Here is a 144,179-nt window from a genome sequence, read left to right on the forward strand (position 1 = left end):
GCCAAGATTAGGTGAAGATGAGCCTCCCCTTCTCATGGTTTTGTGGTAAAACATTCCATGCCATTTATATATTATTGTAAAAGATTAGTGCAGATTAGATTGGATGGATGTGCAAGTGACACTTTCAATTATTGGACTGGGAAAGTTGAAGTTATAAGTGTTGAAACAAGGTCCATTCAAACTCACATAGGATTCTAATCTGCATATATTGGCCAATCCACATTTTGTCTTTTTATTTTTTAATGGCTAATCACAAAAAAGCAAATATTGAGGAAAGGAATGTTAGTCACAGTTAACACTCTCTATTTTATTATGAAAATAATTAAAGAAAAAGAAAATAATAACTACTATTATAAATAATTTTTATTTAATAAAATAGAGTGTAAAAAAATTATTTATAACGTCGCTGTCGATTGTATTTGAGTTACAGAGGAAGGCTTCCCACTATGATATATCAAGAGTCCTAGGTGGGTGGTGGGCTCACTGAAAGACTGAAAACTCTGCTATTCCTAGGTCTAAAATTAGAAGGGATTGTTTTGTTTTGTCTTCGTCAAGCTCTGCTATTTACCATTCCCTTTACTTCCATTGCTACGCATGGACATGAACAGAGTAAAATTCCCATTTTTTAAAAGCTCAAATCACACATCTGGGAACAGTTACATGATTGCCATGTTTGTGGCTAGCTGCAGCTGGCTATAACATTGATGATTGCACAGTTGAAACAGCAACTCACTCTGTCATTAGAGTAACGCAATCTCTTTGTTTTCTTTGATCTTTTGAAGGAGAAGAAAGAATGATTCATGGGTTTTCTATGCAAGAGAGAAGCATACACACAAACAAAAGGAAATTAAAGGAACTTGTTAATTATAACAGCTAACCATAACATGAACCTTGTGAGCGAGAGAGAACAAATCCTTAAAGGAGCTTCGAAAAGCTAGCTAGCAAGATCAGTTGTTGCTTTTATTTTATTTATACAAGCTGTACAAAAGCTCCCTCTCCTAAATAAAATAAACACTAGCTAGAAAGTTCCCCTAACTGAAAACCAAAGAAACAAAGAAAACTATAAGGTACGAGAAAGCAAATCGCAAGAGCCAAAAAAGCCTGCAAAACTTCATCAGCAATGATCAGTCAATTACTTAGCCCTTTCGAACCGGCGTATAAAAACGGTTTCCAAGTCAGAAGGAGGAGTAAAGAACTCTCTAACACCACTGTAACTACATTTCGAAGTAGCCTTTCGCTTCTTGGGAGCCGGCGGGCATGTCATTGACGTCGGAATTCTAGCATCTTCACTCGTCGGTGTGGTCGTCGTCGTTGAACACTCATCAGTTTCGCTTTCTTTCTCTACAGGATTTGTAAAAATGGGCTTTAAAGGAGCTCTCAAAGGAATTCCTGCAATAACCCATTTTTTAGCATCCAGTTCCATCCCAGAATCAACTTGAGGCTTCTCTGAGAAACCCATGTTCTGGAATAAAGAAACCAAAAAGAAAAAACCTTGAAGTAATATAGGATTTAGGAGCCTATAGCAATCTAGCTAGCTGGGGAATAAGGAATAAAGCATACAGAGAATAAAGAAAAAGGGGTATAGAGTCTATAGACGTATAGTGATCGTGTGGTGATTGGCTGAGAATCAAATGAGAAACTAGAAGGAAAGTGAAGAAGAAAAAGAAAGAAAGAAAAGGAAAAGAAAATGGAAAGAAACGAGAAAGAAAGGGCTCTAAAGAAGTTACCAAGTCGGGAGGAGAGGGGACATATGTCAGTACTGAATCAGAGAGAAAGCGTTAATGGAAATGAGAAAAAAGAAAAGAAAATTTTTGAAAAAAAAGAAAAGAAAGAAAGAAACTTTAAATGAAGGGAAGAGCAACGGTGAATGTTGTTTTCATATGAATAAGATATTTAGAGAGAGAAAGGGAACCCGAGGAAACTCGTGACATCAGCTGATTCAATATCAAGAAGACTCTGGCAAAAAAAAAGAAAAATCAAGAAGACTTTGTTTTAAAAGAGGAAGAAGTGCCCGTGAAAAAAAAAAAATGGCTGACCGCCATCCACCCCTCCGATTCACCTTTAGGTTTGGCGCCAAAACTATTAATTTATCTATTTTAAATTCAAAATAAATTAAATTTAAACAGCATTCATCAATTTAATCTTTTAAAAAAAAGTTTGTTTTTTTTTTTTAAAAAAAAAGAAAAAGGGAAATTCTCTTACTATTGTAATGTGGTGATTGTGATGTGGATGGTAGCATGAAGAGGTATGGTATGGGGGTGATTGTGATGGGGGTAGGTCTCACAGTACTGCTTGAAGGCAGTAATGGTAATGTATAAGAGGTTTCCTCTTGTGGGTAATTAAAGAGTTTGTGGATTGGTTGAACACAGAGTTCCAAACTCATGTATCTGCATTCTGCTACTAAGCCAGAGATGCTATAGTCTTACCCTATTTGTCTACTGTCCATTCCAACTCTCTTTATTAATGGCATATAAAGATAATATCTACTACATATTCTTGGCTTTTTTTAATCACAATTTTAAAACTTCACATTTTTTTATTAATAAAATTCATGTATTCATCCTTTCCTTTCTTTTCTTAAAATTTATTAATGAATTTTAAAAATCTGTTAAATGTTTTTCTATCATTTTCTCCACTTTCTATTATTATCCTTTTTGTTTTTTACCATATATTTTCCACTTTTCATTAATAGAATTTTCTCTTATTTCATTTTCTATTACTATTTCATTTTATTTCCAAAAGTTGTTTTGCTATCCTATGATATAATCCTTTGCAACATTTCATCACGGGTACGTTTCTTTTAGATTTCATAGAACAGGAGCAGAGTTAGATTCCCCACAAGATGTCAAAAGAAATTTTCTTTTAGATTTCATATTAGAATAGAAAGGCTCTAAGCTCTCTTGCTTTGGAGAACTAGATAGTTTTATGATTGTATTCACGCTTTATCTCTACTCGAGAGTTTCAAAGTTGTCCTTTAAGCTAAAAAATGGAGGTCCTCTCATCTGTAGAATCAGTGTCCTTCAATCTCATCCCTCCCAACCTAAATTAGCTAAACTACTGGCTATGCATGAAGCAAATCCAGTCTACTTCATAGCTGCATAGGCATTAACTGCAGGCACAGAAGTTTTCCTAGCTAGCTTTGCTGGATAATTTAGTTTCTATTCCAAGCAACTTGCTTTCATGAAGCTTGAGTTGATTCACAATATAATGGTAGATGCCAGTGAAACAGAAGATTCGAACAGAGAATTGATATTGTGATGATCTTCAACAGAAGTAAGTTTATGGCCAAATAGAGAGAATTCAAGAGAATTTATCAAATGGTGAGAAATAGCTAAGAAATATGATACAATTTTATGGAATTTGAAACATTGCTCACATTCTTGAATAACCCCTATGGTCTTCGTATTCCTCCATGAACTCATCATTGAACTTCTTGAAACTGGCCATGATTGCTGGCATGTCTTCCTCAGCTGGTAAAATGGTTGTTCTTAAGTGAAAGACCCTACAAGGAGCGGTTATCCGATTAGACACTGGCATTTAAGCTAAAGACAGGTTTATCATAGATCTCGCGCGCACACAAACAGAAAAAGGATGACAGTTGTGATTGAGGATGACAGTTGTGATTGAGAGAAACAGAGACAGCACAAGACCAATTTCCAAGAACCAACAGGAAGAAAAAAAATAATCCCCTTTATCTCTTCGCAAGCACATGATTCAACTTCAGTGTGAATGCAAATACTCAGGTATATAGCAGGAAATTAGTCTAAATTTAGATTTCTGCTATCGCATCCGGTAGTCTAAGGACAGATGTGCATTCTGATCAGATGAAGCGAAAAGGAACAAAAGAAAAGGTAGATTGTAAAGTTTTTTCAAGTACCCTTCTTTTTGTCCAAATCCTGAACCAGGAACAGTGGAAATGCCAGTGGCTTCCAATAGCTTGAGACAGTAGAAAACATCAGGAACTTTTCCAGCCCTTTTGGCAGCCTCTATTGCTTTAGGTGGCAACCGTATTTGAGGAAAAGAATACATGGCACCTGCAACCAAATTCATGAAATTGATGTAACCAACCAGGGGAACTGTAAAATTGGAGGAATCCCATAAATTTCAGGAGATTTATAAATGAAAGAAAACAACTATTTACCTTCTGTGAAATTGCAAACCACATTTCTGCAGCTGTTGAATCCATCTGTCATAATCCTTGCTCTTCTCCTCAGTGATTCAAGGATTCCTTTGCTGCATGTTTTGACATATAACACTGTTATTCAATACTCAAAAAGTGGCCACCATATTGACTTCATAATCCACATTAACATCCCATAAGTCAAATATGTTATTTCTAACTTCCCCCATGATGTGAATGCGATGAAATTAATGCTAGATCAGTGAAAAAAATATTGTGGTATATCATTTGTAAAAAGCTTCTACAAGAAAATTGCAATAGCCATATCAGATTTTAGCACTCATTTCAATTAAGCACTCATTTCAATTTAAACATGACTAATAATCATTCACTTGTAATTCACTGAATTTTAGCCCACATACCTCTCCCTAATAAACTGTTCGTATGAAATATCTCCAGGTTTAGGAGGGCTGACCATCAACCCCATCTGCAAACACAGGACATCGTTTCCTTACTGAAATAATATTTTATAACAGAGAATTGAAGCACCCAGTAGCTTAAAGTATTGCAGCATAACAAAAATAAATTGTCCAACTTACAAATATCTGTGCAGGGACATTAGGACTGAGCGATATGGATGCAATCTTATATATCTCATCCACTGACTGCAGCAAAAAGTAATACACTTATCAGCAGTTAAAATATTATTTGTGTTGAAGGATACTTTTGATGTTTAATTTCATCAATGCAAGCTTGTGACAACCACATAGACTAAAAGGATAAATTATCAAGAAAAGGAACTCCACAGCATGTTATTCAATCGATTCAGTTGTCTTTGTGAGTTGTAACATATGTAAAAGTTGACTAATGTTAATTGAGAGGGTATGAGAACTCTAGTTGAATTAAATTTTTATTCCTTTATCCAGCTTATGTATTGCTCTATATCTGTTTTAAAAAAATAACTTGTTTAGGCTATGAATGCCTTGGTTAAAAATTTGTAACTTATAAGAACACTTGATTGCATCTCAAGGGGGGCCATGAATGTTTATTTTGAAAACAAACCTCTGGAGGAATGTTGGTCATCTCGAAGTATCCACCCCGCTGGCCGCATTCACCCCAATATCCTTTGGACACAGTGTGGAATGAAACGAGTTGGATTTCCTTGCTCAATGGTGGCCCCATGTCCATCAAAACCTTCAAACACAATAAGGAAAATATACCAGTTGAAACCCAGGCAACAATTTGTAGGATCTAGCAGTAAAAGAATATTTACCTTTCTAGCACTAATAAAAGGTCGTTCATCCTGATAAATGTTCTGCTGATAAACTTCATCTCCAAGAAGGACCAAGTTTTCTCGGTAACAGAAGTGCAATATTTCTCTTAAATTTGCTTCACTAAGACACTGACCAGTTGGGTTCCCTGGGTTAATAATCACCATTGCTCTTACCTGATCATTATTGAATACATATGAGAGTTAGCTGGGAATACTGGACACTACAAGAATAGTTGGCTCAGCAATTCAACTAATGAAAGCAGATGCTAAAAGAAAGTTAGGTAATATCAAATACAAGAAGACAATAGAAAATTCTCCACAAGATGATACATAGTTTTAAGAGGTCATTGCTAATAGAACCAAACGAGAGATAAATAATCCCAAGATTTAAAGTAATATATACACCCCCCTTCATCCATCCAGTCATCCAGTTTTCGAGTTTCATCTTTAGGTTCCTAATAGATTTCTCATATTTGTATATACAAGAAAGAGTCAAAGCACACTAACAGTTATTCCTTTAGAGCGAGCTTGGAAAACTGCATGGCGCAGGTCATTAACATCAAGACCCCAATTTGCTGTCTCTTCTAGGTAATATGGTACAAGGGAACCACCAAGCAGAGATATCGTAGCAGAGTAAAGTGGGTACTGTGGAACTGGAACCAAAATCTGCCAAAAACACAAATATTGGCATCAAGGAAAGCACTTAGCTTAGCACAAACAAGATGAAGAAGAAACTTGAACATGTATTCTGTCAAAAAGAGCTTAATTTTCACTCAAAGAGGAAAGTTCATTACCCCATCACCTTCATCACGAATTATTGTATTCAAGATCTGCATGACACCCTTACTTGCTCCATCAGTGAGAAATATGAGTTCTGGATCACTGTAAGGAAGTAGGAACCATGAATCCTTTAAGCTCATAAGTTAAGCACCATAGCTAAGTGCTAGTTTGTCCAAATGAAGAAAAAGAAGAAAGCAAGAATATAAAGGAAAGAAAAGCAGCATGACATCCAGCATTATCACCTTGGATATCCATCACGCCTTCCAATGAACTCTGCAACCTCCTTCCTAATTCCTGGGATACCTCGAGAGTCACTATAAGCACCTACACAAGATAAGAAGTAGTTCATCGTTGAGGCATTGAGTCAAAGGTATCGGCCATAAAGGAATAAAAATTAGGAAAGCTATGTTTGGAGTTGGTGTTACTTTGTCACTCATAATGATGAAATTCAAGAGTGCAAGTAGGAAGGTTCTTACAGTGTAGAAAGGAAATTATTTCCATTATTCACACAAAATGTGGTTCTGAACAAATTGAGAAAACAGAACAGGTCAAAGCATCTGCACAAAGAGTTGTTTGACTAGTCCAATTTTCTAGTCATCAAGTCATTTACATTGTCTATCAGCAAATGCACATATATGCTGAAATCCTTGACAGCATGACTTTGGACCATTTAATATTTTTACTATGAAAGTTAAGCAGAGGGCAGGCCAAACTGATACCTAGACCACCGGGAGCCAATGAAAGATAATGTTTAGCTCTTGCAATTGCATCCGCAGGGAATAGGAGTCCAACATTAGGATCATCAAGTAGAAATGGAGCTTGGCAGAGAGCAACCACCTACAATTGAACATTTATTGGTTTAACTCAGACAACATGCACAATAACGTATAAGAAATATCCAGAGTGATCAAGGCATGGTGACTGTACCTGACGAGGAAAAGTGAGTGGCTTCTGTCCTAGAGCATGAGGATTGCCAACATTTGTGAAAATAATCTATGAACATAAAGTCAAAGAGTGAGACACAGATGACCATATAATGGGATACCAACAATTCAATATGATAGTTTATCAAATTATTCGAGTAATCAACCTCAAATAAGTTCAGTGATAGTGGTGTCATTTCGCATCTTTACAAGGAGCTAAATAGCACAGGCAGGAATGTTCTATGTTATATTAGAATTTTGGCTAAAACTTGATTTTATATTCCATGTATGGGAATATAAATATATGCAATCAAGTTTTCTGCCAAAGTTAAAAACATCAGTAAATTGCACGACATATGATTGAATGCCTATGTCTTGTGTGATCAAGTTTCCTATTTTTCAAGTTAGGAGGTAATCAGATTCCCTGGTCAAAAGGTTTACAAACATATCAAGCCACAAAGTGCTTGGTCATTAAATGTTCCAAAGAAAATTGTAGCTACAAACAAAAGTTGCACTAAAGGAATAGCTGGTGGCATCTACTATTACTTGAAAGTCATTAAACAAAAAACCCAAATCACAAATATTCAATAAGCGCTAGAATGAATTAAATTTCAAATTAAGAATTCTTCAAAATCTAAGAACAAGGGGCAAATAATCATAATAAAGTATCCTTTTCTTTCGTAAACCAGCAGAAAATTCCACATATTATAGTTAATAACAATCTCAAGTAACATCATCAAAAGCTTTATGAAAAACAGGGCTGACTAATTTTTCCAAAGAAAAAATTGACTAAGGTGCAAGACAGACATAAAGCACAATATTCCTGGAGAAAACTCAAGCAAAGCAACTACATATACCTTCTTCCCTTCCTTCTGAAGCTCAGAAGCTCGAAGATACAGCTCACCTCTAACAGCATACTGAACCTTCTTCACTTTTTCATTTAACGATTCATAGTCTAATGCCTTAGGTGCCATGATGTACAACAATCAGCCTTCTTTTTGAGAAAATGAACTCAGTTATCAACCTGACAATTCCATTGGAAGGCAAAGGATTAAAACCAAGCCATCAATGAAACATAAAGATGGTCACACCACTATCAAACATAAGCAAATGACCCAATAATATAAAACAATCATCGAATTGCAAAAACTCAAATTCCTCAAATAACTAAAACTGAAATCACACAGAATCGGAGAGAGCTCATATCCAATAAGTAGTATAAATTTTCAAGATTATAACTTTTTTTTAGAATCAGACTGAAGAACAATCAAATCAATAAAAAAGGCAATGAATGGATAAATGATGAATAATCTCTGCATATCCTATCTACCCTTTTCGGCGTTTAATATAAATACTACAAAATCAAACAATCCAGAATTAGTAATACAAATATTACACAACCCAGAAAACTCAAAACCTGGAAGTCGTTACAACCCAATTTGACCGTTGTCCACCATCAACAAAGAAAAGAATCTAATAGCTGAAATGAATCAGAACATCAATGACTCAATAATATTATGGAGTGAAAGTGGGTAGGTGAGGTACCTCTAAAAGAGTTAGCTGCGAGTTCTGAGAGCAGAAGCCAAGTGTGAGTCTAACCCACAAGTGGGAGAAGGTGTAAGTGTAGTGTCAGTGAATAAATCTGGGGATATAATGTTATGTGGCAGCCAATGGGATCACCAGAGCCACTGAAAATAGGGAGATGGATTATTTGCGAGTTTTTCTGTTAAATATTAAAGGCAAAGGATAAACCTGATACAGGAAGTGTGGTGTAGCTTCAAACTACGAGCTCTGGGTCGATAATGAGATGTTCTCGTGGGGATCATCTTGCATCGTTGGATTTAGTCCACCGGAATGTCGCTCTCAGCAGGACCAAAGACAGTGTTGGGTGTTGTTTTCCATTGCAATTCTCTCAGCATAGGCCCAGAGTTCATATTTTTCTTAAAATATTAGATTGTTCAGAAAATAATTTCAATTTTATGAGAATTTTATATCTTATATTATAAATTTTATGTAAAATAATATTTATTTTATAAAATAATCATTTTCGTAAAGTATATTAACATAACAAAAATTGATTTTTTAAATATATTTTAATAAAATATTATAACAAAATTACATTAAATTAATAGCATTTATTATATTATTTAATTCTAATAATAACAGTATTAATAATTAAAAATAATATTTTGCTTTATTATTTTAAAAATATGTTATTATCTTTATATTTTAAAGTGTTAATTTTTTTATTTCTTGAAAATTCTACTATCTTTATTAATTTAATTCTACTATTTTTATTAATTTAATAATTTCTTATAAAAATAATTGCTTTAATAAACTTTATATCTTTTTTATAAATTTATAAATAAAACTAAAATGATTCATTATTTCAATTCTTTAAATTACAAAAATTATAATTTTTTTTATTAATGAATCATATTACACAAAATATATAATATTAATTAAATGGAAAATGATAGTTACTAAAATGATAGTTACTAATTCTTTAAATTTATTTATAAAAAATAATTAATGTAGAATATAAAATTTCTGTGAATGTTAAATTATTTTCGAAACAAGTAAATGTATTTTATTTTGAACAAAATAACTTTAGAAGTTATTTAAAATTTACCCAATCTATTATTGGATTCTTATATCCTTTACGAGAGTTTCTAAATTGATTTTTTTGGAGCTTTTATATTAATCTTATATATTCAAAACATATTTCAAATCTTATAATTTTTTTATATTAGTAAATTAAATCAGAAGAATTTAAATATTTAAATTATTTTTTATGAAATTTTTAATTTAATGAAAAGTAAGAATAATAATTTAATACTTTTAAAGTCTGGTATTCTGAAATTTAGAAAATATGGTACAAAGTGTATAAATAATTAGGAAAGACCATCTCCCTTTACTTCTGTTAGTGATGTATAACCACCTTTCTACTACAGTGGCACATATATATTTCACTCAAACTGTACGTATAAATAAGTCAATACACTCAGACCGTACGTATAAATTAGTCAATACACTTCTCCATAACAATCATTTAATTTCTATCGGCGCGTATACTGATAAAATTGTAAAGTGACAGAATTTACTCTCTTATTTCTTATCACGTCACCGGACTAAACTATTTTTTAGTGGATTTGCACGAGTGGGCAGTCCAACCTGCTTTATGTTACCGAACTGAAGCACACGATATTGAGCTAAATCGCTTGAAAATAGTCTGATGAATTTTAAACATGCATTATTTTTTAAAACTCAGATAACTTCAATCAAATTAAAATGATTAATTATGATATAATTATTTTATTATTTTTATAATTATTTGAAACGATTTTTTTATTAAAAAATTAAAATAAATGTTAAATTACAAAATAAGAGAGTGTTTTTTTTTTATTCAATTGCATTGTGTCATATACTAGTCTAAAAATAAAAAATAAATTTGGTAACCATGTCTTGATTGGATTGATTAATAAATAAATATGAAGAAAGCTAAGTAGAACAACTACAAACAGATAATGTTAGAAAGTCTCAACTGACGACTAAATCATTCAACCAAGTTTAATCACATATATATTTAGCTTATTTAAGAAATTTTATTTCTATAAAAGCCTTCTCAAGATTTGTTTGTATCTCTAATTTTTGTCAAATTCTTTTTTTTTTTACATGAATTATTTTTTTTTAAAGAAAAAAAATTATTGACATTGAAAGCTCTTGGCCTTTTGGCCAATTGAGCGCTGATGAGAAATTTGCAACGTTTATCATTTATTAAAAACAGTTAATTCAAATTATTTGAAAAATTCAAAAACAAAATCAAATTGAATTAGTATATGAAATAATATTTAAAAAAAAATCTTGATGTCCACATAATTTATGAATATTACAGTTTTTTATGGATAAAAATCTAGACCTTCTATTTAAAGAATTAATAAAAAAATATATTTTAAGATTAGAATTTAGTAAATATCTAGAAATCAGATTTGTAAAATTTTTCATCAAACTCAGCTCAATTTATATGAATATAAATAAAAAATTTCTAAAGCTTGGAGGCTACGTCTCTGCAGTTTACATGTAATAAATTTTATTAAATTAATTTAAAATAAAAATTAAATCAAATTGAATTGAATTGATTTTATTTAATTTAATTTAATTGATTTAATAAAAAATTAAATTTAACTAAAATTAATAAAAATTAAATTAAAAATTTAAATTAATTTAATTTTATTAATTTTTTTATTTAAATCCAATACTATTTTAATTAATATTTTTTTTTAACGCGATGCAAATGGCAAAGAGCATCACGTTTCTAATATTCCCTCGTTTACCAACCTGATTATTTTAATTTTTTTATTCTTCTTTTTAATATTTTTTTTTTATTTATAGTCCAACTTGAAATTTTTTATGGACTTTAAAACTTCAATAAATTTAATTACTTCAATGGTTGTGTATGAATAATATAGTCGAATTCAACAAATCCAATCCATTTGCTGATTTCAACGATTGACGATTCTAATACTCTTTTCATTTATTGATTTCAATTTAATCCTTCATTTTAGTGCGATTTTCTGGATGCAGGAGTTTATGGGTTAATTGAAACCCAGATTTCTCATGGATATTGCCTATGAAATGAATACCGCCAAAAACCATTCCAACGCTCTAAAGTTTATTCTGGCGCTTTAAGAAGCCCACTACCACGTTGCTAGACCTGCGATCACCTCAGATTTAGAGAGAAATATAGTTTTAATGTGTATAAAAAATTTAATTTAAATGAATCATACTTTTTTTATTTTTATTTTTTTTATTTTAATAATGTATAATCATTATCTTATTATAGTATTATTTATCACTGTCATATAGAGTCGTATATATAAGCGTTCCTGCTAATATATTCTCGTCAGACAGCCATTTAATTATCTTTCAGTATTCATATTGATAGAATTGTGATATAACTAGACTTGCTTTTATACTCATTTTACTAAATTATACTTGCTTTTCTACTCATATTACATAAATTAAATTCCTCTCACATCTGTATTAATAGAATTACGGTATAATTGAACTTGTTTTTCGACTCATATCAAATAAATTGAGTTCATCTCTAACAATAAACTCAAATTTTTGGTAAATTCGATCTATTTCAAATGCGAATTAGATAGTGTGTATCTTATATAGTAAGCTCTAATATATTTTGGACTTACATCAAGATTCTAGATCAAACAAAGCATTAGATAAGCAAAGTAAGCTAAAAACAAAATATCCATATAATAAAAAAAATACCCTTTTTGTTCTTCCGCAGTCTCCCTTCCTCTCTTTTTTTATAAAATTTTATTAAGTTGTATTCAATTTTCGTAATTTTTTATATTTTAATATTAATTTGCATAAAAATAATTTCAATTCTTAATTTTAATTACAAATATAATTAATGAAACCTTTAAATTATGTTAAAATTAACAAGAAAATGAAAGGTGACAATTTATTTTATTTTATTTTTTTAACCGGCCTTCAAATTTTGACCAAATTTCTGGGGGTGGGCGAGGGAATTTGCACTTTTTTTACAATTGGCAATTAAAGGAAGTCCACCTAAACTAGAAAAACCCCATCACCTAACATTGCCGGTTGGACCCAAACCCAAAACCGAGTAACGTCTCCATCCCTAAACCAAAACACGTGGGAACAATTATTTCATTTCCAAATTTTAAAAAATTAATTATTTTATTTTATTTTAAAATTATCCAATTAAAAAGTTATTATATTTTATAAATATCCAGTTAAATTAAATAACATATATTTTATAAATACATATAATTATTGTTGCAAATAAAAAGCATTTATGACTAAAAACGTGAATTGTATATTAAATTGTTTACATTTAAGTGATTATTAAAATTATTTTTCACAAGTAAAATTAATTTATATTTTTTATAAAAAATAAAATATTACATATCGTTGATTAATTTATTTTAATTTAATTACATAAATTAAATAAGCTAAATATTTAAAATTATAAATATTAAATAATATATAATTAAAATTATATAATTAAATAATAAAAATATTGAAATAATTAATATTTGTTAAAAACATTGAAGAATTTTAATTTTAGGAATATTTTAATATTTTAAAATAAGGAGGAGGGATTATTGAATTTTTAAAAATTAACGGAGTTCATAGTAATACTCTCAGGAAACGTGCCTTTATAACTAGGCACTAGCCGCCCGAAATCACATCCCCCTTCAGCATCAGACGGAGACATACTCAGACTACGCCACCTAGCAATCACCCGCCACTTATGGCGGCCACCTCACCTCTCCAATCCCCACTCAAATTCTTCTCCAATTCCACCACCGGAGCTCCAAAACTATCTTTCCTTCTCCCGGTGAATCCATCTGAAGCCAAATGTTTGACAAACCGGAGTATTTCTATTAGGTGCGACAATCTTCCTCAGAATTCTATTGGGTTTCTCTCGGGCACCGATCTCATTCCTTCTATGCAAAGCTCCCCTCTTTCGCTTTCCTCCTCTGTTTCAATGGCCGCCGCTTCCGGCTCCGATTCTGCCTCCAAGAACGTGAAAAGGGTGTGTCTTTTTTACTGTGACGAGACCAGGGCGTTGGCCGAGCGAATCGCCGCCCAGTCTGACGCCATTGAACTCCGTTCCATCTCCTGGAGGTGATCTTGGCATTTATACTCTTTTTGTATATTGATTAAGTGAAAGTGGAGATAGTTTTTTTGCGTAAATTAGAATTAAATTAATTGCAGGACATTTGATGATGGATTTCCCAACTTGTTTATACCCAATGCACAAGCGATTCGTGGGCAGCACGTAGCTTTTCTGGCCTCGTTTAGTTCTCCTAAAGTGATTTTTGAACAGCTTTCTATAATCTATGCATTGCCCAAATTATTCATTTCTTCTTTCACTCTGGTCCTCCCGTTCTTCCCCACCGGCACCTATGAGCGTATGGAGGATGAAGGAGATGTAGCAACAGCTTTTACTCTCGCCAGGATCTTGTCTAACATTCCTACTTCAAGGGGAGGGCCTACTAGCTTAGTGACTTTTGATATCCATGCCTTGCAGGTTTTTGTCTGAGTGGCTTTTGTGGGTTCTTTCTTAATTGGCTTTTCGTTGCTCTTTTGCCATCCGTTTCTCGACAATTTTCAATAATGTCTATGCTTCGTTTACTTCTGATTTGTTGTATTATAGGAGAGGTTCTACTTTGGTGATAATATTCTACCCTGCTTTGAAAGCGGGATACCTTTGCTTAAGAATCGGCTTCAGCAGCTGCCTGATTCTGATAATGTAAGGTTTTGTTATGGCTGGCAATGTCAAATACTCTGATTTGCTTCTGCCTCGTGTATGCATATTGGTGTTTCTGAGTTTTGTTTTTGGGGTTTTGTTCATGAAAGATTATTGATATGGTGTATGATTTAAAAGTTACCTGGTTTTTTAGTGCCTGGATATTATATTCTGATCGTGAAAATATGCTGCTTTCTTCAATTTTCAGATAGCAATAGCTTTTCCTGATGATGGTGCTTGGAAAAGATTTCACAAGCAGCTGCAGCATTTCCCCACGGTATTGCAATAATTAAATTATATTGTGTATAACAACTGATACTGTACTTTGCCCTAAATTGCAGTAAGCATTCAACATTCAGTCAGATGTTAGTGTAATGTAGATGTTTAACTTTTATGTTCTTCTGTTTGCCTTTGTGCTTTTCTTGTGTATTTTCAATGGTTTACGGAGAGAGATTGAAGGAGGTTTTTTTTGTGAGTTGAGGCTCAAATTCTTATTCATGCCAATTGATTGATATGATTGCACTCTGTCCATTAATGCTATCTCACAAAGTGAGGGCAACCAATATAATATCTCAGTGATGCATGTTTAACTGTCCCTAATTTGGATGTTAGAGGACACTACTCATCCCCTTTTCTCGTTTGTAAGGTTGTTATAGAGGAGAATATGTGTTTAGTTCATTAGACTTACTCTTTATTAATTTTTATTGAGGTATTTAATTAACTTGTATGCGTGCATTTAATATATGCTATCTGATGTTAGTTCTTACATCTCTTCAACTCTTTCACAAGTAATCTCATTACATAATTGCTTTTGTTGTGCATAGGGTTGTAAATAATTCTTACCCCATCAATATGCAGATTGTTTGTGCTAAAGTTCGGGAAGGTAGCCAAAGAATTGTGCGAATCAAAGAGGGGGATCCTCAAGGGAGACATGTTGTCATTGTTGATGATTTGGTTCAGTCAGGTGGCACTCTTGTTGAATGCCAGGTGCCAAACACTTGTACATGATTTCCTTTTCTAGTGATTTTCTCTGGATTTCATATTTAAGATTCTAATTATGCATCTTAAAACTTGTGTGATTCATAGTAGAGTACAAACTGTGATTTAAAGATCATATGGAGAATCATTTACATAATCAAAGTTAAGGAAACCTTGATATTAGTTTTGAATCATGGCTGTTAACTCACTTTGGTTAGAGGGTGGAACGAGGCAATCCTTTTGTGGTTGACCATTTTTAAGTTTGTAGCTGTTGTTCTACCTCCTAGGCCTCAAGGGACAAATCCTTTTTATGTATATTATATGTAGTTTGAATAGAGATGCTTACCAAATTTTCTCGTGTCTGTAGAAAGTATTGGCTAAGCATGGAGCTGCAAAAATAAGTGCCTATGTGACACATGGGATTTTTCCTAATAAATCATGGGAACGCTTTGAATATGATAATGGAGGTATTGCATGCTCTCCAGTTATTATTTGATCGTTGAAGCCTTATTTTTTATTTTCTCTCTTCTTGGCAAGCTTATACATTGAAAGTGAATATGTCATTGCTTGATGATTTTTCTGGGGTCTTGACTCAGTTGGCTTATCTAGTTTCAAATATTATCAACAAAAAGAAAACACAAATTCCTTTGTGGTGTTAACTTAGTTAACTTGTTTCACACCTTCCTCTGGCTTCATCTTATCAGTATCAGGTAAATTTCTGTGGAGAAGTTCTTGAAATATGCCATTATTCTCAAATCTCATAGTATTTATTCTTTATGTTCATGATGCCCATATGAGCCTTTTTTGAGGGCTCAAATCTTGCAATGCCAACCCTTGCTTGTTTTCCATTCCTATTTCCTTCTAAAATACTTTTCCACAATTCTCTTCATCCTACAACATCCCTATCTCATTATCTTCCTTTTCTCCTCTACATTCTGTAGCCAGTATGTTTTTATGTTTGCCTTATGACCTTAGATATCATTGATCGAGTGTAATTGGTTCCAAATACTGGTCAAACTTGGGACTTTTAAATGGAAAATTATAGTCCTCTTTTGGATGTTTGGGAAATAAATGAGTGATCTGAGAGAAGAAAACAGATGCTATGCTGATATGGTAAGTTTCTCCCTCTGGGTGGTGGCACTGGCATGACAGTAACCTAGCAAACAAGGCTTTAGTTTATACTCTTGGCTCTTGCTATGATTAATTAATTGAGAACTTGGACTATATTTTCATTTTATTTTTCAGTGTGGAAATTTCTGACTTAATTTTTGCACTTCATGATATGCATCTTCCTTTTTATCATTACCAAATGGAGGTCATATGCATGAGCAGCCATATCCAGATCATAGTGGAAGAAAATTTTTGGCAAGAATGGGTAGCATTTTTTGTTTTCCATACACAAAATCATGTTACTTTAAAGCCCTTGTCTTATTTTCTTTTTAATTGCATTACTGTGTCCAAAATATTATGTCCTTCAATGTATATATATATATATATTTTTAAAAAAATTAGGCATGTTTAGGATCAAAATTGCTTTCTATTTGTGAATATCTAATACTTTCTTTTCTAACTTTGTTTTTTCTGGCTCTTGTTTTATACAGGCCGTCCAGGGACTGGTCTGTCCTACTTCTGGATTACAGATTCTTGCCCTTTCACAGTGAAAGAGGTGATAAATAAACCACCATTTGAAATTCTTAGCCTTGCCAGTTCCATAGCAGCTGCTCTACAGATTTGATAACTGCTGATCATCATCTTGACGTAATAGACATGCGGTGGGAATTGTTGATAATCGAGGGTGTTTTCTTTTTGTCAGTGTATGTTTTAGGTGATGGTGAGCGAGTTATGAAAATTATGACATTGGAAAGGCATGAAAATGTAAATTCAACTTGTTGGGGTGGGCCGTGGGCCGATTCAGGGTTGGAACCGGCACTTACGGTTCATGACTTGAGAGGGATCTGAATCAGATTGAGGGGACTGGTTCCCTAAAGTTTCAGTTCATGTTTGATTGAAATAATTCAATGATTAAAATAATTAGTTACTTTAATTCAAAGTTCAGATCAAATTAGACCAGCATGTAATTTCAGTCTACAGGTCCAAAAAGATGGACTGTAATTGACCCCGTTTGATTGCGGTTCAAGTTCAATCTGTGGAACCGATGACCGGCTCTGGCTCAAACTAGGCCTTTGCCATCTCTACTTTGGTAAAACCATGTGTCCGAAGTTGATTGTAATGCTGTTTTGCTGTAAAAGCTTTTTTTTTTTTTTTTCAAATAACTCGAACCATCTTTCTGTTTTGTCTTACAAAAAAAAAGGAAGAAGAAATTAGAACATTTGGTTTTGTAAGTTTGTTATAACCCTTTAATCTTTGTAACTTGATTTCAAAATTTGGCTGGGCCGTGTCCAATTGATCATAACTAATTAGAAATTTTGGGTAAGAGAACAAAAAATTATATCATGCGGGGATTTAAGAATTTACTTGGCAAGGCCGCTGGAATTACGGTTTTAATTAAGATGATTAAAAATGATTTAAAATTGTGTTTGATGTGTTTTAATTACAAAAATATTAAAATAACAAAATATTTTTTTATCCAAAATGCAAAACAATTTTCATCCTCAAACCAGGCACTAAATTTAGTTAATGGTTTTATTTTAAATTGGTAACTAGTTAGGCCAGTATCACATTAGCACGTTTTTCCTGGATAAGTGGGGAAGGCAAGAAAAGAATAACTTTCCTATTTCATAGGAATTCAAATAAATAGCTGAAGAAAAATTCAAATACATTCTTACATATTTATGCATTATTCCTATTTCTTTTTAAAAGAGATCTTGTCCAAGTCTGATGACTGATGAAGACGAAAACAGAAAAAACAAATGATATCTTAACAATCAGGTTAACTGCTATCCTAATTTACAAAAATCGAATGGGAAAAGCCTCATACTTATTTCCTTCTCCTCTTTCTTTCTCATCAACGTGCAGAAACATCAAATAATATCAAATTTACAACACCCGTGTATACAAATTCTGATGCAAATTTAAGGAAATAGGCACCAGTTGGGCCTCAGTTACCTAACTCTGTGAGAGATCTTTATGTAATTTAATAGCCTTTTAAGAGCCTTACCACTGTCAATGGCCTCTCTGGCTCTGTCTAGGGCTGAGGAGATATCTTCTGCACCATCACATCCCAGCAAGTGATCCACCATTCCAGCGTTGAGAACAATTCGGTCATATGCTGGACCTTTTTCACCACGAAGAGCTGCTAAACCCAGCTCTATATTCTGGGAGACCTGACAGCACAAAGAATGTACTACTTGTAAACCATGCGGCTAGTCAGAAAGAAAGAAGCTACAGAAGGTTGATAATAAGACAAACCGATTGCTTTTAGCCAATTAAGCAGTTGGCCTCCTGCTGGTGAAAAATTGAGATGACCAACCGATTGTCTTATTCAAGACCATAGCAGAACTTGTGCTGACTAGAATATCAGTCTCAAGTGAAAAAAGGCTTAATGGGTACTCATGAGAAACATGAAGAAGACGTAGAAACATAAACACATGAAAATGCAAAAACCACACAAATTGATATACTGTGTTCAATCAATTGGTATTTGGTAACATTAGCGTTAAGTTATCCCGAATATTCCAGTTCATAACTATGCTCATAGTTTATGGACTATTAGCAGTTCACAGAAACATAACTAGTTGGAAGCAAAGAGAAGTGCAAGAAGGTTCTACTCCTGAAAAGAGAATGACCACCAAACTAATATGTTATAATCATAGCAAGCTTGTGGATATTTCTTTCCCTTCCGTTGTTTTGCTATTTTCATGCATACAGCTTCTATGAAAGTGTTACAACCCTTTTCTTTGTGGTGGTCTTCGAAAAAAGATTATTATTGACTAGAGAATGAACAAATCCAAATTAGTCATATTTGGTGAAGAGTTTTCAGTCTTTTGAACTGTCCAATTAAGAAGTAAGGTGTAGAAGGATACAATATTTAAACAATATGTTATTGGATTTGTAGCAAAGCTGCCACAAAGAAAATTTAGAAGAGAGAAAAGAAAAGAAAGCAAAGCCATACAGGTGTTTAGAAGATTACCGATCTATCAGTTCTTGGTGTATCAGTGGGTTGAAAGCCATAGTCCTTGGCATTAACCTCAATATTGAAACTTTCACATGACACCCCTGAAATACCAAGAGTTGATGCTTCAGTTATGAGGCTATAAGATTGGGGGAAAGAAATATACTGGTTAATATGTGAGAATAAACTATCAATCATGACCTTGGTCACTTGCATATTGGAAATTAACCAATTAGATCCTCATATGAGACTCAAAGTATAAACATTCCAAAGGAAACAAGACATATGGCTAAAGGAGGCAAACCATCAAGTTCATAAGCAGATGCCATGCTCAATGAACGAAACCCTGAACAATAGTTCACAGGGAGTCCTTTTGATGCATTTGCAGAACGCAATCTTGTTGTCATTGAGAGGGCCCCCTCCTCACCCTAAATTATCAGCAAGGTCAGATAATCAATTTAGTTGCTTTGATCAACAAGTTCCAAACTCAAAAAGTTAAAATTACTGGGTTAATGCAAACCATCTTGAAAACCATATTCCAGGTTTTCAAATTAAAAGATTCTCTCAAGACACATCCATTTAAAAATTAATATCTGGGGAACTTCAGAGCTTAATGACAGACAAAAAAATGCTGAGTTCAAACCTTCACCACCAAACCGGAATTAACACCTCTTCTTTTCATGAGCATTAAAAGAGGCTCCTCATAAGCTTCATGATAAAATCCAGCAACCATTGCTTCCTTTCCCCGAGCCTGTTGGAAAACAACAAGTTTATATTAGCTTGTGTAGCATTTAAAATTACATGATAATCCAAAGATCAGCCTTATCCAGGCTATAGTCACCGAGGGTAGAGATAGGCGTGATGTATATAAATGCAGAGTAATTACTAACTAAATCAGAGATAAAAATCTCTCACAACCATATGCATCAAGTCACAAGATCTCAATGTTTTCAAGGACAGTCTTTTCTGAATTATTTTGCTTTAGTGTCATTCTTTAACATCACATCACAATATTTTTCCACGTAGACCAAGATTTAATGGCATATGCTGCTATTGTTTTCTTTTTCTCCATTCATTTCTCGTTACCAGATGGCATAATTCTTAAATAGGAAATAAGGAGAACCTAGATGCAAGAACTATCAGACAAACTAATCAATGGAACATGTGGCTCACCCTCACAAATTGTTGAACCTTTTCAGTTGTAGCTAGTGGGGGACGTTTCTTTATGTGCTCCCTCAACCCAATCAATGAATATCTGAAAATAAAATGATCAAAATAATATCACAACTTTCATGTCCCTTGATTCACTTTCTGGAGACATGGTTACAAAATTTTTAATGCCAAAAAAGATTGAAATGCTTAAAATTAAGCCAAGTTGCACAGTTATTTTCTAAATTACTTAAAACATTTTGAATGTGAAGAAAAAAAATCAGAGACAGCAAGAATTGTGCACACAGTGGGACAACTCCATGAAAAAAGAAGCAGAGAGAAAAGCAAGAAATAGATATATGTGGTTGGATTTCATACAGAGATGGGGAAGCTTCACGCTGACTTATGTAGGCAAAACCAACCTCATCATCCTGAAAGAACAGTCATAAAAGTTAAACAGGGCAAGGAGAAACAATATGCAGATACAATTTAGAATGTGACAAACACCTCAAGAAGTCCTTTAGCCTGCAAAGGGGTCAAGCTCGTATTTGCTCCCATAAACTTCAGCATTTGTTCCTCAGTTACACCCCCCTAAAGAAATACAGGACCAGAAAGACAATATTATATCAGAAATTCTACGAGTCCTGCAATATATGAGAATAGATGTTACTGCAATTTCTCTTTCAAACCACAAAAATTTTGAAATTTAAGGTTCTGCTTCTTAGCAGGCAAGACTATGCCAACTTAGGAAACTAAACCATACTATCATTGTGTAGTTATCAGGTGGAAGGAGATAACAGTTGTAAGCTAAAATTCAAAATATCAATTGAATTCTGCTCTTGTCCCACCACTTTGTACCAAACAACATGGTGATACAATATTTATACATCTTCTGAACCCCAGAAAGTAAATATATTAATACATGTTAGCTCCATGCTGACAATTCACAGGTGGATAAAGATTTATGGAATATAAAAGGATGCAAAGTTTGGATTAAAAATTAAATAGTAAAAGTTAGGACAAAGCATTTTCATATGAGTATCTACTTTCAATGGAAACTTTTCATCATCAATGAAAAACAGAATAGGATAGGGGCTATAAAGATAACACGCAGAGGGCTGAGGCTAACCTTAGGCGGCATCCATTCCACACCGTGAAGCAATGATGATTCGCCATAACAGGACCTAACCGCAGCAACAAACAAAGTGCTCCTAAAGAAACGCGTGTTTCCATCATAAGGTTCACCATAATGAGTCAATGAGCTTACATCAGCAACAGGCGGTGGACCTAAAGGCCAACTGATAATTGAATTATGCAGAACTATATACACTGATAAAAACTACTCAATCACTCATATAATACAGCATCAAATAACCATTTAAGCATCAAGCGCTTACCAAGTTCACCATCAAATGCAAGACAGTACGCCTTCAATTCTCGATCAGTTTCCCTGTTCATACGTTGGCCAATAAAAAATGCTGAAAGCAATGATTCACCGACTCCAGAGCATTCATTATCTCCAACTTTCAAGGGAAGAACATCTCTTAAAACACCTTGGACCTCCTCATATCCAAGGTGAGCACCAGCCAAGATCTCTCTAAGGGCACCAACCAATCTCATTTCGCTTGTATGATTACCAACATATTGAGGACCAACTGAACTCCCAATTCCCATAATCGAGCCTTCGGGATCCGCAATAAAGATAACATCAGGCGGTAGAGCTCGAACTAACAGAGGCCAAAAATTATTCATTGCCCGCTTTTCCCCTTCACTCCATTGAGTTGCTTCCGGAAATGCATTTGCACGTATTGTCATTGCCGCGAAAAAGGCCCCCAGCTGCGCTTTCGAAACTTCCTCCTCATCTTTAATCTCTCCTCTAACTAACAATACAGAGAAGAATTTTGGGTTTCAATGGCCTAAAAACAAAATTCTAGAAATTTTTAGTACAGTAACCTCACCTGATCTTAAAATGGTGTCCAAAACTTTAAAGGCTTGATCTTCATTAAGCGGCCTGGTCTGTGTAGGTCCAGTGCAAACCCTAGCTTGTGCTTCCAGCACCGTCTTATTGGGTTTCGGGAAGTTAGAACTGCGATACGAAGAAGAAACCGACGGATTCTTAATATCAGATTCCGGAATCCCCAGCTGATCAATAGTCGCCGAGTCGAGCGCAGCTGTAACGGTCAAACAGCATTTCCTACGAATCCAAAGGTCTGGAATGAATCGAAGAGAAGCATGGAGTTTGGGACGGGTGATATTCCGTTGATTGATGATGTGGATTGAGAGAGGAGGTTCTGGATTGAGCAGAGCTTTCATGGCGATGCGAAATGGAAGGGCGTAGACTCTGTTGCTTGCTTAGTTTCCTTTGGTGCTGGTCATGAAGCTAACATACAAGGATGCAAAAAATAAAATAAAATAAAATAAAATATAGGATCTGAGCCTATAAGTATAATAATAAAAATAATTAATAATATAAAAACAAGGTGATAACTGTTTGTCAACGGCTGTGGCAAAATGCGTATAAGCTGTTAGTTGATAGTCCCAAGAAAATAGTTGGACGTATAGAAGCTTGAGATTTGGATGAGCACAATGGTGATTTACATTCAGACAAGAGACCTCAGTCTTTCAAATGTAAATTTGTCACCTGTGGGTTTATTTTTCTGAAATTTGCATACCCATCTTCAAACCTAATTATTTTCTGTTGCATTGCTTTTTATTGTTATGTCTTTTTCCCGTTAGGTAGGTAGAAGGGAGGAGTCGGTGACGAATCCAACACATGTTCAAGATGCATACTTTGTCGCTACAACTAAATAAGGGTGGCCTCTCTCTTTTATATGATTTTTACAAAAAATTATTTGAATTAATTTTTATAAAATAAATTATTTCAAACGATGAGTACGATTACAAACGGCACACATCTCAAGTTTCTGATTGTATATGACGAGCCAACCCTTTGGGTCAGAAAATGTATAAATAACAAAATTTAAAGCCAGAATTTGTAACTCACAGCCCAAAAGTTTGCTAAAGTTTGCTAAGAAAAAAGGTACAGACAGAAAATTACAATCTTCAAGGAGAAGATGCCTACCACAAAAATCATAAATAAATAACAGATGGAAATATTACATGTATGGAAAACTAAAAAAAAACCCACATACAAAAATCTAGTCAAGAAGCTAACAATGAACCTAAGAGATGTCAAATTTCTCATGGCTGGAGGAGGCACCTCTCCTAAATTTTATTCTTCCATTTGTATGATTCACTTTTCAGTTAAAGAAATTAAATGAATTATGTTAAAATCATGTAATATTTATATTTTTCTTAAATTAAAAAAATTAAAAATTTTATTTTAATTAAGAGAATTATTAAAAAATTCAATTAAATTAAATTTTTATGAAATTCTTGATTTCAAATAAAAAATATTTAAAAATAAGATAAGCCACAGGAGCAAAAGCCAAGCATATAATTAGAAAATATATTTTATTGAATAAAAAAAAATATTGAGTATTTTTTTTTCAACTGCTCTAAATACTAGAAAATCCTGTAAACTAAGAAAGTTAACCAATTAAAAGAAGCATTGAAACCTAAGAAGAAACTTAAAGAAAAAGCAGCAAATGGAGCTACTTTTGTTTTTGTTGAAAATCAACCTATTTCAGTCCTCATAAGCTATCAGCTAAAAACTAAAGAACACTTGGTTGAATGCAAGATTGACACAAATAATTCAATCTCCTTATGTTATAAAACAAAATCAATAAGTCTGGGGAATGCCACGTGGGCCTCCCCAACTAATGCTTAGATGAATAATCAGTATTCGTAAAATTACAGATGATGAATTGTTGAAATCAAGGCTGCAATGGAAGAATCAAAGAGAATAATGCTGTATTCTGGCGGTTCCAACAAGAAGATAAATTTTACCAAGTCACTATCAGCTTCTCTAGTAATTTCTCAATTGCCACATCCCTTCCGACTATTCCTTCAATCCTTATTAATTTCGCTTGTCAATCAAAATCTAATATCTCTGCAACTATGGCTTCCCATAATCTCTTTCCTTGTCTCCTCCCTTTACTGGCAACACTACTGACACAAGCTTTTGCTGCTGATTTTATGTACCCTTTCAACTGCTCTGCAACCATAAAAACTTGTGATGCTTCACTCTATCATATCAACAAAGGTCTCCAGCTTGAACAAGTTGCCTCTTTTTACAATGTAAACATAACCCAGATCAGCCCCATCTTCCGTGGAGACGAACAAGATTATTTTGTAAGTGTCCCTTGTTCTTGCCAGGACATCAATGGCACCATAGCTTACTTCTATGATGCATCCTATCTAGTCCAACAAAACGACACGTTTAGGAACGTTTCGGATCTGATTTATAGCGGGCAAGCTTGGAATGATGGAGACGAAGAAGGAAGATTTATTACAGGAAATCTTGTTCCTATGCATCTCTTGTGTGGGTGCGTAGACAGCGAATCGCAAGTTGTGGGAACGTACACTGTTCAGCAGAATGATACAATTTCAGACATTGCCAGTAGACTATCATCTACTGTGAGTGGCATACTGAGCTTGAATAGTGCTCTGATTCAAGACCCAAGTTTCCTGGTTGTAGGCTGGGTGTTGTTTGTGCCCATGAAGCAAATTGACAACGGTGCACCAGCCCCGAGGTAAGTATTGGACGAACATTCCAACTCCTAGAACTGTATGTTAACCGTTATATGGACTGTATTCACGTGGAACTCTTGTGAAAATTATAATAGGCCCATATAAAATTACAATGCTCTTTTTAATGAATATTTTTTAAAAATTTTTTAAAATATAATTATTTATTTTTAAATTTTTGTGTTTGTTAAAATTAATATTGTAAATATTTATTTTTTAAAATTTTTGTGAGAATTAATTTTGAATTAAAAGTAAATTTTATCAAAATTATTAATATTTTGTAAGAAATGATTTTATTTAAAATTATTTCTTTTATCCTTTGCTTTTTATTTTAAATTTAGATTTATTATATATTTTTTAATTAATAATCACTCTTTAAAAAAATTTAATATTGATTATTAATATTTAATGTATTTATAATTAATATTAAAAAATTTATTATATTATTTTATTAATTTAAAAGAATCTTAATTTATATTTTTAATGATAAAAAATTATGCAAAATTTAGATTTTAAATATTATGAAAATATTAATAATGATTTTTCAATCAACGTGATAAAAATATTTTATAAAAATAAATAATTATATTTAATATAAAAATAATAAGAAGGATGAATAAATTTAATTAATTTAAATTTATTATTAATTTATTTAGTATAAAAGAATTTAATTGAATTTTATTATATTTAAATTAATTTGATGTAAATAAATTTTTTATAAATAAAAATAAATTAAATTTTATTAATAAAATTTAATTTTTTTTCTTACAAAAAATCATAATAAACAAGGGCCGTATATTTACACTATAATTCATGCAAATCCAGTGTAGGAAAAACTGCTATCTTAGTTTTTAATTAATTTGTTGTAGTGTAATTTGGTGACTCTGATCTATGTGTAGAAAGTTGTTGACATTTATGAGCACACATTTGCAGCCCTTCTCCATACATGAATTAGAAAAATCATTCGATGATTGGATCGAAAGCGAAGACGAAGAAGAAGGTTTGTCTTTGCCATGCGGGCACGTGTGATAACCTTAGCAACTTTGTGCAAACCAGAGGAGATGGCATAATGGAAGAACCAAATCAAGCACTGCTGGTAGTTTGAAGCTGATTTGATTCAGTTGTCCACCAGCTTATAGAGAAAAGGGTTTTTGTATTATTTACTGAACGTATTACAAAAACTTATATAATGTCTCTAACTAAATACAATATAAGTATACAGTTATAACTCAAATACTAAAAATAAGTATACAGCTATAACTCAAATACTAAAAATAGATAAAACTGTTATAGTTAGTCTTTATCCTTAATATCTACAACTAACTAAATACAAGATAAGTATACAACTATAACTCAAATACTTAAAAATAAATAAAACTGTTATAGTTAGTCTTTATCCTTAATACGCCCCCGCAAGATTGAGGCGCCATTGGAGACTCCAATCTTGGTTCTAAAGTAACAAAACTGAGTTCTTCCCAAAGCCTTTGTAAGCACATCAGCAACTTGATCTTTTGAACTTATGTGAAGAACCCTTAACTGTCCAGCATTAATTTTCTCGCGAACAAAATGGTAATCCAGTGCAAGATGCTTCATCCTAGTATGATAAATTGGATTGGCGCAGAAGTAAGTCGCACCAAGATTATCACAATGAAGGACTGGTGGTTGTGATATTGGTGCTCCCAAATCTTGTAATAAACTTTGAACCCAAAATACCTCTGCTGCAGCATTGGCTAAGGCTTTGTACTCAGCCTCTGTAGAAGATCGTGAGACAGTCTTTTGCCGACTAGATTTCCAAGAGATAATATTAGAACCAAGATATAGAACATAAGCAGTTGTAGACCTCCCATTATCAAGGGCACCACCCCAATCAGAATCAGAGAAGGCAGACAGAGTATGAGTGGAATTTCGATTGAGAAATAAGCCATAATGTATGGTTCCTTTGAGATATCGCAAAACACGTTTCAGTGCTTGAAGATGAGTTTGCGTCGGTGCATGCATAAACTGTGACAGCCGATTCACTGCAAAAGAAACATCAGGATGCGTAATTGCCAAATATTGAAGAGATCCAACAATTTGGCGATATACGGTGGAATCAGTCGAACTAGAACCATCATTTAAGATCAGCTTGTCTCCTGTAGACATAGGAGTATTCACCTCTTTACCTCCAGCCATATCAAATCGGTCTAACAAATTAGCAATATGTCGATGTTGTGAAAGAAATAATCCTGCAGCTGTAGAAATTACTTCAACCCCCAAAAAATGATTTAATATTCCCAAATCTTTGATAGAGAACTGAGCAGAGAGCTTCTGTACACAGGTATTCAGAAAATGATTGTTATTACCTGTAAGTACAATATCATCAACATATACCAGAAAATATGCAGTAATCCCATTGGAGGAAAAAATAAACAAGGACGCATCAGCATTTGATTTGCGAAAACCAAGTTTGAGCAAAAAAGAAGTAAGTTCAAGATACCAAGCTCGTGGAGCCTGTTTCAAACCATAAAGAGACTTCTTCAGTTTGCAAACATAATCAGAAAACTCAGGTTGCACATATCCTGGAGGTTGCTGCATGTAGACATCTTCATAAAGTGTGCCATGTAAAAAGGCATTATTTACATCCAATTGCCTTAACTGCCATCCTTTAGAAATTGCAAGAGTAAGAACTACCCGAATTGTGACCGGTTTTGTAACCGGACTAAATGTATCAAAATAATCACGCCCAGGTTCCTGAAGAAATCCTTTGGCAACCAAACGTGCCTTGTACTTATCAATAGTACCATCCGGTTTACGCTTAATCCGAAACACCCATTTGCAACTAATAAGATGATGTTTGTCTCTCGGAACCAGTTCCCAAGTTTTATTTTGCAAAAGAGCATTGTACTCTGAATCCATCGCCTGTCGCCAAAGTGAACTTGCCAGAGTTTGTTTAACTGTTCTTAGCTCGAGTGTATCCTGTAAAGGATATTTAGTTGTAAGATTAACAAAGGAAGAATTAAAATACTTTGAGTTAGGCTTCCTTTGTCTCTGCTGCCGTTGTACAGGAGCTGGAACTGAGTCTTGTGAAACAATCGGTAGTGGCAAATCTAAATCATCAGTAGAAGATTCAGTCATCAAAGGTTCAACTTGTTGAGTCTCAGTACTAATTAATGGCATGGCAGATTGATCAGATTCTGCTGATAATGCTGTAATAGATTCTGAACCAGTACTCGAAACCAACAAATCAGAATCACTTGGAATAGAAATTGCCAATGGAACCGAAGCAACTGCAGTTGGTGCAACAGGTGATGAATTTTGTTGTTGTGCCGAACCTGTACAAGAAGCATCTCGAAAATAATCTGTAAATTGATGAGAACTAGTGCAAGTTTCAGATGGAAAAATATGCTCAACAAATTGAACATGACGAGACAAATACAAACGATTAGCCTTTGGATCATAACATTTATATGCAGATTGAGTTGGAGAATATCCAAGAAAAATACAAGGCAATGATAAATTCTTAGAGTAAGCTGGAATTTGCACAAAACCAGTATGTGATACAGCAAGCGTTTTACCATCACCAAGTTGTACTTCCTCAGGACCTCCATAGTCAGAATAGCTTTGCAAAGAAGCTGGATTCGACACAACATGATGAGAAGCTCCGCTATCAAATAACCATTGTTGTGGAGAAGAAGCAGCCATAGCAGAAGTAACATTAACTGCAGGTATCGGTGCTAAAGAATGAGAGGTATCAGTCTTCAAAGACATATTATTCTCCTTAAGAAAGCGAGCCAATTTGCGACATTCAGCAGTAGTATGCCCAGTATATTCACAAAATTGACATACCACATCAGGTCGATAAGAACCTCGACCTCGACCACCAGAGTAAGAACCACGACCACCACGTCGATTTCCAGAATAATTGTAGTTTTGTGGAGATCGATTATAATTGCCATTCTGATTTTGTGAACGCCCTCTAGAACGTTGAGTGTAATTGACAGTAGCAATCACTGTGACGTAGCTGAAACAGTTGTGGAATCTTTTTCTTGTAAGGATCGTTCATGATCAGTAAGTTTTTCAAAGAGATCAGAAAAGGTTATTGGGGTTTCACGAACTTTTAACGCAGCAACTATGGGACTGTAATCATCTCCCAATCGCGTGATAATATAAACAATTAAATCATCATCACTCACCGGATTCTGGGTAAGAGCAAGCTCATCTGCAATAGCCCTCATCTCATTGAGAAAAACAGCAATCGGTTTGGTTCCCTTAGAGTTCTGTGCTAATTTAGTCTTTAAGGACAAAATTCTAGAACGAGAAACATTAGCAAAACTCTGGTGAAGCCGATCCCATGCTTCTTTGGCAGTATTGGCTGAAGAAATCAAGGGTTGAATAGTATCGGAACAACTTCCTAAAAGAGCACTGATCAAGATTTGATCTTGTCGAAACCATAAGGCGAAAGCTGGGTTGGCTGTTTTGTCTTTTTCAGAAAGAAATTGTGATGGTGCAACCCGTGAACCATCAATAAAATCAAGTAAATCAAGACCAATTAAGGTTGATTGGATCTGTTTTCTCCAAACAGGAAAATTCTCCTGAGTAAGTTTAATAGGAAAATGCGTTGGAGCATTTAATTGAATAATAGTAATAGATGACGAAGCCATTAATTAAAGTTTAGAAAAATTGGATCAGAAAACTCGTGAGAGCAGATTGCGGCTCTGATACCATATAGAGAAAAGGGTTTTTGTATTATTTACTGAACGTATTACAGAAACTTATATAATGTCTCTAACTAAATACAATATAAGTATACAGCTATAACTCAAATACTAAAAATAAGTATACAGCTATAACTCAAATACTAAAAATAAGTATACAGCTATAACTCAAATACTAAAAATAAGTAGGGAAATTTACTTTTTAGTCCCTGAGGTTTAACGTAATTAACACTTATGTCCCTCTATTTTGGCGACCCAACACTTAAGTCCCTCACTTTCTCTTCCGTCCAAATTCGTAGTCCTTCCGTCCATTTAAACCGTTTGGTCAAAGAGTCAAAGGTGAGATGTGATAATTTTTTCCAAAAATGCCCTTCTCTCCATGTGAAATCCCAGAAGAAGAAGAAGAAAGAAGAAGAAGAAAGAAGAAGAAAGAAGAAGAAGAAGAAGAAGAAGAAGAAGAAGAAGAAGAAGAAGAAAGAAGAAGAAGAAGAAAAAAGAAGAAGAAGAAGAAGTTGCAGAAAGGGGAAGAAGAAAAAGAAGAAGAAGAAGAAGAAGAAGAAGAAGAAGAAGGAGGTTAATTTTGTCAATTTATGTGTCCCAAACGGCTATTTTGGACGGAAGGACTACGAAATTGGACAGAAAAGAAAGTGAGGGACTTAAGTGTTGGGTCGCCAAAATAGAGGGACAGAAGTGTTAATTACGTTAAACCTCAGGGACTACAAAGTAATTTTCCCAAATAAGTATACAGCTATAACTCAAATACTAAAAATAGATAAAACTGTTATAGTTAGTCTTTATCTTTAATATCTACAACTAACTAAATACAAGATAAATATACAACTATAACTCAAATACTTAAAAATTGATAAAACTGTTATAGTTAGTCTTTATCCTTAATACAGCTAGCATACTTACTGAATAACACTCTTGTCAATATCTATTATGAATGTATGGATATTATCACTTGCATTATTTCATTTTCCACAAGTGCAAAAATTTCTTGGAAATTGAAAACAACAAAGAATCATGTAAAAACTTCAAATAATAAAGTGATTAATTGAATACTGGTTTGATATTGGAATTCAAATTAGTTTAAACCTTTTATATAACTTAAAACAGATAGTAAAACCAACTAAAAACTTCGCAGGGGGACAGTGAAAGAAAATGACAATTCCATGTGATAGTTGTTAACATTATACATTAATTTATGGGCGGATGATACTTGTAATAGAAAAATAAATAAATAAATCAAATGATTCGTAATTAAACTAAAGTAAACTATATTTATATAGAAAAATATAAAAATAAAATAATACTCATTTTCTAATATATTTAATTTTATTCACATAATTTCTAATTTTTTTACTTATTACTATATATCAAAGTTTACCGTTTATGTTTATCTAATTTTTTATTTAGATTTGACGTATTTAAAAAGAACCGATTCCGTATTCCAATTGATGGACGGTCGAACCGGTTCATCCTGAACCTTTTATATTTTTTCCGGGTTAAGGAAGCGGATCTAACACTACAGTGCAAATCTGCAATCCTTTGGTTCGTTGTTTTGGTTAATATCTCGCATCCTCCATTAGAAACATTCGACGTTTACTCGATCGCAGAGAGCTAGATCACAGATTCTGCTGAACTGTTTCATATCTCTGGAATCCTCACCCTCTACTACTCATGCCTCAAAGGCGCACCACGTCCTTTTCGTTTCCAGTTGAAGATTCCAGATCTGATCCGTGAAATTCATCAGAGACAGAGAAAGATATAGAGAAAGGTAGATTTCAGGTAATGGCTGGGGCAGTTTCTGCTCTGTTTCTCTTAGACATAAAGGGGCGCGTTCTGGTGTGGCGCGACTACCGTGGAGATGTCTCCGCCGTTCAAGCTGAACGCTTCTTTACCAAGCTCATCGAGAAAGAGGTTCTCTTATTTGACCTAATTTCCTTGTATAATCAGGCTCAATTAAGTGAAGATTTTAGCCCCAATTGAGTAATTCTCTTCTTATTATGAGTTTTTTGTGGTTAAAACGGTGTGCTTGTTGGTCGTTTTGGTTTTCCCTCTTAATTGCAGGGAGATCCGCAGTCTCAAGATCCGGTTGTGTACGATAATGGAGTTACTTACATGTTTATACAACACAGTAACGTTTACCTCATGACCGCGTCGAGGCAGAATTGTAATGCTGCTGGTCTGCTCTCCTTTCTCCACCGCGTAGTTGATGTAAGCGCCTGTTGTTGGTAATCCTAGTTTCATGCCTTTTATTATTGTTACTACCAATCCATATCCTTGATTTTATTGAATTACTTGATTCTGCTGATCATGAAATTGTAGGTTTTTAAGCATTATTTCGAAGAATTAGAAGAGGAATCACTTAGAGATAATTTTGTGGTAGTGGTAGGTTGACAATTGAACCTTCAGTTTTATTGATTTTAGTTTGGGTTATTTGAGAGCTTATAGTGGCTTGAGATGGTGATTGCTATGCCTTGTGTTGCTGGCAGTATGAGTTACTTGATGAAATGATGGACTTTGGCTACCCTCAGTACACAGAAGCAAAAATTCTTAGTGAATTTATCAAGACTGATGCCTACAGGATGGAAACTAATCAGAGGCCTCCCATGGCTGTTACAAATGCAGTGTCATGGCGAAGTGAAGGGATACTTTACAAGAAGAATGAAGTATATTTTTTTCCTTTTCCATTTCTTTGAGCTGTTTGTTTGTGTCAAAAGTTGATTGCATTGACATATCTTTAATCCATTCTGTTCAGGTTTTCTTGGATGTCGTGGAGAGTGTTAATATTCTTGTCAATAGCAATGGACAAGTAATTAGGTCAGACGTTGTTGGTGCTCTGAAGATGAGAACTTATTTAAGGTGTGTTGTTCACTGAAATTTAAGAGCTGATCTGTTATCTGGAAGAAGAGATGGCAGGTTGATTTTCATGGCTAATTTGTTGTTTCATGGTCAAATATGCGATTCTTTATCCTAAAATGACTTGCATGTTTTCCTAGTGAAAACTAAATGGGTTATGGTATATTTATAATTCAACTCAGTTTTTATATGCTATCTAGTTGAGTGTGTTGTTGAAATGGCTTTGTATAAACAAAATTTCATTTTGGCAAATTAGTGGTGCTGCCTTTTTTTTCTTTTTCTTTTTTTAAGTTTCCCTTGTATGTTCTTCAAACCAAGGTTTTTGAACCCGGCTCATTTCTCTGAAGTGGTAAATGTAAGAAGGTTAAAGGTTTAAGATTCCACTGGGATAGAATAGTAGTATATAATTGAATAGATGTTATAAAATTATTAACAATAATACTTTATTATAATTAATACTTTATGTAATTTTATAAGTAATTACTAAAATGGAAAGTAATTTTTTTATTGTAGAAAAGATAATAAAATAGAAAACTACTTAATAGTTTAAGTTATCATGTTCATAAAAAAAATATTAATGCCATTAATTACTCTCTCCGTTTCATAATTTTTGTCCACTTTGCCTTTTTACACATATTAAGAAATACAATTTTTTTATTAACTTTCCAATCATACCCATCTTAAATACTTTAAGTTTTATTAAATATTAAGAGATGTTTTGTTAGGTTTCTTGGAAATAAAATAAAATAAAATAAAATTATAATAGTCAATTTATATGTTGCAATAGTCTAAAAAAGTAAAGTGGACAATAATTTTGAGACAATAAAAATATGAAAGATGGACAAAAATTATGGGATAGAGAGAGTATTAAATTATAAGCGAATACAATTATAACTTGTTAGTTTTCTTTGCAATAATTATAAATTGATAGCTATTAGTTTTTACATGTTAGTATAATTAATTTAAATCTATATATATAAAATTAGAACTAACCTATCTGCCTAAAAGATCCTAGATATATAAAAATATAACAGGAGAATCGCAATATCACTTTGCACCTCACTTGGTTAAACATGTGTAGAGCTCTTCTTGCTCTTGTGTTCAAGCATTTCAAGGAGCGCTTTTACAATCTTTTAAATTGAGTAACCAGATTGCTCAGTTCAACACCTGCCAGGTTGTTCAGTTCACCAATTACTCGGCTGATTGATATGGATTTATACTTCTCATGTAAAAATCATGGACTGATAAACTGAACTGTACATGCTCTGGTTTCCATTTAATCCTATCTGATCCAGGTTAACATTTGGTGTCTTCTATGGTTATATGCACCATTACATTAGACCTTATGAAATCATCCAATATCAGTTGTTGACAAAGTGAGATTTACTTAGTATAAAACAAAATAGCAGAAACTGCTTTAACATTCATATGTATATGTATGTTTACTCTTCCAAAGTTAGTGATAGGTAAATGCTTTTTTATGAGATATTCTTAAATGGTTTCGCGTGTAGATTTCTCCATACAACTCATAGGCCATCTTTGGTTGAAAAAGGTGTAAAGTTTCTTTAAGCAAACTTGAATTTTCTGGAAACTCTATGCATCTATTATTATTGTGGAATCAAGTTCATATGTGACAATTTTTCGCTTGTCTACATGGTTTAATACTGCAAAAATTGTTCTTCTGCTCCATAAAATGGGCATTACGTGGTTATAATTATAAGAAAGTGGGAACTTGTGAAGATCTGGAGACAGTCCTAGTAAGGAATATTACGTGAAGTAGCTGTTCTGTCCTATAATATTGGATTATCCATCACTTGATAAGATATTTATATTCTAGAGTTGTACCTGAGCCAGAGTGACATGCAGAAGTGGCAGAAATATAAGCTTTATCTTCTGTTACAACTTTTCTTTTCTTATGAAGTCATCTTTTCATGGTAGAGAATATTAGCTGACAACTATAAGTAGCTTATTTGTTGCAGTGGCATGCCTGAATGCAAGCTTGGCCTCAATGATAGACTGTTATTGGAAGCCCAAGGTCGTGCAACAAAAGGAAAGGCCATTGATTTGGAGGATATCAAATTTCATCAGTATGTAGCCTAATTCTCAGGTCTACTTGATTTGCTGTGATGTTTATAAGTTATCAGTGTAACTGCTGATTTATTCAAGCCATGCAAATTAAGTTATCCATTTTTGGTTTAGGTGTGTGCGTTTGGCCCGCTTTGAGAATGACCGGACTATATCCTTTATACCCCCTGATGGGGCTTTTGATCTGATGACATATAGACTCAGCACTCAGGTGCACCCACAGCTCATATTATCTTTTGTCTTCTATTTCTTTCTCAATCAGTTGCTTCTTTGTATCATTTGTTGAGTCCGATTTTGCCTTCTTTCAGGTTAAGCCTCTGATTTGGGTGGAAGCTCAAGTTGAAAGGCATTCAAGGAGTCGCGTTGAGATGATGGTAAAAGCTAGAAGTCAGTTCAAGGAGCGTAGGTAGTAAATTTTTGGTTAATGTTCTCATTTTGTTCCTTTTAATTCTATTTTTCAGAGCTGTACGTGAGCTGATGTTTTGATTTCTTTTTATTATAAAATGCCACTTAACAGCACTGCAACAAATGTTGAGATTAATTTGCCAGTGCCAACTGATGCTTCCAACCCTAATGTTCGGACATCAATGGGATCTGCATCATATGCACCCGAACATGATGCTTTAATGTGGAAAATTAAATCTTTTCCTGGTGGAAAGGTATGGGTTTGTTTTATGTAATAAAATAACATTTTGAATCACTTCTAATCTTTTAAAGAAATTAATTGTTATTTTTTGCAATTAAAGTTCTGCCTTGATTTTGATTCTATTTGCACTTATTCAGGAGTACATGTTGAGGGCAGAGTTCAATCTTCCAAGCATAACTGCTGAAGAAGGAGCTCCTGATAGAAAGGCTCCAATACGTGTGAAGTTCGAGATACCATATTTTACAGTTTCAGGGATTCAGGTATTGGCTGCATAAACAAAATTGCTTGTCTGTTTATGGTGTTCTGGAACCTTTGAGATTGAAATATAGTTGTAACACTATCATTAATTTGTCACTTGAATATTTTGAATTTTACGTTGTTTGTTATTGGAACTATAGAAGAATTGACAGTTAACTCACTATAACCATTTTGTTATGGATACTGAGTAACTATCTACAAGAGGTCTATGTTTTTAACTGTTCATGTGTGGTGCATTATTCAGGACCATGAAGACAACTAACCTAATTGTAAAACAAACTGGGTAACAAGATTGTCCATTGTCAACTATTCTAGTTACAAATTCTGAGTAACTATTTATGGGAGGTGTACGTGTTTAACTTTTCACATATGGTGCATTATTGGAGAACCCAAAGACATCGTTTGTAATTGTAAACAAACTAGTCAACAAGATATCTATGTGTTCCTGTTGGTAATCATTTTTGAAATTCACTATTTGGTCAAATGTTCTCAGCAATTTATTTTGATTGAGCAAGTTGTAGGTAATTTTAATTCAAGTAAATGTGGGGTTTTGTAGGTTCGGTACCTGAAGATCATTGAGAAAAGTGGCTACCAGGCTCTTCCATGGGTGAGGTATATAACTATGGCTGGCGAGTATGAGCTTAGGCTTATTTAGAACTGCTCCATTGGCATTGTGGAACTGCTAAGTGCCTAAGTTTATCTATGAGGTGGAAAGCAAGAATCCATGTGTTAACAAGGAGCCATAGGAAGTCAGTTTTCCAGGTCTATGGTTCGCCATGGATACCTTTTTATTCTTCATGTCTTCCTACTTCTGGACATTGTTGTATTATCTAATGGCTTGGCTACTCTATGCTAGAAACCTTATTCAGATTCTTGTGCAAATTATACAAAACTTGTGGTATTTCAGATTTTGAATAAAAAGTAGCAGTGCATATAAAGCAGGAGTAGCAGAAAATAAGGGGAATTATTCTTCTGTAAAAAGTGAAAAACAGCAAGGTTTCGCCTATAAAACAGTGGTGCCTATAAAACTCGTGGATCCAGGACAAAAAACAGGTTTCAAATTTGGGTTGGAGTTTGAAGCTTGCTGATTTCTCTCTCTTCTGCTTTCACAGTCAAAGATGTATGTTCTGATGCCACTTGTCATCTTGATTAGAGAGCAGTGAAGCAAAAATGGAGAGAGAAAGACATGATTCGCATATCTCCTGATAACTGAAATAACTTTCTCACAACCATGTCGGAAGTAACTTTCCGTGATTTTCAGGGAATTGGTATCCTGGTATTGAGCGTACATGGCTACGCCATACATTTGTTCAACAGTCGAGAAATTCTAGAGAATGAAATCAAATTTTAACAGTAACCCAGACATTGGAAAAAAAATCATCACATCGCTAACATCAAAGCACCTAGTGTCGGTCTTCATAGGAGCATTCAACAAAAAGTAGTTTACATTATGTCGGCTGAAGGTATAGTGCAGGAATCGTGGGCTATCGTGGAGGCAGCATGGCCTCGTCTCGGCCTCCATGCAAACTTTTTGCGGGTTGCATTTTTTTGGTGTTCACCAATTAAATAAGATATTTTGTTTCACCTGAGATTTTTTTTTCAGAATAAGCTAATTAGCATTAATGAGGCCCAAAATGAGCATTGTTACAAACTATGGGCTTATAAGGAGAAAGCACAGAAAACATCAAACATATCGCAAATCAAACCCACGAACCATTTCTTCCAAATCAAACTAATGCTTTCTAGAAGCCCTAGGAGACGGGCGATATTTAGTTCATCATAGTGTGTGGTATGGATATTGATACGAAATATGGTAATTTTTATACTTTGCAACAAGGCTTAGTTGATAGGTTATAGAGGATATGCCTTGAATTATATATATATAGAAGATTATGTTACTTAAAGCAACTATTTTATAAAATTGAAGATATTTGTACATTAAATTGTAATTTGACTCAAAATCAGATTATTTTATGATCAAAATTAAACGATAAGGCTTCTTTATCTCTTCTATTTTTCTCCATCACTTGAATGATATTCAACATTTTGAAAAATTTTCTATTGATCTTTTAACTTCCTTTTTCTATTTCTATAAGCTATGTTGCCATTTTTTTTTTCTTAGAAAAGTGGAAAACATAATATGAAAATTAGATTTTTTTTTATTTAAATTTAAATTACATTTAGATTTTAATTTATTATGATAAAGTTTAATTTTAAAGGTTAGAAATTAGAAAAAAAAATTGTATTCTATTTAATTAAAACAACCATTTTTATTCTTTATATTAATTATTTTCTCTTTTAAAAACTGTTATTTATTTTTAATTATTTATTAAAGAATTTACTGATAGATGTTATATCTGTCCAAAATAAGTTATAATTGGTCATCAGAAAACAAAGGTAATGTGGTTACTATTATCACTTTAGCACTCAATTTATCGTTAAGACTCGCCCTCTCCTAATAGGCCGAGTCTTGGCATAGAATTACTATTATCATAATCTAACATATTTTCATTTTGCCTGTAATTGTGGGATTATTGATTTATTAGCTGAAGATGTGCCTTATCGATCAGCTGGCCACATTATCACTGAATTTTCATAAAATGTTATATTTATATTTATCATAAAATGTGCCTTATCTTTATTTTTTTACGGTATAAAAGGGGAACGATCACAAATGTAAAAATATATTATCTTAAATACTACAAAATATCTAAGTCATCTATTGTATTCTCTCTATTCTTCAACCTAATTGTTTAGGGATGTAAACGGGTAGGGTACTCACAAAATTGAGAATACCATATATACAATTCCCGAATCCGTCCCAAATCCGTTTAATATTTTAATTTTATTATCCGAACCCATTCCAAACCCGTTTAACAATACCCGCACAATACCCGAACCCGATTTTTTAAATTCAATTCAATCACAAAAACTAGCAAATAAACTACTTTACATTTGCACAACCCAGCAAACCCACTAGTAAACCAGCAACTCAGCAACCCAGCAAATAATAATTTATAACCAGATAATCAGATTAATTGTTCATAAATTCTAAAAATCAACAGTATTATATTAATCAAATAGCAAATAATTAAATTTTTTAAAAGTATCTAAATAATCAATTCAATGACAAAAATTACCAAATAAACTACCTAACAGTAGAAGGAGAAATGTTCAATGACAAGACCCAGCAGACCCAGCAGACCCAGCAGACCCAGCAGACCCAGCAGACCCAGCAGACCCAGCAGTAGAAGGAGAAATGTTCAATGACAAGAAACAACTCAGCAACCCAGCAAATAATGATTTATAATCAGATAGTCAGATTAATTGTTCATAAATTCTAAAAAATTTGATTGCAAACCTGAAGAAATTTCACTCAAAGGAGATGTCGCCGACAACGATTGGGGAGAGGCAAGGGTTCCAGCGTCAGTGAAGTTGGGGAGAAAAGCGTCAATTGAAAAGAGTAGATGTCACCGACTGGAAGAGAGAAGGAGATATCGCCTATGCCGACCGGGGAGAGGGAAGAGTTGTCTCCGACTGGGAAGTGGGAGATGCCGCCGCTGGAGAGAGAGAAGGAGATATCGCTGACTAGGGAGTTTATCATCGACTGGGGAGAGAAAGGAGACGTCGCCGGTGCCGGCACTCGTCAGTGAAGTGGGGGAGAGAGGTCTTGACTGGGAAGTGGGAGATGTCGCCGACTGGAGAGAGAGAAGAAGATATCGCCACTGTGGAGAGAGAAGATTTATCGGAAAGAGAAAGGAGACGTCGCCGGTGCCGACTGGGCTGTCGGCAGTCGTCAGTGAAGTAGGGGAGAGGCGTCGACGAAGAGAGGAAAGGGACGCGAGGGAGAGAGGCTTTTGTTAATATAGATAATCGGGTTCGGGTAACGGGTATCCGATCACCTAATCCCGAACCCTACCCGAATCCGAAACGGATAACATTTTTCAAATTCGAATCCGCTCAAATTCGTTTTGTAAAAACTCAAATCCGTTTTAATAGGGTTTGGGCGGATCGGGTACCCGTAAAAACCCGCCCGCCTGACATCCTTTCACATTTTCTTTCTTGCATATCGTTTCAGCCACGTCATCAACTTAATATCATTATCATTTGGTCTCGCTATCAGGAGATCCATTAAACCCCCTTTTAAATCACAACCGAATTTCTATCGTTTTCCCTCACTCAAAATGGCCGAAAGCCCTACAACTCCTATCAATATCGCTACCAATAAGGGAGTCATCATTTGGTTCAGTATTGTGCAACATCATTAGTTATTATTAGTTTTGAAGTCAAATGTTTATAAGCAGGGTCTTAGATTCCTTTAAATTTTAGGAAAATTAATTTATTATTTAGATTTCTATAGTAGTTATTTATTTTTGAGACATTTAATTAAATAAAATCTAATAAATTTGATTATAGTTATAATACATTAAATATGTGAGCGTTTGAGTTATAATCAAATTGGAAATTGGGATTAGGGTTTTTCTAATAAATTTGAAGTGTATTAAATAGCCTATAAATACCCATCTCCATCTCAACAACAATATCGATACATTTTGTACAAGTAAAACCTAATTGAAGATTATATAGCCTACCAAAATGAGATCTTCAATTGTTTTCATGTGCTTTGCAATGTTGATGAGTTATGGGTTCGTAATTCTGTTAATTCAGAATTGCAGCTACCCTCATCTCCTTCTCAATGGCCTTCATTGGATTCTGTTTTTTCTAGTCCTGCACTACCGGCAAATCTAAATCCGTATACAATTTGGTGCAAATCTAAATCCGTATACAATTTTATGCCACCTTATCAAAACATTCAAATTTGTGCAGAAACTGCAATTTATCTTTATTTTTATTGGTCTGTGTCTTCTAAGTGTTAAGTTTTTAATAAATATTTTAATAATATTAATATATTATTACGATGTATATCGATTTGAAATAGAAATAATAGTTCTCTTAAAGATATTAGACACTCTTTTTTTGAATTAATTTTTAAAATAGGTTTAAGTAAATTTAACACAATATATTTATATAATGACTTAAAATTATTTTGATGAATTTAAAAAAATTTGAAATATTTCTCAGCATGTGTCTCTAGCTTTCATTCCATCTCTTTTGCTTTTAGAATTAAGTGTTTAAACTAAAAGTGATTATGGGCTGTAAAAGAATTAATAAGTTGAGGGTGAATTTGGTTTTAGAATATAAAAAAATTTGGATATTAATTTCAAAGCTTTGAAATCATTTACAAAACTATCAATGCTTAAAAACCTCCACAACTCAACGGTCTAATTTTGGATATTAATTCCTCGAATTAAATTTGGGTTTCTGCTCACCTTCAGAGTCTTGGGAGCCATTGCTTAGTTAAAGGGGATCCTCTCTGAAAATGGTAGACTCAGAGCCAAAAACTTTATGGGTTATATATGCGGCGTTGCCGAATTTTGATATTTATAAGCGAGCAGATTTTTAAAGAGATTAGAAGTTTTTCAATATTTTTAAATAAATTTAACTGATATGTTATTAAATTAATATTATAATGTTAATAATAATATTTTTTTATTATAATTATTATTTTATATATCTAATAAATAATTATTAAAATAAAAGATAATAAAGTGAAATATATATAATAAAATAAATTATTATATATATATTTTTAAAAAAAATCACAAATTTCAACACCAAATATATGATAATCTTCTTTTATGATAATTTTAACTGATAATTATAGTCTTATATATCTCATTAACATATAAAATCGAATAACGTATATAGATTCAATTAAATTAATAATTTCTTTTATAAAAATATGTATAAATAACAAAAATATATATTAAATAGAAAATCAATTTTATTTTCTGTGATATTTATTTAATTTGTGGCAGTTATTTATTCTAATATTTTTAATTTTTTATATAAAAATTTGATAATTATTAGCTAAGAAGCATAATTGAATTATAATAACATAGTTGACATACTTTAATTAGGATACTAAGTTTAATTAGAATACTAACTCATAATATACTTTAATTAGGATACTAAGTTTAATTAGAATACTAACTCATAATATACTTTAACTAGGATATTAAGTTTAATTAGAATGTTAACTCATAATATTATGAGTATACTATAAATATTCGAACGGTTCAATAACATTAAAATCATTCATATACTATATTATTTATATTGTAAAACAAAAAAAAAATAGTAAATATGAGATCTGTAATTTGTTTGTTATTTGTTTTAGTGTGCTCAGCAAAATTGATGGAAGCATTAGCGGATTCTACAAATGAAGATACTGCTTTGATTGATTGTGGTTGTTCTGCAATTTGTTTTGGTTGCCCTTATAAGATAAATTGGATTCAAATTGGGCGAAGTTTAATAGGCAGACATTGTACATGTACATGCAATTGTCCACCAAATCCTTTCTTCTCTAATCCTATCAAACCAACACCTTCAACTTCTCAAATTCCAGTCACCCCCTCTATCCCTCAAGTTCCAACTATACCATCAACTCCAACTCCTCAAATTCCAAGCACACCCTCAACTCCTCATGTTCCAAATACACCGTTCACCCCAACTCCTCAAATTCCAACTACACCATCCATCCCTCAAGCCCCAAGAGCACCATCTGTCCCGTTCACTATGTCTCCAACCTGTGCTGTAGCCTCTGTTAATATAGGTCTATGCTGGGCTAGAGCTTCTGTAGGTACAGCTTTTCACAACGATCAATTGGCTGCAGGATGTTGCAATATGTTTACGGAATGGGGTGAAGGTTGCTTTGGTGGAGATAATGAAATTCCTAGAATTGTCTCCTATTGGGTTCCTCCTGCTTTGGTTCAGTATTGTGCAACCCATCATTAGTTATTTATTATTAGTTTTGAAGTCAAATGCTTATAAGCATATATATATATTAGGGTTTTAAGCTTCCTTTAAATTTTAGGAAAAGTAGTTTATTATTTAGATTTCTATAATAGTTATTTATTTAAGACATTTGATCAAATAAAATCTAAAGATTAGTTCTTTAGTTTCATAATTTTTTTATTATTAATTTTATTTATATTTATTTTAATTTTTTAAATATTTTATGCATGTTCACAAAAAATTTGAAGACAAACATTATATTAAAAATTGATTCAAAAAAAAAAAACATTATATTAACAAGTAAAAAGAAAAAAAAAAGGAACTCTGATTCTTATGGTTGATGCAATAATTAATCAAATTTGTTTTGAGAATTTATCTGAAATTAATACTTTTTTCCTCAGCAGAGACTAAAGAGTTTATTAAAATAAGAATCATATACATTTAGATTAGCAAAAAAAAAATAACGATTTTTTAATCTCTTTGTAATATAACATAACAATATAATAAGATTTTAAAGAAATTAGGTCTTTATTTTTAAAAAAATCTGTTAAAGCCATTTATCATATTCATAATTTAATGATACAAATCTTCTACCCAACTTTGAATAAATCATTTATAAAATATAATATAATTATAATTTTCATTTATATTAATTTTAAAATAATTTTTAAATTAAAAAAATTGAATTATTCCTTTCTAATGTGATAATTAATAAAAAAAAATTAATTATATAAAATTCTTATAAATTTATTGATTCTCAAAATGCTATACAACTCAAAAAGCCACAACCCTCCCCTAATCGATATTACATGCAATGGCCTCTCAAAATTCATCTAGATTGCAGCAGACAGATAACTACCAATTTGGAATATAGTTGTTTTATTTTATTTTATTTTTTTATAATTAAACATATAATTTTATTATACTGAATCGATTTAATTTAAACTAAAAAATATTAAATTACTAATTTACTAATAAATTTTTATTCGAAGGTATAAGAATTTATTTACAGAAATATTGATTAATTATAAATTTAAATCTAATCGAAATTCAGAGCAAAATTGAAAAGTTAAAGAATTTAGAAGCCAACAGTATTCGATTTAAATTGAGAAATAATTAAATTAATTTAAAATTTTAATTTAATTTTTTATTTATTTTAGTTCGATTTAATTTTTAATTTAAAAAATTTTAGTTATATCAGTTTGATTCAGTTTTGATTATAAAAAATTTAAAAAATCGAACTCAATCGATTAGTAATAATAATATATTATTTTCAATAATATGGAGAAATTATATTATATAAGATTAAAATATTTCAATTAAATTTAAAAATAAAACAATAGAGTGTAAAAAATTAAAATTTATTAAAAATTTAAATTAATCAAATCGAGTTGAATCGAACCGAATCAAATCAATTACTATTAATTTAATGGATAATTTTACATGAACAAAGATCATTTTCAACTTTTTCAAAATGAAATCAGATTACTATTAATTTAATAAATTAATTATATCATTGGTTAAACAATGATTTATAAATAATAAAATTATACACGAATAGAAAACTAAATTGAATTTCCAATTCTTATTTTAACTCAACTAGCTTGAAACTCCTTTATACATAATTATGTCAAAAGTTATTTTAATATAATTATAAAAAATAAATTTTAGTATATTATTAATAAAATAATTCAAAAAGTTTTTTTAATCAATAATCCAAAAAGTTAAATGTAAATTAGCCGTTCCATGTCATTAATCAATTTAAAATCAAACTGATTCTTAATTTTCTTGTTTTTCGAAATTGATTCTTAATTTAATTTAAATAATACTTGTTGATAAGATGGTTAAATCTCATCATCTCATCCACTAAAATTTTAAAAAGGAATTCTATTTAAATATTTTTTTTAAAATAAAAAATTTAAATTTGAAAATAATTAAGTCTCCTGATTAAACTATAAAGACGGTGGGAGAAACCAATTAGACTCATAACTAACTTTTAAATATTTTTTTATTAAAAAAATATTATCTTGAATTTACTTAAATATAGCATATAACGATTATTTATACGATTTAGTTATTTTAAAATAATAGATAGCATAATTTAATTAGAATAGAAATTTATTATACTACTGTAGAGATAGTATAAATACTTGAGTTGTTGAACAAAATTATTCATAGAGCAAAAGAAAAATTAGATCATTAGCAAAAATGAAGTCTATAATTTGCTTGTTATTTGTCCTTGTGTGTTTAACCAAGTCGATGGCATATTCTTATTCTTATTGTAGTTGTTATGGTACTTGTTCTAATGGTTGCCCTTATGTAGTACAGTGGGTTTATCAAGGTTCAAATTGGAAACATTGTGAATGTGCATGCAATTGCTCATCAACCCCTCAAGATCCAAGCACACCATCAACCCCTCAAGATCCAAACACACCATCAACCCCTCAAGATCCAAGCACTTACTCTCCAAATTGTGCTCAAGGAGCAGTTAATTTGGGTGTATGTTGGTCTCAAGTTTATGCATATCAGAATAATCAAATTGCTGCAGAATGTTGCAATGTATTTACACAATGGGCTCAGGATTGCATTGGTGGAAACAATGTTATTTACTGGATTCCTTATGACTTGGTTCATTATTGTAGTAATTATCATTAGTTAATTAGTATGATCTTAGTTAGCTATATGTTTAAGAATAATTAGTTTATTGTTTAGATTTCTAGTTAAGTATTTGAGTCATTTACTTAACTAAATTTAAATATATTATCTTTCTATTTAATTTTATCTATATTTTTGGATCTTTTATATTTCATTTATATTAAATTTAATTTTTTGGATGATTTATGCCAAGATATTTGCCATTAAATAATTAAAAAAATCTAAAATTATATTACAAAATTTGTTTGAGGATTTAATTTTATTAAAAATTTATAGTTCATTCTATACTTATTTTTTCCAAATTTAATTAATAAAATTTATTCGTTAGTATTTAATATTTGAGCGGTTCATTCTATACTATGAATTTTGTTAGTCTATTTCTTTTAGTTTCTAATTTTTAATAAATGTTTCAATAATGTTAAAATAATACGGTCTATCTATTTAAAATAGGGATAACGTGCCCTTATAAAAATATTAAACATTCCTCTTCTAAATTAATTTTTAAAATGATTTAAATTTGAATTAAATTTAGTATAATATATTTAGACAATTACTTAAAATTATTTTGACAAATTTAAAAAAATCTGCAAGTATTTTTCACCTTTTTTGAACATTAATTATTTAATTTTATTTTAGAAGTAATTTATTTCTAGAATTTAAATTATAATTTTTAGAACCAAATGATGACTCCCTCAGTGATCAATGAAGTATACTTTAATAATTTAAACAACGAGCAGATACTCTAATATATCCCAAGGCTACTTTTGAGCAGTATAAAACTTAGGAAGAGGCATCTAAAATGGGAAGAAGGAATGAAGCCTCCGTATATAGCCTAGACGGAAGATGAGACTTTGAAGGAGTGGACTGAAAGTTAGTAGAGTTGTAGAGAGGTACCAAAAAGAATAAGAAGAGGATTTCAGTTTAGATTGTGTCTCACCTCTTTCAGAAGAAATACTGCGGAAACCTTTCCTACCAAGTTGAAGTTGTCCCTTAAACAAGTATGATGGAATAGTAGACCCCAAAAGTTATTTGGCTATTTTCAGAATGACCATACACCTTCAGGATGTAAATGATTATGATTATGTGTTATGTCGAGTGTTTTTGTAAACACTCGAGTGACCTGCGAAAGATCTACCAGGATGAGGGCGAGTCTTTATTTCTCGTTTCAATGTTGAATCCATACAGGTGGAAAAGCTGAATCATGAGATAGCATGTGAGTTGTTGAAGAAAGAAACTCGCAAGAAAGTTCATAGATTCCTTAATTGAAAATCTAGTCGCGACATACCAACAGTTGATAGATAAGTCCCAAAAGTATATCAGGTTGGATGATAAGGCTCAAGCACTAAAAGAAGAAGACAAGAAGAAAAATCAAAAGCAAAGTCAAAAATCCGAGAGAAGAGCCCATGAAGGAGATTACAGAAGCTACCCCATCTCACGAAAGAAGGACGAATAAAGTATAAGAATTACTTTATACTCACGAACTCGTATCTTGGTGTAGAACAAGAAAAATGATAAAGAAATCAGGTGGCCACCCAAGCTCAATCCCAAGAAGGTAGAAAAACGAGACAGAACCAAGTATTGTCGCTTCCATGAAGATCATGGCCACACAACGGAAGAATGTTGACAATTAAAGGATGAGATCAAAAGGTTTATAAGAGATGACACTCTCCAAAAATTCAAGAGAAAAGAAAAAGAAGGGTGATAGTGGTTGTCGAAACCGTAAAAAATAAACCTATTAAACAATCAACAATTAACTTGTAGATAGTGGAAATAGGTCGAACCATAGGGATTTGACACCAAAGATTTTCCTAATAATGACTAAGGCAAATAAATGACAAATAAATAAAAGAGGGGGGGTTTTGTTTTGATGAATTAAATCTAGAAAGCAAGAGAAAGCAATAATTTAAATAAATGAGAATTTCAATGGGAAAGAGATTCTAGTCGAAATATGAGTTTAATTCAGCTTGTTCAGAATTGATCATTGACTATTTAAGACTCCTATTTTATTTCAATAAATTAGTTTTGATTGTGGAAGACGCTTCTCACAACCAAATTCCTCCTTAGTTCTAGTTCGATTAGGAAACGTTCGCCAATCAAACACTAATCAACAAGTTGCCAAGGAACGTCATTGGGGCATTTAGCATCGAACAACTGTTGACTGCATTAAGACTTAGAGAAATCCAATTCTATCCTTGCCAACCGCGTGGTCAAGTCTAGATTATGCAACTTATTATATTTGTGTTCAAATAATATAAGCAATTACGGACTTAAATCATTCAAACAATTTATTACTCAAGCAATTTAAAAGCAATGGCCCTTATTGATCTTAAAAGCAAAGTAACAATTATAGAAAAGATCAAGTTGCATAAATATTGAAAGCAAATAAGAGTTTAACAATTGAGTTTTAAATCTCCCAATTCATCACAAATATGAATTTCCTCAACTTCAACTAGAAAAGAATGAAATTAGCCACTCATGGTGGGCAAAATACACAAAAGAAAGAAGAAAGGAAGAGAAGAAGGGACTGCCGCAGGCTTTCTGCTGAATTCTGCAGATTTCCGAAGGTGGAGAGGATGTTTTGCTGGTCTGGAGGCTGCCTTCTTATAGTTGGAGAGTCCAAGTTCAATTAGGGTTTGGAATCCCTATTTTGACTTGGTCTTTGTGATTTTTAATTCCTCTTTTGTCTTTGAATTTTGTTGTAGATGGAATTCTCTTGGTAGAAGGACATCCTCGTGACTTTTGGAATTGAGCTGGTGGTGTTTGAGATGGATTTGGACTTCTTTTTCTTTTTTAAATCTGATTTTTCTCTTTTTCCCGCTCTGCTGTCAATTTCTGCTGTCAATGTGATTGGGGCGGGTGATTTGGGCAAATCACTTGCCCCAATCGCTTTCTGTGAGTCAGTCTAGTTTTTAGCTTTCTGTCTCTGCGAGTGATTTGGCCAGTCTCTACGAGTGATTTGGCCAGTCTCTACGAGTGATTTGGCCAAATCACTCTGACCTCGTCACTTTTCCAGCCTTTTCTGCACTTTTTCTCCAATTTTCCAATTTCTTTCTTTTATGTAAAAATAAGATAAAAAACATAAATTAAGCTGAAAAATGTGTAAATAAGCAATAATAAAGATAATAAAAATGTGGCTAATTTATGTTTGATCAAAGGGCAAAGGTCTGAATTCGAGGAAATAACCCCTAAGATAACTTCTGATAGAGAACCCGTAGGAGTCATACATATGATAATAAAAGGACCCGACGAGGCATAGACAGATTACAAATATAATTACCGAAAAGGTAGGGAACTTTTAGAAATCTTGAGAAATATTTGCCTATGAGAATTGTCTGCCCGAAATCTCATGAGAGTTTTGATATCATTCACATTTTGACAGTAATTTAGTTCTACCCTCGTATATAAATGGAGGATATTCATTTAATAATAAAGCTAACAAAGTATTTTTTATATGGTATGTCCTTCGGTGAAAAGGAATAATAGACCATTAGGGCATTGGTCCCATGAATCAAGACCACAAGGCAGTTTTCGCCAAGCCAAGTCACAAGGCAGTTTCCGTCAGGCCACTTAGTTGTTGATCCCACGAATCAAAGCCATAAGGCAGTTTTCACTAAGCCAGGTCACAAGGTAATTTTTACTAGACCATTCGGGCGTTGGTCTCATAAATCGAGGTCATAAGACAATTTTCACTAAGTTAGGTCACAAGGTGGTTTTTGCCAGACCACTCGGGCGTTTGGTCCCACGAATCGAGGCCACAAGATAGTTTTTGATAGGTTAGGTCACAAGGCGGTTTTCGTCAAACCATTCAGGCTTTAATCCCACGAATCAAGGCCATAAGGCAGTTTTTGCTAGGCCTGGTCACAAGGCGGCTTTTGCTAGACCACTCGGGCATTGGTCCCATGAGTCAAGACTACGAGACAGTTTTCATCAGGTCAGATCACAAGACGGTTTCTACCAGACCACTCGGTATTGATCCCACGAATTAAGTTCACAAGACAATTTTCGCCAAATCAGGTCACAAGGCAAGTTTCACCGGATTTCTCGGGCGTCGGTCCTACGAATTACTGCCATAAGGTGGACATCCGCTGTACCTTATGTTTGGGCGTTAGTCCCATTCTAGAAATTTACTAAGTCTCTTATTTCATGGCCATAAGACAAATCAGTGACTAGGCGTCATAAACGGGTGTTAGCCCCTTGAGCAAATTTTTTTTCCTCTTGAAAAAAATATTATAAATACTTAACGGAAATAAAGGCAATATCCCCATTAAAAAGTATGAAAAGTTACAAAAGGCCAGGGTCATCAGGCTCATTCACATGAGTCTCCATTATATTGATATTTTCGGCATTTATTATAGGAGAAATTCGGTCAGAGGGTACATCTTCATCACGCTCCTCCTCTACAGGAGTATCTTCAGCACGCTCCCCTCCACCCTCATTTTCTTTCTTGGGGAGGATGTCATCTATTCAGGAGAAATCCTTAGAAGGAAAATGCTTTATCAGCTCTTTGTTCATGGAATCCTGACCTTGGATAAAGATCTCTCCACCCTGGGCCACTGTCTCTTGGAGTTTTGCCTTGAGCTCGGCTACCCTAGTTGAGGCAGCCCAGGTCTCCTCAACTTGAGCCTATAGCACCAAAACCTAGACCTACAACAGGACCACTTCATCCTCGGCGGATTTAGCTCGACTCTCAAGGCCCAGGTTAGAAGCAAGGGCTGCGTCAAGATCAATCTGAAACTTGTCCACTAACTCCAGGGTCTCCTTCATCGTACCCTCAACTTTGGCAAACCGGGTCTTCAAGCTTGAACATTCCTCAGCTAAGAGCTTCCTATGCATCTCGTTTGCACTCAATTCTGGCATCAAGGCTCTAAAATACTCCTTGGACACATAGGCGAAAAGGGCACCCTCCAGCGCAGAATGAGTGGCATTAACAAATAGCTCGTTTGTGACTGTGATCTGTGGGCCTCAGGGCACTCTTGATTAGCATGCGACCCAGAGAAGGCTCATCAAAGAGAGAAGGCTCATCAAGGAGAGAAGGCACCTAGTTTAGCACCAAGGCTAAACATTGAATTCCAGTGGGCTAGGAAGACTCGATCCCCGCACTCGTAGGAATAGAGGAAGAAGGGATCAGCAGGGGGCACAAGAGCTGAGGCCAGAGCAGAAGCACCCAGGGCCAAAGATTCAGGCTGAATGGGTGCTAGCTTCTCGACCGTAGGTTGGGAAGGGGGAGGAGGAAGTACAATCACCACTTCCGAAGGGCAAGCACATTTAGCAGGGGGGCTAGCAACACCAGCAGCAACAACCTTGCCCTTTCATGCAGCACGTACCATCTCGACAAATCTGCTTGACCCGACCATATCTGCAAACAAAGAAAAAAGTAAGTAAGAAAGTTAGTTCAAAAAATAAAAAGAATGAAAAGAGAAGTACCCTGATCCCGAGATAGGGGTGTGCTTTCGAGAAGGATAGGCGGGTGAGGAGCACGGGCTTGGCTTGCTGGCAGATGGCTCTGCCACAACAAAATGGCATTTCTCATCGCCTGAGTAATATTAATCTTCCTTAAGGCTTTAGCCATTGCCATAAGAGAAGCTAAAGCCTCGTCTTTCTCTCTCATCGGATGGACTCCATCCTTCTTTAACTCTACTCAATAGTGCCAACTGGTTTAAAGGCTTCCAAAACCTCCCGACGTACGATGATGAAGGAGAAGAAAATTTTTTTCAATCGTTTCAAAGAAAAAGACATCCGATAAAAAGTATTCAAGTACTTTCGACTGCTAAAGTACTAGAACTTCTCATTTTTACTGGTACCCAGTTGGTATAGCTAGAAGAAAGCACTACGCTTGGTTCAATGTGATTGTTAAAACACTCAAATCGAAAGGCCATCAAGATTGTCCAGCCGTTAGGATGAAGCTGGGTAGCAGAAAGCTTGCAAAATCGAAGAACCTCCATAAAGAAGGGGTCTAAAGGGAAACAGAGACCCGCTTTCAACTGCTCCTCGAAGACAATGATAGTGTGGCCAGCGGGGATCAAGTCGTTAGTACGAACGCGGGGAGAAGGAGCAAAAATTCAAAAAGTATCCCTAGAAATGTGATAGGTGTCATATAAACGATCCACGTTGCTATCCGAGAAGACGAACGAGATATCACTAAGAGAGCCACCTTTGTTCTCGGGGGCTTTCCTCAATGGAATAATAGGGGCTAGTGCTCGGGTGGGGCCATCAGAGGAGGAACTGGAAATAGAGACCCCGCTAGGAGAGGAATAGATGTTCTTATCCATATTAAAAAGGAACAAAAAAGTTACCGTGAAATAGGTAAAAACTTTTACAGAAACGAGAAGGGAGTTATATAGTGAATTCCTCTAAAAAAGAATTTGTATAAGAGCACAAAAGTAACGCTTGGAGAAAACGATGGACCTTTATAAAAATGATTTCAACGGCAGGCGTTAAATGCGACTCGATAAACATTGCAGTAGTCTTCAAAAGGATCAGTAGGCGAAGCGACATGAGTAGTAAGAAATTAATCTCGAGGAGCCATGTGTCTCAGACCTTAATAAAAGATATCCCCTTCGAATATGAAGAAACGCAAACTAGTGGGGGGACCTATGATGTTATGCAACATCCGTCCAAAGTAAACTATGAGCTGTTACCACAAAATAAAAGTCACATAGCAAGGATCTGACAAGTGGAAAAATCGATCCCACCCGAGGAAAGAGAGACTCGGACACTTCAGTATCTAGATTATCGTCAAGACTCGCCCTCCCCTGATGGGCCGAGTCTTGACACAAAGTTACCGTTATCAAGCACAGTCCAGCATATTCCCATTTCGTCTGTGATCGCGAGATCACCGACTTATTAGTTGGCAATGTCCCTTATCGAGCAGCCGGCTACATCATCACCAAATTTTCAGAAAATATTATATTTATCTCCATCTTCTTACAGTATAAAAGGAAAGTGATCACAAAAACAAATGTACGCTATTTCTAATACTATAAAAGTTCTAAGTCATCTATTGTACTCTCTCTATTTTTCAAGATACTGACTTGAGTATCGGAGTAATTGCCGTAGTCACCCACCATCGCCTCATGTTTTTTTTTTATAGGTTTATACTAACCACAACATAGTATCATTCCGGTCACATCATTAGTCTAATCTTATCAACATCACTAATTTAAGTGTTTAGGTATATAAATATATTTTCTCCGTTTGAAGTTAAAGAATTTTATAAAAATTTAATTAATTAATTTTTTTTTGTAAAATTATTATTTAAAATAAAAGAATTTAAAATTTTTTAATTCATATATAAAAATAAAATTATGAAAGATATATAATATATAAAATTTTTTAATTCATATAATTTTAATATATATATATAATATTTTTATTGGCTGGGCGGATAGGTGTAGACTTTCTAACATTAAAAGTCACGATTAATGTTGACTTTGACAATGCTTACCCCATACAACTAGGCCGCGTTGGTTGCAATAGCTAACTTGACATTTATTTGAAGAATTATTGGTAATACATGACATTGCCAGAACTTCTTGGTTGCTGGATATTGGTTCTACTCCAGCAAACCAAAACCACCATCTAAAGTCTAAACTTGTTTATTTCATATTCACCCAAACTATGCCTTACTTGTATTTCACTCGCCAATCAGGTCACAGGATAGAGTCGTTCTTCTGGGAGGTGCCTGAAGATGATGTAGCTGCAGGGACATCCATTACTCAAGGTGAAAGCAGCTCTACTGCAGTCTCCGACGACGACCGTCAGACTTCACCTTTAGCAACATTCAAATCAAACTACGCAAACCTTCCTGATTACCTCAAACGCTGCTTAGATTACTTTTGTATCGTCACCAGGAGAGCCTCAATAGATGAGAAGGGAAAACTAATTCGGCTTTTGTTGGCTGAGTGTCTAGTACCAGAAAAAGCAGGAGAAATTATGGAGGATCTGGCTGAAGAAATTATTGGGGAACTAATTCACCTTGGAATGCTTACTGAATATTTTCATCCAGACTTTTTTAAAGTTCCTTATGAATATGAAGAATTATGCCTTTTTGAAGTGGACGAACAATACTTTGTTTCTGAAGCTCCGAATTTTCCTGTACGTGCAGTGATCAAGGACGATGGGAACAACACCCTTCCTAGTTTCACAAACCTTCAAGTTCGATCCCTGTTCGTGACCACAGCTGAACGCCGTGGTTTGCATTCTAGTTCTGCTAGTCCTACTCGAGATCTTTCTCAAGCTTATATGCAAACTATTTGCAGTTTGCAATCTCTTCTGGTGTTGAATATCGATGGCCGCATAGAATATCTGCCAGATGAGGTGGGAGATTTGGTTCAGCTCAGGTATTTGGCGTTGTCTAACTCAAAACTGAATGAGCTTCCCAAGACTTTAGGCAATCTTCAAAAGCTGCAAACTCTGGATATAAGATTAATGTCCAGAAACCTGCGTGAACTACCATTAGAAGTTCTAACTATTCAAAATTTGAGGCACCTTGTAATGTCCAGATGCATCAATAATGGTGAAGTTAGAGTCCCAAAGGAGATTGGAAAATTGACCAATCTTCATAGTTGCCATGGCGTGTATGCTGGAGGTGGCATTGCTAGTGAATTAAGTCGCTTAACCCAACTACGAGAACTTAGTGTTAAGCGTGTCAGCGAAGACCATGCCAGCGAGCTATATGCAGCCATCATGAAGATGGAAAATCTCCTCTCTGTGAAGCTAGAAGCAGAGACAAACTGCTATAGTATTGGTAAAAGGTATACATTTCTTCCTGAATTTGATCTATTTTCGCCTCCATCTCTTCTTCAAGTGGTTAATTTACGTGGAACCCTAGTTGAAATTCCCATTTGGCTGTCCTCCATGTCAAATCTCACCAGGTTAGACTTAAGCTATTCTTATCTGACAGCAACACCCACTACAGACATACAGTTTCTTCCCAATTTAAAACATTTAGGTTTATGGCAAGCCTATAAAGCAAAACTCCTTGGCAAGGAATTTTGTCAAGCAGGTGGTTTCCCAGCGTTGCAAACTCTTATAATTGATTCCAGGTTTCTAGAGCACTGGATTGAGATTGTTAATGGAGCATTTCCAAGCTTAAAGAGTCTCACTTTGCGCTGTACAAGGTTGAGGTTTCTTCCTGAAGGTTTACAGAACATTTCTACACTTGAAGAACTCTGGTTGAGCACTGTGCATGGAGACCTTGCAAGGCGATTAAAAAGTACAGAGAATTACAAGATCAAGCATATCTTGAAACTCAGAGCTTACTTTGAAGGTGGTAAGTTTATTTATGAGGGCAGTCCAGAAGAAGTGTTGCAACATGCTTGACTCTACCCTAGCTAGAACTCTCCAGCACCAGATTTGTGTTCAAGAAAATCATGTTAGATGGATGTGTATGGTTGAAAGGAAGAATTGTTTTGCTCAATTTTAATATGAGTCCAATAAAGATTTTCCTGATTATATCTATATTCAAACCGAAATAAAGAGAAAGTTTAGACTTTCTTTCTGTTTTGCTTTTTTTTTTTCTTAGAAAATTTTAATTTTTTTTTTTATTTTGATTGGCCAGTTTTAATTTAATATATAATATTATTTTGTAATATAATTTTTTGTTTGTTATATACATCTAAGTTATTACTGACATAAATTTTGATTAAGGTAGTAGTGTGTGTAAATAACGTATATAACTAACTACTTATGAATTTTAATTTTATGACTTAATTATTTATTTACTACATAAGTAATTTTAAAAATACTAGAATAATTAATTTTATCAATTTAATTTATAAAGAGATGAATTTTATATATTTATTACTAAGAGTGTGTGTGCAGTGAATAATCTCTCGTACCGTGGACTTCGGTGCGATCATCTTTACATAATCTCAATTCAGTGTGAAATGGCTGATAATTCAACTTTGACTAGCAGCAGTGAGTGATTGCACATGATGTAGTGCACTAAAGTCGTACCTCGTCACGCAATGGGTAAGAATTTTCCGATCAACGAGTGCTTTCCTGGAAATTTCTCGGAAACACAGCCAAGGCTATCTCCAACAATCATTTTGTTAAATTTAAGATAGATTTAATTCATTTTAAAAATTAATTAAAAAATAAAAGAGTGAGTTATATTTCTTATGACTGATTAAACAATATCAACGTTTCAGTTAACTTAGAATTTTTACTATAAACAATAAATCTGTTATTTTTTATTTTTATTTTTTAAATTCAGCTAAATGAATTGAACAAAATAAAAATCATAATTTTTACGTACGTCTAATACTCTAATATTAAATTTAAATTACTCTTAATTTATTTTAAAAGTGATTCAAAAATAAATTCAAAATAGAAAAGTCTAAAACTCTTATAAACAACGTATTATTTTTATTTTAAATTAATATAAAATTTAATAATTTTAAAAATAATATTTATAAAAATATTATTATTTAATAATTAAAAAATAAATTATAAAAATTTATTCCTTATAATATTTTGTTAACTATTATCAAAATAACTATCCATTATTATAATAATTAATATTGCTAAATAGACCCAAATTGTGAACAGTGGCTTTGCAATCAATCCATTGTTGAATATAAGTGGTTTGCAATCAATGTCTTTAGCCTGCGCTTAGGAAAGCAATAATTTCATGCTTACCCCACACAACCACCAACGCACAACTACGCTGTACTCGTTGCAATAGCTAACTTCACTTTTGTTCAACTTAACAGCCTCTTCTAGGGGGTGAGCAGTTCAAATCGAAAAAATCAACTGAATCGAATCGATTTAAAAATTTAGTTTAATTTTTTATATATTTCGGTTCGGTTCGATTTTTTATTTCAAAAATTTCAGTTATTTTAGTTCAGTTCGATTTTGATAAAAAAAATTGAAAAAATCAAACCGAATCGATTAGTGATAATAATATGTTTTTTTCAATAATATAGAGAAATTAAATCATATTAAGTTTAAAATATTTTAATTAAATTTTAAAATATTAAAAATAAAGTGTGAAAAATAAAAAAATAATTAAAAATCGAAATCGATCAAACCGAACCGAATCAGACCGGTTCGATTCGATTCGGTTTTAACTAAAATCGATTCGATTTTTATAAATACTAAAATTTTAATTTTTGATTTATTCGATTCGGTTCGATTTTAAATCGAACCGACCGAATGCTCACCCGTAGCCTCTTCTGCTAGTTATTTGAAATTTCTCATGATAAAGTTTTATCTGAGGCCCGATTTATCTTTTAAATAAATTAAATTTAAATTTAAATTATATATTTATTTAATAAATAAATTTAATTTAATCTTTATAATATTTAATTTATTAAAATTTATAAACTCAATTCATTTTTTTTTAATCAAAACTCAATTCATTTTTAAATTTATAAATACATTTATAAGTTATTTTGTTGAATAGGTTTATAAATATGCTGAACTTAATATTATAAAAAAATTAAATTTATCATTTCAAAAGAAAAAAAAATTAAACTTAAAATTTATATGAATTTTCATGAAAATTTTTTAAAATTGAGTTCTCCACAATTTAATTATATTTTTAAAATTTTTGGATATTTAACTTGTTAAGATTTGAAATTTATTTTTTATTGGTTTATGAATTAATTTTTATATATACTTATTTAATTAAAATTTTTAATTCTAAATTTTTTAATTTTAAATTAAATTTTATTAAATTATTTATAAATTATTCTATATTAAATTTTATAAAAACTTTACTATTTATTAAATAAATCAAAGTGAAACTTATTAACAATCGGTTTAAGTTAGAAATAAGTAAAACTATTCGAGATTGAAAATTTTTTGATAAATTAAACTTAAAACTCTTCGATACTCGCCTTGATTCTGTTCATTTACGCCCATAGTTAACTGCTTAGTAGTTATACATACCGTGCCCAGAACTTCTGGTTGCTGGATATTGTTACTTCTCGAGCAAACCAAAACTACCATCTCCATTCCCCCAACTATGCCTTACTTGTACTTCAGGCGCCAATCAGGTCAAAGAATGGAGTCGTTCTTCTGGGAGATGCCCAAAGATGATGTAGCTGCAGAGACATCCATTACTTCAGGTGAAAGCAGCTCTACTGCAGTCTCCAACGACGACCGTCAGACTTCACCTTTAGCAACATTCAAATCAAACTACGAAAAACTTCCTGATTACCTCAAACGCTGCTTAGACTACTTTTCTATGGTTACCAAGAGATACTCAGAAGAGAAGGGCAAACTAATTCGGCTTTTGTTGGCTGAATGTCTAGTACCAGAAAAAGCAGGGGAAATCATGGAGGATCTGGCAGAACAGATTATTTGGGAACTAATTCACCTTGGAATGCTTACTGAAGATTTTCTTGGAGGCAGATTAAAGTTAGAAGTTCCGTGCGAATACAAGGAATTATGCCTTTTCGAAGTGGACGAACAATACTTTGTTGCTAAAGCTCCGAATTTTCCTATATGTGCAGTGATCGAGGACGATGGAAACAACATCCTTCCTAATTTCACAAACCTTCAAGTTCGATCCCTGTTCGTGATCACTGCTGAACGCCGTGGTTTGCATTCTAGTTCTATTAGTCCTACTCCAGGTCTTTCTCAGGCTTATATGCAAACTATTTGCAGTTTGCAATCTCTTCTGGTGTTGGAGATCGATGGCCACATAGAGTACCTACCCGATGAGGTGGCAGATTTGGTTCGGCTCAGGTATTTGGCGTTGTTTGACTCAAATCTGAATAAGCTTCCCCAGACTTTAGGTAATCTTCAAAAGCTGCAAACTCTGGATTTAATGTGCGGAAACCTGCGTGAGCTGCCAATAGAAGTTCTAACTATTCAAAATTTGAGGCACCTTCTAATGTCCAGAAGCATCAGAGTCCCAAAGGAGATTGGAAAATTGACCAATCTTTATACGTGCAGTGGCGTGTATGCTGGAGGTGGCATTGCTAGTGAATTAAGTCGCTTAACCCAACTACGAGAACTTAGTGTTAAGCGTGTCAGCGAAGACCATGCCAGCGAACTATGTGCAGCCATCATGAAGATGGAAAATCTCCTCTCTGTGAAGCTAGAAGCGGAGATTAACTGCTATAGTATTGATCAAATGTATACATTTCTTCCTGAATTTGAACTATTTTCCCCTCCATCTCTTCTCCAAGAAGTTTATTTATGCGGTGTCCTAGTTGAAATTCCCATTTGGCTGTTCTCCATGTCAAACCTCACCAGGTTAGAATTGCACTTTTCTGATCTGACAGAAACACCCACTACAGACATACAGTTTCTTCCCAATTTAAAACATCTCACTCTATGGCAAGCCTATAAAGCAAAACTCCTTGGCAAGGAATTTTGTCAAGCAGGTGGTTTCCCAGCGTTGCAAACTCTTACAATTGATTCCATGTTTCTAGAGCACTGGACTGAGATTGTTAATGGAGCATTTCCAAGCTTAAAGAGTCTCACTTTGCGCTGTACAAGGTTGAGGTTTCTTCCTGAAGGTTTACAGAACATTTCTACACTTGAAGAACTCTTTTTGACTACTGTGCATGGAGACCTTGCAAGGCGATTAAAAAGTACAGAGAATTACAAGATCAAGCATATCTTGAAACTCGGAGCTTACTTTGAAGGTGGTAAGTTTATTTATGTGGGCAGTCCAGAAGAAGTGTTGCAACATGCTTGACTCTCCCCTCCCTAGAATTCTCAAGCACCAGACTTGTGTTAATCAGGAACCTTGTTAGTGAGACTTAAATTGTTCTTATTTTAAGTGTTGAAAATTTCTAAGCTTCCAAACCAGAAAACTTTATGCCATTACTTGAAAACAAAGCCTTATTTATTATTGCTGAAACAGTTAATAGGATAATAGTAAATCTTGATAGGACTTCACTTTGTTTACACAGATTCAAAGGTACCCTTTTAACTGTATAGCTATATAAAACAAAGCCGCAAACGAAATTAACCTAACCTCCAGATGGATGAATCTAAAGCTACTCTACATTATCATCCTCGGGGTCCCATGCATAAAACTAGTCTGAATCCCTGCCCTGTCAACCATCTGGTATGCCATATGACTCGGTTACTTATGATTTTTTTCATAGGTGATGCCTTTCTCTTCAATTGCTGATAGCCTCTCCAGAAAAAGGTTAAACATTTCTTCTGGACTGAGCAAGCTAATCCTGACGTACTCTCGACCGACTCCGAAACGCTCCCCACCTCTCGTCTGCATCTTGTTTGCTCTTAAAATAGTTTCAATGTCTGTATCCTCCTTGCATTTCAACCACGCAAAGGCTAACACAACAGAGATAAAACGTTCAATTAGAAAATATACCTTCAATTAGATTGATGGGAGTTGAAAATCTAATAATACAATATTATAATTTGCATTACCAGGGTGTGATTCTATGTACTTTCCAGTGAAGCTGCACCACTCAATTGGGTACTTAGGCAGACCGAAAATTTGACTGTTTTTAACAACAGCTTTCAATTTCTCCCATCTTTCAGACATCAGGCGCTGCCCATACTCAAAGAAGTTCTCTATATCAGCAGTCCCAAAATGCTGGCAGCCTTCAATAACAACTCCTAGGATCTTCGCAGCTCGGAGCTGTGATTCTTTAGACACACCAATGGAGCTAAGCTCTATGAATTTTGCCATCTTCCTGGCCACCACTTCATCTTTCACAATAGCCCATCTTCAATCCAAAAAGAAAAAAAGAAAAAATCAGTCGAAGGAGACATGATAATTTCAAATATATGGCTTATATAACACCTCCAAAGAGTGGGTCGTAATATAGTTAATTTCCTGAGCTAATTATATCATATTTCTTATTGTTTTCGTTGCTTCAAATGTATGAATCCTCTGTCAACTAAAAATAGCAGGGCAGGTGTTGCTCACCCAATTCGGGAACCAGCATGTCCAGTGCTTTTGGAGAATGTAAACAACATGATATCATAATCTGCTGGGCGAGTTATGGGAGTGTATTGTGGCCAATAATAGGCCAGATCATGGATAAGCTTGCCTTCCTCTCGGTTCACCACAGCTTCTCGGATAGAACCATCAGGATTGTTTGGTGAGGTGACAATCTCAATGTAAGGTCCTTCCTTATCAAAAGCATATGCATCACCTGCCCATTTATAGAGCCCTGATTGCAGGAAGTCCGTCTCCTCTTTATATGACTGAAAGCAAATCAACATAATCATTGAAGCAATGGAATTTATCAAGAGAACTGATTCATTCTGTTCTTTGTAAGTCATAAAAATAGTCTCTCTGAAGCAAAAGGAAAGTTGCATACTACAAAAGAATCTCTCCCAAGTCGTTATCCTTGCAAAATGCAGAATCTTTCTTATAAATGCATGTGTAATAAGGACGCAACATCTATTTTTGCATATGCATCAAGATACAAGCATAAACAACTTGGAAACTTAATATTAATCAAGTATATGAAGACTTGCAACTAAGTTTGTGGGTCATGTTGTGGGGGTAACATGCAAGATGTCTGCTCCAAGAAAAGCAACAATTTTTAATTAAACTATTCATGTTTTGTCCACTCGAAAAATATCCACCTCTGAAATACTCAACAGGAAGATGATGGACTTCTCCCTGTCTGCTTTCCCAAAGAATTATAGAGGATTGAGAATCAATCATCTCAGTTCCTGCTGACCGCCGCTCAATGCGGATTGGCCAATACCAAGATTTGAATGCTGCGTAGCAAACACCAAAGACAAGCTCGACAAGCTCTTCTTTAGCTTAGCTGAACAATGAGGATACCAAAGTTTAATTATCTACGTATCAAGCCAGCCAGACATGGCCATGTTACCATGTTTGCCTGGGATCTAGGCTAGAACATGCATTTGTTACTGTAATGCTGTGTTCCTTTTTGTAGCAATTTGTATTCATTTTAGAAACATGTTTGTCCTTTTGTTCCTTCCAAATAATTCTTATTAAAAATAAGGGACTATAATTGAATAAGCTTATAAGTTAGATCCAAATAATTTGAAAATCGAACTCGAAACTTAACTTATTATTTTTATGAAAAATTAACCAGTCGGCTAATTTAATAAGCTAAATAAAAAGGTTGAAACAAATTTAGAGAAAAACTCGATTTTAAGCATCATTTTCAGAAAATAAAAAATAAAAAATTCTTCCTGAAAAATAATATATAGTAAATTTGCGTGTCAATAATCGAAGATCACATGTATGTGTTGGGTCCGCCCAAAAACAAGATTAACAAAAAATGCGCAAACAGACGCGGTTTTCCCACAACTCGGACCCAAGTGTTTTCCATCTTTGTTCCATTGACTTTGACTTATTTAAATCCTAATTAAGATCTAATCAACATAATTAAACAAAGTCAATTTATTATTAGGGCTCATTTTGTTAAGGGATTTCAAATCTATCTTCAGGTATATGACTCAATTAATTAAAAAAATCTAAATTATTATAACACATTAAAATTATAATTTATTAGTTTTCTATTTATCGAATGTGACAGTAAATATCCAATTGCGAAAAATTAAAAAAGCGTTCGATTAGTCTCACCGAGTAGTAAGGAGCAGCGCAAACTACACTGGTGCGGTCGCTTCCACCAGGAGAACTGACAGCGTAAAGCGCAGCCTGAAACAGCTGTGTTGAGCCCGTGCCCACCAGCACATATCGATCCTCCGTCACTGCATTCCCGACGGTACGATGCAGCCTCTTGATCGCATCACGGAGTTGCGGTTCGAGAAACCAGCAGAAGTTCCCAACATCACTGAAGTAGCTCATCAAGTCACTGCCTGAAATCTCCATCGTACACCTCTCACCCATCTTCCTCCAGTACGGCTGAAAAATCGTCGGATCACCGCTGTAACAAATTAAAAATCACATCATTATCAGGATAAAATGGAAGGAAAATAAAAGTTAACGTGAAATTAGCCGTAAAGTACGTGGATTTAACAATTTCTGTTACGATACGACTAGCTCTAAATCATCCCGGAGAAGATAAACCAAACACATAGCTATTTGTGCTAATCTATTAAACTATCAGAGTTTCAGGTTTTGATGAAGAAATATCGGGTTCAAATCTAATAAAGATGGGGTCAGAAACAGAAAGAAAAATCAATAATGGGTAAGAACGAAACGTACTGATCGAGATTGATAAAAGAATCAGGGGAGAGAAGAAGCTTCTTGGTGGGATTGTTAGCAGAAATGGAGTTCTTGGAATCGTAGGCTGGACCAACCATTTTTTCTTCTCTTTTTTTTTTTTTCTCTCTAGCAGGAAAATATCAGATAGTGTAAATATGCATGAGTGTACTTCTCTACAGACGTATATATAGCAAAAGAATGCATGAATCCGTCCACATTTTAAGACTTCACTGGCTGAAAATATCTCTCTAAAGATGGCAATTTTCCTTAGGCGTTAGCATGTGGCAGTCTTCATGCAATATTTCCTTTGCTTTTTAATTAATATTATTTTAAATGTTATTAATCTTATTTTATTATCTTTATTTTTTTATTATTTAAATATTTAAACAATCGTTAAAATTATTATGTGCCAGTAATTCAAATAGAAAAATATCTAACAAAATTTCATATAATAATCACACTGATAATAAATACATCTTCCGAATTGAGTATCCACCCCACAGCAGTCTTATCCTTGCTTTCTACAATCTGTTTTAGAGGTTTGTTTTTCAAAAACAAAAGTAATATTTTATAATTTCAATACTCTATTAAATATTTTCTTTTTTTTTAAATAAGCGAAATATTTTTAAAATGTTGATTAAATTTTAATTGAAGAGTAAAATCTTAAATGATATATAAAATAATAGGGTGAGCAGTATTTTGTTTAAATAAAAAAATTAATCGAATTGAATTAATTTAAAAATTCAGTTTAATTTTTTAATTTATTTTGATTCGGTTTAATTTTTAATTTTAAAAATTTTAATTATTTTAATTCAGATTAATTTTAATATAAAAAATAATAAAAACTGAATCCAACTCATAAATGATAATAATATATCATTTTCAATAATATAAATAGATTAAATAATATTAAAGTTAAAATATTTTAATTAAATTTTAAAATATTAAAAATAAAGTGTAAAAGATAAAAAAATTTATTAAAAATTTAAATTGATGAAATCGAACTGAATCAAATTGATTTAATTCAATTCGATTTAATTTCTGATCAAAATTTGTTTGGTTCAATTTTTATAAATATTAAAATTTTAATTTTTGGTTTATTCAATTCGATTCGATTTTAAATCGATCCGAATGAATATTCACCCAAATAAAAAACAGCATATATATATATATATACTCTTCAATTATCTTACATTACTTTTATATTTATCTCAAATTATAGATTTTAAGAATGTAGATTATTTATTAACATCTAGCCTGTTTTTAAACCAAAATAAAAAAAATGGTTGTTTTTAGAAATTTTTTTTATGAAATATTCAGTGAACCCTTTTTAATAAGGAGGGTCACAATGTTGTTATTTTCATTTATAGTTATTTATTGAAAATTTTAAATTTGAATTATTTTGCTTAGATTAAGAAATATAATTATTATCAGTTACAAATTTCTGATTTTTTTTTTTTAATATAGGATACAGAAGAATGAAAATTCAAACTTGAGTATGAGAAAAATATAAGAAAAGCAAGAAATCTGCATGGATTTGAGTGGGGAGTTATTGGCATGAAAGCTGTAGATGCCAAATGTAAAAAGGAAAATGGGACGTTGCAAATACAGAATCTTATAAATGATGGCAGTGGCTGTGTTTACCAAATTAGCCTGTTTTTACCATATCTGTATTAAAGATAGAGATTCTCGATCATTATCCTCACCACACCCAAAATATCTCTGTTTTTTCCTTGAAAATAGTTAAAATATCTTCAAATATATAAAAGAAAATTTATTAATAATTCATTGGAAAAAAAATAATTAAATTCTCTTATTTATTTATTTTTATTTTCTTTATTTTCTTTATTTTAATATTATTTACAGACACTCGGTGTCATAAGTTTTTAAGGAATTAAATGCTATAGCTTTTTAATAAAAAATTAAAAGGGAAAAAATATGAAAAGTTATTCCTAAAACACACTTTTACATTTTGCAATTATTTAAAATATTCAAAAATAATTTCAAATTTCATTTGTAAAATAAAAACAGTTATTAAATTTAAGTAACAAATTGAAATTTTATGTTATGAAATCAGAAGGTAAAAAAAAAATATTCAGTAATAAATTGAAAAATTCATTACTAGTTTATAGTGGGAAAAAGTCCACCTCTTTTTTAGAATACCTCTTGTTTAATTTAACCAACAGATTGAAAAATACATTATTAAAAATTTTTTAATTGAAAATATCCTCTTTTTTAATCTAGAAATAGATTTGCTGAAACTAGTAAATAAATATTTATTAATTTTTCTTTTTCTTATTGATATAATTTTTTAAATTTCTTTTTCTTTCTTTCATAGAAAATTAATCATAGAATAATTAATTTCTAGATTAGTAACTTAATAAAAAATAAAAAAAAAACCAAAAAATTTCGTCTTTCAAGAATTTAAATAGTTATTAAATCATAAAAAATACTTATTTCATTCTATAATTTTTTTTAAAAAAAATCATATTTGTTAAACTTCCACAAACTAACCTGAATGATTGGTGGAGAAGGCAAAGCTAGATCTTCTTGTACAACCCAATTAGCTTCCCCTTGTTCACTAGAATGCCTTAGCATCACACTTAGTAAACACATTGCTCTCTCTCTTTGTCTTCCTTGGCACTCCTTTTGGTCTGTTTCTTCGTCGTCTTTTCAATTTCTCTATGAGTCGACTCTTAATTGTTTATCGTTTCTCCTACGATACATGATACTAAATCTAAGTGTTTTTAAAGAAATTTGTGAATGACATCACAAATCCAACCCAATGAAGCTCGGTAATTAAGCAGAGGATGTCTAGATGGGACATCATTATAGTAAGACAATGTTGGTTCAAGCTGTACTACTCTCAACCAGCCATGTTGCTCACTTAATCTTATTTATACTTTCTAAATTTTTGATATTGTTACAAATTCAAATTAAAGAAATTAGAGTTTTAACCACGGTAATCTATTAAAAAAATAACCCATGATAAAAAAGCTAATAGTATTAACATAAATGTCTTTATTTTGTTAATAATAATAAAATTCTTAATTAAAATAAAATATAAATTAAATATAGAGAGTTAATTAGAAAAACTATTGATTATTGATAAATTTAATGTGGATGTCATCATCAATAATTAGAGAATATTTATTGTGTACTCATCGGTTATTGGATAAATTCTCCTTAGGGTATTGTGCTTTTTGAATTGAATGATTCCAAAGTATTCCTAATTTGATAGGAGAAAAAATGCTAGTTACAGTTACTTAGAAAAGGTAATTATTCCATCATTTTTATTTTATTAATTGAAAAATATAATAATTATTAATTAATTAAAAAAATAAAATTTATTTTTAATATCACATTGTTATTTATTAGTGAAAATATAATTTATTCTAGAAATTATTATAAATTTTAAAAAGAGCAGCTGAAAAAAGTTGAATTCCATATGTTATGGTCTATGTTGGGAAAATGTATTTGATATTGTGTATTTAATTTACAAATTTTAGGTCAATGCTCTAATCTTAGGGTTTCTAAAATTATTTGAGTTATGCTTTGTCTGCTTCAATCCCATCTCATGTGCTGCCAAATGCTATTGATTTTGTATTTTTTTTTTTCAAATGATGCATGTGGTATTTATGATAATACATGTGATATAGTTATACCAATAATAATTTGCTGTTGTTTATTATTATTATTAGAAACAGTTACTATTTTAATCTTTATAATATAAAAAATTTTATTAGTTAATATTTTAATTTTAAAAAATGCATAAAAAATATCATAATTTCTTTTGATTTTTTTCACAACCTAAATAAGTGAATGAAATTACTTTAGTCTCCTTGGGCTTTTCCAAATCATAAGTGAGGCCTTAATTTGAATCAGCCCAGATTCCATCCTTTTAGTTGTGTTTTCTATATAGGGCCGTTAGACAATAAATCGAAATATTTATATTAATTTATGTTTATATTTAGAATTTTAAATTTTAAATAATAAAGATAAAATTTTTAAATTTATTAAAATTATAATTAAAGTATTAAATTAAAATTTAAAAAGTTAATAGTAAATTACTATATCTTCTTTTAAATTCAATTTAGTTTATCGTAGCTAATTGAAAAGGTATAGTTTTATATAAATATGAACTAATTTAACTTTTGAATCTAACAGTTTTTCTCACAAGTTAATGGTATATCGATAATTGTTAAAATTTTAACTCTCCATTATTGTTTGCTCTTTGTGACCGTAAAAATTTTTTTACCTTTTAATGGTCATATTTTTATTAATTGTTTGCAAGTAATTCAAAGTTTTCTATCTCCGCATTTAGATTTTTCTGAATTTAGTTTGATTTTGAATGATTGTAAATTTTTGTTAAACTCTATAACTGATATTTTTGTTAGATGAGTCGTTGTCATACCACTCTAGCTAAAGAATCTATTATGTATAATGTCTCTCTTTTTGGGATGATATCCCTTTTTATTTGATAAAATTTTATTAATACAACTAGTAGTTTTACTTAAAACAAAATAAAAAGAATCTATCGGTTACTATTTCAAGAATTATATAGTTAAAGGTTGTAAATAGAGAAGAAGAAGATTACATTAACTAATTGTATTCCAAAAAAAGAAAGGAACCACATGAACCAACCAACACTAGCAGGCCTAAGAAAATCTAACATAGAATCTAATCTGTTGACATCTCTAGCAAGTCTGGAAAAAGAAAAGAAAAGAAAAGAAAAGAAAAGCAAAAGGCAGAAAGAGCAAAACAAGATTGCAGAAGAACAGAGCTAAGGGAATTTTCAAGAACTAGACTGGGTTAACATTGCCCAAATAGTAATCCCTTGATGAAAAATTTGCATTTACAAAGAAACAGAAAGGATTGAGAGACTATTACCAATGCAAATTTTGATGATTTTAAAGAATGGAGTGCCTAAGCAATGTCATACTTCTCTTCTTTTCTTTTCTTTTCTTTTTCCCTTTTCCCTTTTTAAATGTTTTCGTATCTCTTATTGTTGTAAGGTGACTGGTGAGAGTAGCAGACTTTTAACTATTGGTTGGGGTGTGCTTCATTCGGTAGATTTTGTGGAGTCTTCCTAAATACATGTTTTCTGCAACGTTCAAAAATGCTATCATATATGAGATCAAATTGAACTCCTGCTCTTTCCCTGTTAACAATGAAGAAGATATGATCTGCTTCCACAATCTTGTAGTACCTGCATCACAACAGATCCCACCTCTATCACTTTCTTCAACAGCCTCATTAAGAATTCACTTGTAGATGCAATTACAATTTGTTATTATTATTGAACTTGGTTAACTTATAATTTCAATTGCGAGTTTGTGCAAAAGAGGAGAGTTTGATAACTAACCAGATTCCTGATTGCAGGGGTAGACACTCAGAATCATTTGTAATGTGACAGCTTGGATGCTCAATTGGAATACGAGGGTGGGTTGTGGATATGGTGTTAAGAGCTCCATCATTCTCATGCCAATCCTCATCCCTGCAGATTCATCAACTTCATCATAAGCTTTGATGCAATTTAATTTATTATCCTTCAAGTTAACATTGAAGTCAGGGTGAAAAAGACCTCAAGATTAAAGCACCATGTTTAAGACAAATCTGTTACCTGTATCCTTTGTAAGGGGGAGAGACATCTGGAGGAAAACTCCATTGGCTCATCTGCAACACTCTTATGAAAAGCAATGGATGGATTCCAAAGATGCTTGAAGGAACTGTGAAACCCATTATTTTTGTAGTGCGCTTTGTAGCATAGTTGAAATAGTATGTATTGGGAAATGTTTGAAGATGACAATTGAGTTGCATAGACCCTTGAATCGTAAGATCAGGAAGTATCCAATCTCCTGATGCAAATGGACCAGTATTTCCCAAAAGGCAATGAAAAAGACCCAAAATTCCCATTTTCTTCCATGTCATGTTAAAGTGATCAAATCCAAAATTGTAATAATCCTTGAGCATGCCTATGTCAAGCCAGTCATAAATTATCACTCCTAAGCGCAAGATTTGAAGGAGACATATCGGTTTCATTGTTCTGCCATCTTCTGGCCTGAAATATTGAAATTGAAGCGCAGATACACATTTAGACTCGTGTATCAGCTATTTTGAGAAACAAAAATGAAATCGAATGAAGTCTATATGCTTAATGCATTGGAGCATAGAGAACAGGGTTGCATAAATTGAAACAACAGATCATTTAGGCAAATCTCTGAACAAAAGCCTTTGATTATGGTCATTTGACTCCTCAAATCTGGAGGCAATATATATTCAGAATCATTAACGTTGTTCTTATTCTGCTGAACCTATATTCTTCTAAATGGAGAAGTTCGAATTAAGAGGCCACGTTGGGAAAGTACTTACTGCATCCCATCTAAGTATGTTCTTGTAGTCCCATTGAAGGCTCCAGATAAGGATGTGAGGCTTAATACCCAGTTCTCAGAAGTGTTCTCATACCCCTTGAAAGCCTAAAGACATTAAGAACGCGCAATCAAGACAAACAGCTTTGAAGAGATTATTTGGTCATGAGATGACAAGTTTAGAAAAGCATTAGACTAACCTTGTCTGCAAGCATTTGCTGCAGAACTCGAACAACTTGTGCTCCAGCGGAATGCCCAACAAAGTGGATTGGGTGATCCTCATCCCATTCGGAATAGTGCCCTGCATCCCAAATCAGGACGAACGAAAAGCAACTTTATATTTAAACCAAGTCCTCAATGCGGACAATCATCAAACACAAAACAAACAGAGGATAGAGCCTAATACAAAAGCTAGAGATATTCTAACCTTGTTCATAAATTCGTCCAAATTGAGAATGCCCACAAGCTTTGCTGTGTTCTTCACCATAATCAACTTGTCCGCCTTTCAAATAATAGAACAACTCGCGAGCCCTGAAACCCAACAAGTCTAAGAAACTTGCAAAACAACTTAAAACAAAGAGTGGCAAAAAGGAAGAAGACGATAAACATAAATCTGCAAGCTTTTTTCACCTACCTATCATATATGCTGGTTAAGGACCCTAAATCAGGCACCAGAACCTTCTCATCTTTCTTCTCAGCCCCTGCGAAATATGATAAACCTCCCAATCTCTGAAACCAATGAAAACTAAATGAGATTGATGATTTACAGTTAGGAAATGAATTGAACACAGCAAAACTTGAAACCCATTTGAGATAGCAACAAGAAAATATCACACACCCCTTTGCCAAATCCAAAGATTCCATGGACCAACACAATAGGAGGCAAGTCATCACCATTTGTGGTGGATTTTGATGTCCCTCTGGGTTCGTCCTCTTTCACTACAAGGTTCATATTAGGCTTGAAAAACCATCCGTACATAGTCTGTGAGAAATCACCAGCTACAGCTGAGCTAAATATGTACAAGCCATATAGCAGATGAACTGCAACACTAACAAATAGCTCTGTTAATTGCAGAGCAGATACCCACCACCTTATCATTTTCACAAAACCAACAAGCAAAACAAGAAACAAAGAAGAAGAAAATTAAAAAAACCCCCCAAATCAGAGCCTTCTTCAAAACTAGAAATCAAAAACAAAGAAGGCTCTTTTAAATGTCTAAACCTTTTGTCTTAAAGGATCATAAACCTCTATTTGATGATACCAAAGAAGGAGACAACAGAGGGCCTAAAGAAAAGAAAAAGAAAAAGAAAGCACCCCTCTTTCTCTCTCTCACAATCTAATCTGTTTTCTTGTTTGATTCTTTTGGCTTGAATTCAAACTTTGAAAATCGGTAGCTTCCCTCAATTTTCTCATATATCCTACCTCACAGAAAACTCTAAACCAATCAAAAAGCCTGCTGTTCATACATTTTTTCTTACGCACAGGCCAACAAAAGGCAAACCTTGGGCTTGTTTTATGCCATGTGTCTTAGCTTTAGCCGCTCCTACAATTTTGTACAAAATCTTCAATGGACCCCACTAAACATAGGAACCTAATCCATTAAATAAAATCCAAAAAATTTAGCCTCTGAATTAGTGATAATAAACATGTTTACGTAGAATTTTATTATTATTATTTTGAGGGGATTTTTTGGGTGTGGGTGTTTGAAGAGTGGTGCGCTGGATCAGAGCTGGTAGGTTCACTCTCTGACAACTAACTCCAACTGTGTTATTATCCTTATCCATCATTTCTTTTATCATTACTATATATGATTTAAGACGATTCACAATTTATTTAATAAAAGTATTAGAGAAATTAATTAATTTAATAAAAATTCAGAAATTTAATAATAATTATTTATTTAATAAAAATAGTTTCTAATGAAATGAATAAAACGGTTCGTTTCAAATGCAAAACGCAGGATATGCGTTTGCAGTAGAGAATTGGGGTTGTTTTGTCCACAAGACATTCTGAGTGGGCCGCACATGCGCATTCTCGTGTTTTTCACAAAGAAATTGACTGCTTTCATTAGCTTCCAAAAAACCGCCAGATTCTTGTTATACCGGTATCTGTTTTATTTGATAATGTAAGAAAATAATGGACTTAAATTAATTCTTTCTTTCTTTGAGAAAATAAATAAATTCTTTTTTTTAAAATTTATATCGTGAATTTTAATAAAATTAATTTTCCATGGCAATTTTGACGTTAAAATTTCAAACATGTTGACAAAATAAATTAGGGAATTTGATATTGGCTTCAGCTCGAAAACGTGTTGAATTGTCCAACTGCCTTTCACCGTAGCAGCCTCAAATAATAAGAAGAGTCGATTTGAATGAACAAATAACTTACCGTCTGTTTAGCTTAATGGTTCAATACAGCTGAAACTATTATTAATAATCAATAGACGATAATTTATTGTAATCTATAGTTAATGTTGGATTATAATTGATATATTTTAAATATTTTATAAATTATATTTAATTATTATTATTGTCATATAAAATATTTAATAAAAATATATATTAATTTATTTTATTAATGAAATAAATATAAAAATATTAATTTATTAATATATAATAATTAAAAAATAAAAGTTTAAAATATCATTATTTTGCGTGCATATACATAATTATTATAATATAACAATAAATATAAGTTTTAAATAAATAAGTACTATAATTAATTTAATTATTATTAATTTACTAATTATATTTTATAATTTTAAATAATTTATTGATGTGAAAATTTAATTTAAAATTATAATTAAGAAAATTTTAAAAATAATATAGTTTAAATAAAAAATAAAATTAAAACATTTAATAGCTAATGAAAAATAATCATAATTATAAAATTGATTAAAATGTAATTGATAAATTTTATATTAATTGCTTATTAATTATTAATTGAATTCTTTTAAGATTTATTTAGTATTTAATCTTACTGTTTGAATAACTTATAAGAGAAAATTACTTTTACATTTTTAAAATGTAATATAATTAATGAATTTATTTTCTTATTTATATTTTATTTTTAAAATTTAATTCTATTCAAAAATTAGAAATTTTTCATAAAAATATTATTAGTGATATAAAAAATAATCCAACCATAATCTTTAAAACTTAACACTTTAATTTCTAAAATTTAATTTTTATAAATTTATAAATTCTTCTATAAAATTCCATTTATAAATCAAAATAATAAATAATAAATCGAAAATCTCAAACTCAATCTCCATAAATAAATAAATAATTTAATAAATTTAAAATTTAAATTTAATAAATATAATAAAAATTAAAAAAATATTTTTTTATTTTTAAAATATAATATAATTAATAAATTTATTTTTTTATTTTTTAAATCGTTTTTAAAATTTAATTTTATCAAAATTGAATGATAAAATCTCAAATTCAATACCTACCGATAAATAAAACTTTCAATAAATTTAAAATTTAAATTTAATAAATATAATAAAAATAAAAATATATAAATTTAAATTATTAAAAAATTAAAAATTTAAATTCAATAAAAATTATTTTTTGTGATATTTCTCACTATCCATCACTACTTATTATTTGCTATTCGAGCTAGATGTTTTCATTGCTTGTCACTTGATATCCCTTCCATTTGCGTAACTCGTCCCATATATTTTTAGCTACTTTCATTGCTTATTGATAGCTATCTACTAGTTAGTTTTTTAATTTTATAAAATATATTAAAATATTTTTAATATTTTAAAAGTTTATTAATCAATTATTTTATTAATTTTAATTATTAAATATTATAAAAAATTTAAAATATTCTTAATAAAAAGATTAATTAATAAATTTTTTAATAATATGAGAAATCAACTGTTAAATTTTTTAAAAATTATAAAGACTAAATAGTAAAATATTTAATGATATAATTAATATATTAATTAATTAATTTTTTAAAATATTAAAAATATTTTAATATATTTATTAAAATAAAAAATTAATTAGTAAGTTTTTTATATTATAAAAATTAAATAGTAATTTTTTTATTTTATTATTGATAAAAATATTTTAAAATTTATATTTAATATTTTTTTAATTAAATGTAAATTATTAACTTAATAAAAAATTTATAAAAAAATTTTAAATTTTAATAAAATTAAATTTTAAATATAAAAATATTAAAATTTAAAAATAAAGTGATAAATTTATTAATTTTATTATAATAGATTAAAAAGTAATTTGTCCTTTTAATAATGATAGGTGGTAGTGCGTAACTTTCGGGGGGTTGGCCATGTTCTATAAATGTATTTATTCTTTGGCACACGCTGGCAAGTCTGGCGATTTCTAGAAACATTTCGTGCATTCAAGAAACTCCAAATTTTGCTATATCCCACCCAAAGTCAACACGTATAGTATCATAAATTCTAAAACCTTAATTCTCTCACCTGTCTTTCTACTTTTTGAAAAGATTGAATTACCCACTGTCTCACTGTTTTTCTATTTAGTCATTGCGTAATTTTACACAATTTTTACTTATAAAATTAAATTTAAATACTGGTAAATACATAATTTATAAAAACTCAATAAATTATCTAAAAAATAATAACAATAACTATTTAAGTGAACAAATTCTAAATGGCTATATAGATATGAGGAGGTTATCATTAATCAAATACTATGTCTGAAACAAACTAGGCAGGCAGCAGGCCTAGCTTGGGTCGCATGGACTTGTTAGAATGTGGCTCATGTTTGAGGAACTGGCCACGACACAGCTAAATGGGCCATAGCAGTCCAGTCCAAAATGGCGATGCCGCAATTGTTCGGTTGGACAAAGGGCGCGTCGAAGAGATCCTATTGGTATTTAGAAGCACTTTGCTTCAGGATCTTCAAAGAAAGGAGCTCTGAGGGGCTTGTTACCTTTTCAAATTTAAAATAAAAAAAATTTAAAAATTATTTTCTCGAGTAAAAATTAATTCTACCGCAGTTTTAGAGATTATCGCAATATAAGAGTGCGGTAAGAAATAATAATTTTAAAAAAATTACATGCAAAAATTTCATATTTCAAAATTTAATTTTTATTTAATTAATTATTATATTATATTTTATTAATTTAATTTATTTAATTATATATTAAATTTATAGGAATATAATTATAAAAATTATATTAATATTAATTATTTTAAGTTATTTATAATATAATATAATATTTTTTATTAATTATATAATTTAATTAATTATAAATTAAATTTATATAAATATATTATAAAATTATTTTATTTTATTTATAATATAATATAATATTTTTCATATTTATCATTTTATTTTATTATTTTTATTATTATAAAATTTTTAAAAAATTATATAACTAACAACACCTGAAAAAATTTTTGGACCTTTTACTATTTTAAAATTTAAAAAAAAAATTAAAAGCTGTTACTGTTTCAAAAATTAAATATTTATAAATTAATTGTAATAAAAACAATAAAATAAAATAATAAATATTAATGATATAATGTTATATTATAAATAAATTAAAATAATTAATATTTATAATAATATTAATATAATTTTATAACTATATTTATATAAATTTAATATATAAATAATAAAATAAATATTATATTATTTTATAAATAATTTAAATAATTAATATTAATATTAATATAATTTTTATAATTATATTTATATAAATTTAATGTATAATTAAATTAATAAAACATAATATAATTAATTAAATAAAAATTAAAATTTAAAATATAGAATAATAAATATAAAAAATATAACGTTATATTATAAATCCATTTCAAAAAAAATGTAAAAATGTAATTTTTTTAAAAAAATTTCTTTATTACCACACTTGAAAAGGTACGGTGAAACCTACCATATTTTTAAAGAATCAGCTTTCACCTTAATTACAACAAAAATTTTAGGCTTGAGAATTTCTTTTTATTTTTAATTTGTAAAGGTAAAAAGCCCGAGCTCTGAGGTGGGAAGCGCTTATAGAAATGAGAAATTGGCGACACTCTCATGAAGCCCTGCTCTCAAGGTTCCTCCTTCCAAAATCTCACTCAAATTGCTAAGCATTTCGTCTTTTCAGTTAGCTGTTTCCTTTAAATTTTACTGAAAATTGGTTTCTTCTGCAATCTGCATTTTGTATGTGTTTTTAGCTATTTATTAAGAATTGAACAAATCATGAATTGGCTTCTTGAATGGTTATGGCCCTGCGTCAAAATAGCTGACAACTACTCATTTCATCACTTATAATTATAGCCAAAGCTGAACCCGTTTCATAATCACAACTTGGGTTTCCCGAGATTGTATTTGGTTCAGCTGATATTGAGTTGAAAATTTGTATAATCTATTTCTATGAAGTAGGTTTTACTTTCACACTTAATAGAATTTACTTGTACGCCATTACTATCCCCTAAGAATGGAGCTTAAACTCAAACACTTTAAATTTTTGCCTAATTATTTTTATGGCTCCAGTTGTGCAAATAAATTTGGTGAATTCAACTTTCCCCTTCAGAGTAGAACATTCAGGTCATGTAGGTAATAAACCAATTGTGAAATTCTGCACTTATTCCTATTGTTGAGGAAAACATGATGGAGCTCAATCTTGGTTTAAGCTCCGTGTCATACAACAGCCTAATGATCCTATCCACAAAGGTTGGTCAGCCTGAAAGGATCCTAGCAGTCATTCAAGAAATAAAGGCTAAGAATATCTTGCCAGATTCTGATACATACAATGATTGTATGAGGGCCCAGGCAGCTGTCAATGATATTTGTGGTGTTGAAAGAGTAATTGAGGAGATGAAGAGAGATGGTTGAATTGCTGTGGATTGGACAACCTATAGCAAAGCATCAATGTATCTTGATGCTGGCTTGCACAGTAAGGCGGGACAGGCACTGAAAGAACTGGAAAAGAGAAGTGTGCATCAAGATCATTCTGCTTTCCAATTCCTAGTTACTTTGTATGGTCGGACAGGGAATTTACTTGAGGTTTATAGAATATGGCGTTCTTTTGGATCGGCTTTTCCCAAACTTCTTCAAGCATAAGCTATCTGAATATTATCCAAGTGCTGGTCAACTTGAAAGATTTACTGGGTGCAGAGAAATGCTTCAGAGAATGGGGAATTTGGTTGCTCAACCTTTGACATCAGGATTACAAATCTTCTCATCAGAGCTCATGCCAAAATGGGTTTACTAGATAGGCGGAAGAACTCAACGAGAGGGCCCACAAGAGAGGGGCCAAGCCTAATGCTAAAACCTGAGAAATATTTTGGATTATTATTTGGAAAATGATGATGTCAAATTGGCAGTTGATTATTTAGCCAATGTAATATATACAGGCAGAGGGAACTGTTAGAATTATGTTTCATCACCTGAGGTTCTTTCATGGCACATTTTGAGCAACAGAAGGATGTTGATGGAGCAGAGGGTTTATTGAGATTTTGAAGCAGACTGTAGATAATGTGGGGGCAAATGTGTTTGAGTCATTGTAAGAACTTATGCAGCTGCTGGAAGGAGAAGCAATGTGATTCTTCGTCAGATGAAGACAGGGAATGTAGAAGTGAAGAGTGAGTTTTAATTGCTATTTTGTTTTTGTTGTTTTAGTTTCTAGTCCTCCACAACCAAAGTTTAATGGTTCTAACTTGCAACTTTGTTTCAATAACGAAATATGCCCATATCCTCTGTTTGTTGTCATAGTCACATACTAATGGTATGGCACATGGGCATTGCTATAGAAATGTATCATCATTCTTCTTGAAATTTAATGAGTAAAATTTTCTTATGTTTTCATAGAGTTTTAGGTTTCATGCTTTGGTACATTATTGTCTCTTTATAAGAATGTAGCCTCCACAGGCATTCAGGCTTTTTTTTCCCTTTGGATTGAATTAGTTATTTTGATGACTAGAGTTCGATTTCCCTCCTCCTCCCAAAATATCTATCGACAAAAAAAAAATAACAAAAATTGTATAAATTCATAATAAAAAAACTTCAATATTAAATCTTAAAAGTTAGAATACGAGAAATATTCGGAGATGATACCCAAGAAATTTCACAAATATTTGAGAAATGTATTCTTAATATTTATCATCTTTTTATATTTTCAATATTTTTCAAAATTTATACACTATATTTTTATCATTTATTTTATTAATCATTCTTTTAAAAAAAATCGTTTCTAGCTTTCTAGTAAGCCTAGAAGTTTGGTTAAAATTCCGAGTGTAACCTTGCTGTCACCAAGTATAAAGATGTGTTGGATTACTGATACGTTCCTAGCTAGGTATATGAAGCTGCAGTCATGTGCATGGGCACCAATGATGCCCCAAGTTGGAATTTGCTGAAAGCTTAACATGAGATACTGAAAGAAGCTGTTGGTGAACAGACTTTAAGACTTGGATTTGGTGTTTGTTTATCTACCACATGCCTAACACTACAGAAGCTGTGGGGTAACCCAAATAAATGGGGCGGGCGTCCTGGGACTGCCATGGCCAGCATTTCTGATAATCAATTTGTCTAGTGGTTGGATTTTGCAGATGAGTAAACTCGTTGTTATTTTAGCATCGGGATTCTAGATAAATGGGCGTATTCTACAGTAAACATCGTTATTACTATAGGACCATCAAAGGAATTTGGTTATCGAGTTGAAATAAGTGGTTATGGACTTTTACTTAGAATGGATTATACAGAAAATGAAAATGCAGTTTAACGAAGCATAAAGATTCCTCTTTCTAGTTTCCATGGAAGTTTCAAACTTATTTGCCTGGAGGAATGGCATGCATTAAGAAACAAGAATTCATACAACTTCATTTTTCTTTAATCTTGACTTTAACAGGTGCAGTAAGCCATGTGGTTGTATTCTCTTATCCTGCCTGACAACTAAGAACTGAATCACCAATTTGACTATTCGAGACAACAACAATTAAATTTTCACTTCTACCTGCGAGGTTGGCTTGTAATAGAATTCTGCTAAAAAGTCATGGCGCATGTCCAATAATGATCAATCTCACATCAAGTGGTCACAGAACAAACACAGCACAAAACATTAATGATACCGACATTTGATTTTACGAATAGAATCAACTTAATAGTCCAAAAATCCAAGCTTCTAGGTCCTGTATTTGCAAATGGGCTTCTTTTCCTTTAAAAATCTAGCCAAATATTGCCGTGGCTACTCATTGTCAGGCACATTTTACGGAAGCTGGTTGGTGAATTCAATTAAAATGGACGCAGAGAGTGGTTGCTTGATTCATTTATAACATTGAAAGCTCTGCCTCACCAATTACTACACCAGTCTGCCTTTCTGGTCCATGTTTTTCTACTTCTGAATCCATTTTTGCCTTCTAATCTAAGTATGGTACAAGAAGGGTAGAGCCACTGGCTCTGTGGCTTGACTTGTAAGTGAAACTATTAGCCCATCTAGTATTTGTTTTGATGGTGTAAGCAGCTAATAATTTATGAGCTGTTATTGTGTAGTACTTGCAGTTAGGTAGGAAAAATAAATTTGGTATTAGCTTTGGTGTGCGAGAAAAGCTAGGGTTTTGGTTATTGATTAGTGAAGAAAAGTAGAGTAAAGCAAACGTTGGAGAAGTTGAGATTTGTGCAATTTGCCCATGCAAAGGGAACATAGAGTATGATGGGTCTTGGTCCTTACAAAAGCAAATATCGAAAGTGTAACACAAGATATGTGCAATTGGGTATGCATATCTAAGTTTATAATGAGAGAATCTTAGTTATTTGAGGATTTTGATTTTCTTTTTACTAATTACAAAGGTTGATAATAATAATCATTCATAGTAGATAATGTTTCGTAGTTGAAGTTGAATAATTAGAAGTGAAAACGTAAACTTGAAGAGAAAGAAAGGTGGTGCACATGTACATGCACGAATTAATGTTATAATTATAAATTATTATATTTTTGGACACTTGAGTATCTGCAATTTTAATTGCTAGTAGTTGGTGGCATGCAGCAACAGTAATTATCATCAAGATAATGTTTATTATTATTATTATTATTTTAATGTTAAGCATGCTCTCATTTATTGTAATAATGCAAAGATCTTTGAGTAAATGCCCCCGTTGAGCAAAGTAATAAAGATGTTGATACTGTATTCGATTTAAATTAAAAAAATTAATCGAATTAAATTAATTTAAAATTTTAATTTTTTTTCTTATTTATTTTAATTTAATTTAATTTTTAATTTTAAAAATTTTAATTATTTCGATTTGATTTAATTTTAATAAAAAAAATTAAAAAAATCGAATCGAACTAATTAATAATAATAGTATATTATTTTTAATAATATAGAGAGATTAGATTATATTAAAATTAAAATATTATAATTAAATTTTAAAATATTAAAAATAAAGTGTGAAAAATAAAAAATTTATTAAAAATTCAAACCGATCAAATCAAATCAGATTAGTTCAATTCAATTCAATTTCTAATTAAAATTGATTTGATTTAATTTTTATAAATATTAAAATTTTAATTTTTAATTTATTTAATTCGATTTGATTTTAAAGCTAACCTTACCTGATAGAAAAACATTTAATAATTTGGGTAATGTGTATATGTTTTTAATTTTTTGAAACCTGTGACTTGTTTTTTATTAATCAAATAAGTGGAGAGCTATGAATAGGAATTGCGTATAAAAAGGATAACAAAAAAATCTTACTCATTTTCTCTCTAAATCAAATTTAATTCCATAAAGGAAAAAACAAAGGTGATAAAATATTTCTAATAATTTTCTAAAAGAATTAAAATCTATAAATTGATTTTATTGTTAACTTAATTTTTTAAAAGCATCGGATTAATTAATTCAATTTTTAAAACATTAGCACAATGTATCAAGCTGTGAATATGTTTATTTTTTGAAAATTTTCTGCACAAGGAAAAGAATGGAAAAGAAAAATCACAAGCCATAGTATATTCAGTAGTATTTCTTTTTCAACATTTACACAAGTCCCTAAAGAAGGTATAATAAATCACCTGTTAGTTGACAGGTAAAATTTACAAAAAATTAACAAGATAATATAAATATAAGAATAACCCAAAATACCCAACATTTAAAAAAAAAAAAAATCTTGTATGCCAATTCCCTTAGGGACATCTCACATTTCTTCCAGGGCCTCCATAATAAAAATAATTACCCCAAACTCTATTAATCCCTCCTTGAATATCGTAGCAATTTGAATGATCAGCCAAAACCCTAAGATTTGATAAGGGAATTAAATTATTATCCCAATCAACAACTTGCAAATTTCTGAAATATGAAGCTTTTCCAAAACCCTCTCCAGCAAAATGGCCACTGCCCATTTGAGTAGAAGTGTGAAACCCTGATGGCCTTGAATTAACAATTTCTCCACCAAATTGCACCATGCTTGCATGATCTCTCAAGTGAGTGAACAAGAATGATGGCCAATACCCAACCAAAACCCCATTTCCAAATTCAAGCCACCAATTTCCATGCTTTGGATCCTACACACCCAAAAAAAAAATAAAGTACTCAACTAAGCTCATACAATAATTATAAGCATGTGCTGTGTCAATAAGTACATGAAACAAAAATGGGTCAAAAATAAAGTTGTAAAAAAGAAGTTTTCTAGGGATAAATAAAGGGATGGTTTCTTATTTTTCTTTTTAAGAAAGTGGGTTGTTAAGCATCGGGGAAAAAGAAAAGTATGGATGGGTCAGGACTTAGGAATCAGGAAAAGAAGAGAATCTTACAAAGCAAAAGATGTGTTAAGGTCATATTTGACATTGTCTCATTGTATTTGGTCCCAAAAAGAAAAAAAAATTGGGTTAGAATTATACCCTACAACAGAACCCATTACATTTATAGCTTATACGAAGGTAATCAGATCCTGTGGTCCAAAATCCAAATTGAACTTCAACTAAAATTTTCTGTTCAGGACCAAACAACCTTGGCAGTGAATGGTCCACTCATTTGTTATTTTGCTTTTAGTTTTGGTTCCTGTCAGGTTAATATTAGCTGTGGAATAGTTGTTGCGATAATAATTAATTAAATATTAATTTATTATTTTTAAAATTATTATCGAATAAAATTTATTACTTCTCTTATATCGCTTTTAAAAAATTAATTAATTTTTGTGTTGTATATTCCAAAGGTCAATGAATTTCATTTTCATGCTTTTTTTTAAATTTCTAAATATAAATATTTAGTGTAAGTTGTCTTTACATGACTGACTAGTTTTAGTCATACTTAAATCATGAGTCAATGAGTTTTTTTTTTTTTTTTTTCAGATATAAATATAAGCAGTACTGAAATTGACAATTTACCTAATATTTTAGCATTGACTTATTTTTTTTAAATGTAGACTGAAAGTAATAAATAAGTTTATAAAATTATATTTAAAGAAATTAATTTACCTTCCAAATTAATAAGCTGATATCAAATTGTCCACCATTATAAGAGGATGTTGGAGAGATGGCAGCCCCAATTGCAATTCTATTGTTGGTTTGAACAAAGCCTGAGCATAGTAAATTATAGCATCCTGTTGCTTGATATGCATCAGTCTGTAATAATTTTTTTTCAAAAAAGAAAAGCTCATGAAATGGGTGGCTATGATAGAAGAAAAAAAATATTTTTATATTATAAATACTTACAGTCCAATAGGTAAAGAATCTGGGATAATTGTCCCCATATAATTCTGGGCTAACCTGCAAAGTTTTATTTAAAAAATAAGGATTATTAAGATTTATGAGCATAAATATTAATGAAAATGAGAGGTGGTTGAGCAGTGAAACTGCTATAAATGTGAAAACAAGAAATGTTTTAATGTGTGGCCATACCTTTGTTTTCATGATATTAAGGGTTTGAATAATGAAACCTATGAATTTTATTGATATTGATGATATAGACATCATTTAATTCAATATGCAAATTGGTTGCAGAATAGATTTTTCTAATGTTGATTTATTTATTTTTATATTGAAGTCATTATGGCCAAAGACCATGGCACTAATGATGCAATACCCATTCATACATTATGTAATTTAAGAATTTCAGAAAGAAAAATGAAGAAAAACCCAGTTGGAATTCACTTATAATTTGCCTGATGATAACATGAAAATGATGAGTTAGTGAGTCACCTGCCAACCAGCTTCAATGGTATTAAGATCATTTCCAAAAGAACCAGAAATGACCCACATCTGTGACAAGCTGAATTCATATTGATTAGCAACCCTAGGTGCCCAAACATTAATACTTGCTTTTGCTCCATAGTATTGATCTCCACTCACATACCCAACTGCATGCTGTAACCCAACAGAGTATTCATCAAAATGAGAAAAAAAAATATTCAAGGAGGAGAAAAAAAGGAAGAAAAACATTAGGGTTGAGTTTAATAAATAAAAAACCTTATCACAATTCAAAAAGCAGTTTTTTGTATCATTACTCTTTTAATCTTTGTTTTATATATTTGAAGAAAAAAAAATAAAACAGTTGTCTTCAGAAAAGTGGCATGAAAAAAGAGAAAATTAGCAGGCCTTATTCGACAATTTTGTTTGACCACTTTCTTTTCAGTTGTTGAGTTGATTAAGGCACTCTTCAAAAGAGAAAACAATAGAGAAAAGAAAAGAAAAGAGAAGAAAATATTTTGAGTATTCTTCTCTTCTGTGTAAATTGGTATATTGAAACATACCTCATGGCCATTGCTGTTGGTGTCTCTTCTAACATGCCTTCTCAGTTTCCTTCCGAATCTTCTAAAAGAACTAGCTCTTAGCATGTCTTGTTCTTTTGTTCTTCTTATTGGAACAGTCCCTTCTGGACACGAATCACCAGACAAACTCCATAGCTGAAAATTCTCAGTTAGCATCCCTGTCGGGTTATGGCCCTTTGGTCTCTCTGGTGGCTCCTGCAATTCATGCCAACGAAACAAAACATAAAGCTCCTGTTCGAATATATAAATTCCAAGAAAATCCCACGTCAAAAATTCAAATGAACTAGTTAATATACTAGCATTGAAGTACCGATGGTTTCTGCCCTTTCAATTTTGGATGATCAAAAGCTGGCTGCTGATGAGACAAAACACAGTCTATAATATCCCCATCAGGACTCTACAACAAGAAACAAGAGCTGAAACTGTTAAAAAAAAATTTAAATAAAGCCAAGAAAAACAGGACAAAAACAGGGGAAATGAAAGTCAAATCCAATGAAAAGAAAAGAGAATTGTACTTGCCTGAATTGTCTTGACTGCAGGCTTGTTAATCTTCTTGAGATGTTCTCTTATCATCTTCAACTTCTGTAACTCTTCCTCTGGTCGGAAAGTTTGGTTGGTTGCATGCTTATTTCCGGTCTCCGACGAATGAACAGGACAAATTAAAGAAAGAACAAGAAGAAAACAGACAAAAAGGGAAATGATTGGCGAGATCTCACTACACCAACTAGAAGCCATGTTTGAGAAATCTCCTGGCTTTTTCTCTTTTCCCAAATCTGTAAATTGTTGTTGTCTACATTGATGTTGTCTTCTTCTGTGATCAAAATTGTAACACCATCTATTTCTTGTATCCATCCAAATCCAGCACAGAATCACCATTCTAAGAAACTTCCCACTATTCAACATCTCACCATTTCCAAAGCTCTTGAACCCCAAAAATATATATAACAAATTCTCTTACAGCTTCTAATACTCCACCTTGGTTTTATTTCCTGACAGGCTTCAACTTCAATGCACGAGCTGAATAAAAAAACCAAACTATTAATTACTGTTGGGTTGGCTTGAGGCTTCTCTTAAAGACTTGACCATGTGGGTATGGATTTATAAATACTGGGTAGTGATGAAATCATGCTGATTAGTTTAAAAAATTTTGAAAACAGGAGATGGGCAGATAGAGAGAGAGAGTTGAACAACAGGGTATGTTTCCAGTCTTCAATATAAGGACTGAAACTTTAGCTTTTATGAAAATTTTATAGGGGCAAAATGGTACTGATATCTGTTATTCTTTATTATTGATATGAAGACAGATTGGAATTACAATTGATTCTGAGTTTCCAAAGTTGTTTGCTTTGAGTCTTCTCTTTCTCACTTCCCTAAATGTTCTTTGTGTCAGCTTGAGTTATCCTCGACCATATTTAAGAAGTTAAAGTTAACCCGCTTTGATTAACTAGGTTTTAACTTTCTTTTTTTTATTTCATTATTTTTTTTGAATTTGAATTATTTAGTCAATTGAATTATGGGCTGCTGCAAATTCTACAGTAACTAAACTAGTTGATGGTCTGAGATTTATCTATTTTTGGGTCCATATCTTACATGAGAAAAAAAATGAGAAAATCAAAGGCTATGAGAGTGAAACCTATTTTTTATTGTGCACTGCCGGCATGTTTTTGTTTTTTTTTTATTTATTATTTTTATAGATATTAATATTTCAATGTTTATTAATTTAATTTCGATTTATATTTAAATTTTAAAATTTCATAATTTTGTTAATGATAATTAAAGTTCATTTATTCATCTCTCAATTTTTTTTCTCATTATTTCAGAATTGAAACTAAGAAAATTTACAGAAAAATAGGATTTATGAACAATTATTTTTTTACACATTAATGTCACGACACTGATGAAACATGAGGTAACTGAAGGACAAAGAGAGTAAAAAGAGAAAAGAGAAAAAAAAAAAAAAAAACACATGAGGTCATGTTCAAATGAAAATGACATCACTTATCACTCTAGAGTTTGGAGTTCTGGATTTCTATGCATGTCTCTGCTTCTCACAATGACACCAATAGTTTTTTTAGGAATATTTTAATTTTTGTATTTATTTTCTTTAATTTTAAATTAATAACATAATAAATTAAAACATATTTTTAAAGTTATTTTATGTAAAAAATTACTAGAATTTAAAACGTCAATTAAAGCATGATCTAATGGGCGACAGAAAATCACAAATTTCTACATGATTATTATTATTATTTTTTTGAATCAATTCTACATGATTATTATCATCAACATATTTCTCAAATTTCATAATCTATTGCAATAAGACATGGGTATTGAAATTTGTAGATTAATCTATTGCAAATTTCTTTTTTTTTTTTTTGGCTGAAGTATATTAAGAAAAGAATTATCCTATAATTAAATTAATTCCTGGTTATCGTGAAAATTAAAGTTAATAATTTTGAGAGAGACAGGAATTAAAAAGTGGGAATGTGAGAGCAGTGAGCACCAAGGCTGGGGGGTTTTGATTTGTAATAGATTCCACCTAGCTACCTCCCTTTTTAGGGCTCTGGCAATGATGCTTGCCACTTCCCCAGCAGGCAGGACTTCCTTTATCTTCTTATTTTCATCGTTTTCTTTTTTATTATTATTATCATTATTTTTATTGTTTTAAATTCTCTGTTGCATCTCACTTAGCTAGGTTCACAAACCCTAAACGGAGAAAAACATTTAGCTTCAATGGTACCTAGCACTAAAGAATAATTAAAAAGCACAGATGCTGGTTGGTCTCAACTTGTTTCTTAAAATGCACTTATTCTATGAAAAAAAAAGTATTATTTTAGATATTACTGAAAAAGAATAATATAGCAAAAGAAAAGGGTTAACTCTCAGAATTTTTATAATTAAAATAATGAATATTTCAAATATATATAATGAGAAGATGTCACTAAAAATCTTTAACTTTTTCACTGGTTTACACCAACATCACAGCATCATTCACAAGTGTTTTTGGTCTAGAAATGAGTGGAAAGGATCTTTTACTGAACAAAATTTACCTAACTAGGTCAATGTGGAAAATAACTTTTCATGACTATTTTCCCAAATATATTATTATAATTAGATATGAATTTTTACTATTCCAAAATCTGGTGAAAGCTGAAGGAAAGAAATTAAACAACAAAGGCTGCTAAAGCAAATACTATATATGAAAAGGAAAAATAGCTAACCATTTTTTTTTTCTTTTTCTCAAAGGCAAAATAAAGAAAAGAAAATGGGTTTCATCATTAGATAAACCCTAGCTATATATATATATATTCAGATGTGAAGGGAAATTTTTTAAAGGTGAGCCATAATCACTGTAGTCATCAAGTGATGAGACCATGCCTGTGTGGTGCACTGCAGGTGCATGTGCATGTGCTTCTTATTAAATAGATCATTTAATGCAAGGAAGAAAATAATTTTTGTTTATTTGGTTACAGATTCTGATTAGCTGCAGGCAGGCAGTTTAAAAAGCTGATCAACCTGTGTTTAAATACTTATAAGTGAAGTGATTAATCTTGAAAATTCTAATATCGATCATAATAAGAAATGATTCAAGTTTCACTGATATAGAGGTTATAGCCAGCTCCATCTGTTGAACAGTTGAATAGTAAATGATGCAGGCAAGGATCGCGTTTGCATGGGCATGGCTATGTAGTTGTTTTTTAGTATCAAACATTAACAGATCATATAAGCTTTTCACTTCTCATTGCTCCTTGGTCCCATATTTGACTTGGATGATGTGAATTCCAGACTACATTTTTTTTTTTTTTTTTTTTTTTTTGTAGCTTAAGGTTGAAATATATAGTTTATATGGTGTAATCTTAATGAAGAAGTTAAACATTATAAAAATGGGCCTCGGGGTTGGTATAGTTTTGCATGATTCCTGAGTATTCAATTATGTGATTGGATTTCTACGTAGATGTAATAATGGTGTCTCCAAGTTGAAGCCATAATAAGAAATGGTAGAAAGGCAAATCACATTATAAGAAAAAGAAGGAAACTCTGTCCTAAAGTAATTAAATCAAATTGGGCCACAACGTATGTAGATTAATTAATGGAGACTTGAGAGTTCACTCTGTACATGTTGGGTGCTTGCATTGACACCACAACATGACTTGTAAGAAAATATTCCAAATCACAGGATAATCTCAGGTTCAATTTATTATATAATCTTCATTTTCAATACTTTCCATTTTATAAGCATGAAGTTTTATTACTAATGATGAAAAGGAAAATAATATGACAGACATATTAAACCCTAAAATAAACCATCAGAATGAAACAGACAACAGAAAACAAGAAACAATGACAATATATAGTTAGAAAATTACAGCAGTTGGAGCTTAGCAACTCGCAAAAGCAGAAAATCGTAGCAGAATCATCATTAGTAGTTTAGGGTGTGGAGTTTTTGTTTTAGTTTTAATTTCGATTCAAATTGAACCGAATCGAATTATTAAATATTTACATTTTAAATTCAGTGGTGGGTTTGAGTTGAATTAAAAGGAGCTTCACAAGCTTTTTACATAAAGAGTTGAACTCACTAAAAAAAGATGGTTAAAAATGTAAGATAAGGAAGAACTAACTCCAACATTCTAATACTTCTACTCTTTTCCTTCCATCAACCCAGGAACCAAAGTATACTTATCCAAATTAAATTTGTAAATTGCAGATTAATTTCTTCTTAGAAGAATAGAATCAAAGCATCAAAGCTAGCTTTTGAACAGTAGTTAAAAGGAGGAAGAGGAATAATAATAATACAGAGAATTAATTCCACTTTGGACCTACATGAAAAGAAGAGAATAGAATCATGACCATTGATTTTGTATGTCAAATTTCATAATCTCTCTCTTATTAATTATAATTGCCATATTGTTTAAGTATAGTATATGATATAATCTTTCCCTATATAATTAATTTTTTAAAAAGAAAGCACTTGCAAGGTGAAAAAAAGAAAAAGATAGCAAAGGCTTCCAAGCATGAAAGATTTGATGTTAGGTAATGATTTTGTCCAACCAGAAAAAGTCAGCTTTTCGTACCCAAATCAAAAATAAATAAATAAATCCCCAAAGGGAGATTTGAAAAAAATATTATTTATTATTTCTATATATATTCTTAAACCATGATTTAAGAGGGTGAATATTGGGGTAATGCTATAGATTGATAAAAAAAGAAAAACTTTTTTTGTTCTTGGTCTTATAGCATGCTTAAGGCATCATTTACATGGTCCATCACCTCATTAACATGTACATCATGATGATGTTGTTCAAACCAAGTACATGTTTGAACAATAACCCTTGTTCAATTGCTGCCTATAGAAATGATGGATGATGATCGTTCTTCTTTTCTTTTCTTTTTTTTTTTTAAAAAAAATTATTGATTTACCTTGCACATGTAATTCTATCATATCACTCAGTTGTGATGCAAATGCAAATCCAGCTTATTTCTTGGTCATGTTACTATTTATTAATTCTGGCAAGATTCATTGCTTTCAAATAATGAAGTTGTGAGAGTAGTTTCTAAAACAAAATTGCCCACAAATATTAAATGGATCACACCAATTTTTTTTATTTTTTATTTTTTTTTTATAATTTTTATTCATTTTATTTTTTCATATATATTAAAAAATATAATTTTTTATTAACTTTTTAATTATATTCATTTTAAAGATATTAAATTTTATTACTACTAAAGATGTTTTAAAATAATAAAGAGGGAAAATATCTTTTAAAGTGGGGAGGTGGGTTTGAAACTTCTGCTATTATATTGAGACCTAAACTGAGAAATGAAAGGCTCCTGGACATTGGACTAAAAGGGAGCCTATTGGAGAACAAGTCCATTGAAAGAGCCCCATAATAATTGGATGATGTCCAAGCTTATTTCACTTCTACCAATATAATGTATATGAGCCTCAAAATTGGGCTTACCTGGAAAGTGAAACCACAGATTAAAGACAAGGGGAAATTTTAATTATATAAATATCCTATGGTTTCACTGTCGAGCACTCAATAAGAATCGTTGACATGTTAAATCAATACCATACCAATTACAATCAAAGCACTAACAACTCAAAAGAAACTGAAACTTCTTCCTCTGCGGCCTGTTCAGCATCGGCCATTGGGGAACCAACTATGGGAAACTTTTGATCGAACCACCACCTCTAAAGGGAACCATCTAACCATGGCCAAAAAAATAAGCACACAAGCCTCACCACCAAACACCGCTTCCGTCACTGATGGTGCAGTCGGATTCAGAGCAAAAGATATTAAGCAGCCAAGCCTTCATGAGACTAATTAATTTATACAGATTAAATTTAGATAAATAAAATCATTGTAAATCTTACATGCTAAAGCTTAATTTGAGGGCATTTTAAATTTTAAATTGTTACAGAAAGAAATTTCAAAATCTCTTTAAATATATATAAATCTTCAATCATCATATAGATATTGTTTTTTATATTAAAGAAAAGAATGCCTCCATCTCTCTTTTCTGCTTTTTGTTTGTATGTGATATGGATTATTAGCTGGGGTTGGTAAGCATAAATCCATCAAACTTAGAACATTTGGCACCTCAGCTCAGATCCTCTTTATGCATAAGTGGGCATAAACAAAATGAAGTTGATGGAAGTAGCCCTTTCCCATGATCACAAATGAACCCACTAATGTTTTTTTATTAATAGGATAAAGATGGCATGTACCACTGATAATATTATTTTTTTAATCCTCTTGAAGCTTTAATATAACACACCATTTCGAAACAAAATCTTTTCGTGCATGCCCAATGGCACTTTCTCTCAACTTCAAATCTGTGGATTTTGATTAAGCAGCTTGATTTCGTATAATCTATGGGTGAAGGGCATAATTGACCTTTCACAAAATATGTCTTGGATCTTTAAATGGGTTCAAAGGAGTGGACTAGCCAGCTTAAAAATGGGGAGTAGTTCATTGATTTTGATGGCAGTCATCGCATGTTTCAGTATTTGTAACCTAGTTCTCTATGGCTTGGCAACTGAATCACCCAAGTATGAAGTAGTACACTTGGAATCAGATTATGAGATCAGAGTCTACGGAGAAGTCCCCTGGATTTCTGCTCTTGTCCATGGAACCTCCTTCGATAAATCTACCAGAGAAGGCTTTCACAGGTTTACTCAACTCACTGTCTGAAAAGTATTTCTGTTTTTTTTATTCTCATTACTATATTCTACTTCTCTCAGGATTTATCAATACATCCATGGAGCAAACCTCAACTCTTCACAATTTCCAATGACCTCTCCTGTCTTAACGAGCGTCATAAGATCATCATCTGAAACTGTATACTACGTAAAACTGTTCCTGTCCAAGGGGAACCCACCACAGCCAAGTCCTGAACTGAACTTGCAGCTGGAAAAATGGAGTGCTCAGTGCATGGCAGTGAGAAAGTTTTCTGGGTTCGCCGAGGATGATAACGTTAAGAAAGAAATGGAGGCTCTAGTGGCCAGTCTAATTGCACGTCCGACTGCAAATAAAGCTCTAGATGCTAATGTTTCCTACACCATTGCTCAGTATAATTCTTCACGCCACCTCTCAGGGAGGCTGAATGAAGTGTGGATTGATGTCTCTGGTTTTAATGTAGAGGGATGTTTACCCCAACATAGATAAGTATTGATGATTTGGTTGTGAGATTGCTCTGTATCTTGGCCAACAATGTGTGTGTGTGATTATTTACAGAAGAGAGAAGAAATAAGGTATTTTCAGGAAAAGGCGAGAGATTGTTAGAGATGCTGACGATGGTTTAGTGCGCTGTGCATGTGTATGCTTAGGTTTAGGAATGTGAATCCTGCGTTTGAGATGACAAATAAAGTATGAGAGTTATCAAATACATATATTTATAAAATATAGTTTCATAAATAATAATTAAATCAATTTTATTAAAAATAAATTGCATTGAAATCAAATAATTGTAAACAAAAATAATAAAAGGAATAAAGTAAACAAAAATAAAAGTAAAATTATTGTAACAGACAATTCATTAATTTGCATTAGAGGAAAGATTTTCTATCAACCAATTACAGATTACCATATACATATGCAAAAAAAATTGTTGAAATTTTATAATTTACAATGAATCAGCGGATTTGAGTGACTAGAACCAAGCAGTTGTCCACCATGTGTTCGAGGATTTTATTAAGTGTAGCAAAAGGACTGTCTTCACCACTTTCCGCATACGAATCATCACAAGTTGAAAAGTAACTAATAGCTGCAGAAAGGTCAGAATTCAGAGTACCCTTATCTTTTACGTGCAAGCTTTTCAATGACTTCTCAAGATTGGTAATGGCATCATCATACATCTCTTTGCAGATTTTAATATTGTCGTTGTTAGCCATTGTCTTCGATTGAGTATACGCTTGTTTTGTTTTGATGATTGCGTAAGAAATTGCTACCTTTGTTGCTGTCAATGGATCGGTAATTCCTTTGACGACCGACCTGCAAAGGGGCTTGTAGTCTACACCCGAGCATAAGTCCTTGCGTTTCACGGCAGTATTGGCTTTGACTTCGCCGGCAAGAAGGAGGGTGGCGATTGCGAGAAAGACCAGCGGGAAGGAGATAAGGTTTTTGATATTGATCGACATTGTATCAATTGTCAAGGTTTTTGTGTGGGCGAAATCGATTTGTAGTGAAAAGCTCTCCTGCATTCTGAAAGATTTTTCATTTTTATTTATTTTTAGTAATTAAAATGCTATTTTTATATACATTTTTTTTAAAATTCGTGGATAGGTTCTTTTGTTTAATTTCTATCGCTATTAACGAATAATAAACTTCATTAACTAAATTCGGAAAAAATAAGAATAGAATGAACCATAAATTTTCAATAAAATTAAATCTTCAAACAAATTTTATAATATAATCTTAGAGGCTTTTTTTATTTAATGACAAATATCTTCGCATAAATCATTCAGAAAATTAAATTTAATATAAATGAAATATAAAAGAATGTGAATAATAAAAAAGTATAGATAAAATTAAATAGAAAGATAATATATTTAAATTTAGTTAAGTAAATAACTCAAATACTTAACTAAAAATCTAAATAATAAACTAATTATTCTTAAACATATAACTAACTAAGATCATAAAATATAAATATGCTTTAGCAAGTCATACTAATTAACTAATGCTAATTATCACAATAATGAACCAAGTCAGGAGGAATCCAGTAAATGACATTGTTTCCACCAATGCAATTTTGAGCCCATTGTGTAAATATATTGCAACAGTCTGCAGCAATTTGATTATTTTGATATGCATAAACTTGAGACCAACATACATCCAAAGAAACTGCTCCTTGAGCACAAATTGGAGAGTAAGTGTATGGCACCCAAGGGGTTGATGGTGTGCTTGGATCTTGAGGGGTTGATGGTGTGCTTGGATTTTGAGGGGTTGATGAGCAATTGCATGCACATTCACAATATTTCCCATTTGGACCTTCATTAATCCACTGTACTTCATAAGGACAACCATTAGAACAAGTACCAAAACAACTACAATAAGAATAAGAATACCCCATCGACTTGGTTAAACACACAAGAACAAATAACAAGCAAATTATAGATCTCATTTTTGCTAATGATCTAATTTTTCTTTTGCTCTATGAGTAATTTTATTCACCAACTCAAGTATTTATACTATTTCTACAGTATCATGAATTTTTATTCTAATTAAACTATGCTATCTATTATTTTAAAATAATTAAATCGCATAAATCATTGTTATCTATTATATTTAAGTAAATTCAAAATAGATTTTAATTTTTTAATAAAAAATATTTAAAAGTTAGTTATGAGTTTAATTGATTTTTTCCATAGTTTCATCTCACCGTCTCGTATAGTTTAATATTTAGTTAAAAAAATCTATTTAAATAAAATTCCTTCTTAAAATTTTAGTGGATGAGATTATGAGATTTAATTATCTTATCAACAAATATTACTTAAATTAAATTAAGAATCAATTTCGAAAAAACAGAAAATTAAGGATAAGTTTGATTTTAAATTGATTAATGACATGGAGCAACTAATTTACATTTAACTTTTTGGATTATTGATTAAAAAAAAACTTTTTGAATTATTTTATTTATAATATACTAAATTTTATTTTTTATAATTATATTAAAACAATTTTTGACATAATTATGTATAAAGGAGTTTCAAGCTTTAAAATAAGAATTGAAAATTCAATTTGATTTTTTATTGTTTATAAATCATTGTTTAACCAAAAATATAATTAATTTATTAAATTAATAGTAATCTGATTCTATTCTAAAAAAGTTGAAGAACTTTGTTCATGTAAAATTATCCATTAAATTAATGATAATCGATTTGATTCAGTTCGATTCAACTCGATTTGATCAGTTTAAATTTTTAAAATTTTTTTATTTTTTATACTTTATTTTTTATATTTTAAAATTTAATTGAAATATTTTAATTTTTATATAATATAATCTCTCTATATTATTGAAAATAATATATTATTATCACTAATCGATTCGATTTTTAATTTTTTTCTAATTAAAACTGAACCAAATTGAAATAACTAAAATTTTTTAAATTAAATTGAACCGAAATAAATAAAAAATTAAATCAAATTTTAAATTTTTAAAATTAATTTGTTTGATTGATTTATTCGATTTAAATCGCATACTGTTAATTCTAAATTCTTCAACTTTTCAACTCTGCTGCTTACTTTTTATGAGTAATTTAATATTTTTTAGTTTAAATTAAATCTAATAAATTCAGTATAATAAAATGATATCTTTAGTTATAAATAAAATAAAATAAAACTATATATTCCAAATTCGTAGGTATCTCTCTGCTGCAATCTAGATGAATTTTGAGAAGCCATTACATGTAATTAGGGATGGCAACGGGTAGGGTACCAGCGAAATTGAGAGTACCCAAATACGAACCCGATTATATGTAAAATTTTCAAATCCGTCCCAAACCCGTTTAGTATTTTAACCCGTTCCAAATCCGTTTAATAATACCCGCACAATACCCGAACCCGACAGAACCCGATTTTTTTACACAAAAAATTTAAAGAACACCCAAGGTCATATGCATAGAAGAACAAAAAGATTTTTCCAGAAGAAGGAAAAACAGATCATGGAAGCCACTAAGGTTCATTTGGGTAATGCTAGTTGATATGCTAGGAAATTACTACTTCAGGTTCAGATATTAAGATTTAAGACAAGCCAGTAACTCTGAAGGAAAAATCAACAAGAAGAAATGGTGATGTCAAACAATTAGCCTCCCAGTCAATTTTTGTTACACTAGGTTGAAGAAAAGGAAAAGAGAGAGGAGGCGAGAGGACAAACAGCAAAAAACCAAACAGGCAAACAGCAAAAAACCAAACAGAAACATAACAAAATAGCTTCTCAAAGCATAGCCAGACTCAGGTAAAATAAAAAAACACCATATACGGATTTTTTAAAAGCTAATTCTCTAGTCTCTATCCAAATGAAAAAAGCAATTTGCACCAACCCAGAGATAGAGCAAAATCTCATACAAGAAAACTACAAGAACAAAATTAAAAATGCTAATATCGTGCCAATTCAATAATACACAAAGCGCACAAGTGATAAATAAAAAAAAATAAAAAGAAAAAAACCTCACGAGCAGCTAAAAAACCTCACGAGCAGCTTGCAGACTCTGTATTTTTAGTTTGTGGAATTACTGTTCCTATCTCTGAATGCTTACCCGGTCTTGTTAGAATATCCGTTGTTTGCCTTGGAGCTCTTCAATCAGATGCCGCTGCATGTAACCGGTGTGGGAGTATGAGAATGCGCTCTTATCAATACAGGGATGCGAGAGGAATTCCTTGAAGGTAGTACTCAAGGGATGGGGAAATCCCTAACTGGGGAGGGAGAAGATTTATGGTCGTTGGGGAGAAAAAGGAGACATCGCCGGTGTCGGGGCTGCCGGCAGTGAAGTGGGAGAGAGAGTCGATCGGAAATAATGGGAAGGGAAGCGGGGGAGAGAGGCGCCGACAGAGAGAGGGAAGCGTATGAAGTGAAACGAAAAAAGAAAATTTAGGAATTAGGGTTAGTTTTGTTAGTATAGCTAACCGGGTTCGGGTAATGGGTATCCGATCACCTAACTCCGAACCCTACCCGAATCCGAGACGGGTAAAAATGTTCAAATCCGAATCCGCCCAAATCTGTTTTGTAAAAACTCAAATCCGTCCTAATAGGATTTGGGCGGATCGGGTACCCGTGAAAATCCGCCCGCTTGCCATCCCTACATGTAATATCGATTAGGGGAGGATTGGCGCTTTTTGAGTTGTATAGCATTTTGAGAATCAATAAATTTATAAGCATTTTATATAATTAATTTCTTTTTATTAATTATCACATTAGAAAGGAATAATTCAATTTTTTTTAATTTCAAAATTATTTTAAAATTAATATAAATGAAAATTATAATTATATTATATTTTATAAATGATTTATTCAAAGTTGGGTAGAAGATTTGTATCATTAAATTATGAATATGATAAATGGCTTTAACAGATATATTTTTTAAAATAAAGACATAATTTCTTTAAAATCTTATTATATTATTATTATTATTATTATGTTATATTACAAAGAGATTAAAAAGTCTTTTTTTTTTTTGCTAATCTAAATGTTAAATATCTTATCACTCAATTTAATAAGCTCTTTAGTCTCTGCTGGGAAAAAAAAGTATTAATTTCAGATAAATTCTCAAAACAATTTGATTAATTATTGCATCAACTATAAGAATCAGAGTTCCTTTTTTTTTTTCCTCTACTTTTTAATATAATATTTATATTCAAATTTTTTTCCAGTTCAAATTTTTCGTGAACATGGCATAAAATATTCGAAAAATTAAAATAAAATTAATAATAAAAAAAATTATGAAACTAAAGAACCAATCTTTAGATTTTATTTCATCAAATATCTCAAACAAATAACTACTATAGAAATCTAAATAATAAGCTAATTTTCCAAAAATTTAAATGAAGCTAAGACCCTAATTAACATATATATGCTTATAAGCATTTGACTTCAAAACTAATAATAAGTAACTAATGATGGGTTGCACAATACTGAACCAAAGCAGGAGGAACCCAATAGGAGACAATTCTAGGAATTTCATCATCTCCACCAAAGCAACCTTGACCCCATTCCGTAAACAAATTGCAACATCCTGCAGCCAATTCATTATTGTGAAAAGCTGTACCTACAGAAGCTCGAGCCCAACATAGACCTAAATTAACAGAGGCTACAGCACAAGTTGGGGACATAGTGAAGGAGACGGATGGTGTTGTTGGGACTTGAGGGGCTGATGGTGTAGTTGGAATTTGAGGAGTTGAAGGTGTGCTTGGAATTTGAGGAGTTGAGGGTGTGCTTGGAACATGAGGGATTGAGGGTGTGCTTGGAATTTGAGGAGTTGGAGTTGATGGTATAGTTGGAACTTGAGGGATAGAGGGCGTGACTGGAGTTTGAGGAGTTGAAGGTGATGGTTTGATAGGATTAGAGAAGAAAGAATTTGGTGGACAATTGCATGTACATGTACAATGTCTACCTATTAAACCTCGCCCAGTTTGAATCCAATTTACCTTATAAGTGCAACCAAAACAAATTGCAGAACAACCACAATCAATCAAAGCAGTATCTTCATTTGTAGAATCTGCTAATCCTTCCATCAATTTTGCAGAACATATTAGAACAAATAACAAGCAAATTGAAGACCTCATCTTTACTAATATTTACTAATTTTTCTTTTGTTCTACCGTATAAATAATATAGTATATGAATAATTTTAATATTATTGAACCGTTCGAATATTTATAGTATACCCATGACATCATGAGTTAGTATCCCAATTAATCTTAGTATCTTAATTAAACTATGTCAATTACGTTATTATAATTCAATTATACTTCTTAGCTAATAATTATTAAATTTTTAGATGGAAATTTAAAAATATTAGAATAAATAACTGCCACAAATTAAAGAAAGAAATAGAGTTAATTTTCTATTTAATATATACTTCTATTATTTATTCATATTTTTTATAAACAAAAATCATTAATTTAATTGAATCGATAGATCTTATCCAATTTTATGTGGGAAACGTTGATAATGAGATATATAAAACTCTAAATTATCTGTTAAAATTATCATAAAAGAAGATTATGATGTATTTGGTATTGAAAATTGTGATTTTTTAAAAAATATATATATAATATTAATCTTAGAATGGATAGATATGAAACTACTTCTTGTTATGGATTTGAAATAGGATTCAAAATTATAATTAATTTATATGTATCTATAAAATTTATAATAATAGAAATAGGATTCAAAACCACTACTTCTCACTTAAACATGCATCTCTTTCCCTTACTTCCATAAAACCTTCAGAAAACACATAAACAGGTTCAAGAGCATTACGTACCTCCTGTAACAAGAAGCTGAACACTCTGAACTAAGGAAAACGGACCAACTCTCCTCAAACTCTCAAACTCGCACAAACGGAGCTTTTTGAAACATTCAAAACTAAGTTTGTTTTCCCTTCAAAACTTTCCACACCTGTGAAACCCTTAGCCTGAGCAGCTCAAAGCATGCAGATAAAGCATGGGAGATGTGACCAACTTCTGGACATGATCTGGTGATAACACCTGTCCAAAAAGCTGACTAAGGGATACCAAACTGCTGGCTAAGCAACTCAGCTTCGGCTGCCGAATCGCATGCAAAACCATGCAACATTTGGGGGCCGAACCTGAATTCGGAAGCCGAATATTGGGCACTTTCGGCGGCCGAACTTGGCTCCACTGCCTTGGTTCATTTCAACTCAAAACTTGGTTCCATTTACCTGTAACACAATAAACCACACAACATTCGTGAGAAACTCATATCTCCTACCCTCTAGAGGATTCCGACATCCCGGAGTCCACCGGACGACAAGAATTCCGGTGCCGGACTCTAGCCGGGTATTACATTCTCCCCCCCTTAAGAACATTCGTCCTCGAAGGTTCCTAAAACACACAATGAACACATGAAATGGAGAAAACTAACCTCAAAACAAATATGGATACTGCTGGAGCATAGACTCCCGCGTCTCCCAGGTGCACTCTTCTGAATTATGGTGGTTCCATAGAACTTTCTCCATCGTAATCTCCTTGTTCCTTAGCTGTCTGATTTGCGTGTCCAGAATCCGCACTGGCTGCTCTATATAGGTGAGATCCATATGAATCTCCACCTCAGGCTCACTCAGAACCTGATTCGGATCTGACACAAACTGTCGTAGCATAGAAACATGAAATACCGGGTGAATTCTCTCCATAGAAGCAGGTAAATCCAGCTTATACGACACATTTTCGATCCTCTGCAACACCTCAAAGGGTCCAATGTACCGTGGAGCCAATTTACCTTTCTTTCCAAAACGAACCACTCCCTTCATTGGAGACACTTTTAGTAATACCCAAGTACCCTCTTGAAACTCTAACTGCTTTCTGCGAACGTCGGCATAACTTTTCTGTCTACTCTGAGCTGTTCTGATTCTCTCTCTGATCATGGGCACCATTCTACTGGTAATGTCTACTAACTCTGGCCCTGCAAGCGCCTTCTCTCCTACCTCTTCCCAGCAAACAGGGGATCTGCACTTCCTCCCATACAAAGCTTCATAAGGAGCCATCCCGATGCTCGCATGATGGCTGTTATTGTAGGCAAACTCCACCAAAGGTAGATGCTGCCTCCAAGAACCGCCAAAGTCTAACACACATAGTCGAAGCATATCCTCTATGGTCTGGATGGTCCTTTCTGACTGTCCATCAGTCTGTGGGTGGAAAGCAGTACTAAAATCCAATCTCGTGCCCATCGCACTTTGCAGACTCCGCCAAAAGCGGGAGGTAAACTGAGGTCCTCTGTCTGAAACTATAGACACTGGAACTCCATGTAATCTCACTATCTCATCCAGATAGACCTGTGCCAACTTATCCACAGAATAGTTACTCCGTACTGGAAGAAAATGAGCAGATTTCGTGAGTCTGTCCACAATCACCCATATCGCGTCTATCCTGTTGGACGCTACTGGTAAACCCACTACAAAATCCATGGCTATGTTCTCCCATTTCCACTCTGGAATCGGTAATGGGTTAAGCATTCCGGCTGGTTTCTGATGCTCTAATTTCACCCTCTGATAAACCTCACAGGCTGTCACGAACTGCGCCACTTCTTTCTTCATGGCTGGCCACCAATAGACCCTTTTCAGATCCTGATACATCTTGGTGGCTCCTGGGTGAACACTATACCTCGCATTATGAGCTTCCCTCATAATGTCTTCCTTCACACTGCCCCTATCTGGTACACAAAGTCGACTCCCATAATGAAGGATCCCTTTGCTGTCAAATCTGAACTCTACACTATTGCCTGACTGAACAGTCCTGGCAATTTTCATCAACTCAGGGTCCTCATGCTGTCTCTGAGCTATCTGCTTCAGAAACACAGGTGTCACTCTCATCTGTGCTAGCAACGCACCTGTACCAGACAACTCTAGCTGTAATCCCTCGTCAAAGAGCTTATAAAGCTCCATCACAACTGGTCTCCGCTCTGCTGCTATATGGGATAAACTGCCTAGTGACTTCCGGCTTAGGGCGTCTGCGAAAACATTCGCCTTACCCGGATGATACTGGATTTTACAATCATAATCACTGAGCAATTCGACCCACCTTCTCTGCCGCAAATTCAGCTCTCTCTGACTTAAGATGTACTGTAAACTCTTGTGATCGGTGAAGATCTCGCATTTAACCCCGTAGAGGTAATGCCGCCACATCTTAAGTGCAAAGATAACTGCTGCCATCTCTAGGTCATGGGTAGGGTAATTCAACTCGTGCTTCTTCAACTGTCTAGAAGCATAAGCTATTACTCTATCACTCTGCATCAATACACAACCCAATCCCACTCGAGATGCATCACAGAACACTGTGAACTCTTCATTACTGACAGGCAGAGCTAACACTGGTGCTGTTGTCAATCTGCTCTTGAGCTCCTCAAAGCTCTCTTCACACTGGTCTGACCAGATAAACTTCTGGTTCTTCTGAGTCAATTTGGTCATAGGAGCTGCTATCTTTGAGAAGTTCTGAACGAACCTCCTGTAGTAACCTGCCAGTCCCAGAAAGCTTTTAATCTCAGTCACTGTCGTGGGTCTGGGCCAGTTCGCTACAGCCTCTATCTTCTTGGGGTCTACCTCAATACCCTCTGCTGATACCACATGTCCCAAGAAGGCAATGCTCCGTAACCAAAACTCACACTTCGAGAACTTGGCATATAAACCATGCTCTCTCAGTGTCTGCAGAACGATCCTCAGATGCTGGGCATGCTCCTCTGCATCTCTGGAATACACTAAGATATCATCGATAAACACAATGACAAAGTGATCCAGAAACTCACTGAATACCCTGTTCATGAGATCCATAAATGCTGCAGGGGCGTTAGTCAACCCGAACGGCATCACTAAGAACTCATAATGCCCATATCTGGTCCGGAAAGCTGTCTTAGGCACATCTGCCTCTCTGACTCTCAACTGATGATACCCAGATCTCAGATCTATTTTCGAGAAACAACCTGCTCCAGCTAGCTGGTCAAATAGATCATCAATCCGAGGTAAGGGATACCTATTCTTGATAGTGACCTTGTTCAACTGTCTGTAGTCGATACAAAGTCTGAGGGATCCATCCTTCTTTTTGACAAAGAGCACTGGAGCACCCCAAGGTGAGGTACTAGGGCGGATGAAACCCTTATCTACCAAGTCCTGCAACTGTTCTTTCAACTCTGTTAACTCAGCTGGCGCCATCCTGTAGGGAGGAATAGAGATAGGTCTGGTACCTGGCAGTAATTCAATTTCAAACCCTATCTCCCTATCAGGTGGTAGTCCTGGCAAATCGTCTAGGAACACATCGAGAAACTCTCGGACTACTGGTACTGTGGCTGGTTCCCTCACCTGACTGTCTAGCTCTCTCACATGAGCTAGAAACCCCTGACAACCCCTCCTAAGCAAACGACGAGCCTGAAGGGCTGAAATCATACCTCTGGGTGTACCTCTCCTGTCTCCTCTGAAGACACACTCTGACCCATCCTGGTCTCTGAGACTCACTAGCTTCTCTCGACAGTCCAACGTAGCACTATATGTAGATAACCAATCCATCCCTAGAATGACATCAAAATCCGTCAAATCTAGAACCACAAGGTCAGCTGGAAGGTATCTACCCTCGATAAACACTGGACTGAAACGACAGACTGACACTGCCACTGATGGGTCACATCTAGGTCCACTGACCCAGAGAGGATACTCTAACTCAGAACTGATCAAACCCAATCTCTCTATGGCTCTCGAAGCAATAAAGGAATGAGAAGCACCGGGGTCCATCAAAGCATACACATCTGAACACCCAATGATGAGATTACCTGACACCATTGTGTTCGACGTGTTAGCCTCCTCCTGTGTCACTGTGAAAATCTGTGCTGGGGCTACCGGATTTCCACCTCGGGAACCTGCTGCTGAAGTAGAGGCTACCCCTCTCCCTCTACCTCTGCCACTAGTCTGAGGCATGACTGGAGCTGCTGGCCGTACAACTGGCTGTACCACACTGCCTGAACTCATCTGCTGGGATGGTGCAAAAGTCATCTGCGGACAATCCCGAGCAATATGCCCTTCCTGTCCACATCGAAAACAAGCTGTAGATCCCAACCGACAAACTCCTCAATGTGGTTTTCCGCATCTTCTGCAGACTGGAGCTGTGCCAGAGCTTGAGCCACTACCTATTCCCAGACCTGACTTGACTTTACTCCAGAACTTACTCTTTGTTCCTTTTGCTCTATCCCATCTTTTACTGCTTGGTGTGGGGGCTTTAGAACCCGAAGCCTGTGCCTTTGACTGTTTCTGAATATTGGCACTAGCTTCCATTTTCCTGGCTGCGTCTACTATGGTATGGAAACTCTCCTTTTCTGCTGGAAGAATCAAGGAAGCATACCTGGGATGCAGTCTCATAGTATATCTCCTTGCTTTCTTCTGATCAGTATCATAGGCTTGACCCACGTACTGAAGCAGATCCAGGAACTTATCTGTGAATTCATCCACACTCATCTCATCTGTCTGTCTCAACTGTTCAAATTCAATTACTTTCATCTCCCTCGAACTGTCAGGAAAAGCCCACCCTGCAAACTCATTGGCGAACTCTCCCCATGACATGCTGTCCATTCTAGGCTCCACATAATTCTTAAACCATTCTCTGGCTTTCTTGCATTTTAATGTGAAACCTGCCATCTCAATGGCTCTCCTATCATCTGCTCCCAATTCACTGGTTATCATCCTAACTGCTCTGAGGTAATCAAATGGATCATCTCCCGTGTTGTATTTAGGAGCATCCAATTTCAAGTACTCCGTCATTTGGACTTTACCTCCAGATGAGCTAGGTTCATGTCTGTCAACAACAGGGGCTACTGGTTCTGGTGGTAGTATTGGTTCATTTGGCTCTAGGTGTGCTGCACTTGGATGGATAGGGGAAGAGGGATACATAGGATATGGTGGATAGTAAGGAGGATAAGGCATATAGGGCATGTAAGGAGGATATGGGACAAAACTAGAGTACTCTGACATACCTTCCATCGGATACTCTGGATAGCCAAAACCTGAGGTCTGAGCACCTCCCTGCGACTCTCCCATCCCTTCCTCAAAACTGCCTATACCCATACTGTCATCTCTAGACTGATCAATCTCCATAGCTTCCCTCCTTTCCTCTGATCTTCCTCCCCTAGCTGTTCCTCTTCTGCTCTCGTCGACAGACCTTCTAGGGTCTATTGACGTACCTTCCCTGCTAGATCTCTGAGACCTTGCCCTTGGCAATGCAGGAGGACGAGCAGCTGGTCTCTCATTCTCTGGTGGGACTCCAGTCAATCGAGCTGATCGACGAGTTCCTCGCATCTTTACTCTGGAAACACAACATATAACATACCACTTTAGCACATAAACATCACATATCAATCATACACATACAACACTCATGGCATATCATAGCAGATAGGACTCAAGACCCTATCCTAGTGGACATGATTTCCTATTGTGCTTGACCACTTCTAACCTGTCTGAGCCCAACACTGTCTCTATAGGTCCGATCATGTGAACCTAGGGCTCTGATACCAATCTGTAACGACCCCAAAATGGACCGTCACCGGCGCTAGGATTCAGGTCGGCTTAAGGCCGCCAGAACCCGTAGCAAGCCTGCTATACTCTCTGTGTACCTGTAAACCTCATACATGATCATACATTTTCTGTGAAAATAAAACTCTTTTCTGAACCAAGGCTTAACCTGTGCATGCACTATCACTGTACTCTGTACTCATGTACTCTGTACTCTGTATCCCTGACTAGAGCTTGCTCTAGATGGGTTAACTCATACCTGTTAAGCCTGGTTTTCACATACAGGAAAACATATATACATATACAGATCATGTATAAAACATACATCACTAGGTCAAGCAACAACTATTACATCTCTTTAATATTACATGTCCACTCTAAGCTATTACAGATCTCTTTACTTTTCCTGTACTCTGCTGGACTGTCCCTGTACACTGTACACTGCACCTACAAAACTGGGGTTAAGGGAGTGGGATGAGCTCTATAGCCCAGTGAGTAGAACAGTAAAACATCTCAGTAAAATATGATCTCATGGAATGCACCATATCACAGACAAGCCACATCAAGAGTAAACCTGTCACCACATAGTCCCAGTAACTCTGTGCCAGGGCGTAGAATCGAGCACCTGGTCTTCCTGTCATATATGTACATGTATATAACACCTCTGTACTTACCATTGCCAGGGCGTAGTCAAAGGCTCCTGGACTTTGCTATACCTGCCAGGGCGTAGTCAAAGGCTCCTGGACTTCGCTATACCTGCCAGGGCGTAGTCAAAGGCTCCTGGACTTCCTGTCTGAGACTATTGGATCATTCAGCATTCACTCACATCACCAAATAACGATGCAATGCAACATATTCGTGAATACTAATGCAATCAACCTATGGCATAAACATGATGCATGAGATATGCTAAAAGCAGTTTGTGGTTCAATTAAAAGTCATAAGTTTAGTTCCACTCACCTCTGGCTATCTGGACTGACTGACGCTGCAGGCTCTGAACCTCTGGAGCAGTACTCACTCCTGCTCTCTCTGGTTCCTCTGGTCTGTACCTATACAGTCCATCCCCTTAAACTCACTCAACTATCCATGCAAAGCATGCAAAAGAAAGCTGGACAGGACACGTTCGGCGGCAGGTTCGGCGGCCGAAAGTCCTCTCCAGAGACGAAACTCAAGCACCTTCGGCGGCACCTTCGGCGGCCGAATCCCCCAAACAGAGCCGAACATGCAAAACAGGCTGTGGCAGCCAAGCCACCATGCAAGAGGTTCGGCGGCCGAATGAACCTTCGGCTGCCGAACCTGAGTTCATCCAGAACTCAGCTTCAACGGCAAACCATCTTCTCCTTCCCTTCAACCACTCAACCCATATATACTCCAACTCCTCAACACACATATACTCACGTATATGATCACAGGGGTCCAAAACTATCTAATAACCCCAAACAACAAATCACACATAACACAGAAACATGTATACATGCATAACTCATCATGTAACACCCGGCTAGACTCCGGTATCGGAATTCCTACCGTCCGGTGGAATCTCGGATATCGGAAACTTCTAGAAGGGTGAAAGCATGTTTTTATGAAATGTTTTCATGTTTTTAATGTTTTTAAGTACAAAATTTAATGAGTTTTGCATGAGTAATCTTTGAAGAAAACCCAGGTTCGGCCGCCGAAAGTCAAGTTCGGCCGCCGAACATGCATGCATTTTGGAGGCACGTTAGGCCCCCGAAAGCATGAGTGAGGGGAGTGCAGGTTCGGCCGCCGAACCTCATGTTCGGCCGCCGAACATTGCATGGATGCGGAGGCACATTCGGCCCCCGAACGTGGCCTGGCCAGCCACTATAAAAGGGTCCCTTTGGTCCGCACGGGCGAGCTTTTTCTCCCCCATTGTCGGCCAAGGTGAGTCTCCACCGCTCCTCCCTCAATCTTGAGTGTTTTCTTTAGATCTTTCATGGTTTTCACGGGTTTTAACTTCTATTTTGAAGATTTTCAAAGTTTTGAGCAAGTTTTGAGCTTGGAGACCCAAGGAGCTAAATCTCTCCCAACTCCAAGTTAGATCGCCTCTACTCTCGATCTTCAAGAGGTAAGAGTCGATTTCTGAGTTACATTATGTTTTAAACAAGTTTTATGCAAGATTTATGGGTAGAAATGCATGTTAGGGTATATGTTGAACTTATGGGTCTTTGATGCTTTGATGAACAATGTGGCATGTTTGATGTGTGTTTGAAGTGTTGTAGATGGGGTATATGCATGTTTGAGGCCCCTAGGAACTTGTATGCATGCTTTGGTTGAAAAATATGCATGTTTGGATGGTTTGGAGGACAAATGTACAAAGGGAGCCAAGTTTCTGCCCTTTGGCAGAAACCAGGTTCGGCAGCCGAAGGTACTTTCGGCCGCCGAACATGGCTGGGGAGGCAGACCTTTCGGCTGCCGAAGTTGCCCCCGAAAAGAGACTTTCGTCTCTGTCTGGCACTTTCGGCCGCCGAAGGTGCCGCCGAACCTGCCTGACTTTCGTCTCTGGAGGGACTTTCGGCCGCCGAACCTGCCGCCGAAAGTGCCCTGTCCAGCCATTTCATGCATGATTTTCCTATGAGCTTTTCATGATGTTTTAGGGGGTTTTTGGGGAGTATATTAGAGTCTTGTTTAAGTATGTTTGGTCCCTCATTTGAGTCCACCTGTGTAGGTTCGGACCCGAGGAACCGAGGACCCCAGCAGTGATAGCTGCTTCAGAGTATTGTCAGAGCTAGCCTGAGGTGAGTAGAATAAACCTAAATTTTTTAAATAATGAAATATGAATTTTGAGCATAATCCATGCATCATGAATGCCATGTGAATATAATAGGTTGCTTGCATTAGTTCACGAATATGTTGCATTGCATATTTGATGATGATGATGATGTGGATGGGCATTGAATGATCCTTTAGTCCTTGATATGTTATGATGAGATATGGCATGGTATGTTTGCCGGTTGACCCATTCTACGTCCCGGCCAGAATAAGAGAAAGACCAGGTTGACCCATTCTACGTCCCTGGCATATTGGAATGTTATGTTATGTATGTTATGTAAGAGAAAGACCGGTTGACCCATTCTACGTCCCGGCACTTTGGATTGTAGAGGACTAGAGGTGACAATACCATCCTTATGTGATTTGTTTGTGATGTGTTGCATTTCATGTAAGCATGAAACTTTAATATAATGCATTCTTTATTCTGCTCACTGGGCTCTTGTAACTCACCCCCCTCCCCTAATATCAGATGTGCAGGTACAGGGTAGACCAGGAGGTCAGCCAGAGTTATGAAGTCATAGATAGATTGTGGACATGACAAATGATTATGATGTAATGTAAAGTCTAGTACAGTTATGTATTTTCAAGTTATAATATTGAAGATAGAGTTGTGCTTGACCAATACAGATTGTTAATCCCACTTGTATGTACATGGTCTTTATGATATGAGATATGAGGTTATGTTTCAACCAAGCTTATGTATGATGAGATACCCCATTGGAGCATTTGATGAGGGCTCCAGAGGAGGTTTATGATATGTTTATGTTTATGTACAGGTTGAGCTTGGTTGTTAAATGAAAATGTTTACAGGTTTATGAGTATTGTTGATCATGTATGGGATTAAACAGGATTACAGGTTATGTCAGGCTTGCTACGGGTCCCGGCGGCCTTATGCCGAACTGGATCCTAGCGCCGGTAGCGGTCCGGATTTCCGGGGCGTTACACATCAAAACCACTACTTCTCACTTAAACATGCATCTATTTCCCTTACTTCCATAAAACCTTCAGAAAACACATAAACAGGTTCAAGAGCATTACGTACCTCCTGTAACAAGAAGCTGAACACTCTGAACTAAGGAAAACGGACCAACTCTCCTCAAACTCTCAAACTCGCACAAACGGAGCTTTTTGAAACATTCAAAACTAAGTTTGTTTTCCCTTCAAAACTTTCCACACCTGTGAAACCCTTAGCCTGAGCAGCTCAAAGCATGCAGATAAAGCATGGGAGATGTGACCAACTTCTGGACATGATCTGGTGATAACACCTGTCCAAAAAGCTGACTAAGGGATACCAAACTGCTGGCTAAGCAACTCAGCTTCGGCTGCCAAATCGCATGCAAAACCATGCAACATTCGGGGGCCGAACCTGAATTCGGAAGCCGAATATTGGGCACTTTCGGCGGCCGAACTTATCTTCGGCGGCCGAACTTGGCTCCTCTGCCTTGGTTCATTTCAACTCAAAACTTGGTTCCATTTACCTGTAACACAATAAACCACACAACATTCGTGAGAAACTCATATCTCCTACCCTCTAGAGGATTCCGACATCCCGGAGTCCACCGGACGACAAGAATTTCGGTGCCGGACTCTAGCTGGGTATTACAAGGACGAGTGACACTGTAGCAGAGAGGTCGTTGGACGTCACTAGCAGACAAAAAAGAAAGGGATAAAAAAAAAAACTCTCTCCGCTCCAGCCAAGCTTATACTCATTCTATAAACTCTATTCTCTGGATCTCAAAACATCAATTGGCGTCGTCTGTGGGAATGAAGGGGATCTTCTCGTCATCGAAGTTCTCATCCTCACTCCACTCACTGATATTCACATGGCCAATCACGGCGAGAATTACACTGGAAGCACTCCAAACGATTCGAGCCCTGCTCAGAAAGGACCGCAAGGGTGATTCGCAAGTCGTGGAAGAAAGACGTCATAGCTGAGGGGTACGCTCACTTCTTTAATCCAAAATATTTTCATTATCATGATTAGTTATGAAATTAAGATTATAGACAAAAACTAGGTGTGTATGAGACTGAACATGATAGTATACTGAAGTAGCTTAAGACACAAATCTTAACATGAAAAATATTGAGAAAAGGGTTATGTGTTTACGTATGCTGTTGAGGAAAAGACTGTAAAATAAAGATTATTTATTTGCATTCGCTTGTAATATACTCTATGCAAGTTATTACTTTGCAGAAAAATGTTAAAATGAGAGGAAGAAACCCTCAGTGAGGAAGAAACCCTCAGTGAGGTAGGTGACTGGTTTAGGAAAATGATTGCCGGCACCACAAAACCGGCTGAGAGGAAGAAGTACTCTGTAAGCTAGGTGACCGGTCTCGGAAAATGACCGCCGGCACCATAAAACCGGCTGAGAGAAAGAAGCTCTCAATGAGGTAGGTGACTGGTCTCAGAAAATGACCGCCGGCACCACAAAACCGGCAGAGAGGAAGAAGCTCTCAATGAGTTTGGTGACCGGTCTCGAAAAATTATTGCCGGCACCACAAAATTGGCTGAGAATATGAAGCTCTCAGTGAGGTAGGTGATCGGTCTCGAAAAATGACCACAAACCTGCTGAAAGGAAGAAGCCCTCAGCGAGGTATGTGACCGGTCTCGAAAAATGACCGCCGGCACCACAAAACCTACTGAGAGGAAGAAGCCTTCAGTGAGGTAGGTGACTGGCCTTGGAGATTGACCTCTGGCACCAAAAAACCAAGCTGAGAGGATGAAGCGACAGTAAGGTAACAGAGTCTGAATCCCATGCAAGGCCAAAGGGCCTGGAAGCGACAGTAAGGCCATTGAGCCTAAATCCCGAACAAGGCCAGAGAGACTAAAAGCGACGGTAAGGCCAAAGAGTCTGAATCTCGAAACAGATCCGCACAAAACCGAACTGAGAAGATGAAGGTCAACAAAGGCCTGACTCCGACCTCACAAAAAGAACTCGAACAGCACAAAAACAACACATAAAAACACGGTTTCAACCTCACATAAAGGATTAGGGCACGAGACCACAAATGAAAAGTTAAAAACCGACCTCCCAAAGGAGTTCGGGTCACAAGGTAAAGAGACCTCGATCTCGCAAAGCAACCAGCGTATAAAGAAATTAAACTAAGACACTTCAACGCCTGTTTCATGTAGCCATGCGGTCTATTAAAGGCCAATTCAAGGCTCAAGGAGCCAAAACGCCAAAGCGCCATGCCGATCTCAAGAAGATGAGCTTGGTACCGGTAAAGTCAATAGGCATGCAAAATTAAGGCGAAGCGAATCCTAAGCAAAATGCGTACCGAGATAGAGAACCAAACGAAAGACCAGGGGCAATCATAAGAGGCACCGACCTCAAAAATTGACCGCTGGCACTAAACCAGCTCGGTTAGCCTAGAGAAAGGTCTAAGCAGCAAAGAGCCTGCAAAACGCTTAAGGGCGGACAACCCGGAAAGCATTTGGGAGCAAAAAACCCAACTAACCGAGATATACCTGAGAACCAAATGCTTAGATAAAGAATCAAGGAGACAGAAGCAATGTAAAAGGCCGAATAAACCATTCTGAATGACCGGATGGGGCAGTAGAAAGCCCTGACTCATTGAATACAAAAGAATCGAACTCCAGTATGGTCAAGTCCAAAACAGATAATCCGACCTCTTCAACCCATGGTCGATCTACCTAAAAGCCCGGAGGGGCCTTATGTCTGTACTGGCAAGGCTATAAGGCTATAAAAGAAAAGTTAAAGCTGAACAAAAAAGTAGTCAAACTGAAACATAGCTCGTATAAGGCTCGGCAAAAAAGCAAGAAACTAAGTCCGACTTCACAAAAGAGCTCGGGGCACTAAAGTGCAGAAAGCGAAATCCCGAACTGCCAAGCTCGCAATACAGGCAGCGTCACAGGCTATAGGCATAAAAGCCTAAGCAAAAAACAAAGAGTCGAGCTCCCAGCTTGGATGAACTCGCAACATGAAAACACTCAAGCAGAATAAGCTAAGTATGGAAGAAACTGAACACACAAAAAGATAAACGAAAAATAAAGACTCGTGCTTCCAGCTCAGATTAGTTCACGACGAACAAACGCTTAACTAAATAAGTAGGAAAAAATAGTGAAAAGCTGGGCTCTCCATCCAAGCGGGAGTATTTAATTTACAATTTTAGTTAAATATTACATCAAGTATAGGAGAAACTCGAGGATAACGCCTTCGAGCTTGTAGCTCGGACAAGCCTAAGAAACCATCTCATGCGAAAAAACGCATATGCAAAGATGATCGCTCTAAGTATTACATATCTGAGCTCGCAACACTGAGGAGGTTGTGAGCAAATAACAAAAAAGCCCTCGTGAAAATAAGAAAACTCGCGAGTCAGAAGCTTAGCAAGACAGCGAGCTCTTAGCCTGGGCCTGTTCGTTTGGCAAAATCCCAGAAGAGACAACCTGATCCATTAATTAGGTAAAGTTAAGTAAGTCGGAATTTGCTAAGTAAGCATTCGGCTTACGACTTTTATGATTAAGTTAAGTTAGAAAAAATTCATAAGACAGATGGAGAAAATAAGTTAAGTTTTAAAAGATTTGAGCAGATCGGCAAAGACAGAAGGCAATCTGAATAAAAAATAATCTAAGTATAAATGAGGCACATGCCGAGGTGAAATATCATTCATTATCAAATACGCGTCTCTAAGTCGCCATACATTCAAACATCGGAAAGAAAGAAAATAAAAGTCAAAGAACATCGAGCACACAGAGAGCAAAGTGAGAAGAAGAGTCTGAAAAAAATTGAGAATTTGAATTTAAAGACAGTAAAGGCAAAGAAAAGACGTTTTGTGAAGAGCCATTCTCGAGCCGCGTGGTCATTATGAGGGTCTATATATTTACCCCCTCATCACTCATGTAATAACTGATGAGGAGGTAAAGGGGCAATTGATGACCGCTGGGCTTCATGCGTCCCAGGTGAGGTCAAGCCCAAAAGAGGCGAAACTGGCCCAAGGCCCCTAGAAGCCCATCTCGTTAGGTTGGCCCAACATCTTCAGTCATGACTCAGACCCAGGAGATAGACCGGGCCACCCTCGAGCCCGGATCTCGCAAGTAGGAGTCCATCCCTGTGACATCACACGAGGAAAGATATCAAGGCCAGTCACTTCGCGGCCATGTTTGCATGCACGCCGGAGGGAATTAAATGGTCGTGACATGGAGAGGGCCTCTGAAGTATCCGTACGTACGGGTCTAGGTGACAGGGATGGGTGACACTGTAGCAAAGAGGCCATTGGACGTTACTAGTAGACAAAAAAGAAAGGAATAAAAAAAAAAGAACTCTCTCTGCTCTAGTTAAGCTTATACTCATTCTGTAAATACTATTCTCTGGATTTCAGAATACCATTACTCAATTATGTTTTTTAGCTAATAATTATCAACTATTAAATAGTAATTAATTTTAAGATGAAAATTTAAAAATACTAGTATAAATAATTGCCACAAATTAAACAAACAAATAGAGTTGATTTTCTATTTAACATATACTTCTATTATTTATATGTATTTTTTTAAAAAAATTATTAATTTAACTGAATCGCTAAACGTAATTCAATACTATGCATAGAAACACTAATAATGAGATATATAAAACTCTAAATTATCTTAAAAGAAGGTTATTATATAATTGATGTTGAAAATTATGATTTTTTTTTTTAAAATATAATAGGTATGAATCTACTTCTTTGTTATGGATTTGAATTAGGGTTCAAAAGTATAATTAATTTATATTTATTTATAAAATTTATACGAATAGAAAGAGAGGGAATAATATAAAATTATTTATAAATTATAAAAAATACAAAAAATATTTTCTAAAAGTAAACAAATAACAAATTTACATTATGTGCTATTTCAGGAAAAAAAGTTCTTTATTACTATGCTTCATATTTTTCATTAAATTTTTTGTGGTATTTTGATTTGTCTCAAATCAATCAAGCACTTATCCATATTTTTTAAGATATTGAAGAGAAATCGAATATTATAAAGTAGGTGCATTAGAATTTTTTAAAATTAATAAATTATTTATATTATATAATCGATATATTTTTTTTAATTTTTAAGAATACCAATTCTCGTCAATTTAACCTTTAGGCTACCAAATTGATGAGTACTCTTTTCAAGTATGAGATATTTCATATAAATAATTTTTAATATATAACTATCATTTATAAAAAAAAAAATTTTAAATGCAATTTAAACAAATAATAGTATATAATAATTTATTTTATTATATATATTTCACTTTATTATCTTTTATAAAGTAAAAGAACCCATAAACTTTTAGTTATTTTGTTATAAAATTTTAATATTTAGTATTTTTTATTATATAAAATTGAATATTATTATTTGAAATTTCAAATTATTTTTAAAAAAATATTTTTAATTTCAAAATTTAGGAAAATTTATTTTAATAATTATTTATTAGATATATAAAATAATAATTATAATGAAAATAATATTATTATTAATATTATAATATTTATTTAATAACATGCCAATTAAATTCATTTGAACTTTAAATTCTTTTTAATTTTCGATGACACCGATGTTTTAACCAAATCAAATTTAAAAATGTTAAAAATGTTAAAGAATTTCTATTCTTTAAAAACGTACTCGCTTATAAATATTAAAACGCGGCAGATATAATTCATAAATCTTTTAGTTTAAATTTGATGCGTTTAAGAGTAGACGTCATCCAATTTTATGTGCAAAAATATTAATAATGAGATAGATTCTAAATTATTTGTTAAAATTATTTTCAAGGAAAATTATTTTAATGTTGAAAATTATGATTTTTTTTAGAAAAAAAAATAATATTAATCTTAGAATGGATAAGTATGAAACTACTTCTTTTTATGGTATTTTGATATGTTTCAAATCAATCAAACACTTATCCATATCTTTTAATTGAAGAGAAACTCAATATCATAGAGCGAGGGGAATTAGATATTTTTTAAAAAATTAATAAATTATTTATTTTATATAATAAATGATAACAACTTTTTAAAATTTTTAGAAATAAAAAATAAATTTTTTCATTGTGTGAAATTTTATAATATCGAACCAGATTTATTAAGTTAACCAACAAATCAGCAAACAGTCTAGATTGAATCAGATTTTTTAAATCAAACCAATTACATTTAACAAAATTCTTTTTTCGCTGAGATCAATTGTAAGGATAGAAACCTAACTCCAGGGGACCAATTCTCGTCCGTTTAACCTTTAGTCTACCAATTAAATTGATGAGTCCTCTTTTCACAAATATCAGTAAGTATAAGATGTTTCATATAAATATGCTATTTTTTGTATACAATTTTTTTTTTAATTCGTGGATAAGTTCTTTTGTTTAATTTCCAATAAACTTCATTAACTAAATTTGAAAAAAAGTAAGAATAGAATGAACCATAAATTTTCAATAAAATTAAATCTTCAAACAAATTTTGTAATATAATCTTACAGTTTTTTTTATTTAATGGTAAATATTTTTGCATAAATCATCCAGAAAATTAAATTTAATATAAATGAAATATAAAAGAATGTGAATAATAAAAAAGTATAGATAAAATTAAATAGAAAAATAATATATTTAAATTTAGTTAAGTAAATGACTCAAATACTTAACTAGAAATCTAAATAATAAACTAATTATTCTTAAACATATAACTAACTAAGATCATAAAATATAAATATGCTAACTAATGCTAATTATCACAATAATGAACCAAGTCAGGAGGAATCCAGTAAATGACATTGTTTCCACCAATGCAATTTTGAGCCCATTGTGTAAATATATTGCAACAGTCTGCAGCAATTTGATTATTTTGATATGCATAAACTTGAGACCAACATACATCCAAAGAAACTGCTCCTTGAGCACAAATTGGAGAGTAAGTGTATGGCACCCAAGGGGTTGATGGTGTGCTTGGATCTTGAGGGGTTGATGGTGTGCTTGGATTTTGAGGGGTTGATGAGCAATTGCATGCACATTCACAATATTTCCCATTTGGACCTTCATTAATCCACTGTACTTCATAAGGACAACCATTAGAACAAGTACCATAACAACTACAATAAGAATAAGAATACCCCATCGACTTGGTTAAACACACAAGAACAAATAACAAGCAAATTATAGACCTCATTTTTGCTAATGATCTAATTTTTCTTTTGCTCTATGAGTAATTTTATTCACTAACTCAAGTATTTATACTATTTCTACAGAATTTCTATTCTAATTAAACTATGCTATCTATTATTTTAAAATAATTAAATCGTATAAATCATTGTTATCTACTATATTTAAGTAAATTCAAGATAGATTTTAATTTTTTAATAAAAAATATTTAAAAGTTAGTTATAAGTTTAATTGATTTCTTCCACAGTTTCATCTCACTGTCTCGTATAGTTTAATTAAGAGACTTAATTATTTTCAAATTTAAATTATTTAGTTAAAAAAATCTATTTAAATAGAATTCCTTTTTAAAATTTTAGTGGATGAGATGATGAGATTTAACTATCTTATCAATAAATATTACTTAAATTAAATTAAGAATTAGTTTCGAAAAAACAGAAAATTAAGGATCAGTTTGATTTTAAATTGATTAATGATATGAAACAGCTAATTAATTTACATTTAACTTTTTGGATTATTTTATTTATAATATACTAAATTTTATTTTTTATAATTATATTAAAACAATTTTTGACAGAATTATGTATAAAGGAGTTTCAAGCTTTAAAATAAGAATTGAAAATTCAATTTGATTTTCTATTTATGTATAATTTTATTATTTATAAATCATTGTTTAACCAAGAATATAATTAATTTATTAAATTAATAGTAATCTGATTCTATTCTAAAAAAGTTAAAGAAGACCTTTGTTCATGTAAAATTATCCATTAAATTAATAGTAATCGATTTGATTCAGTTCGATTTAACTCGATTTGATCAATTTAAATTTTTAAAAATTTTTTATTTTTTATACTTTATTTTTTATATTTTAAAATTTAATTGAAATATTTTAATTTTTATATAATATAATCTCAGTATTATTGAAAATAATATATTATTATCACTAATCGATTCGATTTTTTAATTTTTTCTGGTTAAAACTGAATCAAATTGAAATAACTAAAATTTTTTAAATTAAAAACTGAATTGAATCGAAATAAATAAAAAATTAAATTAAATTTTAAATTAATTTATTTGATTGATTTATCCTATTTAAATTGAATACTGTTAACTCTAAATTCTTCAACTTTTCAACTCTGTTGCTTACTTTTTATGAATAATTTAATATTTTTTAATTTAAATTAAATCTAATAAATTTAGTATAATAAAATGATATCTTTAATTATGGTAGTTAAAATTGAACCAAATTGATTATGATAATCAACGAACCACCAAATCTAACAAAAAAAATTTTTGCTAATATCAATTGTAAGGATAGAACCCTAACTACTCCAGAGGACCAATTCTCGTCAGTTTAACCTTTAGGCTACCAAATTATTAAATACTCTTTTCACAAATATCAATATCTATAAGTACGAGATGTTTCATATAAATAATTTTTAATATATATTTATCATTTATAAAAAAGAAATTTTTTTTTTTGAAATAGAAAACAGAAATTTTTTTAAAATGCAATTTAAAAAAATAATATATTTCACTTTATTATCTTTTATAAAGTAAAAGAACACAAACTTTTAGTTATTTTGTTATAAAATTTTAATATATTATTATTATTATTATTATTATTTAATTCTAATTCTATTGGCATCCAGCAAATTATATATAGTCACGGCAGGAAAAACTATTAACTTAAAACTCAAACCATCACTAAATGTTATGTTGGCTAAACCATTTATCACTAAATTTGCTTCTCTATAAATATAATGCACCAATACTCTCAATTGTCGACTCATTATTTTTTTGCAATTTTTTAAAAGATTCTTAATTTTATAAGTATCTATCACTTCGCTTTGCAATAGAGAAATTGTCATTTTAGAATCATATTGAATTACCACCTGCTTCCACTCCAATTCCGAAATTTAAGGGTACAAACAAACAACACCTACAATTCTGCGGCATAAACAACATCCCATAATTCTACCTCAAGCAAACCATATCTGCCAATATTACTCCAAAAATTCACCAATCGAATATCATATATATCTCGAATAACTCCTGCACAAGATGTCTGTCCCGAATTATCCTTAGAAGCATCAACAATATTGATAACCATCCGGTTCTCTAATAGAAATTATTATAAAATAAATTATAAGGAAGGAGAATATTTATTAATCACCTTCAACTGTTTTCTCAAAACAGTATTAATTTGACTAGTACATGAAACTAAAAACTTCTTATTAATAAAACCAATTAGAAGCAATTTATCATTATTATTTATTTTATTAGTTATTATGGAATTTTAATATTAAGCATTTTGTATTATATAAAATTGAATATTATTATTTGAAATTTTAAATTATTTTAAAAAATATTTTGAATTTCAAAATTTAAGAAAATTTATTTTAATAATTATTTATTAGATATATAACATAATAATTATAATAAAAAAATATTATTATTAATATTATAATATTTATTTAATAACATATCCGTTAAATTCATTTCAACTTTTAACTCTCCGATTTTTTAATCGAAATAAATTTAAAAATATTGAAAAACCTCTAATTTCTTTAAAAATCTACTCGCTTATAAGTATCAAAATGCGGCGCATGTAACCCATAAATCTTCTGGCTTTGAGTCTACCATTTTCAGAGAGTTAGAGACACAAACAGAGGCGGATCCCTTTAACCTCAGCAATGGCTCCCAAGACACAGAACAACAAAAACTAAGATATACGGCAGTTTCTGCCCAAATTTGAATGTTTTGATAGGGTGTGACATGCGATGAAATTGTATATGGATTTAGATTTGCCGGTGGTGTAGGACTAGAAAGAACAGGATCCAATGAAGGCCATTGAGAAGGAGATGAGGGTAGCTGCAATCCTGAATTAACAGTATTACGAACCCATAACTCATCAACATTGCAAAGCACATGAAAACAATTGAAGATCTCATTCTGGTATACTATTTAATCTCCAACCAGTTAGCTTTCACTTGTACAACATATAATTTTATTATTATTAAACTGGAGATGGGTATTTATAAGCTCACACTTAGAATTTACTCAAAAAATCTCAACTAGAATTTTATTATAACACAAACACTTAAAGAGTAAAATAATTAAAATATGCTACGTGCAGTATATGAACGTCATAAGGAAAGTATTTCTACATTTAAAAAATTCTGCATTTAATAAAATTATAATAAATAATTTAAAATTAAAAAAATTATTTAAAATATAATAAAATTCACATATCAATATAAAATTTTCATGTGTTTTGTATGCTCAATCCGTGGTAGAATTTTCTGTGGAATTTAAGATTCAACGTTCAAGCTGTGATTAGTTGGCAAGTGCTCGTCCCACAATTGGTCACCCACTATAAGCGTATAGGTGACGTGGTCAAGTCAAACTATATCCCTTTCCTCAACTTCAATGTCCACTTTCAATATTTTTACTAATTTCTTTTCTTTTAAAAAAAAAATAAAAACAAAAGGATTTCTTGAAAATTTTGCGATTAAAAACAAGAGAAGAAAAAAATATATATTTAATCAGAATAATTCGTAATTAGACTTGTAATTAGTTGATTTCTGTTTTATTAAGGAAAAAAATCCTTTCACAATTTATATTAAGTAACCAGGTTCTCTATAATTAATTATATATTATTTTAAAATCCAATATGGTTTCTTAATCTATTATACTTAATTTAATTTAATTTTTATTACCACCGAATCATTTGTGTGATATAACTCAAACTTGCTATATAGTTAATTATAATTTTTTTGCAAATTACATGTCACTTGACTTAAAAACTTTTATATTAAATATTATGTAATATTCTGAGATTCAGAAAATAGGTTTTAAGTTATCCATTTTTCTTTTATTTACTAATTACGTATAATCACCGTTATATTATAGTGCTGTCTATTTTTATTATTCAAAGAAATATATACAGAATTGTCAGAACCCCTCTCCACACCCGTTATTTTCCCCTTCACGTTATTGGACTGAAATATTTTATGTTAAATTCGGGTTTATGATAGATCCGGTATGCTGTCCGAATCGAAACTTGTGATGGTGGGTTGATTCATCCAAAGAAGGCCTATGAATTTTGAACCTACTTTCTTTTTTAAGATCTAACTTTTCTTACTTCCTGTAAAAGTAACACTTTTTCTAATTAAAAACATAAATTATATATAAATAAATCATCACAAAACTAAAATTAATTAATTAACGCTACAAAAAGAGATTGCCTCAAAACATAAAATCAAAATCTAATAACGAACAAACTATTAATCTAGACCTAGAATTTCAAGAGGCATTTAATTTTGCATTAATAATTAATTAACTAGTGGTGTGTCTCGCAGAATTGAATGAAAGCAGGAGACACATAACGGGAGATGATATTTGGGATTTCTTCACGTCCACCAAAACAATTCTGAGCCATTTGCCTAAATACACTGCAACATCCTAGTGCTGTTGGAATATCTGTTGGAAACTCAAAACCTCGAGAAGACACAGACCAACAAAAACCGAGATAAACTGCAGCTCCTGCACATGTTTGAATGTTTTCATAGGGTGGCACATATGATGACGGTGGTGGAACTGGATCTGAGTTTGAATCTGTCGGTGGTGTAGGACTAGGAAAAAAGGGATTTGATGAGGGCCATTGAAAAGGAAATGGAGGTGGTTGAGATTCCGAACTAACAGAATTTACAAATCCATAACTCATCAACATTGCAAAGCACATGAAAACAATTGAAGATCTCATTTTGGTAGGCTATATAATCTTCAATTAGGTTTTACTTGTACAAAATGTATCGATATTGTTGTTGAGCTGGAGATGGGTATTTATAGGCTATTTAATACACTTCAAATTTATTAGAAAAACCCTAATCCCAATTTCCAATTTGATTATAACTCAAACGCTCACATATTTAATGTATTATAACTATAATTAAGCAGTGCTTTTTGTTCCAGTATATGAATGATATACGTGAAGTAGAGTTTGAGATGCCTTCCTTTTCAAGAAGGCAGTCGAGGTCATTCAGGAATTTCAACATTCAATTGTGCTCATCCCACTATAGGCGTAATTTTAGGTCAGAATTGTAGAATTATAAAATAAAATATTAGATCTACTAGATAACCAATCAAATGATTAATATTCAATAACTCTGGAACGTGTCCCCTGTCTCTCTCAGAAGATTTCGACAATCCACATTAAAAACCTCTCGCAGCATTTCCCCTACCATCCATCAATAATTTCCTGGATTTCACATTGAGCACCGCCTATGTCTGATTTCTGCGATAACCTACCACGTTTTGAAAATGCCAATAATAAAATATATAAAATTCTAAATTATCTATTAAAATTATCTTAAAAGAATTTAATATAAATGAAATATAAAAGATCCAAAAATATAGATAAAATTAAATAGAAAGATAATATATTTAAATTTAGTTAAGTAAATGACTCAAATACTTAACTAGAAATCTAAACAATAAACTAATTATTCTTAAACATATAGCTAACTAAGATCATAAAATATAAATATGCTTTAGCAAGTCATACTAATTAACTAATGATAAGTACTACAATAATGAACCAAGTCATAAGGAATCCAGTAAATAACATTGTTTCCACCAATGCAATCCTGTGCCCATTGTTTAAATACATTGCAACATTCTGCAGCAATTTGATTATTTTGATATGCATAAACTTGAGACCAACATACACCCAAATTAACTGCTCCTTGAGCACAATTTGGAGAGTAAGTGCTTGGATCTTGAGGGGTTGATGGTGTGTTTGGATCTTGAGGGGTTGATGGTGTGCTTGGATCTTGAGGGGTTGATGAGCAATTGCATGCACATTCACAATGTTTCCAATTTGAACCTTGATAAACCCACTGTACTACATATAAGGGCAACCATTAGAACAAGTACCATAACAACTACAATAAGAATAAGAATATGCCATCGACTTGGTTAAACACACAAAGAACAAATAACAAGCAAATTATAGACTTCATTTTTGCTAATAATCTAATTTTTCTTTTGCTCTATGAATAATTTTATTCAACAACTCAAGTATTTATACTATCTCTACAGTAGTATAATAAATTTCTATTCTAATTAAATTATGCTATCTATTATTTTAAAATAACTAAATCATATAAATAATTATTATCTGCTATATTTAAGTAAATTTAAGATAGATTTTTTTTAATAAAAAAATATTTAAAAGTTAGTTATGAGTCTAATTGGTTTCTCCCACCGTCTTTATAGTTTAATCAGGAGATTTAATTATTTTCAAACTTAAACTATTTATTTAAAAAAATCTATTTAAATAGAAATCCTTCTTAAAATTTTAGTGGATGAGATGATGAGATTTAACCATCTTATCAACAAGTATTAAAAATAACCATAAGATAGATAATTTTTATGAGAAATAATTTTCCATAAAATTGTTATTGAATATATTTTTAAAAAGAAAATGATATATAATATTAATTCTTCGAGTGACCAATATTCGGTGGGTTAGATTTAAAATTAAATTGAATTAAATAAATAAAAAATTAAAATTTTAGTATTTATAAAAATCAAACTAAATCAAATTTGATTAAAAATTAAATTGAATTGAATTGAATCGAATCGATATGATTCAGTTCGATTCGATTTGATTTGAATTTTTAATAAATTTTTATTTTTTACACTACAAAAAAACAGGGTATCAGTGACGGATTTTTCCGTCGCTGAAAGTAAAAAATCCGTCGCTGAAACTTTCAGCGACGGATTTGCGACGGACTCAAGTCCGTCGCTTAAAGTCATGTCGCTAATTTTTTCCGACCGATTACAATTCCGTCGGAAATATTAGCGACGGATCTAAACTCCGTCGGAAAAATTTAGCGACGAAAAACGTTTGTCGCTAAATCCGTCGGCAATTCCAATTCATCCGATGAACATTCCGTCGCTAATCCATCGCAAATAATTAGCGACGGAAATTTTCCGTCGGAAATATTAACACATTTTCAAAAAAATTCCTCACAAATCCGTCGCTAATATGTTAAAATTCAATCACAAAAAATAATTCCCTGTTTTTATTTAGATATTCCCTGTATAATCAAATAATTTATAATTAAGAATCATATTGAATATAAATCAAATATCATTCATAATAATTATAAGTAATGTTCATAATACTTAACAATATTCAGAATATATAAAATAAATCCATAATATTTAACAATGTTCATAAAATTTAAAATAAATTCATAATACTTAACAATCGTCATAAAATTTAAAATAAATCAATAATACTTAACAATATTCATAAAACTAAAAACTAATCTATGAATTTGTTGAATCATCTGATAGAGAAGTACAATCTGTAGTTGGAATATCTGTTTCATTCATAGAGAGCTGCTGGCTATGTCCTCTACCTCTAGATGATACTGCTCTTCGAGGCATCTGAAAAAATAATTGTCCATTAGTTTTAATTAACAATAAAGACAAACAATAGAAAAAATAATAATCAAATATTAAGTCTATGAATATATATAAAAATATGATATACTTTACAATGTATCATTCAGAATCATCTTCTAAGTTGACATCAACATCACTATCAATACCATCAACTTCTAAATCGTCATCTGACTCTTCAGTGTCTTCTTCCTCTTCTTCATCCTCTCCCTCTACATCCTCATCTTCATCTTCCACCACTTCAAGTGGTTGTTGCACTTGTTGCAATTCATTAACATCCACCTCAACCATACTACTTGAATCAAGTAACATTGTGGGATCATCAAGTTCGGTTGTTGGTACAATTTCTTGAGGTCTTGAGACATCATCCTCTTGATAAGCAACATCATTGGAGTTTTGCTCATTTGAATTGTTGTTAACCACGGAAGGTCTAATATTGTAAGTGCTCCTAGTTTTGGTTTTGAAAACCGCACACCAGTCAACTCTGACTTTATTGATTTTAGGATATTTAATATAGCAAACTTGATGAGCTTGTTGAGCTAAAATAAATGGATCAGATGATGCTAGCCTTAATTTGACATTGATTTCCACAAGACCATGTTGAGGATGGACCCTTACCCCTCTATTAGTGTCAAAACATTCACACTTAAAAATGATTATCTTGTTTTTCTCTCCAAAGTACTCTAATTCTAATACCTCATTCAACAAGCCATAGTAATCACTTTCATATTCATTATAACAACTTCATTTGACCCATACACCACTATTTAATGTTTTTCGCTCTCTGCCATAATCATGTCGATGAAATTTAAATCCATTCACAAAATATCCTTTATATGATTGTACTTTTCGGCTGGGCCCTTGAGCTATTTGATAAATGCAGTTATCAACTTCGTTCCTTCCCACCTAATGTTGAAATATTAAGTTAGAAGTCAACAATAATGCAAATGCTCAAATCATCACTTGCAATACTTACATAGTCTTTTAACCAATTAGCCAGTTCTCGCTCTCGCATTTGCTCAATTTGTTGATCGCTGATATTTAGTATTGTTTCTCGAAAATGAGAATAAAAAATCCTACACAAAAAAATTAATTTTTTTGTATCATATTTTATTTTATATGATTAAAATGTTAATACTTAATTTAACTCACTTACTCAATAAACGGATCAATTTCAGGACAATTCAATTTCAGAATTTATTTCATGAGTGATAGATTCACCATGCGCAATCCACTTAGTATATCCTCCAACAAATCCACTTTTGCAAAGGTGATAAGTAACATCTTGCCTATTCTGAAATTTTCTATTCTGACACTTAGAACATGGACAACGAATTTTATCTTGGCATATAAACTGTACTTGTGCATAGGCAAAGTTTAGAAATGTCTCCACCCCAATCTCAAATTCAGAATTAAGAAAGCCATTTTGATCTAGTCGCTCATACATCCATCTACGATCTACCGACATGATAAATATATTCTGAAATATAAACAAATTCAACTCTAATTATATACTAATTTAACAAATCAAACACACTAATCAATTTAACAATACATATCAAAGAAAAGTTGAATAAAGGCACATAAAGTAATCAATTTAACAATACATATATATATTAATAAAATTATATATTATTGTTATTATTATTTTGAAATTTATAAAATGACTTATTCTCTTAAAATTAAAAATATATATATATTTTTTAAAAGGTCAATTTTTCCTTTTAATTAAAAAAAACTATATTAATCAATTTTTTTAATCAATTTTAAACGTTAAAAATATTTCGTTGTTTATCCAATTTTTAAATTATTTGTTATCACTACTTTTGATTACTTCTATAAGCAATTCATCTAATTTGCTAGAAAAAAATAATTAATAATTAAAATATAAATATTGAAAGCCAATTTACAAAATGGAAACAAAAAAAAATTTAACACAACTGGACAGCAAGGCAGGGAAGTAGCAGCATGCAGTTGCTGCAGCAAGGCAGCAAGCTGCTGTGCTGCAGCAGCAACCTGCTGTGCAGCAGCTTGCCTTGCTTGTGCAGCAGCTAGCTTGCTGCTGCACAGCAAGGCAGCAGCAAGCTAGCTGCTGCACAAGCTATATTTCATAATTCCACATTATTTTTTTTATAACTAATGAATTTAATTTCACATTATTTTTAACATATTACAAGATATATTTCATAATTTATAAAAATTAGTAACATAATAATCATGTTTTCAATAATTGATGTCATCTCAAAACCCCAAATAAATAAATAAAAAACATAAAAACAAACAATTAAGCAATAAAACCATCAAACTCAATGACTAAGTAATCACCTAATCTTTTTCAAAATTATTAATTTAATAATTAATATAAAACTAAAAATTAGTATAACAAGCATACATTAGGATCAACCAATCATTCCATCAATAACTTACATGGAGTGGCGACGATCGGCAGTTGCAACGGCGGTGAGTGGCAATGGTGGTGGCGGCACCAGCAATGGCGGCACAGCCGCGGCAGCAGCAACAGCTACGGAGAGGCGCAGCAACGCGCGATAGCCCGGGAATGGCAGCGGCGGCGGAGGTGGCGGCGGCGACGGCGACAGTGGCAAGAAGAAGGATGGAGCGATAAGGAGAAGAGAGGAGAGGAAAAGGGTGGTTGAAATAAAAAAGAGTCCCGAAAGAGATGGATTAGGTTTTTAAATATTCTTTTTGCATTTTTTGACGGATTAGCGACGGAATAAATTTCGTCGCTAATATTTTAAAAATCCGTCGCAAATCCATCGCAAATCCGTCAGAAATATAAAGCTTTAGTGTTCGTCGCTGATCCGTCGCTAAATTTTTTTTCCCTACGAAAGTAATTTCCATCGCTGATAGTCTGTTTTTTTGTAGTGTTACACTTTATTTTTTTAATATTTTAAAATTTAATTAAAATATTTGATTTAACCTCTCTATATTATTGAAAATAATATAATATTATCATTAATTGATTTGGTTCGATTTTTTTAATTTTTTCTAATCTAAATCGAATCGGACTAAAATAACTGACATTTTTAAAATTAAAAACTGAATTGAACCGAAATAAATAAAAAATCGAACTAAAATTTCAAATTAATTCGATTCGATCAATTTTTTCGATTTAAACTAAATATTGCTCGACCCTAAATTCCTCGAATGTGCTGCTACTTTTTATGAATTTCAATTAGATCCAAACTTATAATTAATCTATATTTCTGTAAGTAAATTCTTATACCGCCTAATAAAATTTATTGGTAAATGAGTAATTCAATATTTTTTTAGCTTAAATTAAATCTAGTAAATCGATTTAGTATAATAAAATTATATCTTTAATTATAAAAAAATAAAATAAAACAACTATATTCCAAATTCACAGTTATGCATGTAATATCGATTAGGGGAGGATTGTGGCTTTTCCTTTTTGAGTTGTATAGCATTTTGAGAATCAATAAATTTATAAGAATTTTATATGATTATTTTTTTAATTAATTATCACATTAGAAAGGAATAATACAATTTTTTTAATTTAAAAATTATATTAATATAGATTGGGAATTGGAATTATATTATATTTTATAAATGATTTATTCAAAGTTGGGTGGAAGATATGTATCATTAAATTATGAATATGATAAATGGTTAACAGATTTTTTTTTTTTTTTTATATATTTGAAATGAAGATCGAAAATTGGAGGAGAGTAAACTCTCAATTTACTCAAATGCATTTTAGCCTGATGTAATTTTTAAAATTTTATTATATTATTATTATTATTACTATTAGTGGTATTATTTTAAATTACAAAGAGATTAAACCGATTTTTTTTTCCTAATCTAAATGTTAAATATCTGATCACTTGTCGAACAGTGGAAATTTAATAAGCTCTTTAGTCTCTGCTGGGAAAAAAAAGTATTAATTAATTATTGCATCAACTATAAGAATCAGAGTTCCCCTTTTTTTTTCTTTTTACTTTTTAATATAATGTTTATCTTCAAATTTTTTTCCAGTTCAAATTTTTTGTGAACATGGCATAAAATATTTGAAAAATTAAAATAAATATAAATAAAATTAAAATTAATAATAAAAATTATGAAACTAAAGAACTAATCTTTAGATTTTTATTTGATCAAACGTCTCAAATAAATAATTACTATAGAAATCTAAATAATAAACTAATTTTCCTAAGATTTAAAGGAACCTAAGACCCTAACATATATATGCTTATAAGCATTTGACATCAAAACTAATAGTAAGTAACTAATGATGGGTTGCACAGTACTGAACCAAAGCAGGAGGAACCCAATAGGAGACAATTCTAGGAATTTCATTATCTCCACCAAAGCAACCTTCACCCCATTCTGTAAACATATTACAACATCCTGCAGCCAATTGATCGTTGTGAAAAGCTGTACCTACAGAAGCTCGAGCCCAGCATAGACCTATATTAACAGAGGCTACAGCACAGGTTGGAGACATAGTGGAAGGGACAGATGGTGCTCTTGGGGCTTGAGGGATGGATGGTGTAGTTGGAATTTGAGGAGTTGGGGTGAACGGTGTATTTGGAACATGAGGAGTTGAGGGTGTGTTTGGAATTTGAGGAATTGGGGTTGACGGTGTATTTGGAACATGAGGAGTTGAGGGTGTGCTTGGAATTTGAGGAGTTGGAGTTGATGGTATAGTTGGAACTTGAGGGATAGAGGGGGTGACTGGAATTTGAGAAGTTGAAGGTGTTGGTTTGATAGGATTAGAGAAGAAAGGATTTGGTGGACAATTGCATGTACATGTACAATGTCTACCTATTAAACTTCGCCCAGTTTGAATCCAATTTATTTTATAAGGGCAACCAAAACAAATTGCAGAACAACCACAATCAATCAAAGCAGCATTTTCATTTGTAGAATCCGCTAATCCTTCCATCAATTTTGCTGAGCACACTAAAACAAATAACAAGCAAACTGAAGATTTCATCTTTACTTAATATTTGCCAATTTTTCTATTGTTCTACAATATAAATAATATGATATACAAATAATTTTAAAGTTGTTGAACAATTCGAGTATTTATAATATAATCACGATTTCACGAATTAGTATTCTAATTAAACTATACCAACTAAATTATTATAACTCAAGTATATTTCTTAATTAATAATTATCAAATTTTAAGATGAAAATTTAAAAATATTAGGATAAATAACTACTACAAATTAAATAAACACGGCAGGAAATAGAGTTGGTTTTCTATTTAATAAATACTTCTATTATTTATATATATTTTTTTTAAAAATAAATTATTAATTTAATTGAATCGGTAGAGCTCATTTAATTTTTTATGAAAATGTTAATAATGAGATATATAAAATTCTAAATTATCTGTTAAAATTATCTTAAAAAAGTTATTATATATTTAGCGTTGAAAATTGTAAATTTTTTAAAAGAAAAATATAATATTAATCTTAAAATGGATAGGTATAAAACTATTTTTTGTTATGGATTTGAATTAGAGTTCAAAATTATAATTAATTTATATTTATCTATAAAATTTATAAGAATAAAAAGAGAGGAAATAATATAAAATTATTTATAAATTATAAAAAATACAAAAAATATTTCGTAAACAAATTTACATAATGTGCTACTTCAGGAAAAAGAAAAGTTCTTTTTTTATTAATTTTTTTTATGGTATTTTGATTTGTTTCAAATCAATCAACCACTTATCCATATCTTTTAAGATATTGAAGAGAAACCGAATATCATAAAGCGAGGTGCATTAGATATTTTTTTTTTAAATTAATAAATTATTTATTTTATATAATCAATGATTGGATATTGACAACTTTTAAAAAATTTTAAAAATAAAAAGTAAATTTTTTTATAGTGTGAAAAATTTATGGTCGTCAAAATTGATTAAGTTAATCAACCAACCAGCAAATCTAACAAAAATTTTTTTTGCTAATATCAATTGTAAGGATAGAACCCTAACTACTCCAGAGGACCAATTCTCGTCCGTTTAATCTTTAGGCTACCAAATTGTTGAATACTCTTTTCACAAATATCAATATCTACAAGTACGAGATGTTTCATATAAATAATTTTTAATGTAGTTTTATCATTCATAAAAAATAATTTTTTAAAAAATGCAATTTAAAAAAAATAGTATATAATAATTTATTTTATTATATATATATTTCACTTTATTATCTTTTATAAAGTAAAAGAATACATAAATTTTTAGTTATTTTGTTATAAAATTTTAATATATTATTATTATTATTTTTTAATTTCAATTCTATTGGCATCTAGCAAATTACACATGGTCGCGGCATAGAAATTATTAACTTAAAATTCAAGCCATCACCAATCGTCAAATTGCTAAATTTACTTTCCTATAAACATAATGCACATGCACTTTCTATTGCCTGACTTATTATTTTTTTATAATTTGTTAAAAAATTCTTAATTTTGTAAGTACCACTTTTTCTTACAACAGAAAAACTGCCATAATTGAACCACCACCTGCTTCCACCCTCAACTCTAAACAAGTTTAAGGGCATAGACAACACTCCACAATTTTACCTCAAACGAACTACATTTATTAATATTACTCTAAAAATCAATCAATTGGATATCATTTATATCCTGAGCAATTTCTGCACATGACGCCCATCTCGAATTGCCCTTAAAAGCACCATCAATCTTGATAACCACTCAATTCTCTAATAGAAATTACCATAAAATAAATTATAAGAAAAGAGAATATTTATTAATTATCTTCGACTACTTCCTCAAAGCAGTATCAATCTAAATAAGCTCGTAACACCAAAAATTCCTTATTGATAAAGCCAATTAAAAGCAATTTATCATTATTATTTATTTTATTAGTTATTATGAAATTTTAATATTAAGTATTTTGTATTATATAAAATTAAATATTATTATTTGAAATTTTAAATTATTTTTAAAAATTATTTTGAATTTCAAAATTTTAGAAAATTTATTTTAATAATTATTTATTAGATATATAACATAATAATTATAATAAAAATAATATTATAATATTTATTTACTAACATATCCGTAATTTTCTGATTTTTTAACCGAAACAAATTTAAAATATTAAAAAATCTTTAATTTTTTCAGAAACCTGCTCGCTTTAAAACGCGGCGCGTATAACACATAAATCTTCTGACTTTGAGTCTACCATTTTTAGAGAGCTAGAGACACAAACAGAGGCGGATCCCTTTAACCTCAGCAATGACTCCCAAAACTCTAAAGGTGAGCAGAAACTCAAATCTAATTCGAGAAATTAATATCCAAAATTAGACCGTGAGTTGTGGAGGTTTTTAAGAGTTGGTAGTTTTTTAAATGATTTCAAAACTTTTAAATTAATATCCAAAATTTCTTTTTATTCTAAAAGCAAATTCTTCCGTAACTTATTAATACAAGGACAGCCCATAATCACTTTTAGTTTAAATACTTACATGATTGATATTTCATAGGAAATATAATTACAAATTTAGGATCTATTATTGTCAAATTTAGACTTTAATCATAAATTTTTTTATAATTGTAAATAAATTGATTTCAAAATAAAATTAAATAATTAATGTTCTAAAAAGAAATTGAATTTGAATGAGAAACACATGCCATGCGAAAAAATACTTTGAATTTCTTTAAATTCATTAAAATAATTTTAAGTTATTATCTAAATATATTATATTAAATTTAATTCAGATTTAATTTATTTTAAAAATTAATTTAAAAGGAGGAGTGAAAGTATATTATCTTTATATCAAATGTCAAATCAATATACACCGCAATATCTTAACTTTATTGAAATTTAGCTCTTAAAAGACACAGAACAACAAAAACTAAGATATACGGCAGTTTCTGCCCAAATTTGAATGTTTTGATAGGGTGTGACATGCGATGAAATTGTATATGGATTTAGATTTGCCGGTGGTGTAGGACTAGAAAGAACAGGATCCAATGAAGGCCATTGAGAAGGAGATGAGGGTAGCTGCAATCCTGAATTAACAGTATTACGAACCCATAACTCATCAACATTGCAAAGCACATGAAAACAATTGAAGATCTCATTCTGGTATACTATTTAATCTCCAACCAGTTAGCTTTCACTTGTACAACATATAATTTTATTATTATTAAACTGGAGATGGGTATTTATAAGCTCACACTTAGAATTTACTCAAAAAATCTCAACTAGAATTTTATTATAACACAAACACTTAAAGAGTAAAATAATTAAAATATGCTACGTGCAGTATATGAACGTCATAAGGAAAGTATTTTTACATTTAAAAAATTCTGCATTTAATAAAATTATAATAAATAATTTAAAATTAAAAAAATTATTTAAAATATAATAAAATTCACATATCAATATAAAATTTTCATGTGTTTTGTATGCTCAATCCGTGGTAGAATTTTCTGTGGAATTTAAGATTCAACGTTCAAGCTGTGATTAGTTGGCAAGTGCTCGTCCCACAATTGGTCACCCACTATAAGCGTATAGGTGACGTGGTCAAGTCAAACTATATCCCTTTCCTCAACTTCAATGTCCACTTTCAATATTTTTACTAATTTCTTTTCTTTTTTTAAAAAAATATAAAAAAAAAAGGATTTCTTGAAAATTTTGCGATTAAAAACAAGAGAAGAAAATATATATTTAATAAGAACATTCGTAATTAGACTTGTAATTAGTTAATTTCTGTTTTATTAAGAAAAAATCTGCTGCAATAAAATCCTTTCACAATTTATATTTAGTAATCAGGTTCTCTATAATTCATTATATATTATTTTAAAATCCAATGTGGTTTCTTAATTCTATTATACTTAATTTAATTTAATTTTTTTATCACCGAATTATTTGTATAATATAACTCGAAACTTGCTATATAGTTAATTATAATTTTCTTGCAAATTACTTTCGTCTTAAATATTATGTGATACTCTGAGATTCAGAAAATAAGTTTTAATAGTTGTATAAGTTTGGACGGGAAGGGAGACATTTCTCCCTTTTATCTTTTTTATCTTTTTTACTTATCACTAGTGATGTTGTAATGTTTTTATACTATAGTGTCACTTGTCTCTATCACTTAGATAGATAGAGTGTGTAGAAGTAAGGTTCTCTTCACGCTAGGCGGCCATTTAATTCTCCCCGATACGTACGTATGCTAGTAAGACTGCGAAATGATGGATCAACTATTCTCCTTCACGTCACGTCATCAGGCTGGAGTATTTCCTGCTAAACCCGAACTTATGATAGACCCATTTCTTCTGTCGGGCCTTACTCTCAGGTGTGGAAAATCCGATAACATTATTATGATTTTAATGTATATATAAAAATTACCCTTCTCTTTTAATTAAAAGCATAAATTATATATAAATAAATCATAAAAAACTAAAATTAATTAATTAACGCTACAAAAAGAGATTGCCTCAAAACATAAAATCAAAATGTAATAACGACAAATAATTAATCTAGACCTAAAATTTCAAGAGGCATTTAATTTTGCATTAATAATTAATCAACTAGTGATGTGTCTCGCAAAATTGAATGAAAGCAGGAGACACATAATGGGAGATGATATTTGGGATTTCTTCACGTCCACCAAAACAATTCTGAGCCATTTGCCTAAATACACTGCAACATCCTAGTGCTGTTGGAATATCTGTTGGAAACTCAGAACCTCGAGAAGACACAGACCAACAAAAACCGAGATAAACTGCAGCTCCTGCACATGTTTGAATGTTTTCATAGGGTGGCACATATGATGACGGTGGTGGAACTGGATCTGAGTTTGAATCTGCCGGTGGTGTAGGACTAGGAAAAAAGGGATTTGATGAGGGCCATTGAAAAGGAAATGGAGGTGGTTGAGATTCCGAACTAACAGAATTTACAAATCCATAACTCATCAACATTGCAAAGCATATGAAAACAATTGAAGATCTCATTTTGGTAGGCTATATAATCTTCAATTAGGTTTTACTTGTACAAAATGTATTGATATTGTTGTTGAGCTGGAGATGGGTATTTATAGGCTATTTAATACTCTTCAAATTTATTAGAAAAACCCTAATTCCAATCTCCAATTTGATTATAACTCAAACGCTCACAAATTTAATGTATTATAACTATAATTAAACACTGCTATTTGTTCCAGTATATGAATGATATACGTGAAGTAGAGTTTGAGATGCCTTCCTTTTCAAGAAGGCAGTCGAGGTCATTCAGGAATTTAAACACTTACATGATTGATATTTCATAGGAAAGATAATTACAAATTTAGGATCTATTATTGTCAAATCTAGACTTTAGTCATAATTTTTTTTATAATATTTTTTTTCCATTTTCGTTTAAGTTTTGCGTTTGGCATTAAACTAATTAACTTGTTTTCCCTCAAAAGTTAGAAAAGTTTAGTACTATAAAGGCTTGTAACGGAAATCCAAATATGTCATTTTTCATTTGTCAAGTATTTTTAGTGAAATTAATATAAATTATATTCATTTAAAAGTGAAAACATTCAGAAAACCAAAATTATAATTTAAATTCTAAAAATAAATTGCATCCAAAATAAAATTAAATAATTAATGTTTAAAAAGAGATTGAAGGAAAGCAAAAGACACATGGCGGGTAATACTTTGGATTTCTTTAAATCTACCAAAATAATTTTAAGTCACTATCTAAATATATTGTGTTCCAAAAGTGAATTAAAAAAAAAGAGTGTTTAATAATTTTAAGGGTTACGTTACCTCTATCTCAAATATACATATACTTGTAGAGAAAATTTCTCTATTGATGAAAGGAAGAATTACAGAGAAAAAAATTGAGTCTCTGTCTTCTATACTGCTATTTATGTACAAACTCTAAAAATAACTACTAAGTAAATAACTGAATTTGATAACTTTGGCGCCAAGAATAAGTTATGAATTTGAATTCTGTTGCTGAGCTGTAACAGAAAGCAAGTTGATGTTGATGATCATGGTGACAAATTTGTGATCTCGTAATTAACGGCCGTGACGCAAGGATGAATCAAAACTTGCTGTTATGCATGCTGTTACTCTATTATGCATGCTGTTACTTCTAACTGCCTTGCTGAATCAGTTGCATATTCCAACAGCCCCCCCCCCCCTCAAGCTTGTGGTGGTATGAAAGCAACTAACCCCAGTTTGGATATCAAAAACTTGAATGTGTGAGAGGGTAAAGACTTGGTAAAGAGATCTGCCAATTGAAGTTTAGATGGAATATGAGAAGTATCTATGAAACCTGCCTTTAACTGATTCCTTACAATGTGGCAGTCTATATCCAGATGTTTGGTCCTCTCATGAAACACTGAATTAGCTGCTATATGTAATGCAGCTTGATTATCACACAGTAATGGGATGGGAAGCTTTAGTGGAACCTGTAAATCTTGTAGGATGTATGTTATCTATTGCAACTCACATACGCCTCAGCAAAACTTTTACTGACAGTGGCTTGCTTTTTAGTCTTCCATGAGACCAAAGAATTTCCTAGAAAAACACAATAGTTAGTGATAGACTTTCTGGTGGTCGCTCATGTGGCCCAATCAGCATCGCTATAGGCCTGTAGTTGAAGATTGTTAGATGCAGGAAAGAAAAGTCCAATGTTTAATGTGCCATACAAGTATTTGAGTGAGTGTATAGCAACTTTAAGATGTCCTTGACAAGGCTCTTGCATAAACTGTGTTAATTGTTGAACACCATGAGTAATATCCAGCCTAGTCAAACTCAAATACAGTAATCTACCAACAATTCTTCTGTATTGATCAGGCTGCTCTAATATGCTCCCCATGGAAGGTTGTAACTTCAGTCCTTGAATTAAAGGAGTATAAACTGGTTTTGCATCGAAGAGTCCAGCTTCTTCAATCATATCTGTAATGAACTTATGTTGAGAGATATATAAACCAGCAGAGGATCTTGCTAACTCAATTCTCAGGAAGTATCTTGCATTCCCAAGGTCTTTTATAGTAAAGGCCTGATCTAGTAAATGTTTGACCTCAGTAATTAATGCTTGATTTGGTCCTGTAACAAGGACATCATCTACATATACAAGCAAAGCCACAAAATTGTCACCTGAGCCCTTAGTAAAAAGACATGTATCATGAATTGATTGATGAAATCCAAAATCAGTCAATGTTTGTGTCAGCATTTTATTCCACTGTCTGCCTGCTTGCTTCAGGCCATACAGGAATTTTTGTAACTTGCAATATTGACCTGGAGAAGCCTTAGTATATCCCTTAGGAGGTATCATGTATATATCTTCCTTAAGATCACCATATAAATAAGCGTTATTTACATCTAACTGATGTAAATGCCAATTCAAAGAGATAGAAACAGCTAACAATAATCTGACAGTAACAAGCTTGGCTACAGGAGAAGGTTCATCAGCTGGCAATGAAGTCAAAGTCCAGATATTGTTTTTTAAGTACAAGGTTTTAGATATATGTGCTTGATAAGCTGAATAAGGTTTGGACAATAGAGGCTTTGGGAAAGAAGTTAGCAGTGTAAGCTGTATTGCAATTGGACTTCGACTTGGACAGAACAAAATCATCATGCCATTTGGGTGGTTTGGATTGTCTAGTGCTTCTTCTTAGAGTAGAAGAAGTATTAGTGGGAGGCACAGTAACTAATTGAGAATCAAAAGTTTCAAGAACAGAATAGGAGTGTTATTATAATCAGATATGGACATATGTAAGAGATGTATCAGATAAAGAGCAAGGATCATGAGATGTAATGTCAGTGGTGGAATGATATGGGAACATTGTTTCATTGAACTTGAAATAAAGATCCATTTATTTTTCAAATCATATATCTTGTAACCCTTTTGTTGGGGACCGTATCCTAATAAGACACATGGGATTGCTCTCTCACTAAACTTGTTGGCAAAGCACAAAAAGCCAATAACTCTGAAGTAATCTATGTTCGGTATATGACCATATAAGATTTCAAATGTAACGACCCGAAAATCGGACCGCTACCGGCGCTAGGATCCTATGGAACAATTGGTACTCACTCTCACAGACTATTCCCTTAAAGTGGGAGGTCAAGGGTTTGAGTAGTGGGGGAGGCGACCTAATTTTCAAAGGGAAATTTGGGCCAAATCCACTTGGGGAAGGATGCACTCGATGCAAGAACCCAAGGGGACAAATCCTGCCAGGAACCCGTGAGGGTGAATGGATGTTAAGAGCTGTTCACGACGCCAGTGGAAAGCCCGAGATGGCAAAGAGGCCAGGCGAGGGATAGCCCTGGGCCGTGAACGGTAACAGTGCCGGGGTTCACGTCCGGGCTGTTACATCAAAGGGGCTTTTCCAATTAAGGTTTTCAGCAGGTAGCAGTAAGTAAGGTTTCTGACCAGAAAAAATGGCTCTCGCCACTTGCAAAAAATGTTTGTGTTTTCTCTCAACTATGCCATTCTGTTGAGGTGAATAGACACAGGTCATTTGATGCTTAATGCCATTTTCTTGAAAAAGCTTAAGGCAATCTGCATTGAGAAATTCTTTAATGATTTCTGATACTTGTGATTTAAAAGTGATCATGTAAATCCATGTAAATGTGGACTTATCATCAACAATGGTTAACATGAAATGAGCACCAGTAATGGATATAAATCCAGGTGTATTAAATCAAAAGGACATTCAACACTTGAGTCACTTAAAGGAAAAGAAAGTAATATTTTAACATTATCCCTATTTCAAATATTTTTATAAAGGCACATTATCTCTATTTCAAATAAATAGACCGTAATATTTTAATATTATTGAAACATTTATTGAAAATTAGCCAGAAAAAACAGACTAATAAAATTCATGGTATAGAATGAACTGCCCTAATATTAAATTCGTGGATAAGTTATTTTGTTTAATTTCTACCGCTACTAACAAATAAATTTTATTAATTAAATTTGGAAAAAATAAGTATAGAATGAACTACAAATTTTTAATAAAATTAAATCCTCAAACAAATTTTGTAATATAATCTTAGAGTTTTTTTTATTTAATGGCAAATATCTTCGCATAAATCATCCAAAAAATTAAATTTAATATAAATGAAATATAAAAAATCCAAAAATATAGATAAAATTAAATAGAAAGATAATATATTTAAATTTAGTTAAGTAAATGACTCAAATACTTAACTAGAAATCTAAACAATAAACTAATTATTCTTAAACATATAGCTAACTAAGATCATACTAATTAACTAATGATAATTACTACAATAATGAACCAAGTCATAAGGAATCCAGTAAATAACATTGTTTCCACCAATGCAATCCTGAGCCCATTGTGTAAATACATTGCAACATTCTGCAGCAATTTGATTATTCTGATATGCATAAACTTGAGACCAACATACACCCAAATTAACTGCTCCTTGAGCACAATTTGGAGAGTAAGTGCTTGGATCTTGAGGGGTTGATGGTGTGTTTGGATCTTGAGGGGTTGATGGTGTGCTTGGATCTTGAGGGGTTGATGAGCAATTGCATGCACATTCACAATGTTTCCAATTTGAACCTTCATAAACCCACTGTACTACATAAGGGCAACCATTAGAACAAGTACCATAACAACTACAATAAGAATAAGAATATGCCATCGACTTGGTTAAACACACAAGAACAAATAACAAGCAAATTATAGACTTCATTTTTGCTAATAATCTAATTTTTCTTTTGCTCTATGAATAATTTTGTTCAACAACTCAAGTATTTATACTATCTCTACAGCAGTATAATGAATTTCTATTCTAATTAAACTATACTATTGATCAAGCATAATTTAGCCACATTTTTATCATAATTATTATTGCTTATTTACACATTTTTTAGTTTAATTTATGGTTTTTATCTTGTTTTTACAGAAAAGGAAGAAATTGAAAAATTGGAGAAAAAGTGCAGAAAATTTACAAAAAGGTGATCTGCCCAGTGATTTGCCCAAAAATCTGCTCCAATCACTGCTCTGATCAAGCTAAGGCAGAAACCTGGAGGCAACAGATAGCAGTGATATGGGCAGTGATTTGCCCAAGAAACTCGAAGATCACTGGTCAAATCACTCGCAGAGACACAGAGGACTGACTCACAGAGAAGCGATCTGGTCAGTGATTTGCCCAATCACTTGAAGAAACTGGTCAAAGCACCGGGCAAATCACTTTGACAGCAGAAAATTGCAGCAGAGCGGGAAAATTGGCAGCAAACAGAAATCCAAATTTTCAGAAGTCCAAATCCAATCCAATCACTTCCAACACAAATCCAAGAGCCACGAAAGAGCTTCTCATCCAAGGAAATCCAATTGCAATTAAATTCAACATCAAAAGAGGAGTCCAACACCAAATCAAAAAGGGATTTCAAAACCCTAGATGAGAGAATTCTTCAGCTATAAAAGGAGGACTTCCAAACCAGAAAATCATCTTCTGATCAGGAACTCAGCACCTTCTCCCTCGCCAGAAACTCTTCAGCTGTTCTTTCTTTTCTTTTTCTTTTCATCTTTTTGTGTATTTAGTCCACTATGAGTGGCTAAACTCCTTATTTTCTAGTTGAAGTTGAGAATATTCAGATTTGTTATGAATTGGGAGGTTTAATACTCCATTGTTGAACTCTTATTTGTTTCAATATTTATGCAATCTGATCTTTTCTACAAGTATTACTTTGCTTTTAGAATCAATAAGGGCCCATTGCTTTTAAATTGCTTGAGTAATATTGTTTGAATGGTTTAGGTCCGTAATTGCTTGGATTGTTCAAATACACATTCAATCAGGTTGCATAATCTAAACTTGACCACGCGGTTGGCAAGGATAGAATTGGGTTTCTCTAAGTCTTAATGCAATCAACAGTTGTTCGATGCTACAATGCCCCAAGGACGTTCCTTGGCAACTTGTTGATTAGTGTTTGATTAGCGAACGTTTCCTAATCAAACTAGAACTAAGGAGGAATTTGGATTGTGAGAAGCGTCTTCCACAACCAAAACTAATTTATTGAAATCAAAAAGGAGTCTTCAAATAATCAATGATCAATTCTGAACAAACTGAATTAGACTCATACTTCAACTAGAAGCCTTTCTCTTATTGATTTATTCATCTTTAAATTACTGCTTTCTTTTACTATTTAGTGTTAATCCATCAACTCAAAAACCCCCCCTCTTTTATTTACTTGTTATTTACTTTACCTTGGTCATTATTAGGAAGGTCTTTAGTGTCAATTCCCTGTGGTTCGACCCTATTGCCACTATCTGCAAATTTATTTGTTGATCGTTTAATAGGTTTATTTTTTACGGCTTCGACAACCGCCTATCAAAAATTGGCGCCGTTGCCGGGGAATTGATTTAAACTAACGTATTTTCCTTTTTATGACCAGGGCTGATTTACAAGCATGGCTACGGTAAGTATGTCTTTTCTCTCTTCTCAAATTTCTGAACTAACCTCTATTGTGAGAAATTATAGTCAAGCTCGACAAGTTCAACAACTTCAACAAGCACATGCATTTGAAGGATTTTATGGACAACCAAGACATAATCCCTACCTTGACACATACAATACAGGTTGGGGAGACAATCTGAGCTATGGCTATGCTAGGACAGACCACTACCATGACTACCAAAGAGATCTGCAATATAATCCATGTTGGGGGGACAATCCGAATTATGGCTATGCAAGGGCTGACTACTACCAAAACTATCAAGCCCAAGCAACACCTCAAAACTCCAATATGGAACTTGAAGAGATGGTGAGGAAATTGGAAATTTCTGGGAAAATTCTCCAACAGCAAGTGGATCAAGCGGTCAACTCAGTGGACGCATACATATTAAGAAGAGAGGAAGAGCTTCAAGATATATGGGACGATGACGAAGAGACAGACCGAGCTGTTGAGTCTGCTGCACAAATCACCACTGTAGAACCTGCTGCTGTCCAAAAATCAGCACCAACCGAAGCTCCTGCTGCAAAAACAGCACCTGCTGTCCAAAAATCAGCAACCTCAGAAATTGCCCCAACTGAACCAGAAGTTGCTGCACTTGCTGAAACTGCCAAAATTACACCAGAAATTACAGAATTTGCTGCTGTCCAAGTTGCTGAAAATAGAGACAGCAACTGCTGTCAAACTGCCACAACCACTGCTGCCCATAAATCAGCACCAGCCGAAGTACCTGTTACATCCCCTGCTGCTGTCCATAAACCAGCAACTGCCGGAAGTGCCCCAACTGAACCAAAATCTGCTGAAATTTCTGAAACAAACCAGCCCCCTGGACAATCCAGCACAACCAGATTGCTAGCACAGGTAAGTTGTTGTTTGCCCTCCCAAACTGAGATAAACCCAAGGCAAAATGTTAGTGCCATCACATTGAGGAGTGGAAAGGAGTTGCAAGACAATAGGGTTGAAAAATTACAAAAACAGGGCATGGAAGAAATTCTGCCAGAAAGTGATCAGGGCAGTGATTTGCCCAGTTCACTAGTAAAAACTGACCCGATCGCTGGTCAAACTGAGCTGTCCAGCAGTGATCTGCCCAAATCACCAGAGAAGGCAGAATCCAGTCAAAGGCAGAAACAGCAACCAGCAGAAAAATTCAAGATACCTCCTCCTTTCCCAAAGAGATTTGCAAGATCCCAAAAGGAGAAAGAGGAAAAAGAGATATTGGAGACACTTCGCAAAGTGGAAATCAACATACCCCTACTTGATGCTATCAAACAAATACCAAGGTATGCTAAATTTCTCAAAGAGCTATGCACCAATAGGAGGAAACTTGCTGAACATAAAAAGGTAAGTGTGGGGGAGTGTGTCTCAGCTGTCATCCAAAGGAAACTTCCCACCAAATGCAAGGATAGAGGAATGTTCGCGGTTTCATGCAAAATAGGCAATGTGGGGATAAAGAAAGCCATGTGTGACCTTGGAGCTTCAATTAATGTTATGCCCCTTTCTATTTTTAACTTGTTAAATGCAGGTACACTCAAGGGCACCAACATTATGATCCAATTGGCTGACCGATCCATTGTCTACCCCAAGGGAGTGCTTGAAGATGTGTTGGTGCAAGTGGACCAACTAGTCTTCCCAGCTGATTTTTATGTGATTGACATGGAGGAGGATAAGGGCAACATCACCTCTGATATCTTACTTGGGAGACCATTCTTGAGCACAGCAAGAACAAAAATTGATGTGCATGATGGCACATTGACCATGGAGTTTGAAGGGGAAATTATAAAATTTAATGTTTATGATGCCATGAAATTCCCCAATGATGTTTCTCCTGTTTATGGCCTTGATATAATTGATGATTTAAGTCAAGAAACTTTTGATTTTGATCAAGAAAATTTACTTTATGATGGTCTTTGCAGGAAAGGAGAAGTGGACAGCAACATCACTGAAGCAGAAAAAACAGCAAACTGCTGTAACTTGCTGGATGTGGGTGATTTGCCCAGAATACCAGAAAATCTGCTCAAATCACAGCTCAAATCAGACAGTAAGCAGACAAAAAACCAGCAGACAGAAGATGCACCAGAACTGAAACCCTTGCCTAATCACCTCAAATATACCTACTTGGGAGCTGGAAATACACTTCCAGTAATTATTTCTAACCAGCTCAGCCAAGAAGAAGAGGAAAAGCTCTTTGATGTGTTGAGGAAGCACAAGAAAGCAATTGGGTGGACCTTGGAGGACATAAAAGGCACCTCAAGACCATTCGGTGGAGGCTCAAGACAGGATGCAGCACATGGAAGACATGTTGCAGCTACTGGTTCAACATTTTCTGCCCCAGCACCGTGACAGATAGCGATTTGCCCAGTGATTTGCCCAGTGCTTGCCCAAGTCACTGGTCAAATCACTCACAGGCCAGGAAGTCCCTTTCCCTTTTCTCCTTCATTTCTCTATATATATATATTCAAACATTGAGGACAATATTTGGGATAGGTGTGGGGGTACTGGAGAGTATTTATTCACTGATCACACCATCTTTTGATTTCTTTTTTATTTCTTTTTGTTTCTTTTTGTTTCTTTTTGTTTCTTTTTGTTTCTTTTTGTTTCTTTTTTCTTTTTGCATTATTCTTACCCCTTTTTGCACACACTAGAATTTTTTTTTTTTTTTCACTTTTTGCACACACCAGAATTTTGTCTTAGCTAATTGCTCTACTCAACATAGATAACAAGGTTGAAAGAGTTTCCTTATCTCATGACCCCATTGATTTGCCACCCCTTTAAGCCTAAATTGAATCATTCACAGTATGTTACCTTCACTTAGGGAGTTTTTCTCTTGAATTGAATCCTTAAATGTGCTAAGGTCAAGAGAAATAAAAATACAAATGCATGCAAACATAAAGCTAGTGTAACTCCCTATGAATTGATTTGCCCAAACTATCATAAGAAAAAATCAGCACAAAGCACAAATCATAAACCTGTTCCAATGGTCTAAAACTATGAACTGTGCCTAAAAGCCACTTGGAGAAGTTACTGACTGAGTAACCGGGGGTGTATCACCCATGTACACAATCGCGTAAAAAGGTCAGTAATTTTTTCAAGCAAATAAGTTTCGATGGTCTAGACTATGAACAGAGCTAGTAGCCACTTGAACAAGTGACTAACTGAGTAACCGAGGGTGTATCACCCATGTACACAATCGCGTAAAAAGGTTAGTGACTTTTTCAGGCAAGGATAAGAATAAGTGCTGCTGAAAATAAAAACAAAAATAAAAAGAAATAGAGAAGAAAAGGGGCAAGTCACTTCTAGGGGTTGCATTAAAACTAACATAAAGGAATAAGCATGATTGAGCTAAAAACCTTTCTCTTGACCATGGTAGGTGAAAGGAAACAAGGAAAGGAGAGGATGACCTTAGTGCATGTACTCTATACTGTGATAATTCAAATTAGGAGTCTAGGGGGGGTTGATTAAGTGGTACTTAGGCTCTAAGGAAAAAGGGGGCTTGATTGGCTAAGTTATTTGTTGCTTGAGGACAAGCAAAAAGCTAGGTGTGGGGGTATTTGATCAAGCATAATTTAGCCACATTTTTATCATAATTATTATTGCTTATTTACACATTTTTTAGTTTAATTTATGGTTTTTATCTTGTTTTTACAGAAAAGGAAGAAATTGGAAAATTGGAGAAAAAGTGCAGAAAATTTACAAAAAGGTGATCTGCCCAGTGATTTGCCCAAAAATCTGCTCCAATCACTGCTCTGATCAAGCTAAGGCAGAAACCCGGAGGCAACAGATAGCAGTGATATGGGCAGTGATTTGCCCAAGAAACTCGAAGATCACTGGTCAAATCACTCGCAGAGACACAGAGGACTGACTCACAGAGAAGCGATCTGGTCAGTGATTTGCCCAATCACTTGAAGAAACTGGTCAAAGCACCGGGCAAATCACTTTGACAGCAGAAAATTGCAGCAGAGCGGGAAAATTGGCAGCAAACAGAAATCCAAATTTTCAGAAGTCCAAATCCAATCCAATCACTTCCAACACAAATCCAAGAGCCACGAAAGAGCTTCTCATCCAAGGAAATCCAATTGCAATTAAATTCAACATCAAAAGAGGAGTCCAACACCAAATCAAAAAGGGATTTCAAAACCCTAGATGAGAGAATTCTTCAGCTATAAAAGGAGGACTTCCAAACCAGAAAATCATCTTCTGATCAGGAACTCAGCACCTTCTCCCTCGCCAGAAACTCTTCAGCTGTTCTTTCTTTTCTTTTTCTTTTCATCTTTTTGTGTATTTAGTCCACTATGAGTGGCTAAACTCCTTATTTTCTAGTTGAAGTTGAGAATATTCAGATTTGTTATGAATTGGGAGGTTTAATACTCCATTGTTGAACTCTTATTTGTTTCAATATTTATGCAATCTGATCTTTTCTACAAGTATTACTTTGCTTTTAGAATCAATAAGGGCCCATTGCTTTTAAATTGCTTGAGTAATATTGTTTGAATGGTTTAGGTCCGTAATTGCTTGGATTGTTCAAATACACATTCAATCAGGTTGCATAATCTAAACTTGACCACGCGGTTGGCAAGGATAGAATTGGGTTTCTCTAAGTCTTAATGCAATCAACAGTTGTTCGATGCTACAATGCCCCAAGGACGTTCCTTGGCAACTTGTTGATTAGTGTTTGATTAGCGAACGTTTCCTAATCAAACTAGAACTAAGGAGGAATTTGGATTGTGAGAAGCGTCTTCCACAACCAAAACTAATTTATTGAAATCAAAAAGGAGTCTTCAAATAATCAATGATCAATTCTGAACAAACTGAATTATACTCATACTTCAACTAGAAACCTTTCTCTTATTGATTTATTCATCTTTAAATTACTGCTTTCTTTTACTATTTAGTGTTAATCCATCAACTCAAAAACCCCCCCTCTTTTATTTACTTGTTATTTACTTTACCTTGGTCATTATTAGGAAGGTCTTTAGTGTCAATTCCCTGTGGTTCGACCCTATTGCCACTATCTGCAAATTTATTTGTTGATCGTTTAATAGGTTTATTTTTGACGGCTTCGACAACCGCCTATCAACTATCTATTATTTTAAAATAACTAAATCGTATAAATAATCGTTATCTACTATATTTAAGTAAATTCAAATAGATTTTAAAAAAAAATATTTAAAAGTTAGTTACGAGTCTAATTGGTTTCTCCCACCGTCTATATAGTTTAATCAGGAAACTTAATTATTTTTAAATTTAAACTATTTATTTAAAAAAATCTATTTAAATAGAATTCTTCTTAAAATTTTAGTGGATGAGATTATGAGATTTAACCATCTTATCAACAAGTATTAAAAATAAACATAAGATAGATCATTTTTATGAGAAATAATTTTCCATAAAATTGTTATTCTATATATTTTTATTCCATATATATATTTTAAAAAAATGATATATAAGATTAATTTTTCGACCGATAGTATTCGGTCGATTCGGTTTAAAATTAAATTGAACTGGATAAATAGAAAATTAAAATTTTAGTATTTATAAAAATCGAACCAAATCGATTTTGATTAAAAATCAAACTAAATTGAATCGAATCAAATCGATATGATTCAATTCGATTCGATTTGATTTTTAATAAATTTTTATTTTTTACACTTTATTTTTAGTATTTTAAAATTTAATTGAAATATTTGATCTAATCTCTCTATATTATTGAAAATAATATAATATTATCACTAATCGATTTGGTTCGATTTTTTTAATTTTTTCTGATTCAAATCGAATTGAACTGAAATAACTGAAATTTTTTAAATTAAAAACTGAACTGAAGCGAAATAAATAAAAAAATCGAACTAAAATTTTAAATTAATTTGATTCTATCAATTTTTTCAGTTTGAATTAAATATTGCTGAATCCTAAATTCTTCGATTTTGCTGCTACTTTTTATGAATTTCAATTAAATCCAATCTTATAATTAATCTATATTTCTGTAAATAAATTTTTATATCATCTAATAAAAATTTATTGGTAAATATGTAATTTAATATTTTTTAATTTAAATTAAATCTAGTAAATCGATTCAGTATAATAAAATTATATCTTTTAACTATAAAAAAATAAAATAAAACAACTATTCCAAATTCGTAGTTATCGATTAGGGGAGGATTGGGGCCTTTTGAGTTGTATAGCATTTTGAGAATCAATAAATTTATAAAAATTTTATATAATTAAATTTTTTATTAATTATAACATTAAAAAGGAATAATTCAATTTTTTTTAATTTCAAAATTATTTTGAAATTAATATAAATCAATTAGATGAGAATTGTAATTATATTATATTTTATAAATAATTTATTCAAAGTTGGATAGAAGATATGTATTACTAAATTATGAATATAATAAATGCTTTAACAGAATTTTTTTTTTTTTCAGAAATTGAAAATTGAAGGAGTAAAACTGAAAATTTTCAATTTATTCAAATGTATTTATTACCATACTAACAGATATATTTTTTAAAATTTTATTATTATTATTATTATTATTATTATTATTATTATTATTATTATTTTAATATGATTATTTTTCTATTTAATATTATTTATTTAATTTTATAAATTAAAATTTTA

At 32.6% G+C, this 144,179-nt stretch overlaps 14 protein-coding genes and 1 pseudogene across 21 annotated transcripts; 7 read left to right on the plus strand and 8 right to left on the minus strand.

Moving 5' to 3' along the window:
• Nucleotides 1–839: 839 nt before the first annotated feature.
• Nucleotides 840–2,033, minus strand: LOC110627942 (cyclin-dependent protein kinase inhibitor SMR6). The gene has a single exon (XM_021774356.2). The coding sequence runs from the start codon at nt 1,457–1,459 to the stop codon at nt 1,133–1,135; it is 327 nt and encodes a 108-aa protein (XP_021630048.1). The 5' UTR covers nt 1,460–2,033; the 3' UTR covers nt 840–1,132.
• A 1,188-nt stretch (nt 2,034–3,221) lies between these two features.
• On the minus strand, nt 3,222–8,906 carry LOC110627295 (glutamate--glyoxylate aminotransferase 2). Of its 2 annotated transcripts, XM_021773557.2 has the most exons (15): nt 8,642–8,832; nt 8,514–8,569; nt 7,954–8,120; nt 7,101–7,166; nt 6,893–7,010; nt 6,416–6,497; nt 6,188–6,275; nt 5,901–6,059; nt 5,394–5,567; nt 5,183–5,314; nt 4,720–4,785; nt 4,543–4,607; nt 4,142–4,233; nt 3,878–4,034; nt 3,222–3,502 (listed from the first exon to the last, which is right to left on the minus strand). In XM_021773557.2, exons 3-15 carry the CDS (start codon nt 8,068–8,070, stop codon nt 3,373–3,375), a joined length of 1,446 nt encoding a protein of 481 aa, XP_021629249.1. In that variant the 5' UTR covers nt 8,071–8,120; nt 8,514–8,569; nt 8,642–8,832; the 3' UTR covers nt 3,222–3,372. The 2 variants fall into 2 exon arrangements, with proteins under 2 accessions (XP_021629249.1, XP_021629248.1); XM_021773556.1 differs by lacking the exon at nt 8,514–8,569 and having other exon boundaries at nt 8,642–8,906.
• Nucleotides 8,907–13,310: 4,404 nt separating this feature from the next.
• Nucleotides 13,311–17,418, plus strand: LOC110627297 (ribose-phosphate pyrophosphokinase 4). 2 transcript variants are annotated; one of them, XM_021773558.2, is made up of 7 exons: nt 13,312–13,771; nt 13,862–14,177; nt 14,304–14,399; nt 14,605–14,673; nt 15,255–15,383; nt 15,742–15,841; nt 16,976–17,418. In XM_021773558.2, exons 1-7 carry the CDS (start codon nt 13,395–13,397, stop codon nt 17,107–17,109), a joined length of 1,221 nt encoding a protein of 406 aa, XP_021629250.1. In that variant the 5' UTR covers nt 13,312–13,394; the 3' UTR covers nt 17,110–17,418. The 2 variants fall into 2 exon arrangements, with proteins under 2 accessions (XP_021629251.1, XP_021629250.1); XM_021773559.2 differs by lacking the exon at nt 15,742–15,841 and having other exon boundaries at nt 13,311–13,771.
• Nucleotides 17,419–18,234: 816 nt separating this feature from the next.
• LOC110628282 (anthranilate phosphoribosyltransferase) lies at nt 18,235–23,012 on the minus strand. 6 transcript variants are annotated; one of them, XR_002490033.2, is made up of 11 exons: nt 22,554–23,012; nt 21,993–22,475; nt 21,725–21,882; nt 21,103–21,186; nt 20,974–21,026; nt 20,620–20,701; nt 20,090–20,197; nt 19,751–19,874; nt 19,465–19,550; nt 18,744–18,843; nt 18,516–18,658 (listed from the first exon to the last, which is right to left on the minus strand). XR_002490033.2 is itself a non-coding variant. In XM_021774874.2 (10 exons), the coding sequence occupies exons 1-10, from the start codon at nt 22,906–22,908 to the stop codon at nt 18,437–18,439; spliced, it is 1,755 nt and encodes a 584-aa protein (XP_021630566.1). In that variant the 5' UTR covers nt 22,909–23,011; the 3' UTR covers nt 18,235–18,436. The 6 variants fall into 6 exon arrangements, 4 of the variants coding, with proteins under 4 accessions (XP_021630566.1, XP_043804865.1, XP_021630567.1 ...); XM_021774874.2 differs by lacking the exon at nt 18,744–18,843 and having other exon boundaries at nt 18,235–18,658; nt 22,554–23,011; XR_006348013.1 differs by lacking the exon at nt 19,751–19,874.
• Nucleotides 23,013–24,360: 1,348 nt separating this feature from the next.
• LOC122721330 lies at nt 24,361–26,584 on the plus strand. The gene is made up of 2 exons (XM_043948610.1): nt 24,361–25,250; nt 26,179–26,584. Exons 1-2 carry the CDS (start codon nt 24,616–24,618, stop codon nt 26,198–26,200), a joined length of 657 nt encoding a protein of 218 aa, XP_043804545.1. The 5' UTR covers nt 24,361–24,615; the 3' UTR covers nt 26,201–26,584.
• Nucleotides 26,585–31,453: 4,869 nt separating this feature from the next.
• LOC110628458 (AP-1 complex subunit mu-2) lies at nt 31,454–36,661 on the plus strand. The gene is made up of 11 exons (XM_021775112.2): nt 31,454–31,862; nt 32,013–32,159; nt 32,271–32,333; nt 32,438–32,614; nt 32,704–32,807; nt 34,784–34,891; nt 35,004–35,100; nt 35,198–35,295; nt 35,407–35,548; nt 35,673–35,795; nt 36,350–36,661. The coding sequence occupies exons 1-11, from the start codon at nt 31,734–31,736 to the stop codon at nt 36,446–36,448; spliced, it is 1,287 nt and encodes a 428-aa protein (XP_021630804.1). The 5' UTR covers nt 31,454–31,733; the 3' UTR covers nt 36,449–36,661.
• Nucleotides 36,662–52,762: 16,101 nt separating this feature from the next.
• LOC122721327 (disease resistance protein RPM1-like) lies at nt 52,763–54,801 on the plus strand. The gene has a single exon (XM_043948599.1). The coding sequence runs from the start codon at nt 52,924–52,926 to the stop codon at nt 54,625–54,627; it is 1,704 nt and encodes a 567-aa protein (XP_043804534.1). The 5' UTR covers nt 52,763–52,923; the 3' UTR covers nt 54,628–54,801.
• A 2,318-nt stretch (nt 54,802–57,119) lies between these two features.
• LOC110628374 (probable disease resistance RPP8-like protein 2) lies at nt 57,120–58,984 on the plus strand. Its single transcript, XM_021775017.2, has one exon. The coding sequence runs from the start codon at nt 57,278–57,280 to the stop codon at nt 58,961–58,963; it is 1,686 nt and encodes a 561-aa protein (XP_021630709.2). The 5' UTR covers nt 57,120–57,277; the 3' UTR covers nt 58,964–58,984.
• A 111-nt stretch (nt 58,985–59,095) lies between these two features.
• Nucleotides 59,096–62,559, minus strand: LOC110627445 (L-tryptophan--pyruvate aminotransferase 1). Its single transcript, XM_021773751.2, has 5 exons — nt 62,402–62,559; nt 61,817–62,120; nt 60,173–60,453; nt 59,668–59,969; nt 59,096–59,568 (listed from the first exon to the last, which is right to left on the minus strand). Exons 1-5 carry the CDS (start codon nt 62,497–62,499, stop codon nt 59,357–59,359), a joined length of 1,197 nt encoding a protein of 398 aa, XP_021629443.1. The 5' UTR covers nt 62,500–62,559; the 3' UTR covers nt 59,096–59,356.
• A 4,383-nt stretch (nt 62,560–66,942) lies between these two features.
• Nucleotides 66,943–70,257, minus strand: LOC110627797 (lipase). The gene is made up of 8 exons (XM_021774161.2): nt 69,608–70,257; nt 69,404–69,498; nt 69,197–69,300; nt 68,970–69,070; nt 68,774–68,877; nt 68,025–68,462; nt 67,767–67,898; nt 66,943–67,610 (listed from the first exon to the last, which is right to left on the minus strand). Exons 1-8 carry the CDS (start codon nt 69,866–69,868, stop codon nt 67,445–67,447), a joined length of 1,401 nt encoding a protein of 466 aa, XP_021629853.1. The 5' UTR covers nt 69,869–70,257; the 3' UTR covers nt 66,943–67,444.
• Nucleotides 70,258–74,727: 4,470 nt separating this feature from the next.
• On the plus strand, nt 74,728–76,586 carry LOC110628070 (annotated as a pseudogene).
• A 3,104-nt stretch (nt 76,587–79,690) lies between these two features.
• On the minus strand, nt 79,691–83,848 carry LOC110627491. Its single transcript, XM_021773826.2, has 7 exons — nt 82,993–83,848; nt 82,784–82,870; nt 82,456–82,668; nt 81,905–82,069; nt 81,419–81,472; nt 81,182–81,328; nt 79,691–80,269 (listed from the first exon to the last, which is right to left on the minus strand). The coding sequence occupies exons 1-7, from the start codon at nt 83,374–83,376 to the stop codon at nt 79,892–79,894; spliced, it is 1,428 nt and encodes a 475-aa protein (XP_021629518.1). The 5' UTR covers nt 83,377–83,848; the 3' UTR covers nt 79,691–79,891.
• Nucleotides 83,849–89,298: 5,450 nt separating this feature from the next.
• Nucleotides 89,299–90,364, plus strand: LOC110628931 (heme-binding protein 2). Its single transcript, XM_021775767.2, has 2 exons — nt 89,299–89,647; nt 89,720–90,364. Exons 1-2 carry the CDS (start codon nt 89,385–89,387, stop codon nt 90,141–90,143), a joined length of 687 nt encoding a protein of 228 aa, XP_021631459.1. The 5' UTR covers nt 89,299–89,384; the 3' UTR covers nt 90,144–90,364.
• Nucleotides 90,365–90,610: 246 nt separating this feature from the next.
• LOC110628376 lies at nt 90,611–91,133 on the minus strand. The gene has a single exon (XM_021775018.1). It carries the CDS (start codon nt 91,112–91,114, stop codon nt 90,611–90,613), a length of 504 nt encoding a protein of 167 aa, XP_021630710.1. The 5' UTR covers nt 91,115–91,133.
• Nucleotides 91,134–121,024: 29,891 nt separating this feature from the next.
• Nucleotides 121,025–121,838, minus strand: LOC122721365 (glutamic acid-rich protein-like). The gene is made up of 3 exons (XM_043948946.1): nt 121,827–121,838; nt 121,201–121,749; nt 121,025–121,089 (listed from the first exon to the last, which is right to left on the minus strand). The coding sequence occupies exons 1-2, from the start codon at nt 121,836–121,838 to the stop codon at nt 121,207–121,209; spliced, it is 555 nt and encodes a 184-aa protein (XP_043804881.1). The 3' UTR covers nt 121,025–121,089; nt 121,201–121,206.
• Between the last annotated feature and the right edge of the window lie 22,341 nt (nt 121,839–144,179).

Source organism: Manihot esculenta, chromosome 12 (assembly GCF_001659605.2).
Source record: "Manihot esculenta cultivar AM560-2 chromosome 12, M.esculenta_v8, whole genome shotgun sequence".
Lineage (NCBI taxonomy): Eukaryota > Viridiplantae > Streptophyta > Magnoliopsida > Malpighiales > Euphorbiaceae > Manihot > Manihot esculenta.

Coding starts and splice junctions, on each gene's coding strand:
- LOC110627942 (XM_021774356.2), bottom strand. CDS start 1,459: ATGGGTTTCTCAGAGAAGCCTCAAGTTGATTCTGGGATGGAACTGGAT.
- LOC110627295 (XM_021773556.1), bottom strand. CDS start 8,070: ATGGCACCTAAGGCATTAGACTATGAATCGTTAAATGAAAAAGTGAAG. Junction 7,011..7,100: donor CACTCACTTTTCCTCGTCAG/GTACAGTCACCA, acceptor GTTCAATTGTAG/GTGGTTGCTCTCTGCCAAGC. Junction 5,568..5,900: donor CTCGCTCTAAAGGAATAACT/GTTAGTGTGCTT, acceptor AATAATGATCAG/GTAAGAGCAATGGTGATTAT.
- LOC110627297 (XM_021773558.2), top strand. CDS start 13,395: ATGGCGGCCACCTCACCTCTCCAATCCCCACTCAAATTCTTCTCCAAT. Junction 13,772..13,861: donor CTCCGTTCCATCTCCTGGAG/GTGATCTTGGCA, acceptor AATTAATTGCAG/GACATTTGATGATGGATTTC. Junction 14,178..14,303: donor TTGATATCCATGCCTTGCAG/GTTTTTGTCTGA, acceptor GTTGTATTATAG/GAGAGGTTCTACTTTGGTGA.
- LOC110628282 (XM_021774874.2), bottom strand. CDS start 22,908: ATGAAAGCTCTGCTCAATCCAGAACCTCCTCTCTCAATCCACATCATC. Junction 21,027..21,102: donor AGGCTAAAGGACTTCTTGAG/GTGTTTGTCACA, acceptor CTGTTCTTTCAG/GATGATGAGGTTGGTTTTGC. Junction 18,659..19,464: donor CACCAAGAACTGATAGATCG/GTAATCTTCTAA, acceptor TTGTGCTGTCAG/GTCTCCCAGAATATAGAGCT.
- LOC122721330 (XM_043948610.1), top strand. CDS start 24,616: ATGGCTTCCCATAATCTCTTTCCTTGTCTCCTCCCTTTACTGGCAACA. Junction 25,251..26,178: donor AACGGTGCACCAGCCCCGAG/GTAAGTATTGGA, acceptor ACACATTTGCAG/CCCTTCTCCATACATGAATT.
- LOC110628458 (XM_021775112.2), top strand. CDS start 31,734: ATGGCTGGGGCAGTTTCTGCTCTGTTTCTCTTAGACATAAAGGGGCGC. Junction 32,334..32,437: donor GAGATAATTTTGTGGTAGTG/GTAGGTTGACAA, acceptor TGTTGCTGGCAG/TATGAGTTACTTGATGAAAT. Junction 32,615..32,703: donor TACTTTACAAGAAGAATGAA/GTATATTTTTTT, acceptor CATTCTGTTCAG/GTTTTCTTGGATGTCGTGGA.
- LOC122721327 (XM_043948599.1), top strand. CDS start 52,924: ATGCCTTACTTGTATTTCACTCGCCAATCAGGTCACAGGATAGAGTCG.
- LOC110628374 (XM_021775017.2), top strand. CDS start 57,278: ATGCCTTACTTGTACTTCAGGCGCCAATCAGGTCAAAGAATGGAGTCG.
- LOC110627445 (XM_021773751.2), bottom strand. CDS start 62,499: ATGGTTGGTCCAGCCTACGATTCCAAGAACTCCATTTCTGCTAACAAT. Junction 62,121..62,401: donor TCTTTTATCAATCTCGATCA/GTACGTTTCGTT, acceptor AATTTGTTACAG/CGGTGATCCGACGATTTTTC. Junction 59,970..60,172: donor CATGCTGGTTCCCGAATTGG/GTGAGCAACACC, acceptor TTTGGATTGAAG/ATGGGCTATTGTGAAAGATG.
- LOC110627797 (XM_021774161.2), bottom strand. CDS start 69,868: ATGATAAGGTGGTGGGTATCTGCTCTGCAATTAACAGAGCTATTTGTT. Junction 68,878..68,969: donor AGCAAATGCTTGCAGACAAG/GTTAGTCTAATG, acceptor TAATGTCTTTAG/GCTTTCAAGGGGTATGAGAA. Junction 67,611..67,766: donor CCCCTGCAATCAGGAATCTG/GTTAGTTATCAA, acceptor GTTGTGATGCAG/GTACTACAAGATTGTGGAAG.
- LOC110627491 (XM_021773826.2), bottom strand. CDS start 83,376: ATGTTGAATAGTGGGAAGTTTCTTAGAATGGTGATTCTGTGCTGGATT. Junction 82,871..82,992: donor CTGCAGTCAAGACAATTCAG/GCAAGTACAATT, acceptor TTCTTGTTGTAG/AGTCCTGATGGGGATATTAT. Junction 81,473..81,904: donor CCATTGAAGCTGGTTGGCAG/GTGACTCACTAA, acceptor AAAACTTTGCAG/GTTAGCCCAGAATTATATGG.
- LOC110628931 (XM_021775767.2), top strand. CDS start 89,385: ATGTCTTGGATCTTTAAATGGGTTCAAAGGAGTGGACTAGCCAGCTTA. Junction 89,648..89,719: donor ACCAGAGAAGGCTTTCACAG/GTTTACTCAACT, acceptor TACTTCTCTCAG/GATTTATCAATACATCCATG.
- LOC110628376 (XM_021775018.1), bottom strand. CDS start 91,114: ATGTCGATCAATATCAAAAACCTTATCTCCTTCCCGCTGGTCTTTCTC.